The 143,610-nt window shown below is 37.2% G+C and overlaps 10 protein-coding genes, 1 non-coding gene and 1 pseudogene across 15 annotated transcripts in view; 5 read left to right on the forward strand and 7 right to left on the reverse strand.

Annotated features, from left to right (window-relative positions):
• The first annotated feature begins 28,369 nt into the window (after window positions 1-28,369).
• Window positions 28,370-36,620, forward strand: LOC128611959 (cytochrome P450 4A6-like; annotated as a pseudogene).
• A 5,217-nt stretch (window positions 36,621-41,837) lies between these two features.
• On the forward strand, window positions 41,838-51,454 carry LOC128612013 (cytochrome P450 4A6). 2 transcript variants are annotated; one of them, XM_053631920.1, is made up of 12 exons: window positions 41,838-42,130; window positions 42,825-42,969; window positions 43,469-43,513; window positions 44,768-44,895; window positions 45,012-45,136; window positions 45,224-45,375; window positions 45,457-45,560; window positions 46,488-46,678; window positions 46,888-47,021; window positions 47,568-47,632; window positions 47,849-47,931; window positions 50,649-51,454. In XM_053631920.1, exons 1-12 carry the CDS (start codon window positions 41,930-41,932, stop codon window positions 50,824-50,826), a joined length of 1,551 nt encoding a protein of 516 aa, XP_053487895.1. In that variant the 5' UTR covers window positions 41,838-41,929; the 3' UTR covers window positions 50,827-51,454. The 2 variants fall into 2 exon arrangements, with proteins under 2 accessions (XP_053487895.1, XP_053487891.1); XM_053631916.1 differs by having other exon boundaries at window positions 41,839-42,130; window positions 45,221-45,375.
• On the reverse strand, window positions 51,434-59,129 carry ppp1r8b (protein phosphatase 1, regulatory subunit 8b). Of its 2 annotated transcripts, none has more exons than XM_053631975.1 (7): window positions 58,968-59,129; window positions 58,227-58,287; window positions 53,965-54,118; window positions 53,637-53,851; window positions 53,376-53,520; window positions 53,181-53,245; window positions 51,434-52,191 (listed from the first exon to the last, which is right to left on the reverse strand). In XM_053631975.1, the coding sequence occupies exons 1-7, from the start codon at window positions 59,018-59,020 to the stop codon at window positions 51,856-51,858; spliced, it is 1,029 nt and encodes a 342-aa protein (XP_053487950.1). In that variant the 5' UTR covers window positions 59,021-59,129; the 3' UTR covers window positions 51,434-51,855. The 2 variants fall into 2 exon arrangements, with proteins under 2 accessions (XP_053487950.1, XP_053487958.1); XM_053631983.1 differs by having other exon boundaries at window positions 56,780-58,287; window positions 58,968-58,996.
• LOC128616223 (small Cajal body-specific RNA 1) lies at window positions 56,843-57,002 on the reverse strand. Its single transcript, XR_008387388.1, has one exon. It is a non-coding gene; the product is annotated as a small Cajal body-specific RNA 1 (non-coding RNA).
• A 7,976-nt stretch (window positions 59,130-67,105) lies between the features above and the next one.
• Window positions 67,106-72,082, forward strand: themis2 (thymocyte selection associated family member 2). Its single transcript, XM_053631906.1, has 6 exons — window positions 67,106-68,358; window positions 68,756-68,896; window positions 69,089-69,514; window positions 69,628-70,823; window positions 71,602-71,716; window positions 71,890-72,082. Exons 1-6 carry the CDS (start codon window positions 68,253-68,255, stop codon window positions 71,970-71,972), a joined length of 2,067 nt encoding a protein of 688 aa, XP_053487881.1. The 5' UTR covers window positions 67,106-68,252; the 3' UTR covers window positions 71,973-72,082.
• A 336-nt stretch (window positions 72,083-72,418) lies between these two features.
• Window positions 72,419-84,702, reverse strand: rpa2 (replication protein A2). The gene is made up of 9 exons (XM_053632037.1): window positions 84,299-84,702; window positions 83,070-83,164; window positions 82,819-82,920; window positions 82,552-82,665; window positions 81,438-81,512; window positions 76,148-76,264; window positions 75,659-75,799; window positions 75,309-75,403; window positions 72,419-72,569 (listed from the first exon to the last, which is right to left on the reverse strand). The coding sequence occupies exons 1-9, from the start codon at window positions 84,309-84,311 to the stop codon at window positions 72,482-72,484; spliced, it is 840 nt and encodes a 279-aa protein (XP_053488012.1). The 5' UTR covers window positions 84,312-84,702; the 3' UTR covers window positions 72,419-72,481.
• Window positions 83,679-88,819, forward strand: smpdl3b (sphingomyelin phosphodiesterase acid like 3B). Its single transcript, XM_053631932.1, has 9 exons — window positions 83,679-84,252; window positions 85,974-86,059; window positions 86,441-86,657; window positions 86,840-86,937; window positions 87,064-87,207; window positions 87,375-87,544; window positions 87,659-87,839; window positions 88,034-88,167; window positions 88,364-88,819. The coding sequence occupies exons 1-9, from the start codon at window positions 84,218-84,220 to the stop codon at window positions 88,721-88,723; spliced, it is 1,425 nt and encodes a 474-aa protein (XP_053487907.1). The 5' UTR covers window positions 83,679-84,217; the 3' UTR covers window positions 88,724-88,819.
• mecr (mitochondrial trans-2-enoyl-CoA reductase) lies at window positions 88,693-93,189 on the reverse strand. Of its 3 annotated transcripts, none has more exons than XM_053631965.1 (11): window positions 93,171-93,189; window positions 92,156-92,222; window positions 91,978-92,075; window positions 91,003-91,134; window positions 90,768-90,911; window positions 90,532-90,634; window positions 90,305-90,407; window positions 90,048-90,121; window positions 89,840-89,900; window positions 89,676-89,748; window positions 88,693-89,518 (listed from the first exon to the last, which is right to left on the reverse strand). In XM_053631965.1, exons 3-11 carry the CDS (start codon window positions 92,021-92,023, stop codon window positions 89,355-89,357), a joined length of 900 nt encoding a protein of 299 aa, XP_053487940.1. In that variant the 5' UTR covers window positions 92,024-92,075; window positions 92,156-92,222; window positions 93,171-93,189; the 3' UTR covers window positions 88,693-89,354. The 3 variants fall into 3 exon arrangements, with proteins under 3 accessions (XP_053487940.1, XP_053487934.1, XP_053487926.1); XM_053631959.1 differs by lacking the exon at window positions 93,171-93,189 and adding an exon at window positions 92,322-92,525; XM_053631951.1 differs by lacking the exon at window positions 93,171-93,189 and having other exon boundaries at window positions 92,156-92,525.
• A 2,466-nt stretch (window positions 93,190-95,655) lies between these two features.
• On the reverse strand, window positions 95,656-106,432 carry lin28aa (lin-28 homolog Aa). The gene is made up of 3 exons (XM_053632041.1): window positions 106,052-106,432; window positions 101,302-101,486; window positions 95,656-98,404 (listed from the first exon to the last, which is right to left on the reverse strand). Exons 1-3 carry the CDS (start codon window positions 106,271-106,273, stop codon window positions 98,185-98,187), a joined length of 627 nt encoding a protein of 208 aa, XP_053488016.1. The 5' UTR covers window positions 106,274-106,432; the 3' UTR covers window positions 95,656-98,184.
• Window positions 106,433-113,992: 7,560 nt separating this feature from the next.
• On the forward strand, window positions 113,993-124,810 carry LOC128612034 (glycoprotein endo-alpha-1,2-mannosidase-like protein). The gene is made up of 4 exons (XM_053631941.1): window positions 113,993-114,530; window positions 115,468-115,577; window positions 123,282-123,358; window positions 123,556-124,810. The coding sequence occupies exons 1-4, from the start codon at window positions 114,032-114,034 to the stop codon at window positions 124,190-124,192; spliced, it is 1,323 nt and encodes a 440-aa protein (XP_053487916.1). The 5' UTR covers window positions 113,993-114,031; the 3' UTR covers window positions 124,193-124,810.
• Window positions 124,811-126,714: 1,904 nt separating this feature from the next.
• Window positions 126,715-131,709, reverse strand: yrdc (yrdC N(6)-threonylcarbamoyltransferase domain containing). The gene is made up of 6 exons (XM_053632038.1): window positions 131,486-131,709; window positions 128,809-129,004; window positions 128,618-128,732; window positions 128,393-128,512; window positions 128,178-128,308; window positions 126,715-127,403 (listed from the first exon to the last, which is right to left on the reverse strand). Exons 1-6 carry the CDS (start codon window positions 131,646-131,648, stop codon window positions 127,337-127,339), a joined length of 792 nt encoding a protein of 263 aa, XP_053488013.1. The 5' UTR covers window positions 131,649-131,709; the 3' UTR covers window positions 126,715-127,336.
• A 3,560-nt stretch (window positions 131,710-135,269) lies between these two features.
• The window catches only part of mtf1 (metal-regulatory transcription factor 1), a 20,466-nt gene continuing 12,125 nt past the window's right edge, over window positions 135,270-143,610 (reverse strand). Inside the window, exons 7-11 of the mRNA XM_053631897.1 lie at window positions 143,415-143,492; window positions 142,225-142,327; window positions 141,565-142,133; window positions 139,489-139,546; window positions 135,270-139,315 (exon numbers count right to left, since the gene is read on the reverse strand). Of these exons, the coding sequence (XP_053487872.1) occupies window positions 138,906-139,315; window positions 139,489-139,546; window positions 141,565-142,133; window positions 142,225-142,327; window positions 143,415-143,492 (1,218 nt within the window). The 3' untranslated portion in view covers window positions 135,270-138,905. The remainder of the gene's footprint in view (window positions 139,316-139,488; window positions 139,547-141,564; window positions 142,134-142,224; window positions 142,328-143,414; window positions 143,493-143,610) is intronic.

A 143,610-nucleotide genomic window follows, 5' to 3' on the forward strand; every position in this document is an offset into this window, starting at 1 on the left:
TGCTCCCCGGCATAGGCTCCAGGTTCCCCCATGACCCTGAAGAAGGATAAGTGGTATAGAAGATGGATGGATATTCTTTATTGGCATAGATGTAAAAGTAAAGTAAAAACCTTGCTGCCATCAATGGCCAGAGCCATATCTCCCTGCAGTTCTTGCCTGGTTTCTCACTGAAGCTAAGCAGCATTAAACCTGGCCAGTACCTGGATGATCCTAGGGATCCTGAGGATCCTGGGGATAACTAAGGTTGCCGTTGAAAGTGGTATTAGTGAGGCCAGCAGGGGGTGCTCACCCTGTGGTCTGTTTGGGGAAGCTGTACTGTAAAAACAGCACACTATACTGTAAGTTAAAACAAGGTTTTATCCTGACTCTCTGTGGTTATTAAAAATCCCAGGACACTTATCATAAAAGAATAGGGGTATACGCCAGTGTCACCAGTGTCCTAGTGAAATTCCCCCATTAGCCCTTCTCTATCATGGCCCTGAGATTTTCTGCGATCTCTGTATATATGGCTACATTTGCACAAAAGGCTCCAGGGTGGACATTTTTACCTTAGAAAAGACAATGAAGCCTACTTTTACTTCTGGATTACTTGTTAGATTGGAAGTATTGTGCATTTTAAGGCATTTATCATGTTTGGTTTTGTGAGATTTTGATATCTACATTATGCATGATTAAACGAATAGAGAAAATTAATAAACAAATAATTTTCTTTGTGTGAATGTGTGCTCAGAATCATATCCATGAAATATAAAGCCGTTTCCCATTACTCTACTTTCAATATCAAAACAAAAAGTGAAGAATCCGTCGTCGTTTGTATTTTGTTATTCGATTTTGAAACCAAAAATGAAGGAACGCGACATACATGGACCGTTTTACAGAATCTTTAATGTTTTTCAAAATTTTACTGAATCTGTAAAATCATAAAATGTTATAGAATTGTATTGAATCTTTAAATTTTGGTGGAGAATTTTTCCACTGAATGAAGCAAAGAGAAATATGTTAAGTCCAGAAGTTTATTACATCAGTGTTTATTACACATAGAATAGAGAAAGTATATTCTCAGTGAATCTGATACAAGATCAATTCATGTAATAGACTGAATTAAAATCACAGATACATCACTTGATATACTGCATAATTCTAACAAATGATTGGTTATAGAGGCTAGGAGGATCTACACTTATTTGTAAATGATCACATCAATCTGAGGAAGGAGGAGTAAAGACAGGATTACATAAGGTTAATGGACTGCAGGTGCACTCTACAACTGGCTCAAACTGGTTTATTCTTTCCAGCTGGAAGTGAGAAATTAAAACCTTTGAGATGAGTAAAAGGAAAACATTGCATCGCATACTAGGTTACTGCAACCTCATAAATATGATAGAAAAGAACATACTAGATCATAAAATAAATATGTGTGCAGAGGATGAACAAGTACAAACAGGAGTCAAAATAGAAATAAAAGTGTAAATAATAATAGAATAATACAATTATTAAGAAAGTAGATAAACAAAATTTTCCACTGCATCAAAGTTGTAAACTGGTAAAATGTACAGCAATTTTTTATGTATTTATATAATTTATTTTTCTGCACATTAAATAAAAGTATCATGTCAGTTTTGCAGTTATTTTTAAATGTAACTACTGTTTTGCAGATTGTTAGCAAGCTTATATACTGTGATGCATATTGTTTATCATATACATGTCTACGTCTTCAACTATTGGGATATGTTATTTTTGTCATGTCGCCCACCCTTTTATACAGCCTGTTTCCAGGTGCACTGAAAGTCATTAAAATATATATATAAGCATTTTCTGTCACTCCCTTAGCGACAGAGGAAGACCAGAAGCTACTAGGACCATCAGTGCTTGCTCCAAAGAAAATGTACTGAATTTGAAGGCAAAAGGGTTGCTGAGATATTGCCTCACTTCCTTTTTTTGGTAGCCCTCCCAAATTGAAAATGATGTCAAAATTTGTTTCTTAAGTCCAGGTCATGTTGCTAAATATATAGTATGTGACAAGTTTAATGTCAATATATAAAAGCCTTACTGAGATATTTTCCTGTCCTGTTTAGCGATTTAGCTTTTAAATTTGTTTGCAGAGTTTCGGACTGATCTCACAATCCACATGATTTCATGATGATTGGACAAAGTTTGTAGGAGAAGAAGAGGAAAAATGTATTTGAAAAAATTTTAAATAACAGAAAATCCAGTATGGTAGAAATTAACCTAATGTTGTCTGTTGGTTTGACCCAAAGAATCAGAGGAAAGTAGAATCGCATTTGTATGGCATTCTGTTGTAGAGTTATGATTGTAAATGTATGTGCAAATTTGCACTGTTGGTGGCGCTAGAGGGTTTGAGTGGCATACACCAAAATTGCTGTGAAAGCAGCTCAGACTGTCCTCTATCACTATGCCAAATTTCATCAAAAATTCCCTCAAGATATATAATAATAAGAATAAGAACAAGAAAAAGAAAACATATAATCACTAAAAGGTGCCTACACACCTTTGGTGCTTGGCCCCCTAAAAAAATTATGTTCCTTTTTAGGCAAAAATATCTGATATGTAACATGCTGCCTGTGTTTTCTTAAGGAAGTGGATTCAAACACAACAGTATTACAAAGTAAATTACAATTTATATTATAAACATGGCGTTTTCTAACTAAGTAAAATGAACATAAAATAAACAACACTGTTAGTTTCACTGTTAGTACTGTTGGTTTAGAGCATTTTCTACTGATCAGTGTTGTAGTACATAGCTGAAGTTTCCTTGCATGTGAATAATGCATCTAGAGAGAGGGTCAAAAAGCAGTGTGGTTTTTGAGTGGAAAGTGCTAAGGTACTTGACACACTTAAAACACAGTGCAGCTCACAAACATGGGGGAGGTGTGAGGCATGAGATGGGGGGATTGCCCATAATCACGTGCTATATGTCCTTTACTGTTTTTTTTTCTACTCAAGCCCCCTTGATTGCAAGGTGTGAAGTACATGAATAATATCAGCACTAGATTTAAAGTGCAGTAACACCTTCACCCCACATTGTGCAGTGTCATGACTGCACTTGATGCACTGTTTTGACACCATACCATTTACCATTTGCACATCACTTTGCACTTTTCTACCATCCTTAACCATTGTTTGTTTGTTTTTTTGCACTCCACACTTAATGCTACTTACTGTTTTGCACTTCTGGTTAGATACTAACTGCATTCCATTGGCTTTATACTTGCTCAATGACAATAAAGTTGAATCTAATCTAATCGAATCTAATCTAATTTAATAACAAGATTGTAGCGGTAAAAAAGTATGGGGAGTGAAAACCTCAGTATATTACCAGTAGGCCTATAACTAAATCACTTAGATGTACTTAGAATAGGTAGGAAACATAGAAGAGGTATAAGTGAATTGAGATATGTTTATTATTAAATGTTTAGTGATGTGATATAAAAGACTATATTTTATTGAACTAAGTCAAATCTAATCAGAAAAGGCCAAAGTCTTTATAATCCTCAGCAACCCTGGTCAGTGTCACAGTGGATCCAGAGACAATCCTAGGAACACCGGGAACGAAGTGGGGACATGCTCTGGATCAGACACACATTCACAGCTGGGGCAATTTAGTGTAGCCACCTACTAGTATATTTTTGGCAAGGAAAATGGAGAACCCACAGGAAACCTATGCGGGCATAATTTCACACGCACACACAAATACACAAATTTATGTACACATCTGTTTTCTTGTTATAAAGTAAGTAATTAAAACTGGGCACAGTACAAAAACACAGCACAGTAAAAAGTTTTATACAGTGCAGGGTTTAATGTGCACAGATTGTTTTGTCTCAGAGATGTTTGCAACACTTCAACTATCTTCAGCCATTTATAAAAATGAATGTGATCCAAAAATAATTTAAAAGTAATTTTTCTTTTTTCTAAAGCAAGCAAAGACACACCGTGTTACAGATACCGCTTCAGCAGATAGTAAACATAATTTGATAAACAACAAACATTAAAACAGTACAAAAGATGTGTTGCAATAAAAATATTCACATTAATCTGTTTTTAATATGTTATATGTAATACTATATGTTTATTTAAGCAAATCTTAGAATTTGTGACAACTTTTCTATAAACATTATAGGGATTGCCCATAATCTCACACTATATATTCTTTACTGATTTTTTTTATTGTTCAAGCCCTCTTGAGTGCAAGGTGTGAAGAATGTGAACAATATCAACACTAGATTGAAAGTGCTGTAACACACCTAACCCACACTGTAATGTCATGACTGCACATGATGTGATTAATAACAGGATTGTAGTATTACTCCCACCAACCATGTAGCAGCTAAAACTATGGGGAGAGAAAACCACATTGTATTACAATATTACTAAACCCTTTGCTTGAATAGCTGATTTTGTTCAAATTGTGCTGTTTCTTGGAAACTTAGGTATACTTAAAATAGGTAGGAAACATAGAACAATATAAGCGATTTGAGATACCAATCCATCCATTTTCCATACTGCTTATCCTACACAGAGTCACAGGGAGCCTGGAGCCTATCCAAGGAAACTTGGAGCACAAGACAGGGGACACCCTGGACAGGGTGCCAACTCATCACACACTACAGAAAATTTGGAAATGCCAATCAGCCTACAATGCATGTCTTTGGACTGGAGGAGGAAACCGTCGTATCTGGAGGAAACCCCCATAAGCATGGAGAGAACATGCAAGCTCTGTGCATGCAGGTCGGGAATCGACCCCCCAGCCCTGGAGGTGTGAGGCAAACATGCTAACCACTCAGCCACCATGCCCCCTGAATTGAGATATATTTATTATCTAATAAGATAAGGCCAAAATCTTTATCATCCGCAGTAACTACTTTATCCTGGTCAGAGTCACAGCGGACACAGAGTCCATCCTGGGAGCTTTGGGAGCGAAGCGGGGACATGTAGTGGATCAGACACCAGTCCATCAGAGGGTACCATGCACACACACATTGACAGCTAGGGGCAATTTAATCTCGCCAATCCACCTACTTGATATTATTCACGTAATAGTGGTTACTGGAATGTTTTTGGGGAGGAAACTGGGGAACCCAGAGGAAACCCAAGGGGAAACTGGGAGAACAATCACAGAAACTCCACAAAGTCAATAACCCAAGCTTGAATCAGGGGACCCTGGAGCTGTAAGGCAAAAGCTCTATCAGCTGTGCCACCGTGCTGCCTGACCAAAATCTTTATCACTCTAATGATACTTGTAGCACACCACAGTCTTTTATCTGTAGGCTTCACAGGTTTACCCTCCCAAGTCTGTCCACCTTTAATAAATGAAACCCAATTTACAGTTAATAAAAACCCATTTATAGTCCCATTAGTTTCTGAGAGCAAGCAGTAAATAAGTTCCACAAAGATTTAAATTCCTTATTTTATTGCCACTCAGTATCATTTTACACACTCACAAACAAACACACACACACACATCAGCATTGGGGAGTAGCTAACTAAAAGTAGCGACGCTACTAACTTTACTACATTTTTCAGTAGCATGACAGTAGCGCTGCTACTTTAAAAATAGTGTATCTTTTCCAGTAACTAGTTACTTTTTCAAGCGATGTAGTGTGACCAATCGCTACGTATTTTGTCCAGTTATAACGGTCTGAATTGCATATCTATGGTGCCCACTTGTTTCACATGAATTAAGAGCCTCAGTGTAGCTCACATGGATAGGAAGAGACCATCTGATGGACATGCAAAGCGATGAACCACAGTTTGTTTCATGATGTAGGCTATGTGGCAGGTAAATGATAATATCGTAATAAATTAACTGGTGCTTTGGTGTTAATAGACAACACAACAAATTGTTTACATTTACTTATAAGTAAAATAAAATAATTCAATAATTAGTGCATGCTGAGTGATTTATTTTATGTTCTGATTGTATTTCTTAAAATCTTGTTTAAGGGAGCAGAGAAAAGAAAAAGTTCCTATCTTAACTTAGTTATTATTTATTATTATTTCCATGATTCATTAATTAATTAGTAGTAAAAATAAATAAATAAAGAAGAAGAAACAACAACAACAACAACAATAATAATTTATCATTGCATTTATTGTTATTGGCCTATCGGAAGTATCAATTATTCAAGTTGGACACACTTATCCTTATTATCCATGATGGAGCGGGTGATGGCGTCTGAATCCGATAATGAGAAAACCAACTACCCAAATTTCATGTGCAATAAGGAATCAAATAATAAATCTTATACCTTTATAAGTAATCTTTGCAAACCAAAGGTTAAAATACTTCATCCAATACTTCGATTATAACACGATGTCCAAGATTTCAAGCACAAATTTAATGACGCATATAGAGGTGAACGCGACTGTCATGTTGAATTGATAAGTAGCCTAATGTGCACGTTATGAACTCATAATTGTTCTGAATTATTTAAAAATTGTGTTTAATTTCTTTATGCAGAATAATACATAGTTATTCATAAGCTGATTCACAATCATGACATAATAAAAATGTTGCCCATTTAAGTAGCTTCAGTGTAGTTAGCTACTGTTTTTTTGTAACTTGTAGTGTAGCTAAGTACTTTTTTTAAAGGGTAGCTTGACTGTAGCCTAACTACTTCAAACTATGAGTAGCTTGTAGCTTGAAAAGCTAGTTTCAAAGTAGCTTCCCCAACACTGACACACACACACACACACACACACACACACACACACACACACACACACAGACACACCAGTACAGATGATAAATTGGCACCCACACTCACATATTTGTGTACACACTTGTTCTGATGTAATTAAAAAGTGAGTAATTAAAACAGTACAAAAAGATGGTACAGTACAAAGTTTTATACAGTGTAGCGTTTAATGTAAAGTTTAGGGTTTCTATATAAATAATCAGAATAAACATCTTCCAGTGAACATGACAATAGTGCAGGCCAGTGTCACAGTTGAATGACTGTGATCCACCATCAATGGGATTGTTCATCTAATACTGAAATTAATGTAATATGCTGCTTTCCAGCACTGGCATGTACATATGCTTGTAGTTGATTCAACACTTCATTCATACAGGCTTTTATTAAAATAAATATACTATGTGATCCAAGAGTAATTTAAAAGTCTTTTTTTCTGTGTTCTAAAGCAAGCAAGGACACACAATGTTACCGCTTCAGCAGATAGTGAACATGATAATTTGATAAACAGCGGACATCAAAACAGTACCACAGATAAATTTGTGTTGCAATAATTATTATTAATTCAGGCTCAACGAATAACAAATGCTATTAGTATCAATAATTTGTTTAAAAGTGCATTATGTAAAATTATATTTTTTTCTACACTTTAATCTGACTGTACACACACTCAGTATCAGATGTGAAGACATTCTGTTGCTGATATCTACCAACTTGAAGGGTAGAATAAATCACCTGAGACTCATTTCCGTCCTTTTGAGATGGAAATTTTTTAAAAAAAATGTTAGTTTTAAATGTAAAAGAATAATGTGATAGTGTGATGATAGTCATTCATTTGGCTACATAAGGTGCAGTAAAATAAAATGATGCAGGGTTTGTCATGACAGTTACCTCTGAATGTCCATTTGCACTTCTAGAGTTTCTGTCTGCAGGATGAAAAATGTGAAAGATTTATTATATACGAACCTCCCAGAGAAATTTCTTAGTGATCTTTTTTATGTAAAATATTTTGCTTCTCACCAGCCGTCTGTCGTAAAACACGTAAAAGTATAAAAGGAGCTATTATGATGATGAAAAGAAGAGCTGTAGACATGCATATTAATGCAGCTACTGGGGGACGGCTGCTGTACAAGTGATCTGCAGTAATGGATGAAATGACATCTGAAAATGAAGTCAGTTTGAATAAGCAAAAAGTTTAGAATTTATGACCACCTTCATTTAAACCATTAATAACAATAATATAAAATTATTTGTTAAAAAATGTTTTAAAATGTATTTTTATACCCTTTTGTATTTTAAAATCTCAAAGTGCTTTACATACAAATAAAGTCAAAACAATGTATTTTACCAAAGAATAAAGACAATTACTACAATTCAAACTATATTTAACATGATTTAGCAAATCACGCATAAACTAGGAATAGTCTTTTCAGATTACTCCCATTAGGCATTAGATATTTTAATTATAAAGTATAATATTTTAAATCCCAAGACTACTTACGCAATTGAGCAGTAGTAGCGGCATCCTCAAGGCTGAATGTGTGTGTCTCCACATCACTACTCAGCAGCCTGCAGTTCAAAGAACTCTTTGGCTTATTCACTCTCCCAGTAATTGAGATATTCCATTTATCTGTTTCTACAACAGCCGAGCCTCCTCCATCTGCATCCATATTTACATCACAGTACAGGGTACAGTTCTGTGGAGAATCAGTCAGCTTTACACCTCTGACTGTGAAAAGTGTGAACGTAAAGAAATGATCATGCATCAGAACCATTCTATTAGTTTATTAAATCACACTGCAGTCAATGTGTCTTGTCTTGGGGGAGGGTGCTAAAATACTGTATATTGTATTCACTAGTAATGTTTTTATTGCTGTATATAAAATGTTTCTGGAGTTCATTATATGTTTTTTAAAAAGGTAAATTAATTCAAAATTTAATAATTTTAAATTAAAATATAATTCAAAATCATTAATACTGAAAAAGTCTCATAATATCGACTAATTAAGCTCGATAAATGAACACTTTGTTGATGCTTTTAATTTTTGGATAACTTTGAATATCCTAGTAAATGCCATTTATGTCATAATTATGTTACAATAGTTCAATTTTCATCGAAATAATATATACAAAAAAAAATTGTTATTGTAAAAGAGACCTTTTCCTATAAGGCTTTTTATCCTTATTGATTTAATTTCTTCAATATTGCATGGATGACATGTACCTGGGAATATTTGAAATATTTTATAAAATTAGCTTGATTGCTTAAATTAAACTTACCTGTAAGTACACACAAAGTCACAGAACACAGTCTCTGCTGTTGTCCAGTTGATGTCTCACCCCAGTAGCTGTACTTGCCTGCATTAGTTGGCTGAACATCCGGAATGAACAACACATTTTTATTATTCAATTCGTGGTTTAAAGAAATGGCAGTGTTTTCTCCAAGTGCTTCAAATCTCCAGTCCGCTTTCAGGGTTAAATTGTAGAGACAGCTATAACTGAATTGATCACCTTCCATAATAAACAGTGTCCTTAATGCTGTAGAAAATGTGTCTGCAAACAGAAAGAGTATGGCCAGTGCTTCTTATTTTTGAATATTTTTTTTAATATTTGAAATTGACTAAATTGTGTTAACTATAGAATATAAGGGATTGACTTCCACTTACCAAACAAGGGTAATAGGGTTATTGGTTTGCCATTAGTACATCTCATTATAGATGTACACAATTGACAAACATATGTCCCCTTGTCCAGCTCAGTGAAATGAGTGATTTCTAAAGAAAAGTTCCTGAAAATCTTTTTCCTGGTTGACAGAGGTTTGTTTTGGAAAGTGAATCCCGAATTTTCATGAAAAATTGTCTCAAACTTATTGTCACCTTTTTTGTGCAGCCACTTGCCAGTTCTGTGATCCCCATAACCATCACATGGTATCCGAACTTTGTTGCCCAGCGGCACATACTGGACAGGGACTACCAAACCATGAAATAAAACAGGAGCAGTTAGTGAAAAGTGCACTGGGATTAAGAAAATAGGGGGGAAAAATGTCTATGATTGAGAAAGAACAAGGTAAAAATCACACATCCATGAATTTGGCATAAGTATTTTTTACATTATGAGGCACTATTAGAATTTACTTTAAAACTTCATAAGATTATAAGATTACTCAAGTAGCACAATATAAAATGTATTTTAATGTAATGTAATTGTAATTTCAATGTAATTGAGAACATGACAACAAATAATATAATTAAAATGTGATTACAAAACTTGTTATTTTAACCAGTTAACAAGATTTGTAAATAGTTCATACTGGTATTAAAATTCTGCTAAATGCTTATATTGACTAAAAGACAAAGTTAAACAAAAACAAGAACAAGTCAAGAAACTCAGACAAAATGCTGAGTGATTTTACCAACAAAAAAATGGTAACATCTTTCCTGCCAGTGGTCCATGTATTTAAATATTTCATACATGAAATTTTTATTTAATTCTGTTTACATATGTATACATATGTTTATAGAGCTACTTATTACATAAAATCTATTATATATTTATATTATAGAAAATAAAAATATATAAAATTGTACAGTTGTACTGACTATCTAGCAATAATTTTTATAGCCATCTAAAAAGACTGATTTATTCATTATAAAATTATTACTTTTGCTATTTTGTATGCCCAATGATCCTCCATACTACAATCATCTTCTACACAATAAATACATTTACTAATTCAGTGTGTTAAATGAAATATAGCTTAATTATACACACTTACTTATTGGCTTTAATTAACTGTTAAACTAGATATAGGCATAAAAGATTTATAATTACAAGAAGTGATTTATTACCAAAAAAAATAGAAGTCATGCACATAGACATACATACATATATATATATATATATATATATATATATATATATATATATATATATATATATATATACAAAATCATACAAAAATTATGTCTTATGCAAAACCCTTTAGCCCTGTTCCATGTTCATTGCAATGCATTGTCAGTTTGTAATATCTTGAAAAAATAAAATGGTCATCGTTACAATGATGAAAGGTTACTTACCATGAGATGAAATAGCCAAACTCATAGTACATAAGCCCAAGATAACACAAAAAATTCTTCTCATGTTGAAAGAAGTGTGTTTAGCATGCAGACACAAAGCACAACTGAAAGAGAAAATAAATGGTGAGCAGGTCAAGGTCAATGTACAACCAATCCATTATTAGAATATATAAAATTATTTTAAATGAGGTATTTAGCAACAGACAATTTTAGTAGACATAATTAAGTACATCATACTATTTAAATTAGGAATGTTTGTTGGTCTCACTGTTTTCATGAGCTGTGACTATAGTTATGAGTGGGCTTTTCAAAAGTTAATGCTGTAAGACCACGCCTGAGCTGAGTTTCATACTGCAAAACCTCTTGCATGACTGATGTTTGTTTATACAGAGGTAAACCAGTCACCACAAAGTTAACTGAATGCAGTTTGTCAGGAAAAAAAACATTGATGCAAAGAGGAAAATACAATGTGATAAAGGAGCTACACATTTAATCCCAGAAATGGGAATTTGAACAAATAATAATGTTCATATGTGTATTTAATTATTGTTGTAAATATGAGTGTATAATGCACTTAACTGTAGGTAAAATATAGAACCTATTCCAGGAACACTGAGCACAAAACAGAATTCACCCCACAGATCATCATGTACACACACATACACACACTAATAATTCACACCTAGGGACAATTTAAAGTAGCCAATTCTAGCTGACCTGTATATTTTCCGACAGTGGGAGGAAAAGAGAGAACAGAACAAAGGGAGAACATGCAAAACTCCACACAGACAGCCAACTGTACTCAGGATAGAACCCAGACCTGAGAGCTCTGAATTCAGCAACTGCCACTCACATAATTTCATGTTTCCTGAAAATGGAAAGTGGAATAACACAAATAAATCATAGGAAAAAACGTTAAATCTAGAGGGTTCTATGTAAATAATTTTATTCTTGTTAGGGGTGTACTAAATGCACATAAACCTATGAAAGAAAGATATATTGAATATTCTATCATTTGTTAGACATCACCATTTGAATTGACATACAATCACAGTTTAATCATGTTATGGTAAACAGAAATTGTGATAGTTATTTGCTTCAGAGAATGAGGGAATAAATATTTTATTATTCCTTTTAATTTTATTGTTTACAAATTTTAACATTCATATTTGTACATGGTCATAAAAATGTATTAAAACGTGTGACTTTGATCTACTCATCGAAAATTTTAAATCTGTTTAAAAAATCAAGAATGTTTATCATTATTAGGCAGCTTTTGCTATTTATTTTTGTTTTAATAGGGACTTATACTATCATCAAAGAACCAAGCAGTTGCTATTTAGCTTTAAAATCAAAAGAACACACTATAAATATATTTCTCTGCAACAAATTCATAAACATGTTTCTTCAGGAACTAGACAATAACCTGAACAAATTTCTGGTGTAGTTTTGACAATCATTTAACAGTGAACAATTGCAAACATACATTTACTTCTAAAGAAGTATGAAATGTGTATGCTAGTTAAATTAACTTACTGAAATACACAATATGGTCAACAAACACATTTTCCACGTCTTCCAGACAGCATGAATTACACATTGTGAAACTGAATAGCTGAATGGCTTAGTTGAGTTGTGTCTTTCATCATCCTTACCATCATTATATTCATTCTAAGATCTATTACTTTCAACTTAGATCCATATACTATTTTATTTATTTATTTTGTCAAAGTAAAAGGCTTACAGTGGTATTCTCTTGTATCCTTAACATCCATGGTCTCTGAAATTTCATTTTTGGTCAAGAGCTCATGAGCAAATCCAACCATCATAATCATATTTGTATGTTATAAGAAATCATAGATCATCAGTTTCCTCTGGGGGTGAAATGGAAGGATGCATAAATAGGTTCCTCAACCCACAGCTTGAAATATTTTCCTCAACCCACTCTGCACAATCAGCTTTGCTCTATCAGGTTTTATATGTGAGTCACATCTTGTCTGACAGTGGCAAAGCCTGTTAGTAATTCTCTCACTATAGCTTTGTACATTAGTAATCCATGCACTTGAAATTATCACTCTGGCTGAAGAACAACTAAAAACTAAAATAGATGTTTTCCTAAAATAATTAATTTTTGAGTGTTTAAATTTTGCTAATTTCTTCTTTATAGTCACTGAATAGGTCAAAGGAACGAAAGAAACTTATCACCAAACGTAGGCGTTCACTAGCTAACTAAAGTCAGTAGTGTAGATCTTATCTGTTGGTTGTTACTCAGTTAGAAAGTAGATTATTTTAAATCAATGTGGTGTTGGCATTTGGGATGATTGATGATGTCAGCGTCAACACTCCTTGATTATTTCCATGAAATTAATTGAATAACATTGAATAACATTTAATCATAATAAATACTAGTGTTGGGTCTGAGTCCACCTTTTACTAGTAGTCCACCAGTTTGTATGGTATAACAATTTACGACTTCCACATTAGTGTCCAACACTTGAGAAGGGGACACCCCTCTCGCTTAATGAGGAGATAAAGTTATTTTTACATTTATGATGGCGAAGATGCCAACGTGCATGTAACACCAGTCCCATTCACAAAGCACCAGATTTTCTCAGGATAAAATTACGTTGTGAGAAAACAGCTTTTGGTCAAGATCACTAGAAAATTAAGTCGAGATCATGAGAAAACAACTTTTTTTAATGTCGAGATCACGAGAAAATTAAGTTGTGATCACGAGAAAACAACAGAAAAAAAAAATTAATAATGCATGGCCTCTTAGGGCTTCCATACAAATGACACCTGTTAAACTCACCTCAACATGTCTTTTACAATCATTTAACCCACCATGGGGAATCAAAAAGTTGAAAATTTGCAAAACAGTTGTTATTTTTGACCCCTATGAAGCAGAGGTACACTTTAGTGTAGTCTGGGGTGAAATGCGTTTTGTATTTTCTTTTTTTTTTGGACACTCTGCCATGACGCTGCATGACACTACAGCGTTACTGAACTACAGTGGTACACTGAACTGATGGATGAACTGAAGAGAGAGAGAGAGGTCAACTTTAAAGCTCGCCCAAAGAGAAAACTGATATGTCTAGCTAGCAGAAAGAGAGACCAATCAGGATACACTTTCTGTCACTCTCTTGCCCTTGTCACTCAGGCTGCATCCAAAACCAATGGTTTTCTTCAAAAAAAAAAAAATAGGTGTCCTTTTAAATAAATAAATGGATGATACACAAATGTTTTAATTTATCACCATGTTTATTTGTTACTTTTTGTTTCTTTATTTTTCACTTTGATAGTAAATATACAATACAAAAGATACAATTAAATTTTATTCAAATGCAGCTGAACTTTCTGAACTAACTCTGAACAAATTTAGTACTACTGTAACGCATGTTGTAGTCAGAACTTTCATTTCTTACATGTCTCACAGATAATGTAAGAATGATCTTTGCAAACAGCAACAGAACATCTCACACAAAAGGCTTGCACCTTTCTGTCCATAACTATTGGGCAGAGTTTGCACCTGTTCCTTTTCACTGGGCCTTCAGCTGTCATTTCCTGTGGTCTTTCTCTATTCAGCCCACACTTTTCATTGCCTCGACATGGCTATGAAGGTGGGAATTTTGTTGAAGCCGATACTGGATTTCTGGAGTGACAATCTTTTGCCATGTCTTTCCAGGGTCTGAGGGTGCTGGGCTTTAAAGAGTGTGTAAGCATTAAGGGCTGCCACATAAAGGAGATTGTAAAATTAAGCCATTGGCCATCTCTTTGTCTTCCTCTTTGAAGTGTAGTCAGTCATCTGCTCCATCAGCTATTTATATATATAGATTTTTTTTCCAGTCATTCTGACATTCTCATATGCTATCATTCAGTTATGCTAAAACATGTTCCGATAATTCGGTACAAGCAATACTTACTAAAATAACTTGATAAAATTGTCAAGATGCCATCTTTCATAGTTTACTAACTAGTTTATCCATAATATATGAATATCTGAATTTCAAAACTACCTGTCTGTGTTAATATACAGAATTTGTAGTCAAAATTTACCTTACAGGAGCAGTGCAGTGTAGGCCTTTGCTTGTTGTGATTTAAAAATTCTGTTATGACTTTTGCTATGATAACTGATGTCATGTGACAACTGATGTCTGAGGCAAATTCACAACAGATTTTTGAGTAATCCATGAACTTTTAAGGAAGAAAATGCAGTATAAATAATATTATTGAAAAAAAAGTAAATAAATAAATGTTAAGTCAAAATTCCATAGGAAATGTGTATGGGTCATTTTGATCCAGTTTATGAAGAATTGAGGTAACTTAAATTTTTCCTGACCTATGACCAAGAAATATATACTTACATAAGGCTTACATGGAATATTAAAAAAATATAAAGTTTTTATTGATCAAATTTTTTAAAAACCACACCCTTTGGTGAATTTGACCTGCTTTATGCATTTTAGGGTTAAACTCACTTTGTGCACAGGGGCATTGTCATGCTGGATCATGTTTGGGCCTCTCAGTTCCAGTGAAGGGAAATCTTAATGCTACAGCATGCAAAGACATTCTAACAACTGTGTTCTTCTACCCTTGCGGCAACAGTTTGAGGAAGGCCCATATATGGGTGTGAAGGTCAGGTGTCCACATAATTTTGGCCATATAGTGTATCTGAAATTATGAAAGCATGACTGTAATTAGTGACTAAAACAGGTGATGGTACTTTTAAAACAACAATGTCTGAAGCATTCAGCTTGTTTCATCTTGGCACGGGGAAAAATGAAAAACACAACATCATCCGCTGCCAAAGCAGTTAATAATAGTTAATAACAGAAATGTGGAACAGGCCAAGATTCCATGAACTCTGATTAAACCAGTATGTGGCCAAATGGAAACACCACTGAATGTGCATGCTATCTATCTATTGCTATCTATCTAATCATGTTCTGTCTTCCTCCACACTAAAATGTCCAGCATTAAACTAACATTGAGAAGAGATGCACAAACAATGATGGAATCATTTCAGTCTAGGCACTGATTTAACACTGTGGTTGTTTCTGCATCTATAAAGGTGGCATACTCATTCAAAAACACTAAGCTTGGATAAGGTTATATACACTCTCCATGACAATGCTACTTGATCCACTATACTGAACTGACTATGGCACCATGCCAGACTTCTAATATTTCAATATAATAATTTGCTATTTTCACTATATGTTCTTTATTACTCTTTTGTTTTTATTTTATTAATCTTGCTGCAAAATAATGTTACTATGCTCTTGGTTCATTAAGGCTTGTATCATGAATTGTTCTTTATACCTAAAGGTGTTCTTTTTGGAACCCCCTCTGACAGGAAAAGTCCCTATTGTATAGTTATTATTGTTCTACACAGACACTTTTAGAGTTCCCCTATAATGACAAGCCACATAGCCCTTGAAGGTTCTAGTTTTAATTTTTTTTTCCCTCATAGTACAGTCATACAGTTTCATTTCTTCAGTTTAGTTCAGGTCTCTCTCTCTCTCTCTCTCTCTCTCTCTCTCTTTCTCTCTCTCAATTTCAATTTCAATGTACTTCATTGGCATGATTGTTTACATACAATATTGCCAAAGCATCAATATAGAATTAATAGTAGTTGTAGTAATAATAATAATATAATTAAAAATATATAATTTTATAATATAAAAATATAAAGGTTACAATAATTATGTACATTAACGCCATAAAATAAAATATATAATAATAAAATCTCTCTCTCTCTCTCTCTCTCTGTCTGTGTGTGTGTGTGTGTGTGTGTGTGTGTGTGTGTGTGTGTGTGTGTGTGTGTGTTTTCTGCGCTCACTCACTCATGTTAACAGTGGGGTGTTCGTAGACTACGGCGGTAACTAAATATGGAGCTCTGTAGCTATTTCGCGAAACTAACACCGTTTAACTTGAAAACATTTCACTTCTATCATGTGTTCGCAGTCTTGTGTATAATCTACATTTCAGCGGTGCTGATTAAATGGTCGATAAAGAGAAATAGGTGGATGCGTGCCTTAGAGCAGTTTCCTGGACCTCCTGGCCACTGGCTTCTCGGACATGTTACAGAGGAAGGAGTGAATACAAAACGCTTCAAATCAGACTAAAATGTCTCGCTTCGGCGACTGAAAAAGATTTAATGACAATTTGGCATACAGAGTGCAAGTTAAACCAGTGATTTTCCAAGTGGGGGCCGCCAGGGGGCGCCCAGGTGGCCTCAACAATTTCGTGTGAAAAATAAATAAATACATTACTTTCTCTTTCTCACTTTCAGACAACCACACACACACAATCAATTCCTAATCTAATGTAAAGATGCAAGATGTAATTATTAATAAATAAATAAAAAGCGGGATATATTCAGAAGTCTGTATTTTTAATGTGTTTTAAAGACATCTTGCAAAAGGGGGGCCATGTTAATACCATTTGGGGGGGGCCTTGCCCTGGAAAAGTTTGGGAACCACTGAGTTAAACCACTATTAATAATGTGTCAGAATTCAAACATGCACATGAAAATATAGCCGTGGACTACAGTAGCCTTATATCAATCTTAATTATATGTAGACTTATATCAAATATATAACAGTATATTACAGATTCTTTCATGTCATCTGAATGGTTGGCAAACGGAAAAGCCACACAGTGGGCTATAAAATAGTATTACAGAACATAATCCCTTACTTCTCTTGCCCAGAGTCTCAGGACAACAAATACAAACTTTTGTCAGTTAAGTTTATTAAGTTACTTCTAAAATGATAAGGTTGTTACAAAACAAGCAAAAAATCATTGGTGATGAATTGAATGTTATTCTTAAACATGCCTTACTACATCCATATTATTAAACTAGAAAATTGTGAATTGGACTGCATGTGTTCTTAGAAAAAAAATCTGGTACAGATTGTTCTCTCTTTGTCTAGGGAAAACTTTAAAGGTTCTGTGTACTCTACAACACTTTCAGTTTCAGAGAAGTTTCCATGTAGAACTTTTTAATTCACAAAGCTAGAACCATGACTCATCCAACGTCGCTCTGGATAAGGGCATGTGCCAAATGCAATAAATGTAAATGTAAATTACATAATTTCTCCATCTGGGGATTAATAAAGTATTACCTTATCTTATCTTAAATATAAGTCAACTACTAATTATCATACCAATCTCCTTTCAGCAGATCCAACCCAGGGTAGTATATACTAGTATATGTTATATTGTAAATATTCCTTTTATGATTTGTTTCAATTTTCATATTTGTGGTTTTGAATTTGTGGTTAATGATTGTAGGTTGTTTTATTCATGTACCTTATTATAAATAGTTTAATATATTTTATATGTAAAACACTTTTAGATTCCTAAATCAAAATACAAAATATAACAATAATAATAATAATAATAGCTAGTAGTAGTAGTAGTAGTAGTAGTAGAAGTATTGTTATTATTATTATTATTATTATTGTTATTATTATTATTATTTGGGAGAGAGAGTGTTTTACTTGGGGGGGAGCGGGGGTTCACATGTGTAGGGCGAGCAGCAGCAGGGTTTGTCAGATGAAGCTATCCGAGCTGGACCTCAGTAAAATACCATACACCACAATGTGCATTAAGGAATCCCTGTGTATGTACCCTTCTGTTCCAGAAATTGGACGAATGTTGAGCAAGCCTATTACTTTTTTCGATGGAAGAACAGTTTCTACATGTAAGTTTTCTCTCTTCATGACAATATAGCCTCCTAGAGCTAAAGTAATTCTAAACTGTAGCCTTGTAGACATTTGAGTTTGCAAGTGGCTATGATCTAGCATCATATACTAATATTACTTTAGGATTGTCATTGCTCCACATTCAGAACTTGAGAAAGCAAGCATATTGATAATGCATGCTGTGGATTTCCTATAAAAGATGAAAATGTATTTAAAGTGAACATATAATCACAGCCTGTAGAATCTGCCTCTCCACAAGCAGAGTGTCAGAATATGCTCTAGACTTTATGTTCAGTTTTTACAGGTAACCTTTTTTCCGTCCATAAACCTAGATAAAATATTTCAGTCTTCACAATCAAGGGTGTGAAATTTCTGTGGTTTACAAGTGTTTGATCCACTGAGATTTCTGCCAGAGAACACTGCTAAGAGATCACCCCATGCTTTTGTGCCTTTCTTAGCTGGACCAAGGTTTGTATCTATAGGAGTTTACATTGTTGTCTTGTTGCATTAGACATTGACATTTCATTTTTAAATCTAAAATGTATTTTTTACCAAATTATCATAATTTAGTATGTGTAAAGTTTCTGAGAAGAACTTCTAATGATAAAGTCTACTTAAATTCAAAATATCTTTTGCAAAGTTTAAGGTTTATCCTAGGCATACATCTTTAACATGAATTATGACACATGACGTTAAACTACACCCAATTTATATTGTAGTATGAGCCAACAGAAGTGCACAAGAAGTAGGCAAAGTACAATTATACCCAAGATAAATTAGCTTATGTGTTCCATGTTTACAAAACAACAATAATTATAATCATCACCTTCATCAAGGTGTGAATAGTCATGTTTCAAACCACAAATATTTAGGTGCATCTCAAAAATTTAGAATATCCTGGAAAAAGTACAGTTTTTTCCATAATTTAATTCAAAAAGTGGAACTTTCATATATTCTAGATACATTACACATAAAGTGAAATATTACAAGCCTTTTTGTTTTAATTTTGATGATTTCGCTTGCAGCTCATGGAAATCAAAAATCCAGTATCTCAGAATATTAGAATAAAGAATTTATAATACAGAAATGTCGACCTGAAAAGAGCTCTAATCAGCTAATTTACTCAAAACACCTGCAAAGGTTTACTGAGCCTTTAATCTCTCAGTCTGGTTCAGTACACAAGCTGAAACATTAGCCGTGAGTCCAGACGTCAAGGGTGGCAAATAAATGTTTTCTGGCTCAGCAACAATGTGGCTGAAACTGTTAGGCAATGGAGGAACACTCCAGCCTATTAATGTCATTAGCTCTGATTGTATGAGGGATATTAAAGGATACACACACTCATATCTCATGAGACGAAGCAGCTAAATGGATGTCCAGTAGGTGGTACAACAGTATTGGAGGGATAGACATGTGGAGTGTAAATTAGCAAGCTAAGCTAGAAATTAGCAATTCATTATACCAAGTCACAGCCAACATTCTGACAGTAAATGCCATTGGTCCACTCACAGCAGTGAAAAAAGGAGTCAGAACAAAATAGAAGAGAAAAATTGGAGTGTTTCAGTCAGCTTCTGCGGACTGAAAAAATATAGCTGTGGCTGTGGTCACAGCTGCACAGGAAAGCTTAGAATCTACACACTTTATTCGGAACACCTGTACATCTACTCATTCATGCAATTATCTAAACAGTGATCAATCTACAATTACATTTACATTTATTCATTTAGCAGATGCTTTTATCCAAAGCGACTTACAAATGAGGAAATATAAGCAAATCTAGTGTTCAGTGAGGGTATATCTGGTCTGGCATATACAAAGACAAGTAGAGAAAAAGGGATGAAGTAACTTGAAGTATCTATAGAAATAGTTCATCAGTCAACTTTGTTGATGGTCTCAGTATGGTGCACACAAGAGCACATCCATAGAAATATTTCCCAACAAGGAAGTGTGTTGGTACATGTCATGTCTGTCTCAGTACTGACACCTTTGCAACCCTTTACAGTTTGAGATGCCTCTGAAGTTCTCCTAAACACTTGCCCATTTAAGAGTACTTTTAAGTGCCTTATACACACCTGTCCAGATCAGTAAACTGTTTATTTCCTTTGATAATATTCTGTTTATAATATTATCTTTATTCAATGTAGAAACTGTATTGGCCAGAACTTTGCTTTGAATGAGATGAAAGTAGTCGTGGCTCTGACACTGAGGAAGTATGTCCTCATCAAAGATCCAGTTCATACTCCAAAGATGATCCCTCAAGATCAGATTAGTGGAAAATGAACCTTGAGAAGATATAAATAGTATATAATAACAATACTGGTATTTTAAGTAATATTTGTTAAATTGATTCATTAATGTAATTCCATAATTAAAGTGCATATAAAACTCATAATACAAATAGTAAGCAGTATTAACAAGCTTTTAATAATACCTTTTTAGTAAAATAGACTATTTAATGAGAAAGATGTATATAAAATAATAGTTCATAATTTCTGACACTTCATTTTGAAAGCACTTGTCTGAATTATCTGAAGCACTGACTTGTAAGTGTGGGGTATTGCAATTTTCAATACATGGATGTAAAATATGCAACATATTTTGATTTATACTGCACATAAGACACAACAGATAAAAACAAGATACAATATACTAGAAAATATTACATATTTAAAACAAAGGACAGCTGCAAGGTTCTTGTAGAAATGTTTCGACATGTTCTACAGGAGGGAAGGTTTTTATAAACCTCTTAACAACCATAATGCATTGTCTTGTATGGTCTTACTGCCATCTAGCGACTGCATTGAATAAACAATTCTATCTCACACGATCCAGTGGTTCTTTTTCTTTCCAGAGCCTTGCCTCAACTCCATATTTTAATGCCATTCATAGGAAAATATAAATAGAAAGCTGGGCTAACCAGAAGCTACAGAAGTAAAGATGGAGTGGGCTTTTTGCCCTGATGTATTTCTTTGTGCAGGGTTCTCTGAGCACTTCTGGAGCTCAGGGCCTGAGACAGAAGTGACTATATAAAGGGAAGTTGCTCCAAAGAGATACAGACTGTGGGAACAAAGTAGGAGATAACTACAGAAATAAGTACGTAAAAAAAAAAAAGTGCACATACATTCAACTAATTATATATGTACCAAAAAAAATAAAGAGGACAATAGTGTGTGTGTGTGTGTGTGTGTGTGTGTGTGTGTGTGTGTGTCCGTATTGGGCAGTTTTTCTGGGTCTGAGAGGCAACTAAAATTGGGGATGATTTCGTTCATTTTAATGAATAATTTTGTAATGAATCAACTTCTCCAAAAAACAGATTCACTCTTCCACCACCATCATCTGCAAATTTCACACAGAAAAAAGGCAACACAAGTTAAATATATATTAGATTAAACAAACAATCAGAATTAGTTGAACAGTTAAATAAATAAATAAACATAAAACACAAAGAAAGCACAACCTCACAATCTTCATAAAAGTATAAATTAACATGAAAATCAAACATACATTGGATATTAAGATTTGTGTATTTTGTCAATTCTTCTCAATGAAAAATAAAGTACACCTAATCCTCTGCAGTTTCTTTATCAAATTAATTTATTCCTTTTTAAAGATGTTTATATATTTATACTGAAAAACAAGACAAATACACTGATTATAGCTCAAGTGCAACATTGCAATATGACATGATTTTGATATTGACTTGAGCTGATATTTTAGTTTAAATATACTCAACAAAAAAAAAAGAAACGTCCTCTCACATTCAACTGCTTTTATTTCCAGCAAATTTCTTAACATGTGTAAATATTTGTATTAACATAAAAAGATTGAACAACTGAGACTTAAACTGAACAAGTTTCACAGACATTTGACGAACAGAAATGGAATAATGAGTCCCTGAACAAAGGGGGGTCAATATTAAAAGTAACAGTCAGTATTTGGTGTCTCCACCAGCTGCTTTAAGTACTACAGTGCACCTCATCCTCATGGACATTTGTCAGTTCTTGCTGTGAGATGTTACTCCACTCTTCCACCAAGGCATTTACAAATTCTCGATCACGCCTTGGGGGACACATGGTTACATGTAATTTTCCACTGCACGGATGATCAGCTGTCCTTCCTGTCTCCCTGTAGCACTATCTTAGGCATCTTACATTATAGACATTGCAGTTTATTGCTCTGGCCACATCTGCAGTCCTCATGCCTCCCTGCAGCAGGCCTATGGCATGTTCATGCAGGTGAGTGGGCACCCTAGGCATCTTTCTTCTGGTGTATTTCAGAGTCAGTCCACAGGTGCATGTGCAATAATTGTTTACAGTTCATTGAATAAGCATGAAAAACATTGTTTAAACCCTTTCCAATAAAGATCTGTAAAAAAAAAAAAAAAAGAAAAAAGAAAGAAAGAAAGAAAGAAAGAAAGAAAGAAAAGCATATTCAGATTTTACTAAATTATTTTTAAAACACAGTCTCCTGAAAAAGGGACGTTTATTTTATTGCTGAGTATATATATTCTAAAAGTAATACTTAGCCTTAGAAAATGCATGACTATAAGTTGACCTGTCATTAATGCTGAGTTGGAGTGGTCACTGTGTCTTCGGTAGGTTTGGGGGACCGCCTGCTAAGACAAATCCTACATTCTGCATTAAATCTACTAGCAGTCATAATGTGAAATAAAAAGAAAACTTCTCTATTTGCAGAATCTGTTGCTTTTACTGACAATGTTGCTGTAATTTTTCTTAGAAATCCCTCAAAGTGACTAAAGAAATAAATTACTTAATGGGCTTAAATACATTACTAAATAAAATCTATCTATCTATCTATCTATCTATCTATCTATCTACAGTAAATAGTACAGAATATACGGTATGTAAAGTTACACACACACAGCACACTAACAAGTTCACTTGCAGAAGTCATACTTTGTATAGAATAAATAGTCCTTTGAAAGCCAATTTGGTTGAGCCAATTAACACCAGGTGCAGAGCACACCCAATCACACCATAACCACGCCTCTGCTGCCTCAAGAGCTGCTATAAATAGGCTAATTTTGGTTTGAAAGGTATTTTTGGAGGGCTTTTAAACTTGTGAAAAATGTTATTGAAAGCGGTGTTACGCTTATTAGTGCTGCCACCGTACATGGTGAGTTCTTATCCTTCTATGACCGATGAAGCTGCATCAGATGACCTATGGCCTCATCTGGAGGTATCCTTGCCAAAATACAAGGCTCAGACTCCAGTAAACCCAACTCTTAATACTGTGTCCACCTTTTGAAATTACCAGTTTCAGCACATCCGTTCTTCAGATGTCCATAAGCTTATTTTTAAACCTCCAATAAACCTGAGACCAACTGGTACCTGCTTTGATGAAATCTATATTGCTGCCATCACCTCCTCCTGCAACAGCAGCTCCCTTGCCTTCTAAACCAAGAAGTATGGAGCTTTTGTTCCATGTTGACTGGATTTATGAGGGTTCTGAAGAGTCTCTTTACCAGTCAAGATGCTGGGAAATATCTCCGTGGAAACATGTCCTGTGAATAGACACCTGAGTATTACTACTTCCTGTATCCCATCAACAGCTGCAATGTACAACGTCATGTATGTATTCCTAATTGGCTAAGCTTTTTTGTGGGGGGGGGGATTGTATGTTGTGTGCAAAGTAAACATCTTAAGAGTTGTATCTGCCATAACTTCTCAACTTTTGTCTGTACAGGAAAATGAGAACTGTCCTTTATTCAAACATGCTGTTCTATGAGCCTCTGATGGATGAAACGGTTATTTGTGAGCTACCATTTTCTGTGCCACTGGAATGATGTTACAAGTTAGAACTTTTTTTTTTTTTTTTTTTTTTTTTAAACTTGTTCAGTTGTATGTGCTGCTTCTAGTAAGGCTGCACATTAATGCTTGCTTTATAGGCACTTCCATTCCTACCACATTGGATATCATCAAGTGGAAGCAGGGACCATTTTCTTGAGCTTACAAGGTGGAGTCTCCCTCACACCTGTAGATGGTAAGTCCACAGAACCTTCCCTGTATGTAAGGCCAGATTTCATAAGCCTAGTAATAAATACTTCAGTGTTGGGCAGTGCTTGTTTATCCTTCTGGGTTCATGCAAAATTGTATATGCATCTTTTAACAGTCCAACTTCCACTTCCCATGTCATTTGGTTGAATTGGGAAGCTGTTTTAGTGCGATGATGAGCTGAGCCTAAACTTGTAGGATTGGTTTAACAATGTTAATATGGCTAAAAACACTAGCCTTGTTGGCATTGCCTGACTGTTCTTTCCCACACACTTCCATTTTGGGAAGCTACCAGTCATCTGTGACTGTGAACATTATTCAATCCCAGTAAGATGAAGGTCCCTTCTTGAAGAAAAGGCAAGTGACCATGTTGGATGGTGAACTGGGTGTCTACTTAACTTTCTATTATGGTTTTAGAAAAGATCTATGAAGTGTGATCAATGTGTAACTAATTTTTGGATATGTTAATGAAGTGTACTATCTAAGCTACATTTAGAATTACTACTTAAAGCATAATTGAATAATCTGTATGGGTTAAAAAGCATAATCTATATGTATAATCAATAGTTAGAAGCATAATCTAAACCCATAGAACAATGTTTGATCAAGTTATATTGAGTGTGGATTGAGTTAGAAGAATTGTCTAATCTAAAACTATAAAACGCTTCCAACAGGTGGTATTCTAAGTGTGTAAATTACGTGCTTTGTTTGTCTAAAGCAAACTCACTCTGTGGCAATAAATTATACATTCCAGAACTGGGTTTCTGAACTAAGCCCCCTAAGCTTGCAAATCAGTGACAAAAGGAGAGAAGCGTTCAAGGGAAAAGTACCAAGATGAGGCTATAGGGTGAAATGTGTGACCTAATTAAAAAAAACAAAACAAAACAAAAAAAAACCCAGGTCTGGTAAAACTTTTAAAGGACCTACAACTATGCATGTGCCACAAAGATAAGATATGGATGTGAATAATTAGGCAATGGTGATGGGTCTGTTCTAGAAAGAAAAGTTGAATGCCACACTTGGGGATAATTTTACTGGGTCAGGGAGCTATATAAAGACATGCTTGTGTATGTACAATTCAGACTCTCTGCAGACAGTCACACTTTGTTGGTTTTCAATGAAGTTTACTTTGACATCATCTAAACTGTCTCTGAAGTTTTTGGCTTGGGCTAAAAATGTTGATCTTATTCACATGGTCATCAGAAAACCAAATTGGAGTAGATCAAATCAGCTGTTTCATGGAAGGACTTATGCTTTAGGGCAGGTGTGCTTCACTGTAAAGATGAATTCTCTCTTCCAGAGAATTGGGAACCTCTTGCTAGTTGGCAAGCTTATGATTGGCCAGCCCATGTATTTCGAGGCCATAACTCCCCATCCTCATGCTGGAAAGAGGCTCTACTTAAGCAAGTGCTACCTCACTGCTTCTCAGAACCCTGACACTACACCTAAATACACTGTGATGGACAACTATGGGTAATGAATCAGCTAATGCTAGCCTTTGCTTTAATATGTAGTTCCATTAGTTGTATTTGGCTGCTTTAAATAATCCTTCTGTGCAGATGCATGGTGGACAGCAAGAACACTCCTCAAAGCATATTTTACCCTACTGAGGATAAGGCCACATCAAGGTTCTCTGTGGGAGCCCTCATGTTTAAGGACATGGTCTCCCATCCTACAAACAAGAAGGTAAATGCATGTAATAAGCTGACCCTGTTTGTCCAAAATCCTTGTAATGGAATTTAAATAACCTGCCAGGCAAGCAAACAGCATAGATGTTTTTCAGAACATGCTACTTGCAGAACAGTAATGCTAAAATAAATTGATGTACTGCAAAGACCTTTTACAATGTACAATTGACCTGTGATTTTTTTTTTTTTTTCTTCTCATCCATCCCCCTCCCCAGGAAATGTTCATTCATTGTGAAATGTTTCTGGGACCAGGAATACCAACTTCAAGCATTAAATCATGTTCCTACATGGCAGATAAACAAGGGTAAGGCTCATGGTGTTGCATTGCTTCCATATGCTTTTTTTGATTTACATAAATGTAATTAGTTGCTGTGCTTTTAGGTGGTCAGAGTTGTATGGAAATAACTGTGCTTGCTGTGACACTTCCTGTCCTGCCCCAGATCCCTCAGGTTGGTCATTACCCCCATTTTGTCCTTTCTCCACTTAAATAGGGATGAAGTGTGATTTTTGTGTGGACAGTTGAGCCCTGGCTTTTCATTGTTCCTGTTTTTGCATGAGAGCCAAACTTGGATGTTCTAATTTATGTAATGAGTATGGAGACCATCTCCAGCACTGCCTGGGAGGTTAAGGGTGACCAGCACACAAATCAAGGGAGGAGAACCTGAATTATGCAGAGTTGGAGCTGCTCTTGGACAAAGCTGATGAAATGAAGGCTTGATCTGTGCCTCTGTTGCTACAGTGTATAATAAAATCTGACTGTTAAAAAAAAAAAATTAGTCTCTTGTAATACTAAAAGTACTGGGATTGGGGTTGGAATGGTGGAAATACCAGCCTTTCATTTAAAGAAATGTACAGCAAGCATACAACCTTTTCGATATGTGCTATGGAGCCTTTGTGCTTAAAAGGGGTTATGTGAATATATTCCCTTAAAGCTGATCTTGAAAAATTATTGCATGTATTCCTGCATTAGGTGCAGCATACTTGGTTTGAAATTACAAAAATTGCAAGGTAATGGAGGAATTCTTATTGAAACACCCCTAGACAAATATAGGGTATGTTTCACCAGTTCCTGCAAGTGTTTACTTCATCTGTAAAGTAACTCCATCTGAATATAGTGGCATATTAATTGGCTTTTCAGTTATCTGCTCACTTAATTCTGTATGCTCAGGTGTCGCAACATCCGCACACTTATCCAGGTTTGCTGTAAGGCTGGCTTGCCTTAGTACTGCCCTCAAATATTAGCATATTGTCACCAAAATCTGCAGAGGCATGTGTGGCAGTAGTGGTTAAAGATTGGATATAAATGCCTGGCCATTAGAAAATAAACTCATATGAGCAGTTTTATAAACACCCAAGTGGACAGTCATTAAGTTATCAGCAGTGTGGAAAAGCATAATGTGCCTTTAGGACTGACAATTGTTTCAATTCTTGCAGTTTGTGTATCAAAACTCACTCTGCAACTTTGATTGCAGCAACCTGGGCTGGAGTGTTTCACCTACCTTTCAGAGGGAGGGCCATGAAGAAGGAAGCATATTTGGAGAAGGCAGGAACTTGATTCACATTTAGGTGATTGAGTCCACAGAACTGTCAAGGCCTAGAGGACCTGACTAACCTTCAATCAGCTTGGAAGTGTGCCAGCTCTCTAGAAGTCAGACATGCTGTCAAGACAGAATAAAGAGAAGGTGATGAGCTTGCTCCAATATCTGGGACTAGGGAGCACAATGTTCAGTGTTCATGAGCCCACAAATGCAGACATGTGGTCCTGCAAACACAAGTGTAAGGTTAGAGAAACTGGACTCATACCAGTGTACCAACCAGACCTTGGGTGCTGAAAATTCTCCTGCATCACCTGTTCAATCACCAACTCTGACTGTGCCAGGTTTGACTGGGTGAATGTAAGTGGATGGTCCCCTTTCTCCAATAACATCCATTGGAACTGATAGCAGTGTTCCTTTGGAGCCAGACTGATGCTTGCAAGCACACCTTAGCTGCCAGCTAATCGAGCTGCAGCAGAATACTGGCTGATAGCTGGGCCTCTTCAATAAAAAAAAAAAGGCTGGATTCAGAACCCCCCACACTCTTGGCCAAGCTGGGCTAAGCTCCTGATCTCATATATTGAGGCTCTAGGAATGAATCCTCAAGGCCTTTTGACACATACACAAACTGATTATGAAGCTTGACTCATGGACTATGCAAGCCTTTATGACCGAAAACACAGCTTATTTGATCATACATAGAGTTTGAAAATTAAGTGGCCACACTCCTCTTTCTTTGTCCTCCTTCTTTGCTGATAGCAACAGCAGGAAGCAGAGAGGTCAAACTGGGAATAATGCACCTGAAGCTATTTTAGTTTTGTAAGAATGCTTGAATATCAGCTACATTGCAAAAGTATGTGGCATTATTGGTATGCTCTGTGATTTCTGTGGTTGTCAGATGGAGACATCAATAAAGAAATTGAAGAATACAGAGTGACTTTACATTTTATTGGAGCTGTATCATTTCCAAGTTGTACCAACTTTGCATAGAGGAAGACAGCAAAGATAATTGTGACAAGTATGATGAGAAGGTTATCCACACTATCGAGCAAAAGTTATATGTTGATTACTATCTATAGTCAGTAGCCACAGAACAGAGATCTCTCTCTCTCTCTGTGTGTGTGTGTGTGTGTGTGTGTGTGTGTGTGTGTTCTGCGATCACTCACTTATATCAACAGTGGGGTGTTGGTAGGCTACGGCGGTAACTCAATATGAAGCTCTATAGCTATTTCGCGAAACTAACACCGTTTAACTTGGAAACATTTCACTTCTATCATGTGTTCGCAGTCTTGTGTATAATCTACATTTCAGCGGTGCTGATTAAATGGTCTATAAAGAGAAATAGATGGATGCGTGCCTTAGAGCAGTTTCCTGGACCTCCTGGTCATTGGCTTCTCGGACATGTTACAGAGGTAGGAGTGAATACAAAACGCTTCAATTCAGACTAAAATGTTTCGCTTCGGCGGCTGTAAAGAGTGCAACATAAATAAATATAAATAATGTGTCAAAATTTAAACGTGCTCTTGAAAATATAGCCGTGTACTACAGTATTTGTCGAAAGATATCATATAGTATATTACAGATTCTTTCACTTACCTGAATGGTTTGCAAACGGAAAATCCACACAGTGGACTGGAAACTATTATTACAGAACTTAATCCCTTACTTACTTCTCTTGTGCAGAGACTCAAATCCAACCCTTTGTCTATTCAGTTTATTGAGTTACTGCTTGCATTTAGCCTAAATGATTGTGCTGTCGCAGAAAACACATTGGGTAATAAACTGAATGCTAGGCTGTGGCATTGTTAAACATATTGAAGCTATTTGAATATACTAGTAAATTGTGAATAACTTGCAGTGCATGCATTCTTAGAAAAGAAATCTGGTGCACTACAATATTCCTGTCTGTCCCTCTTTAAGAAAAATTCTTAAAGATTATATGTAGAATTCTGTGTATAACAATGTTGCTTCTTCATAGAAGGTTCTAAGTAGATCCCAAAAATCCACGAAACCTCTTTTTATTTAGAGTTTATCAGAGGATATGTAAATGCTGTGCTTCAAATTTCATGCTATCGATATTTGTTTAAGATTGACCATGTTTTGCAGTTTAAGCAAGATGGAACAGATTTGGAGAAGATACCCAAATGGGGAGAACATTATCCCTTTGCATTCCCAATGCAGTTTAGCCCAGATAGTATACATCTTTTTGTCCATCACCCAGCTTATGTCAAGCCCATTCTGGCAACAACAGGTGAAAATGTTGTTTGTCTATAATTAAATCAAACAATAGCCTATATGATTTATTAAATTAGTCAGTTGATTGTCGTCATGTTCACAGAGACCTTCTGTTTTGCTTTCTTGTTTCACAGGACCAAAGGATGACTTTGGATATAGATTTCTCATCCCTTGGATAGGTAATGTTGTACAAGAGATTTACATGTGCAAGTAAACTAATTATACAGAGTAGAAATTTCAGATGAAATTCAGTACAAAAAAGCAAGGCTTCTACAGGTTTCAACCAGTTAAATTTAAGACCTATTTCACATCCTTACTGGCAAACAAAGTATGAAGGAACATTGGAAACCCTGGTTAGCCCACACATCACATCGCGACACACTGGGCATGCTATGATAAATTCTGACCAGGCTGCACAGTTTGAATGAGTGATTCCATTTTTGTAACCATGTGATCAATACAAATGTTTCCCAAAAACACATTTAAAAGTGAGACTGATGTTTAGAACTTTATAAAAGTAACATTAACTTCATAATCCAAACAATTTTTAAGACCTGTCAAAATCATATTTAAGAAATTTTAAGGCATTTTAAGGCCTAAATTTTAGATTGTCTTTTTAAGGACCCACAGAAACCCCCAAAAGGGCAAACATTTTTTAACTTAAGTAATTACAGTTGTGCTACATCAAGGTTAATAAAAATCACAAGGAAGCAATAGTTAATATTGTCATTAACTTCAGTGTTTGACAATGTTTCCATTTTATTAACCACTGTAATTTTCAAGTATACATGCTGGAGTATTTTTATGTAAGCCCTTAAGCATAACTGTTTTCACAGAGCTCTGGCATAATTAGATCTGCCTCAAAAATGTTATGCAGATCTAATTATGCCAGAGCTCTGTGAAAACAGTTTTTAAATTTTATTTTTTTATTTTTGTGCCAGTTCAACTTTGTAATATGAACAAAGCAATAATATAACTGAGCAGTTATGAAAAGTGGTGTCTGTAAGTCAGACAGCTATTCTGTCTCTCCAGGTGAAGGTTTACTTGTTAGTGTTGGACAGAAATGGTTTCGCCACAGACGACTACTCGCACCAGGATTCCATTATGATATTTTAAAACCTTATATGAAACTAATGGCAGATTCTGCCAACGTTATGCTGGTGAGTTAATTTTAGATTTAAGTTAGCTATGAGTTAAAAATGTATTTGCTTGATTTGTGCAAACACTGTTTTTTAATAATCGCTCTCTCTCTCAAAGGACAAGTGGGAAGTATATGCAAGAACAGGGCAGACCTTTGAACTTTTTCAGCATGTTAGTCTGATGACACTGGACAGCATAATGAAGTGCGCGTTTAGCTGCCAAAGCAACTGTCAGACAGAGAGGTGGGTTAAATGCAGAAAACTTCGCTGAACATAATTAATATGAATGTAAGCCAAGTTCTATTTATCACACCAATCTCCTTTCAGCAGATCCAACCCATACATAAAGGCAGTGTATGAACTGTGCAACCTGGTAAGCCTAAGGTTTCGCGTCTTTCCGTATCACAATGACCTCGTCTTTCACATGAGTCCACATGGCTACAGATACAGAAACGCATGCAAAATTGCACACAGCCATACAGGTATATGTGACTGAAATTGGTCAGACAGTTGGAGGCTGCTATTAATTTAACCTATTAAAATCTGGCCTTTTGTCCTTGCAGATGAAGTCATAAGACAGAGAAAAGAAATTTTAAATAAGAAGAAGAACCAGGATAATGTTCCAGAGAAGAGATGTTTAGACTTTCTGGATATCCTTCTATGTGCTCGTGTATGTCATCACCACTACATTCTTGTTTCTCTTTTATCATCGTAGATGAGTAAACCATAGTATGTGCAACATTGATGTGCTACACGTAGCCAAATGACTACAAAGTCATTACAAGTGGATTAAGTAAAAGATTGCATTATATACAAAATCATACTTCTATAATCTGGGCTATTCATATTTTTTTGAATAGGGGGTTGGGGGAGGGGTAGTATAAACATATATATATATAGTAAATATATTTTATATGTAAAGCACTTTGAGATTTTTAAACCATAATAATAATAATTAATTATAATAATAATAATAATAATAATTATTATTATTATTATTATTATTATTATTATTATTATTATTATTATTATTATCTGGGAGAGAGAGTGTTTACCAGGGTTTTTTTTCACATGTGTAGGACGAGCAGCAACAGGGTTTGACAGATGAAGCCATCCGAGCAGAGGTGGACACTTTTTTATGTTTGAGGGACACGACACTACTGCCAGTGGCATCTCCTGGATCTTCTACAGCATGGCCTGCAACCCTGATCATCAGCAGAAGTGCAGAGAGGAGATCCAGCAAGTGCTGATGGGAAAGGATACTATCGAGTGGTACAGTTATTAGCATTATGATAGTGATAATAAGCTATGTTAGACAGGCAGTTATTATTAGCAAAATGCTTATATTTATAGATTATCTTTTCGTAGTAGTTTGGATCATTTATTATATCATCAATCCCAGACAGTCCACATTTAGCACGCTGATTATTGTCTGTTTTTTTTCTATCTGTGTGTTTATTTGAGTTTCTAACCAACTGTATGGATTTTAGGGAGGACCTCAGTAAAATACCATACACCACAATGTGCATTAAGGAATCCCTGCGTTTGTACCCTCCTGTTCCAGAAATTGGATGAATGTTGAGCAAGCCTATCACTTTTTTTGATGGAAGAACAGTTCCTGCTGGTACGTTTTCTCTCTTCATGATAATATGGCCTCATAGAGCTAAAATAATTTAAAAACTAGGGAACTGTATCCTTGTAGACATTTTAACAGATTAGAATGAGTTTGAAAGTGGCTATGATCTTGCATCATATACTAATATTACTTCAGGATTGTCATTGCTCCACACTCAGAACTTAAGAAAGCAAGCATATTGATCATGCATACTGTGGATTTCCTACAAAATATGAAATTGTATTTAAATATTTTTAATAAAAATAGCTTTTGTAGTTTTCATTTATATAGATTTTTTATTATTTTAATATAGCTATTCTGCTGCAATTTCGCCATAATAATTTCCACTTGTTATTGTTGCCTGATTGATCTTGCTCCAGCTCAACAAAAACCACATCAGAAATTTGTATGACTTTATATGACCCTTATCTAAGAAGTAATCTGGTGAAACATTAACCAAGCTGTTTGTTTTTTCTGTGACCATCTGCATGCACCGTGAGAGTGGTTCAATTGTAAAGGTATAATCCTTGAGAAAGTACTGGCTGACCCATAACATTTAGTTGTTTTATGTTTTCCATAGGTTGTGTTATTGGAATCAGTATTTATGGAATTCATCACAACCCTACAGTCTGGGAGAATCCAAAGGTATAATGTCACAGCCTGTAGAATCTGCCTCTGCACAAGCAGGGTGTTAGAATCTGCTCTAGACTTTATGTTCAGCTTTTACTGTTAACATTTTTTCCATCCGTAAACTTAGATAAACTATTTCAGTCTTCACTACTTTACCACACAGAATCAAGGGTGTAAAATTTTCTGTGGTTTACAGGTATTTGATCCACTGAGATTTCTGCCAGAGAACACTGCTAAGAGATCACCCCATGCCTTTGTGCCTTTCTCAGCTGGACCAAGGTTTGTATCTATAGGAGTTTTCATCGTTTACTTGTTGCAGTAGACACTGACATTTCATATTTAACAGTTTGTGTTTTTTTCTGAGAAGAACTCCCAATAATAGAATTCTACTTAAAAACATCTTTAACTAAGAGTAATGGTTTATCCTAGGCATAAACCTTTTAACATGAATTATGACAACACAGATGAAGTTGCATCATACACAATTTCTGTAGTACAACCCAATAGAAGTGCACAAGAAGTTGGCAAAATATAATCATACCAGAGATAAACCCAGCTTATGTTTACAAAACAACAACAATAACATCACCAACATGAATAGTCATGTTTCATAAGGCAAATATTGTTGTTCTATGTTTATCTGCTCCCATCGCTTTGGGTTGCCACAGTGGATCATTGGTCCACATATTTGATTAGGCACAGGTTTATTCCGGATGCCCTTTCTGACGCAACCCTCCCATTTTATCCGGTCTTGGGACTGGCACTGAGAGTGCACTGGCTTGTGCAACCCCCAATGGCTGGGTTGGTGCCCTGCCTGGGAATCGGACCCGGGCTGCGGTGGTGAGAGCATAGGATCCTTAGCCGCTAGACTTCCAGGGAACTTTATAAGGCAAATATATTCGTGTGAAATAAAATTACTAACCCACAGATAATAAGTTAGTCATAATAATACTGGATTTAATGCCTCTTCAACCAAGGACATCCATTTGCAGCTTCTCTGTATTTAAGTGTCATCTTCAAAGATTCAGCCTGTTTAATTGTTCAAATGCAAGTTCCACTGGACCCAAATATAAACCCTTTAGCTGATTATCTGAGTTGCTGGAAGACAGTATAAATAGTAGATTCCCTTTAAATTGATTAGCAGTTTGCTTGGAGATGGAAGAAACATTTAATTCCTAGTATCATTTTTTGCTGAATGCTTTGTAACTGAAATGTACATTTATATCACCTATATATACAATGCTACGTACAAGCATACAAGGCTATTAAATTGTGCCGCTTTACTCTTGAGATCAAATAAGCAAAGCAGCCAGATGACTACATGCAGCGCATGCCTAAATAAGATGGTATGGTGTTGTTCAGAACTCTTTGTTCTGAACAGCAGGGGCCATCACGACCCACTGACCTAATGTAGTCACTGTCTAATAGGCAAGGTTTTCAGCCAGCTCCTGCTCTTCACTGGTGGGCTCCATGCAGTTTTTTCAATGTGGGGTATAGGAGTGTGTTCCACTGAACCCACAAGATGTCTCAGGGACACTGGTTTTTGTTAAGGCCCCAGATGCATGGTTCCTGTAGGCCTTTTGAGGGTATTGGAGCATTGGCTTGGCCCTAGACAGTCTAGTGGGGCTACTTGGCTGGTCTGTGCTGTTATACTGGTTTTGTGATTTGAAAGCCTGTGCCTCTCTAGGACCTCTTTGGCCACAGGCCTAAGGAATAGCCCAGGTTTGCAGGACAGACCTTGCAGGGTCATTTTGCATACTTCTAACAGTGTGGACTGTGCCAGCCACACCTGCTGTTATAATTTGGCCAAACTGGCAGAGAGTTTTACCATCTCTTAAGCCATGTGCCCTGCTGTTAGGAGCAAGGTCTCTATAAGCTCCATAGTATAGGAACTGACCTCTACCTTTTGCAGGAGCTGCTTTAGCTAGAAAACAACCATATAATTGCCCATGCATGTTTGATACACTGTAGTGTCATGAGCTGTCATCATCTGGCTGTTGGTATGTCCACTAAATACTGGGGCTTCATCTGGTGAAACTACCACTGGTGTGATGCAGAGAGAATGTGGTTTAAGCTGAAACCACAGTTTCACTGAGTGAAACCACTCAGTGCTGGATATATTAGCTGCAAGTCCACAGGTAAGCGTGGCAGATAAATGTAGCCGGTACTGTTAGGCAATGGAGGGACAGGGAACCTCCAGCCTATTAATGTCATTACCTCTGCTTGTAGGAGGGATGAAGGGATACATACACTCCTATCCCATGAGCCGTGGCAGTCGAATGAATGTCCAGTAGGTGGTACAACAGCAATGGAGGAATAGATAATAATTTAGCAATTCAATATTCCAATATCAATTTATAAAGTCACAGCTAACACTCAGACAGAGAATGCCATGGGTCCACTCACAGCAATGAAAAAAGAAGGAAGGAAAGAAGAACTGGAGTCCACCACAGCTTGGAAGGACAGAAAAAATATAGCTGTAGCTTTGGTCACAAGCTACACAGGATAGCTCAGAATCTACATCCTGGCATATGCAAAGGGACGTAGAGAAAAGGAGATGAAGTTACTTAAAGAAGTAACATGAAGATATCTATAGCAAACACTACATCACTGTTTTTGATGTAACTTTGATGGTCTCGGCATGGTGCACACCACCAAGTGCATATCCATGTGTTAAACACTGCTTCTGGCAGTTAGAAAAGACAAAATAGAACCTTTCATTGATCTGCTTTGTCTATATAAACTTTATATCACAATCAATTGTAGCAGTAAACATTTTCCAAGAAGGAAGTGTGTTGGTACATGTCATGTCTGTCTCAGTACTGCCAACTTTTGCTACTCTTTACAGTTTGAGATGCCTCTGAAGTTCTCCTAAACACTTGCCCATTTAAGAGTACACTTAAGTGCCTTTATATACACTTGTCCAGATCAGTAAACTGTTTATTTCCATTGATTATGTTCTGTTTATAATATTATCTTTATTCAATGTAGAAACTGCATTGGCCAGAACTTTGCTTTGAACGAAATGAAAGTGGTCGTGGCTCTGACACTGAGGAAGTATGTCCTCATCAAAGATCCAGTTTGTACTCCAAAGATGATCCCTCGACTAGTGCTCAGATCTCTCAATGATATACACCTCAAGATCAGATTAGTGGAAAATGAACCTTGAGAAGATATAAATAGTATAGAATAAAATACTAGTATTTTAAATGACATTTGCTACATTGATTCATGAATTTAATTCCATAACTAAAGTGCGTATAAACCTCATCATACAAATAGTAAGCAATATTAATGAGATTCTAATAAGTATTTTTTTTTATTAAAATAGCCTTTTTAATGAGATATATATAAGTTTAATCATTTCTAACACTTCATTTTGAAAGCAGTTGTCTGAATTGTTTTAATACATGGATGTAAAATATGCAACATATTTTGTTTTATGCTGCACATAAGACACAAAATCAGGAACACAAGATAAAATGTACTGTGTTTTGTGATAAAAAAAAAAAAAAAGAAGAAGCAAAATATACTAGAACGTATTACATATGTATTGCTGAAAGGTTCTTGTAAAAATGTTTTGAGGTGTTCAGCAGGAGGGAACGTTATTGTAAAGCTCTTAAGAACCGTAATGCAGCGTCTTGTATAGTCTTACTGCTAGCAACTAAAGTCAAGCATTGCAGGCATATCATCTAATGTGTTGAACAGTCATTTCTATCTCGTGTGATCCAATTGTTATTTTTCTTTCCAGAGCCTTGACAAAGCTAAATGTCTTTTATGCCATACATATGAAAATATAACTAGAAATCACAAACAGTGCTAACAGGAAGCTAGAGAAATAAAGATGGAGTGGGCTATTTGCCTTGATGTATTCTTTCTTACGGGGTTTGCTGTGCTCCTCTGGAGCGTAGGAGTCTGAGACAGAAGTGGGATTGCAACTAACCCTAACAGGTGGTATAGGAGACTATGGGGCTAAATCCACCTCTGCGTCTGAAATCACGTACAGTGACAGTACCTACTGCATGGCCGTTGACAGTATGTACTAATCAGTATGTGTGTGTGTAGTCCTGTTTAACCAAGGTTTAATACTTAAAAAGAGCCGATGTGCTGTCTTCCACAGTTTTTTTTTTTTTTTTTTCTGAGCTCGACCACACCAGTCCTGTTGCATTATGGGATTTTGACTCGCGTAGTGTCCATCAATTGCAAACTGCAAAATCTCACTGGAAGCAGTTTGTGTATTTCTCACCTGCTATTTCTCACCTACTGAGAATTCAGACTATATATTACTCCTCTCGCGTACTGCTTTTCTCATACAGGGTAGTTTGTTATTTCAGACACAGCCCACCTCTAGAGCAGGGTTAGTTGGAGGGAGTCCAGCCAGCACACAGCATGACCCTTATGGACAGCGGATGGTAGCTCTCCATAGAAAAAACTGTGTCCATAATGTGTTACAGTGTGCTCAATATACCTAAAACATTACCAGGATAAATTTTTTCCTTCTGGTAATGGAGCAAGGGGAAAAATTAAATTAGATGGGTGTGTTGGTTTATTTTATAATTCGCATCACTGAATAAGCTAAAACACCAAACTTTACCTTTTAGCGTTGTCTGCATGAGGCCATTTTAATGCCTTTGAACCTATAAAAACAATGTGTAATTATGAAACATAACCTGTGTACTCTAAACCCCACAAGAAAGAATACATCAAGGCAAAAAGCCCACCCCATCTTTATTTCTCTAGCTTCCTGTTCACCCAGACTGATTTCTACTTATATTTTAGAGTAAAATAAGGTGGATTTGTACAATAGGTTATTTGGGAGTAGCATACAAGCCAGAAGTTACAGACACACATTTACGTACATATGCTTAGTTTCTACAAGTGCACATCATTATACAAATCACTCTTCCGTTCCATCTGATTTGTACTCAAATATCCATTTGTATGTGTAAAAGTGGTCAGCACTTGGTCGAGACTAGACCAATCAACTCCGATCCACAGTCATCACAGGTGGTTTGAGATGATGTAGAGGCTGTAGTGGCCATCTATCCAGTACAGCCACGAGTCTCTTTGGTAGTGTTTTTGCCAACTTAGAGACTTTGTCCTTAGATCTGGTGACTTTTTAGACCACTTTAGCAACTTTAATTTAAAATAAAATAATATGCAAATTAGTCTATGATGACTGAGAGCAGCATTTTAAAAAAAAAAAGTATGCAAATTAGTTTGTGACATCATCTTACGACTTCTAGTGCCTTTTTGAGCGTGCTTGAGCTACTTTCTTCTGAAAAGAGTTGGAAGCACTGGCCTTTGTCTGAGCTGTATTTTTTTTTTTTTTTTTTATCTGCTTGAAGACATGGTGGCAGACCCCAATGGGCTGCTTGAGTTTTCACTGTAGCAGTTATCTGAAACCGTGTTCCGGTGCTGTTTCAAAATGACTGTCATTTAACCAGGCTTCCTTACTGACTGAAACTGCAGAATTCAAGATCAACACTATTTCATCTCGTCTTTATTTATGACAAACATGTAACAGTGCATTTCTTCACATTCTACTGTTAATCTATCAGTAAATATGTATAATAAAACATGTTCTATTTATTTGTCCAGAATAAATAAATAGGTTCATTGAAACCCATGTGTTTCTGTATTTATTTATGTTAATTTTGGTATTCTATTTATTTAGAATCACACAAACACAACTCAAAACTAATCACTTTCTGTATTATATTATCTGCAGAAAGTACTTAACAAGCCAACTTTATAAAGCAAATATAATATAGACTAATACAAGCACATATTGCCTTATTTATCAAATACATATATTTTTGCTGATCCAAAAAACTTCAGTCAGACCTAATAAACTCGTATTTTTTAAATCTAAACTGGACTACTGTCCTCTAAACTGGACTACTGCAACTCACTGCTTTCAGGCCTCCTAGCCAGCTCCATCAAACCCCTTCAGATGATTCAGAATGCTGTGGCGCGCCTCATCTTCAACCAGTCCAAGAGAACCCATGTCACACCCCTCTTCATCTCCCTCCACTGGCTTCCTGTAGTTGCCCGCATCAAGTTCAAGGCCTTGATGCTCACCTACAAGACCTTGTCAGGAACAGCACCCTCCTACCTTAACTCTCTTCTGAAGGCCTACGTTCCCTCTCGCAATCTGCGATCGATTAGCGACCGATGTTTAGCAGTTCCAACTCAGCGTGGCGCTAGGTCCCTTTCCAAAACCTTCACACTAACTGTTCATCAGTGGTGGAATGCACTTCCAATATCAACCCGGACCGCAGAATCTCTCACCATCTTCAAAAAACAACTAAAGACCCACCTCTTCAATGAGCACCTAACAAACTCATAAAAAAAAAAAAAAAAAAAAATTGCACTTACACCTCTACTCTGCACTTTGCTTCTTCTGGAATTCAATTAATGGATCTCGTATGGTAGCACTTATTGTATTGTTCTCTGCTTGATATCGCTTTGCTTGTATCTTTCTCATTTGTAAGTCGCTTTGGATAAAAGCGTCTGCTAAGTGCATAAATGTAAATGTAAATCTATTTTTTCCTCTTTTTTGTAGGAATGCGTGTCATATTCAGCTGACACGAGAGGGCTGTAAGAATATTTATTGTCTAGCAGATGTCAGTATAGAGCTGGCTGTCAGATGCGTCGATGTGCCGAATCATTTTCCCTTCAAATATGTTACTGTGGACAACAAAAGGCTGGAAAAGTAAGCGTTACTAAAGAGAAACAGCTGGAGGGACATTTTGTAACTAATAAGGTTAATTGGAGCAGTTTGTTACTATGTAACTGAACATCAGTAAAAGAAGACAGCGGTGTTGTAATTTTGTATCTTCAGTGAACAGAGTGTTGTATTTTATCTTCACTGAACGGAGTGTTGTATTTTATCCTCAGTGAACGGAGGCAAGACCAATCAGTCAAGGTTTCCAGGAAAATGGGTGGAAATACTTGTGTCTTATTGGCTGACAGCTCTCAATTCTGCCAAATGCTAGCTCACATAATCAGTTAGTGTGAGGGGGAAAAATTGATAATGTGCATCTCAAAAAATTAGAATATCTTGGAAAAGTTAATTTTTGGAAATGAAGGTCCCAGAGTCTGGAGGAAGAGTGGAGAGGAACAGAATCCAAGTTGCTTGAAATCCAGTGTGAAGTTTCCACAGTCAGTGATGATTTGGGGTGCCATGTCATCTGCTAGTGTTGGTCCACTGTGTTTTCTCAAGTTGAGAGTCAATGCATCATCTACCAGGAGATTTTAGAGTATTTCATGCTTCCATCTGCTGACAAGCTTTATGGAGATGCTGATTTCCTTTTCCAGCAGGACTTGGCACCTGCCCACAGTGCCAAAACTACTAGTAACTGGTTTGCTGACCATGGTATTACTGTGCTTGACTGGCCAGCCAACTTGCCTGACCTGAACCCCATAGAGAATCTATGAGAGACAGCAGACCCAACAATACAGACAAGCTGAAGGCCGCTATCAAAGCAACCTGGGCTTCCATAACAACTCAGCAGTGCCACAGGCTCATTGCTGTCATGCCACGCCGCATTGATGCAGTAATTTGTGCAAAAGGAGCCCCGACCAAGTATTGAGTGCATAAATGAACATACTTTTCAGAAGGTTGACATTTCTGTATTATAAATTCTTTATTCTAATATTTTGAGATACGGGATTTTTGATGTTACATGAGCTGTTGTCGTGGCAAATAATCTTTCCAACCTAAGTCAAAAAACTTCAGAGACAGAGGGTTAGTAGATGGCAAAAAGTAATTAAACGTTATTGAAACAATAAAGTGAGACAGTCTGCAGAAAGTCCAAATTATGCAAACACACACAGCCCTTTTTATACCTTTCTCCACAGCGTACTCATTTTAGGCGGGATTTTGTCTTTCCTCATGACAAAACAGACCAATCTTCTTCCCCACAATTAATTATTCATGTCTATATGTTATCTTAAATTTGTGGAGCATGCGTAGTTAGTTGTTTTTCTTGAAAAGGTTTACTCAGTCACTTTGAGTAGTTAGCTGCTTTCAACTCTCATTCTTAAAACTGCCACTGTTATGGGTTTTGAGGATGTTCCATTATGTAATAATGTAATAATGGAAATAGGTATCTGATATGATGCCGGTTTGAAACATGCCAGTGGCTGGATTATTCATGTGCAGATATATATGTTAAATCAAATTTAAACCATTCCTTCTCTGGTTTTCATATATTTAAGCAATTAGCCCCCACATGCAAGAAAAAAAAGGAATGGAAACAGTTTATTTAGACATCCATTTTTAAATTTTTGATGGAGAAGAATCGGGGCTCAGTCCCGGATGATGTTAATAGTCCAATCAGAATCTCGCCTAGGACACCAAAATGACCAGAGACAAGTGCCCTGGAATGCACGTATGGAGGAAGGGTCTAATTCTGTAACTGCGTAGTCAACTACACTAGTACCGAGTCTCTCTCTCTCTCTCTCTCTCTCTCTCTCTCTCTGTGTGTGTGTGTGTGTGTGTTCTGCGATCACTCACTTATATCAACAGTGGGGTGTTGGTAGACTACGGCGGTAACTCAATATGAAGCTCTATAGCTATTTCGCTAAACTAACACCGTTTAACTTGGAAACATTTCACTTCTATCATGTGTTCGCAGTCTTGTGTATAATCTACATTTCAGCGGTGCTGATTAAATGGTCTATAAAGAGAAATAGATGGATGCGTGCCTTAGAGCAGTTTCCTGGACCTCCTGGTCATTGGCTTCTCGGACATGTTACAGAGGTAGGAGTGAATACAAAACGCTTCAATTCAGACTAAAATGTTTCGCTTCGGCGGCTGTAAAGAGTGCAACATAAATAAATATAAATAATGTGTCAAAATTTAAACGTGCTCTTGAAAATATAGCCGTGTACTACAGTATTTGTCGAAAGATATCATATAGTATATTACAGATTCTTTCACTTACCTGAATGGTTTGCAAACGGAAAATCCACACAGTGGACTGGAAACTATTATTACAGAACTTAATCCCTTACTTACTTCTCTTGTGCAGAGACTCAAATCCAACCCTTTGTCTATTCAGTTTATTGAGTTACTGCTTGCATTTAGCCTAAATGATTGTGCTGTCGCAGAAAACACATTGGGTAATAAACTGAATGCTAGGCTGTGGCATTGTTAAACATATTGAAGCTATTTGAATATACTAGTAAATTGTGAATAACTTGCAGTGCATGCATTCTTAGAAAAGAAATCTGGTGCACTACAATATTCCTGTCTGTCCCTCTTTAAGAAAAATTCTTAAAGATTATATGTAGAATTCTGTGTATAACAATGTTGCTTCTTCATAGAAGGTTCTAAGTAGATCCCAAAAATCCACGAAACCTCTTTTTATTTAGAGTTTATCAGAGGATATGTAAATGCTGTGCTTCAAATTTCATGCTATCGATATTTGTTTAAGATTGACCATGTTTTGCAGTTTAAGCAAGATGGAACAGATTTGGAGAAGATACCCAAATGGGGAGAACATTATCCCTTTGCATTCCCAATGCAGTTTAGCCCAGATAGTATACATCTTTTTGTCCATCACCCAGCTTATGTCAAGCCCATTCTGGCAACAACAGGTAAAATCTTGTTTGCCTATAATTATAACAAACTATTTATGGTTTATTATACAACAAAACATAGTTCCGTTCAATTAATTTGATTGGACAAGTAGTGTTCCATGATTGCTGATTTTTAGTATAACAGCAATGGGGCATTTCACTGTTTGTATCACTCTTGTCTGTGTTTGCGATCTAAAATTCCAATTCTAGCAGTAGTTTGTTACATTAAAACCATTTCTACACTTACTACAGGCTGTAAGTCAGTCTGTGTGTTGGCATGGCAACACATGCAACTCTCTGTCCAGCTAATCTATTCTTGTAATTAGAGAACTGCAAGAAAAGCAATCATGCTCACAATCATGCTGTTATAACGAATATCAACATTGTCTTAATTACCTGCAGCTGAATCACAGCTCTCTTGCTTGTGCAATATTGCTTAATTAAATTATTATCTATGGTCATTTGATTGACTCCATGTATACACACAGACCTTCTGTTTTGCTTTCTTGTTTCACAGGACCAAAGGACGACTTTGCATATAGATTCCTCATCCCTTGGATAGGTAATGTTGTACAAAGCTTTTCATGTATATCTACAAACTAAATTAATAATACTGGTGATTCAGAGCTTATGGGAGTTACTCAGTAATTGGATTACACGGTAATCAACTACATCCCAAATTCCGAAAAAGTTGGGACATTATGGAAATTGTGAATAAAAAAGAGGAGTGATTTGTAAATATACTTTGACTTGTATTTAAACAAAAAACGTTTAAAGACAAGGTATTTGATATTTTACCTAATCAACTGCATAGCTTTTTTTTTAAGATAAACATTTATTTTAAAATTGATGCATGAAAAATGTCATGCAAGGTGTCCCAAAAAAGTTGGGACGGGGCAATTTAGGATTAATAGTGATGTGTGACAAGTTGAAATAAGAAGGCGATGTACAGGGTGAATTGAATTTTCAAATGACTCTTTTTGTTTACTTTTTTGCATTTTCCATACTGTCCCAACTTTTTCAGAATTGGGGTTGTACTAGCTGTGAACAGTGGTGGGTAGCGCACTCATTAGCACTGCTGAAGTAACGGTACTGTTACTGTAATAAAATTTTAACCCAAGCCTGATTGCATCGATTGGGATTCCTCCACCGCAAACAAGTCTAGTCCTTCTTATTACTAATTTGTATGCCTGAAATACCCTTAAAATATACTTCAAAACAGGAAGGAAGCTATTGAAGAAAAACTATTTCATACATTTGACCTTTCTGTGACCTTGACCCAGTTTTCGATCAATTCCAAAACTTAAGTTAATTTGCTGGTTACACTGAGAATTCCATATAAATCCTGTTTAACCACTCACCCACTTCGAGATACTGCATTAACGAGAATCTCGGACAGATGCACAAACAGACAGATGGACAGATAGACACACGGACGGACCAAAGGCAAAAACTGTAGATACATGTATACAGAAAATGGGCCTCGAAATCCTGAAGACGAACATGTAAGTAACATATCTGTGTGACAAACAGGAAGGAAACTATTGAAGAAAAACTATTTCAGCCATTTGATATTGCTGTGACCTTGACCTTGTATGGGTCGATTTGAATCAGTTCATCTGCTGGTTACATATAATTCCATATAAATCCTACAAACATTCAACCACTTGTTCTTGAGATATGGCACTAACAAGAATCTCAGACAGATGCACAGATGGACAACATAAAAACATAATGCCTCCACAGCATGAACAAATAATATTTAAATATTTGAAAAGTGGTGTCTGTACTTCAGACAGCTATTCTGTCTCTTCAGGTGAAGGTTTACTTGTTACTGCTGGACAGAAATGGTTTCGCCACAGACGACTCCTCACACCAGGATTCCATTATGAAATCCTAAAGCCTTATGTGAACGTAATGGCAGATTCAGCTAAAGCTATGCTGGTGAGTGAATCTTAAATTTGATAGCTATTTGTTACCTTGTAACATGCAAGCTAAACTTTTTTATTTGCTTGATTTGTGCAAACAGTGTGTTTTTGAATAATCGCTCTCTCTCAAAGGACAAGTGGGAAGTATACGCAAGAACAGGGCAGACCTTTGAACTTTTTCAGCATGTTAGTCTGATGACACTGGACAGCATAATGAAGTGCGCGTTTAGCTGCCAAAGCAACTGTCAGACAGAGAGGTGGGTTAAATGCAGAAAACTTCGCTGAACATAATTAATATGAATGTAAGTCAAGTTCTATTTATCACACCAATCTCCTTTCAGAAGATCCAACCCATACATAAAGGCAGTGTATGAACTGTGCTACCTGGTGAACCTACGGTTTCGCGTCTTTCCATATCACAATGACCTCGTCTTTCACATGAGTCCACATGGCTACAGATACAGAAACGCATGCAAAATTGCACACAGCCATACAGGTATATGTGACTGAAATTGGTCAGACAGTTGGAGGCTGCTATTAATTTAACCTATTAAAATCTGACCTTTTGTCCTTGCAGATGAAGTCATAAGACAGAGAAAAGAAATTTTAAATAAGAAGAACCAGGATAATGTTCCAGAGAAGAGATGTTTAGACTTTCTGGATATCCTTCTATGTGCTCGTGTATGTCATCACCACTACATTCTTGTTTCTCTTTTATCATCATAGATGATGAAACCATAGTATGTGCTACAAACGTTAATTTGCTACATTCAATACAGGGGTGCTTAATCAAAACACTGGGCCACTGATGGGATGCTGTTCTGTTTTGTTGAGCCAGTGACTGGCTCTGAAAACACAATAATCCTGTAAACGTCACTGAAAGGGTTAATGTTCTGGGCCATGTAATGTGACACTGAAGCCTCATACTCATTCATACACACTGCTATAAATATTCTCCAATGGTTAGGGGTGGGCCACTGCTTACAGCAAAAGTGATTTCTTGCCTCTACTCCTTTTAAAGTATTTGGAACGATTAACACATTTGTAGCTTAAGCTTAAGAGTTTTCAGGCAGGGTACTGGTTTATGTTATGTTAAATACTCATTAAATGGAATAGTAAAGACTTTACTCCCAGTGTCATTTGTTTATAGTTCAACAGATTAAATAAGCTAATTAATTATGCTATGAACTACTTTCACAGTGAAAAATGTACTGTAGAAAAAGTTATTACTTTCTGTGCATGGTTGACCACGTAAAGGTAGTTTTCAAAAAACACTGGTGATGCAGTATGCATGTATTTTGCTGAAAATCATGAGTAAATTGGAAAAAAAAAAACCCAACATACTAGTTTTGCGGCATTTTATCTTAAATATACTTATATACTTTTCATGATTTGTAGCAATTCATACTTTTTTTATATTCTAACTTTTTTTGGTGTATTTATTAGTGATTTGTAGATTGTTTGCATTAATGTGTCTTGTCATAAATACTTCTCAAGTTTTACATGTAAAGCACTTTGAGATTTTGTACGCAAAATATAATTTATGACAATAATAATAACAACAACAACAACAACCAGGAGACAAAATATTTTTTTCTTGCTTTATAGGACGAGCAGCAGCAGGGTTTGTCAGATGAAGCCATCCGAGCAGAGGTGGACACTTTTATGTTTGAGGGACACGACACTACTGCCAGTGGCATCTCCTGGATCTTCTACAGCATGGCCTGCAACCCTGATCATCAGCAGAAGTGCAGAGAGGAGATCCAGCAAGTGCTGATGGGAAAGGATACTATCGAGTGGTACAGTTATTAGCATTATGATTATAATGATGTTAGTAAGACATCAGACATCTAATTATTATAAGCAAAATGCTTATGTTTATAGATCATCTGTCCCTATTAGCAACTTCATCAATCCCAGACAGACCACACTGTGTTCCATTTCTATTGTTCTAGCACCCATTTCTGGTTTTTTTTCCTGTGTGTTTATTTTACTGTGTGGATTTTAGGGAAGACCTCAGTAAAATACCATACACCACAATGTGCATTAAGGAATCCCTGCGCATGTACCCTCCTGTTCCAGGAATGGGAAGGAAGTTGTCCCAACCTATTACTTTTCCTGATGGAAGAACTGTTCCTGCAGGTACGTTTTCTCTCTTTGTGATAATATGGGTTCTAAAACTATGGAACTGTAGCCTTGTAGACATTTTAACAGATTAGAATGAGTTTGCAAGTGGCTATGATCTAGCATCATATACTAATATTACTTTGTGGATATCATTGCTCCACACTGAAAACATAAGTAACATACAGTAAGCAAATTGATCATTCATACTGTATATTTTATTTCTACAAAGAATCACATTTTATTTAAAGTAGAGAACATTTAATCTTCCACATCATATTTTCACTTTTTACTGCTGCCTGATTCATCTTGGTCCGGCTCGACAAATTTTATGAAACATTATTATGCAATCCCGTATGGACACTTTAATTACACAATAAAGGTTCTCAGTATCACTTTGTATGACCTTTACCTTAGAGGTAATCTGGTGAAACATTAACCAAGTTGTCTGTTTTTCTGTGACCTGCTGCATGCACCATGAATATAGAATAAAATCTGTTATCTAAGATATAATCCCAGAGTATGTACTAGTTGAACCATAAAATGTTTGTTTTTTCTCTATAGGTCTACTTATTGGAATCAGTATTTACGGAATTCATCACAACCCTAAAGTTTGGGAGAATCCAAAGGTATAAACACGCAGTCTTACCTCTTGTAGAATCTGCATCTGCACAAGCAGTGTTTAGGTTCAACTTTTATTGCTACAATTTTTTTTCCATCTGTAAGCCTCGATAAACTATTTACGCCTTTATTCCTTTACCACATAGAATCAAAAGTGTGATATTTTCTGTGTATAAAGGGAGAGAGTAATTATTGGGTTATTATTTTTTTTTTTTTTTTTACAGGTGTTTGATCCATTGAGATTTCTGCCAGAGAACATTGCTAAGAGATCACCCCATGCCTTTGTGCCTTTCTCAGCTGGACCAAGGTTTGTATCCTTGTGATATCTTTGTAAAAGATACATAAAAAGGAACAATTGGTTTAGCCCTTATCCACAGAAAGCTATTGATTTCCTCAAATAGAGAGTTGGTGGTACCACAATCTCATCTGTAATTAACAGCCCCTTGGTACTAACACAAGCCTTTGAAAATGTCTGGATGCCCAAGAGTTTAAAGTGTTCTGTTCAGCTAATGGCTGAAGGATTATCCCTAGGACACAACTAAGAAGAAATTTGAAATTTATAGCAGCAGGACATTCACTGTGTATTGTTTCACATTATCACAATGACAAAAATTGTGAGGTAGCGTATGTTGGTATTAATGGTGGAAAATAACACACGCATTTTACTTTTTGAATGTGATGAACATTTTAAGCATGCCCACTATTTGCTTTTATAATGGACTCCAACCACTTTCACATGCCCTGAGTAGCTTTTGGATCAATATCCAGTATTCACCCTCCTCCCCATGTTCTTTACATAACTATTATAACTCTGACTGGAGATCAGGAGGTTGGCAAAAGTGAGTTTTGATTGTCTTATTGCAGGAGATATACACAGTTTTGTTTAGTTTAGTTTTAATCTAAAACAATCCACACTGATTGTTGTTCTGTATGTACAAAGTTTTTTTTTTTTTAAAGTAGTCCTAATAGTCTACTTAAAATTGAAAAAAATAAAATAAAAAAATCATTAAGGTATAAACACAGTCTTACCTCTTGTAGAATCTGCTACTGCACAAGCAGTGTTTAGTGTTTATCCATCTGTAAGCCTAGATAAACTATTTACATCTTTATTCCTTTACCAGATAGAATCAGAGTGTAATATTTTCTGTGTATAAAGGGAAAGAGTAATTGCATGTGAAATTCTGAAAAATCTTTGAAAGCTGGGAGTAAAAATGTGTTATAAACGTTCTCCGAACAGATTTTAATGATGAGTAGGAGTTAATCATTGGCGTAAATCTCAAACATTAAGTATAATCTTGAAATATGAAGGCAAAGCACAATGATACTAGTATTGAATTAGCAATAATAATCAGTTATCAGTAGACGTACAGTGGGTGAAATAAGTATTGAACACATCATTTTTTTCGGTAAATATATTTCCAATGAGGCTATTCACAAAAAATTTTCATCAGACATCAGTATTAACTCCAAATATAATCTCCAAATATAAAGAATTCCAAACATTAAAGTCCATGAATAAAGTTATGTGTAATAAAGTGGAATGACACAGGAAAAAAGTATTGAAGACACTAAGAAAAAGCAGTTCTCCAAGGCAAGGCAGCTGAAATGCATAAGTAGTTAGAAAGTAATTATACCTCCTATCTGTGCAAATTAATATCAGCTGGGTTAGTACATTAATGGTCTATAAAAAGGCTTTTTGTTACCAAGGGGTCACACAAGAAACATCTCATGATGGGTAAAAGCAAAGAATGATCCCAAGACCTTCGCAGCCTTATTGTTGCAAAATATATTGATGGAATCAGATACAGACATACTTCAAAACTTCTGAATCTTCCAGTAAGCAAAATTGGGGCCATTATCTGCAAGAGGAAGCAACATCACTCCTTCATCAACCGGCCACGCACAGGAGCTCCTCGCAAGGACCAGGGAGTCAGAAGAATAGTAGAGTAGCCCAAGAGCCAAGGACCACTTGGAAAGAGCTCCAGAAACACAGCAGGTGCCATTGTCACAGAGAAAACAATAGGCAATACACTCCACTGCTCACGCTCACCCTGAAAGACTCCATTACTAAAGAAAAGGCATTTCGAAGCTCATTTAAAGTTTGCTACAACGCATTTGGACAAGCCTATGAAATACTGGTAGAGTATTGAACTTTTTGGCAAAATTTAAATTTTTGGCTTTCATACTACACAGCATGTTTGGAGAAGAAATGGCACTGCACATCACCCTAAAAACACTATACCAACTTTGAAGTTTGGAGGTGGAAGCATCATGGTGTGGGGCTGTTTTTCCATCACATCGTACTGGAAGACTTCATATAATTGAAGGAACAATGAATGGAGCCCTTTCCCAGAAGATTCTTGAGAAGAATCTGCTACCATCCACCAGGATGATGAAGATGAGAGGTGGGTGGGCCTTCCAGCAAGACAACAATCCAAAGCATACAGCAAAGGAAACTCTCAATTGGTTTCACAGAAAAAAAATCAAGGCATTAGAATGGCCCAGCTGACTTGAATCCAATTGAGAAGAAAAAATTGTTTTTTTGAATCCAATTGTTTAGAAGAATGGGCCAAAATCACACCTGAATACTGCAGCCCATTAATTTCTTCATTCAGGAAGTGTCTTGAAGCTGTCATTACAAACAAAGGCTTCTCCACTAAGTATTAAATAAATTTCACTTAGTGTGTTCAATACTGTTTTCCTGTGCCATTCCGTTTAATTACACTAACTTCATTTATGGACTTTAATGTTTGGATTTCTTGAGTTAATACTGATGTCTGGTGAAAATTTCATGTGAATAGCCTTATTGGAAATTAATTTATTGAACAAAAATGTTGACACGTTCAATACTTATTTCCCCCACTGTATTTACTAAAGTGAATATGTGAATATATATATAACGTATAATCCAAAAATAATAATAACCCACATTTAATTAGCTACTTTCTTAATAATAATAAATTGATTTTTGCCACTTCCATGGGTATTTGTTAAGTACATTCTTTTTTATGATATTATCTGCAGGAACTGCATTGGCCAGAACTTTGCTTTGAACGAGATGAAAGTGGTCGTGGCTCTGACACTGAGGAAGTATGTCCTCATCAAAGATCCAGTTCATACTCCAAAGATGATCCCTCGACTAGTGCTCAGATCTCTCAATGGTATACACCTTAAGATCAGATTAGTGGAAAATGAACCTTGAGAAGATTTAAATAGTATAGAATAACATACAAGTATTTTAAATGATATTTGCTTACTTGATTCATGAATTCAATTCCATAACTAAAGTGCATATATCTGAATATTGTTAAGACTATATTTAAGGAAAACCTCATCGTACAAATAAGTAATATACAGGAGCTACTTTTTAATTAAATTAACTAATGTATACAAAATGATTATTTAAAAATTCTAACACTATTTCAAAAGCACTTATATTTACGTTTGGTGTACTGTCGCAGTACACCACATTTTTTAATTTCTTTTTCATTCTTGTCATTACTTTGTCTCATCTGTATTAACTTGCATTTATTTTTTTCTGAACACACCTTATACTTTTTGTCTTACTATGTTATCCACTTTGTTCAGGTGTTACTATGGAACTAGCTTAATTAAACATAACACCCTTGTTAAATGTATAGTCATTAATTAGGTCTGTCCTGTTATGAGATGCTTGTCAGAATTACCTGTTTAGCAAAACGTGGTTTCAGTTATTAGACAGGAGTGTATCGTTGTTATTTCTAATAAATGGAGGTAAAATGTGCAACGTTTTGGTTTATGCTGCACATCGGGAAAATCAGAACACAAAATAAAAATAATTTTAAGGTTTACTGACTGTTTTTGAGATACAAAAGACAAAAATATACCAGAAAACATTACATGTGAAACAAAGGATATCTCTGCAAGGTTCTTGTAAAAATGTTTTTGAGGTGTTCAGCAGGAGGGGACATTATTGTAAAGCTCTTTAAAAAACATAATTCATTGTCTCATACGGTCGTGCTGCCATCTAGCGACTAAAGTTGAGCATTACAGAGTTTGAAGAATCACTTCCAATGTCATGCGTTGAATACTAATTTCATAGAATTGTTTTTACTTTCTAGAGCCTTGCATCAATGGAATGTCTTTTAAGCCACTGGTATAAAGAGGAAAATAAGTAAAAATCACAATCTATCTATAAAATCATGAGTAGCTCCACTGTCAAGAGACTGTCCTTGTCCAGGTTTACCAGCAGCTAGAGCAGTAAAGATGGAGTGGGCTTTTTGCCAGGCCATGCCTCCTTAGCGTATTTCTTCTTGCGTGGTTCACTGAGCCCCTCTGGAGCATAGGGGCCTGAGACAGGAGTGGGATTGAGTGTAATAGGTGGCAGTGGAGCCTCTGGGGCTAAGTCCACCTCTGGAGCAGGATTTGGTAGAGGGAGTCCACCCAGCATGGTGCCCCCTGCAGCATGAGCCTCATGGCCAGCAGGTGGGAGATCTCCATAGAGCCCACCTTTCAAGGGGAAACTGTGTGCATGATGTGTGACTGTGTCCTCAATCCCTAAAACATTGCCACTCTCCATTTTTTTCTTCTGGAGCAAGAGGGAAAAATTTTATTAGATGGATGCAATAGGTTTTGTTTATAATTAACTTGTACTACAACACTGCTGTGCTTTCCAACTTCTCAATAACTTGATAATATGTAATGTTTTCGCCTCGGCCAATTCCCACCCCTCCCGTTAATCCCCTATCTTCCACATGCTTGAATGCACCAGCTACCATGATTGGCATAACTGTCACGAGTGTCACTGTGATTCACAGGTGAGAGCACAGCCAATTTTGTACTCTTGGACTTCAGGGCACAGATGGCTGTGGTATCGTCAGTATTCAAACTCTTGATGATAGGGCGAATACTCTTCTGTTGCACCACTCATAGCAGCCACATTTTTGTCTCATAAACTTGTTAATGGAGACAGCTTTTTATAGTTGCCATAACAAATGATAACAGGATCTGAGTTGTTTTGCTGAAGTTCCAAAACATTAAATCATAACTATAAATGTTTAAAAAGTGTGCCGTAGGATAAATTTTTTAAATTGTAATCGTTGCAAATTGCTGTTATGTTAAACGACTACAGGACATGCTGTGATTGGAAATTAATCAACTTCAGGTTGGTAGCAATAATGCTCCTTCAAGTCAGGCATCACACCATCCTTGCATTAATTATTTTCCTACAACAGCATGCTCTGACAATGTTTTATTGGTAAATGGTCTGCACTTATATAGTGCTTTTTTAACCTTAGCAGTTCTACAAAGCGCTTTACACTGTGTCTCATTCACCCATTCTCACACACACACACACACACACACACGGTAGCAGAGCTGCCATGCAAGGCGCTAGCTTGCTATGGGGAGCATCTTGGGGTTCAGTGTCTTGCCCAAGGACACTTCAGCATGTGGAGTCATGTGGGCCGGGAATCGAACCGCCAACCCTGCGATTAATGGACAACCTGCTCAACTACGATTTATTCCTGACATATCATTGCACAAGCCACAACAGGCTAAATACAGAGCCATCTTTACCTTTAAAGGAACAACAGCAGTCTGCACCATGTTTCGGAAGCGTCCAACAGAGGGGTCAACATCCTCTGTGTAAAGAAAAAAAAAGTGTAATTAAGTCTATATATGTGTGATGATTTTTAAACACTGAAAAAGGAAACATTTCAAGTAAACAAAGAAAAGGAATAATAGGGATAGTGAAGGGAAAATTATGCTTGCCTGGATTGATAATCTCCTCATCCTCGGTGAAGCTCACTCTGGAACTTTTCCTTCTCCTCTTGGGCCTCTGGATATCCAGATTGCCCTCCTCTATAGTCAGAGTGGAGATGCGCTTGTTGTGTGCAGTGTTGAACTCCGTCAAGTTCTTCCATGATCAATGGTAGTACAAAGGACACATGAACATGAAAGAGAATGCTATTGAAATAAATACATTGAAATAAAACATTTGAAAATGATGGGGGACCACTTCAGTATACACACCTCCAGCTCCGTCTCCTCCTCTGGAAGACCCAGCAATCCTTTCAGTTCCTCATCATCTCCTGTTTTGTCTCCTGCACTCACATTAGCCTGGCTTTGAGGTTTCTCCCGGATGGTGTAGACACGTGTGGAGGCACCAAAAGACATAGTAGAGTCAATAGGAACCTGCTGAGGCTTATGTGGCTCAAGACGAATGTGTCCAAGAAATGTGCCATGTGCTGTTGGGTGTGTAAACAAAAGAAGCATCATAAGTATAGTATTACAATTTCATGCCTTTTCAACTCGTCATGGTTTGACTGGATACTAGTTGCTTCTGTAGCCTGTAACTTACTGCTGTTGAGGTCAATGAGAAAAAGCCTCTTTAGGTGTTTGTGGTAGACAAGCGCAGCATGGACACGAGAACATGACTGATGATCAATTGTGAAGTCACAAAGGTCTGGGTTTCTCCCAAACAAGTAGAACTTTTTTTCATCGATGATCAGTTTCTGCAAAGACACCAAATATGTAGGTAGCATGTTTTCAAGCATTCACTTTGTGACAAATTAAGTTCTAAACTAAACTAGACATCCTGTGTAATAGAGCTGACTCTCTGCAACCTTCTGTAAACATTACAAATATGATGGTGAAATAAACTTTCATTTGTCTTCTATTCACGTGCATGATCAGTGTCACCATCATGTCAAAGTGCATCAGTGGAATGGATCAGAAAATTAGTTCAATCACTTCAGACATTAATTTTTTTTTACATTGGTTCATCCATAAACATGACAATATCCTTGAAAACGTCACTCTTTAGCATATTTTGGAATATTACTGATGCAGTTTAAAGAAGTGGCTCTCCAACTTTTTCAGTCAAGGACACCTTTAACTATAAAGTAAACTTCACAGACTCCTCTGAATATAATCCAACTATTTAAATATTAGGTTAATTATTTAAATCTGTACAATACCATCTTCTGTACCGCATACCCTACACAGGGTCAAAGGGAGCCTGGAACCTATCCCAGGGAACTCAGGGCACAAAGCGTGGGACACCCTGGACAGGGTGCCAACCCATCGCAAGGGACAATCACACACACAAAACTGACAATCTAGAAATGATACTGAGCCTACAGTACATGTCACTGGACTACGGGAGGAAACCGGAGTACCCAAGGCACAGGGAGAACATGCAAACTCCACACACACAGGGCGGAGGTGGGATTCGATCTCACAACCCCAGAGGTGCGAGGCAAATGTGCCCCATGTTTTTTCAGTTATTGAGGTTTGGATTAAACCCATTAAATTCAAGTCAAATTGACTAATAACTATAAGAACTCAATAATATTTTATTTTACTTTATTTTGGTGTTTTGTATTTTATTGTCCTCTATGTATATATGTAGAGTCATGTGAAAAAATAAGTACACCCCATGGAAATTGTTGGCTTTTGACATAATTTGACAAGCAAACATCTGATGATCTTTGAAACAGTGCCTATTAAGTTGATATACTTAAACAAAACCACAAGGATAATTATCTTTTTTTATCATTCTTCTGTGGAAAAAGTAAGTACACCCTTGGCCTCAGAAGCTAGCATTGCCCCCTTTAGCAGAAATAACTTCTTGTAGGCGTTTTGTATAATTGTCCACCAGGGTTGCTGGAATTTTTGTCTTCCATGCAATATTCTTTCAGTTGCAAGATGTTTGAGGGTCCCCCCCCATGTACTGCCCGTTTCAAATCCCCCCACAACATTTCAATGGGAGTCAAATCTAGGCTTTGACTAGGCCATTCCATAACCCTCCGTTTCTTCTTTTTGAGACATTCCTTGGTGGATTTGCTAGCTTAGGATTGTTATCCTGTTGAAAGTTCCCCTTTCGGTTCAACTTTTGGACAGATCACATTATCTTCAAGCACTCTTTGATTGATATGATGCAGAATTCATAGTTGAATCACTGAATGCAAGCTGTCCAATCCCTGAGGCAGCAAAGCAACCACAAACCATAACATTTCCACCACTGTGCTTCACAGTTGGTATGAGGTGCTTCTCCTGAAAAGCTGTCTTTGGTCTGCACCAAACGTTTCTGCTGTTACTGTGGACAAACAACTCTATCTTTGATTCGTCTGTCCAGAGCACATTATTCCTACATGTTCATTGGCAAACTGTAGTCTTGCAAACACTTTTTCTTGGCATGCCTCCCATGCAGGTCAAATTTGTGCACTCTCTTTCTGATTGTAGAAGCATGCACTTTGACACCAACAGTTGCGAGACTTTCTTGTAGATCCTGTGATTAAATTTTAGGATCTTTTTGCATCAGACAGTCTGCTCATGGGCTGAATTTGCTGCTACAAATTGGTAGTCATTTGAAATCTGTGAAATTTGTAGATTATTTTCTTTACAGTGGAATGATGCATTTCAAATAATCTGGAAATCTTTTTAAATCCCTTGCCAGACTCACAGGCATCTACAACCTTTTTTTCTGAAGGCTTTACATAACTCTTTAGACCTTGGCATGATAAGATAAGGTGAGACTTTATTAATCCCCAGATGGAGAAATTAGGGTACCACACCACACACCTCAATAGCAAAGGGAACACCAGACACTAGATATGAGAGGGGTTTAAATAAGACAGGTTACACCTGCACTCCCTAAGCAGGTTCTAATCACTGGCACCCAGTCTTCAACACCTGATTCTAATTTTATGGATTTGAAGGTGTGGGTAAATGTAGGTGTGTACTTACTTTTTTCCATGTGACTGACCTGTTTTTTTTAAATTATTTAAAATGTGACAATTACTACAAAATGTCAATTGTATGTGTCATTTGATAGAGTGTATCATCTTTATCAATAGGCACCATTTCAAAGAGTACCAAATGTTTGCTTGTCCAAATAAATAAATAAATAAATTTCATGGGTTGTACTTATTTTTCCACATGACTATGTATGTATGTATGTCTGTCTTGCTGATTATCTGCCTTTTCGCTAAGATCATGTGTATGTCTTGCCATAAAACCAATTGTCCCTCAGGGACAAATAAAAATTAATAAATAAATAAAGTTGAAAGTAATAAGTAAGTATAAATATAAGTTAGATGTTGGTGGGCTGTGGTTTCCAGCACTTTTAAAAAGTAACTTTTTAAAAATAAACAAACAAACAAACCACAGACCCCTTGGTGTCTCAAGACCCCCTTTGTGAAGACCACCGGTTTAAATCAAATCCAAATTCGCATGTGTGTGTCCCTGAGTAATAACATCTGAGGTGACTTCCCTCTCAGTGCTTAAATCTCAGGGCTCATGTTTTTATAGCACCATCCTGGACCCGACAGCCACTGAAGTGCACCAGTACAAAAACTACTGGGCAGCAGACAGTCAGGTTAGTATCTAGTGCATACATATCAGTTTTATCATCTGAAGAAATGCACAAATGCCATATGATACTGTGGAACACTTTCTGAAAAATGGATGTAGGTAAATATTAGGGCCGCAACAACTAATCGGCAAAACTGATAATAATCTATAATTAAAATAACCAACAACAAATTTCATTATGGATTAGTTGGGTCTGTGACATCACTGATGGGGGTTATCCACAGTGACATCACTTCACAATGGTGAAAACACATTTCTATGAATAAAACACATCTGAGATACAGCGGAGGTCACAGAGTGAGCTGCTCCGGGAAAAGTGCACGATCCAGGTTGTCCAAAACATGAGAATGTTTTATATTAAGTGCTTCAAACAAACTGTATTAATACAGTAAGTGTATTAATGTGGCTTGCCGTGTCAGATGCTGCGACAGACGTGTGTGCTGTTTAATGTGTTCCAGACATGTTATCTTCAGCGCAGAAATTACATTTTTACCTTTATATACTTATCTGTAAATGTTAGAAATTCATGCCAGTATTTCCATTTTACATAAATTCTCGTCCTGACAGCGAGTGAGTCTCCTTTAAACTTCACTGAATGAGCGCGAGTCCATGCAGGTGAGTCAATCAAACAGCGCAATAGAAAGGAAGCGCAATAACTCTAAAATATTCATTTTGATCAAATATGTTGTTTGAGGCTATATTTAGAAACAAAAATAATTGTGTTTTTTTATGAGAGCAGTAACTGTAATGGTTATAACATGTAACTGTATATAAATGTAAGAAGTGTCATACATTTACAGAATAAAGTAACGTTGCTGTGTTCAGATGAGTGAATGTGTTTGTTACTGCAGAACATTCAACTTCTTACCAGTTAACACTTGGCTTGTGCTTTTGTTTTTCTTTTAGCATTTTAATACAGTGATTTAACGTCTGCTTTAAAATTTTCAATCAGTTGTTTTTTTTTGTTTTCAAAATATAAAGTTAATATTTTTAAAAAATCCTTGCATAATGTATAGCATAGCCCACAGATACATTTAATACCATTTCCTAGCCTTCAATTTGCACAATGTTTGAAGAGCAACATTGTGAGGAATGTGAAAAATACAGAAAATAAAAATTAGCCTTTTAATTCAACTAATCGATTAATCGTAGAAATAATCGACGGATTAATCGTTTATTAAAATAATCGTTAGTTGCAGGCCTAGGAAAGATTAAAGCACCATTAGGATAAATAGGATTGCCCACCTCAATCAGTTTGTCTCCTTTTACCACGTCCAAATGCAGCCCTGGTGGAGGTTTACCTGCCCTACACACACACACACACACACACACAAATTTGATCCTTCTCCAAAGTTTAGCTGCAGTCCTGAACATTGCAAAGGAAACCGGATAAATCTAGATACTAAAAGTGCCAATGTGTTTAACGAGAAATTTGTCCTGGACAGTTAAAGTAAAGCCGTTGTTGTTTTCCTTTGTGTTATTGTAGTAGCATATAACCAAAGTTGCAGACACTGATGATATATAGATATATCAATAAAAATTAAACTGCTTTTTTATTGAACCAGTTTTGTACTGGTTTTTGTTAAGGTGCTTAACAATCACCGTGACAATTAGGTGTCGGACAGAAAGAGCAAAATGATCACAGTTATAATAACTAGCGCTCCAGCTAACCGCGCTGCTAATTAAACAGACGCGGTCAGAAAACTAATCATGTTTGCAGTCTCGAGCATTATTATTAACCACGCATAACAGTTTGTCCAGAGGCTTCTTTTACTGAATGCTTTTAAAATTATTTACAAACTTACACATCTCCCTTGCTAGCTGGCTAACCTTTACCAGCAGTATGCTAGCTAGATATGCAAAATACTTCGAAAGCTAACATGCTAAATTAATCTTTTGACAAAAATAGTAAACAATTAACGACACTGTCAAAAATGTTAAAAATAAAAAATAAATAAAAATAAAAAGAAAAATAACACTCCTTACCACGAAGGACAATCAAAATTTGGAATATTTGCTAGTGTATTTTTTGCCATCATTCATTCCTAAAGCTGCATGGCACTATGGGTAGAATCTCCTGCCAGCACTTCTTCTTCTTCGGTTGAATTCCAGGCGGATTGTTAGACTGAGCGTCTATAGCGCCCCCTGACGTGCCGGGCATTTAGCCTGTCAGAAAAATGCCCTAAAATGTCCAGTGGAAAGCCTTTCCACTTACTTTTGTCCATATAGTGTGTGTGTGTGTGTGTGTGTGTGTGTGTGTGTGTGTGTGTGCGCGCGCGTGTGATACATAAGATGTACTACTGTAACAAAATAAATATAAAGTTAGTTCACATTATACACAGAGGTTCACAATGAATCATTTTCAAGATGTCACAGAAATTGGGACATATAATACAATAGGGGTGACACACTAGCTAGCAAGTGGTTAGCACGTTTGCCTCACACCTCTGCAGTTGGGGGCTCGATTCCTGCCACCGTCCTGTGTGTGCAGAGCTTGCATTCTCTATGCTTTGAGAGTTTCCTCCAGGTACTCCGGTTTCCTCCCCAGTCCAAAGACATGCATTGTAGGCTGATTGGCATTTCCAAAATGTCTGTAGTGCGCTGGGTGGAATCCTATCTCTCAGACAGATCCTTCAAGGTATCATGGAGGGGAGGTATTTCTGAAACTCAGCAACTCACAACTGGCGTTCCACAGGGGTCAGTTCTGGGTCCACTGCTCTTTTCTATCTACACTACATCTCTGGGGCAGGTGATTGAGTCTCATGGCTTCTCATACCATTGCTATGCTGAAGACACCCAGCTCTATTTGTCCTTCCAGCCTTACGATCCATCCGTCTCTGCACGTATCTCTGCTTGCCTGTCGGACATCTCGGTCTGGATGAGGGAACACCACCTTAAGCTCAACCTGGCAAAATCTGAGCTTCTCGTCATCCCAGCCTGTCCCTCAATCAACCACAACCTCACTGTACAGCTCGGATCAACCACACTTAAGCCAACCAGGACGGACAGGAACCTTGGGGTGATTCTCGATGACAGCTTGACCTTTACAGACCACATCTCAACTGCATGGTCCTGTAGGTTCATCCTGTACAACATCAAGAAAATCAGACCCTACCTCACCAAACAGGCTACACAGATACTAGTCCAGGCTCTTGTTATCTAAAAACTGGACTACTGCAACTCACTACTCTCGGGCCTCCCGGGTGATTATTTCCAAGATGGCGCCAGTGTACCTGTCGGCATGCCGTCTCTGTTATCTTTCCCGTCTATTACAGTTTGTTCTATCTGTTTTGTCTGTTCGTCTGGCATCTCTGCTGTTTTTACTGTGTATCATGTCACACTGGTATCATGTAGATTCAGTATTGACCTACAATCGTCAAGCTTTGCTTAACATCAGAAGCCATATGGGAGCTCATCTGCGATGTTGTCCTACTCTGTATTCTCGTTTTCAATCCTCGTCCAGCTGACCCGCGGTGGAGTGCGCTTGCCGGCTACCTTGCTGCTTTCCTCCTCTAAGGAAGCGCCACAGGAAGAGAGGGATTCGTGCTGGTGTTCGGGTGAGAATCAGACGGACAATCGCTTCCTCCATACAATCGATTGAGTTTCCCTTAAGCTTGGAAGGGCTCCACTTGACACGACAGTCATGGGATTACAGATATGTTTTTCATCTGCCTATTTTCCCAGACTTCCTACATTCGTCTAATTGTTCTGCTCCTCCACGATTTCGGATTCGTCAGAGAAGAGTGAACTGTTTAAATCTCCGACAACTGGAATTCGTTTCACCGGATCGGACCTCGCTACCTCAGTCTCCTCTGAAGATGGCCCTGGTTAACGCTCGGTCCGTGTGCAACAAAACTTTCATTTTAAATGACTTTTCTACCAGACATAACCTGGATATTTTATTCCTGACGGAGACCTGGCTTAGTCCTGGTGAGTCAACCGTCTTCGAGGAACTCTGTCCACTCTGTCCACTAATAAAACTGTTGTTTTATTAGTACTCCAAGGCCTTCTGGTAAGGGTGGTGGGGTTGCTATGGTTTTTAAACAGTCACTGAACATTTGGAGAGTTTCTGTTGGCAGTTACTCGTCGTTTGAGGTACAGTGTGTTGTGTTAGAGTCGACCTCTTCCACGCTATTCTGTGCTTTGATCTATAGGCCACCTAACCCGGACAATGCCTTTTTAAGTGATTTTTGTGATTTTTTAACTTCTGTTGTTCCGTTGTATGATCGTTTGTTATTATTGGGTGATTTTAATGTGCATGTCTGCTGCCCTGGTCGACCCTTGGTTACTGAATTTTGTAATATCTTGGATTCCTTTGGTTTTATTCAACACATAAATCAGGCAACTCATGTCCTTGGTCATACACTAGACCTTATATTGTCATATGGAACCGCTGTTGAACCCTCGGCTGAACTTTGTGAGAAGTTTTTAAAATTTTTTGTTGATAATTACTATTCGTTCTTCCTTCACTTTGCATTTATCAGACCTGTCCCCAAATTCACTGGCTTTACCGGTTTCATTTGATCAATTTGAACACATTTCTCTAAAGGAACTGTGTGATCTGGTTAACCAGATGAAAATATCATCCACGCCACTTGATGTTGTTCCCGCTGTGCTTATGAAAGCAACCTTTTCTGAAATTGGCCCCAGTATCCAAGTGTTGATAAATTCTTCTTTGGATGCAGGGGTGGTACCAAATTGTTTTAAGCATGCTATTGTTCAACCTTTGCTTAAGAAACAGGGTTTGGATGAAGGTTGCCTTAATAATCATCCGCCTGTCTCTAAGCTACCGTTTCTGTCAAAGCTGCTAGAAAAAGTAGTACAATCTCAATTGCTCCTGTTTTTAAACTCAGCTATGTTATTTGAACCTTTACAATCTGGTTTCACTGCTTTTCATAGCACGGAGTCTGCTTTGTTAAAAGTGTCCAATGACATTTTACTAACAGTGGATGCTGGTAAAAAATACTGTGTTGATGCTACTAGATCTTACAGCTGCCTTTGATACTGTAGACCATTACATACTTCTCTGGCGCTTAGAGCATCTGTTTGGTATCAAGGGCACTGCCCTACAATGGCTCAGCTCATATCTTAAGGACAGGTCTTTCTCGGTAGCGTTGGGTAATTTCTGCTCTTCTTATAGTCCTATTATTACTGATGTTTGTTTTTAAAACTCTTAATAATCAAGCTCCTTCGTATCTTGTGGATCTTCTTAATCCACATTCATCAAACAGATGTCTAAGATCTTCTGATAGGTTGCTTTTGCATGTCCCTCGTTCCCGGTTAAAAACAAAGGGGGATAGAGCTTTTGCTGTTGCTGCCCCCCGTCTATGGAATCAACTGCCACTAGACATCCGCCTTGCACCTTCTATTACTACTTTTAAAAATAGGTTTAAAACATATCTCTTCTACCAGGCTTTTTGATGAAATTTTTAATTGTTTAAACAAATTTTTTATTGATTTTTTCTATTGTCTATTGTCTGCTTTTATTTGGTCTAATTCTGTTTCTATTTTACTTTCTGTACTCTGTTCAGCACTTTGGTCACCGTTGCTGTGTGAAAGGTGCTATACAAATAAATTTTACTTACTTTTACTTACTTACTCCCAACCAGCTCCATCAAACCACTTCAAATGATTCAGAATGCAGCAGCATGCCTCATCTTCAACCAGCCCAAAAGAACCCAAGTCACACCCCTCTTTATCTCCTTCCACTGGCTTCCTGTAGCCGCCCGCATCAAAGTGAAGGCCTTGATGCTCACCTACAAGACCTTGTCTGGAACAGCACCCTCCTACCTCAACTCTCTCCTGAAGGCTTACGTTCCCTCATGCAATCTGCAATCAATCAACGACTGACACTTAGTAGTTCCTACTCAGTGTGGCACAAGGTCCCTGTCAAGAACATTCAAACTAACTGTCCCTCAGTGGTGGAATGAACTTCCAACCTCAATCCGGACCGCAGAATCTCTCACCAACTTCAAAAAACAGCTAAAGACCCACCTCTTCTGTGAACACCTAACCAACCCATAAATAAATAAATAAATAAATAAATAAATAAATTTTACTCTGGCACTTACACCTCTACTCTGTGCACTTTGCTTCTTCTGGAACTCAGTTAATGGATCTTGTATGGTAGCACTACTTGTATTGTTCTCTGTTTGATATATCGCTTTGCATGTATTTTCTCATTTGTAAGTCGCTTTGGATAAAAGCGTCTGCTAAATGAATAAATGTAATGTAAATGTAGTGTGTGTGTGTGTGTGTGTGTGTGTGTGTGTGTGTGTGTATGAGATTGTGCCCTGCGATGGGTTGGTCCCCTGCCTTGTGTCCCAAGTCCCCTGGGATAGGCTCCAGGTTCACCACGGCCCTGTGTATTATAGGGAATAAGGAAAGACTCGGAAATCTAGAAGCCTTACTACTTATTATGCAGAGACTTGTACTTAACGTACTGTGTGTATATATATTGTAATGTATACTGGGTAATATACTGTATATACATATAATTTTAGAGATATTGATATTGGTTTTGTTTTTTAATCCTGTGTTATGCTCCTACCACAATAAATAAATTATAAAAATGTTCCTCATGTACTTTTACTATACTTTTAATTATACTGAACTTTTGAAAAGACTGGTTATGAATCAAAATATTAAAGATTTTCTCAGCCCTGTTGTTGTTGTTATCACTGTAATTGTAGAATGTTACTTCACAACATCTTAATATGCAGTAAATGGTATATAGTCAACTGTGTTCATATAATATTAGAATATGGTGATTATGAATTTGGAGATTTTCTTTTAGTCTTGTTCCTGAAATGTGATTTTCCTTCATATGAGGAAATATTTTTTCTACAATGGCTTTTGGTTACTCATTAGCAGAGCTTCAATATTTGAACTCGGTATCACCTTTACCAGCAGGAATTGATCAAACCTGTGTCGCGCTGAGAATTGCTAGTCACTTACACTATGTTCACCGAGGCACACGTCGTACTGTCATTTCTCTTCACACCTCTGCAGATTATTTTATACCATCTTTTTGGTTTCCTTTTCGCTACTTTCACACTAGATAAAGTGTTGGAAATGGAGCTAAATTCTGTAACCTCAGATCACTATCTACCAATACATTCACCATCTAATCCCATGTCAGATACATCCTGGATTTTGGACTGTCCTGTCACATTTGCACTAATAAATCCTAGATCTCTGTCTTTTTTACTACTTATGCACTGGATTTTTTTATTTGTGACTGAGACCTGGCTCAGCCCTGGTGATTTTGCAACTCTCAAGCAACTTACTCTTAAGCAACTTTTTAAATCTCCAAGAACTGTAGGTCGTGGAGGTGGAAGTAACAATTTTCAAGAACTGTTTTAAGTGTAAACTCGGGCCTGTTGAAAACTTTCTAAGCTTTGAGGTGTAGCTCTTCAAGGTTGCTCTCACTACCTTGCACTGCATCCTGGTTTACAGATCACCTAAATTCAGTAAGGATTTCATCCGAGAATTTTCTGACTTTTTGGCCTAACTGAGGTCACACTATGATAGACTTCTGATTCTGGGTGACTTTAATATCCATGTGTGCTGTCAGTCTAAACCCTTGGTCAAAGAGTTTCTTTGTCTCATGGACTCACTTAACTTTGTACAATTTGTTTCTGGACCCACTCACCAGAAGGGTCACATCTTGTTTTCACTGGATTTTTCAGTGACTAAATCTTGACATTTGTGACGCTGCTATTTCTGATCATTGTCCAGTGGTTTTGGACTCTGTGTTGGCTTGTACTCTCCCCAAATCTTATCAGTCACGTGTCTTATAAATGTTTTAATTCCTGTACTACCAGATGATTGATCAATGATTTGCATTTATCTACACAAACCCCAAATGTTGTGAATGCCCTCTCCTCTTGTGTCTATCCCGATGAATTGGTTGATCTTTTTGACAGTACCTGCACTGCTACCCTGGACTCAACTGCCCCCTTGGAGTTACAAGATCCAAGGTGATGAAGAAAGTTCAGCTCCAGTTAAATAGGTCCACTTGAGCTCTCAGGCAGGAGTGTAGACACACTGAGCACAGATGGAAGAAAGACAGATATCTGAAACTATAAATATCATATGAAATCTTCAGCAAGTGTCTTAAGCGGTATCAGAGTGCTGTTAACGAGGCACCGTTGAAATACATGTCTTATTTAATTGCACAAAATGCACAAAGACCGAAGGTCCTTTTTAGTACAATTAATGCCTTTCTAAAACCCTCTCCTAGTGTTCCATTCGAGATTTCTACTGACCTGTGTGATCAGTTTTTAACTCATTTTACTCATAAAATTGAGGGTATTCAGTCTAACATACCATCTCGTAGTTCTTCTCCTCTAGAAATAACTCCATGTCAGAGCTCTCTTTCACTTTTTCAATCAGTGTCTCCTTCACAGATCTCTGATATTGTTTCTGGTATGAAATCCTCTTTCTGCCCTTCTGATGTTCTGCCTTTGTATATATTTTTAACTAGGCTTTTCCTGCTTTGAGTCTAATCGTGACCACTATTGTTAACAGCTAGTCTAGTCAATGGGGTGGTGCCTGACACGTTTAAACATGCCACAGTACAACCGCTGTTTAAAAAAAAAAGCATCATCTTGATCAGCATGTCATAAATAACTATAGACCCATTTCTAAACTATCTTTCATTTAAATAATCTTGGAAAATGTTGTCTATTCTCATATTTCTTCCTACCTGAGTGCTTTTAGTATTTTTGATTGATTTCAGTCCGGTTTCAGGGAACTTCACAGTACTGAATCTGCTTTGTTGAAGGTCACCAATGATATCTTACTCACTCTTGACTCAGGCTCTTGCTGTATTTTAATCTTGCTTGATTTGAGTGCAGCATTTGACACAATAGATCATGATATCCTTTTGCAAAGACTTGATCATGCTGCTGGGTTTCAAGGGCCTGTGCTGGAGTGGTTTGCCTCTTATCTCAAGGACAGAACCTTTTCTGTTAATGTAGGGAAGTGTTTCTCATCCTGTACTCAAATGCCCTTTGGTGTTCCCCAGGGTTCCATTTTGGTTCCTCTTCTCTTATCTTTATATATGCTTCCTCTAGATCAGGGGTGTCCAATCTTGTCCACAAAGGGCCGGTGTAGGTGCAGGTTTTCATTCCAACCAAGCAGAAGCCACACCTCTTTGCCCAAAATTTATGAATTTCCAGACAAAGCCAAATTAAATGCACATAGGTACCTACTGTACATGCTGCTTACACTTAATACATACACCAGAACAGTTGTTATCATATATACTACTACAATATGGCATATCTTGTAATTTATGTACAGTACAATAAAAAAAAGTATTTCTTCTAGTTTTGTGTATGTTTCACACTAAATTGTTTCAGCAATTAAAACAAAATCCAAGATAAAACAAAGGCAACTTGAATAAATGAATCTATGTTAATCTCTTTGCATATTTATTTACACTTAAAGTGCTATAAAAACGTATTTGCCCCATCCTGATTTCTTCTGTTTTGGTGTACATCTCATACTACATTGTTTCAGAAATTAAAACAATTAAAAGATAAAGCAAAGAAATAATAATAAATTAAAAGATAAAACAAAGGCAACCTGAGTAAACACAAAATACAGTTTTTTAAATGATAATGTTATTTATTGAAGCAAAAAAAAGCTATCCAATACCAACTGGGCCTGTCTGAAAATGTATTTGCCCCCATATATACTAATTCCCCAAATCTATGAAACCGCATTCATAATGTTGTTCAGCTAGACTAGACACAACCAAGACTGATTACTGCAAACCCTGTTAAATCAAATCAACACTTTAATATAACTTTTTCAACAGCATGAAGTTGGTTGAAGGTCTTACCCCAGGGGTGTCCAATCTTATCCGGAAAGGGCCGGTGTGGGTGCAGGTTTTCATTCCAACCAAGCAGGAGCCACACCTGATTCCACCTGTTTAATCAGTTGATCTTGGCTTTCAATAGATTCGTGTGTCGCTCCTGCTTGGTTGGAATGAAAACCTGCACCCACACCGGCCCTTTCTGGATAAGATTGGACACCCCTGTCTTACCTAGTAACACACTATGCCAAAATTGAAAGAAATTCCAGAAATGATGAGGAAGAAGGTGATTGAAATACATAAGACTGGGGAGGGTTACTAAGCTATTCAAAGGCTATTCCCAGAAGTGTCCAACCTTCCAAAATTCCTCCAAGAACACAGCAACTGCTCATCCAGGAAGTCACAAAGAGCCAAGGACAACATCACAGGAACTACAGGCTTCATCCATCCATCCATCCATCTTCTATACCGCTTATCCTTCCTTCAGGGTCACGGGGAAACCTGGAGCCCATCCCAGGGAGCATCGGGCACAGGGCGGGGTATACCCTGGACAGGGTGCCAATCCATCGCAGCTACAGGCTTCTCTTGCATCAATAAAGGTCCTCAGTCCATAAATTTAAACTCAAGCACAACTGGATAATGCAGCAAGACAATGCCTAAGGACTAAGTCCTAGTCCTAGAAGTAAGTGAAAAACGGATCTGTTGCAGTTATTATTGCTAAAGGTGACACAACCAGCTTTTAACTTTAAGGGGGCAATTAGTTTTTCACATGGGTGTTAGGCGTTGGTTCACTTTTTTTTTTTGCTTCAATAAAAATATAAATAAATAAAAACTATATTGTGTTTACTCAGATTGCCTTTGTTTAAAATTTCGTTTGAAGATCTAAAACTATTTAGTATGAGATATATACAAAAACGGAAGAAATCATATGGGCAAATCCGTCAAATGTGTGTAAATAGTCTACATTGGCGGAAACCCAACAGTAAATGTGAGCATACGTGTGAACATTTTAATGAGTTTGAAACGTAATTTTATTTGTTTTTTTTTTTGTTTGTTTGTTTGTTTGTTTGTTTTACTTTCTGCATGTTCATCTCGACCCTGTGAGACACTAGGGTACGTCGTTTTACTTGTTAATGGTTTCTGAGAATGTGTGGTCAGAGCGATGCATTACTGTTTATTCGAGCCTCTTGTAAACGCGTGATAAACCTTCTGGCGTGTTTTCACAGTTCACACATAACATATACGCAGAAGTTGACAGGTCGACATATTTCCTTGACGACCATTGAAACGAAACTCGATTGTTATGAGGAAGTGGCCAGATTTCACATTAGGCTACATGCTATCCTGAAACGGAACCAGTCGACGCCTCGGGTGCTTTGTCAAAAACAACAGCTTTGTAAACTGCATTTGTAGGCTCTGGCGTCGAGCGTTTAAGGATTTTAGTGATGGAGGACAGTGATGGAGTTCTAGCTCTGCAGGAGTACATCAACAATGTGGATCATTCCTCCTTACCGCGCATTCTCCAGGTCTGCTCCGGAGTATATTTCCAAGGTAACTCATCGCTACACTTTTTAGATCTTTATCCTACAGCCGCATGGCGTAATCTGCATCCTGTGAACTTTATAACAGTTCAACATCTGGTTAAATATTTAAGCGAAGTTTGCTACTTGTTTCACGTCAGAAAGCGCGAAACATTAAGTTTCACAAAAGCTAATTCTAACCGACTATACAATGAAGAAATCATGATATCTGAAATGAACCCGGGCCTTTTAGTTTCTTTGACTAATAAAGCAATGCTGATTATCAACCTGTATTTTATTAGATCATTCATACAGGAGCAAGTTAGAGGTCATTTATTTTCTGCCCATCAGCCAGCACTGTAAAGATTCAGTTATTTATTTGTGTGTCTATTTTGTTTAATGAGAAGTACTGGGGCATTGTTTTACAGGCTCTGTGTATGAGATCTCAGGTAGTGAGGTCTGTCTGTCTACTGGCGACTTGGTGAAGATTACAAGTTTCGAGCTCTTGTCAGTCTCCTGTGAGGACATGAGTAATAAGACCACATTTGAGCTGCCACTCGAACATTCTGGTAGGTATTGAAATAGTAAATATGTAATGCATGAAATAATGGCATAAAATGAGTAAATAAGGCATTGGAAGACACAACTACAACAATATTTTATATTCAAGTTGATTATTATTTATAAAATAAAATAAAAATATATTTATTTAAAAAATGCTGTAGCTATTCAGTTTCCTTATTGTTCATGCTATTCTTTAGGTCTGTTCAAATTGATTCCTGAGGATCTACCTTACAGTACAATAGAGGAGATAGCAGGCCTTCTACCTGTTGGTGTGGATGCCTTTGGCTCATTCACCTTCTTCAGCAAAAATGAGCTCATCATTGAGAACCTTACAGTGCCAGCTGGAACAGAGATGACAGTTCTATCTGTGGAGCTCAATAACTATGGGGAGAGTTTTGCTCGCTGCCGGCTGATGGGCCAACAGGAAGCCTCTGCAGAAGTGTACATTCCCTTCTCCTGTCATGGAGAGTTCTATGAATGTCAGAATGATCGTGACTATTCCCTTCATGAGATCATGTACTCAGCCAGACTGTGTAAGAGAAGATTCTGTAAGACAAAACCAACAAAATGTGGCGGCCCCCTGTTTTTTAGCCCAATCTATCAAATCCAAGGCATCATGCACAGTATGTATTACCAATCCATCTGATCTAATATTTCTTTCTTTTCATCATTAGCTTGTGTATGTAACTAAGCCTCATTAGTATTTGACGTATGGTTATTATTGTTGTTTTCACAGTGAGAAAGAACATAGTGAAGTTTCCCTCGAGCCTGGAAGTGGATGTAATTGACGTGACTGAACAATGTAAACATTTAACTTTTGTAACACCACTATCTCTAGCTGAGGTAGCTTCTCAGCCAAATGAGGCCTTTCCAACTATGGCAGAGATCTTAGAAGGACCTGAGGCTAATACCTTATTTCACTGCAGCTGGTTCAAAGAGCTACAAAAAGGCAAGCACCTATTGCTGCACGGGTGCAATACAACACATATGGTGTTAGCATGTACACCAAAGGGGAGAAAAGCCCAGCAGTACTTCCTGCTTTCTCAGGCCTATGGTGGCCAAATACGGAGAAGAGCAAGGGAGTTTAGCTCAGTGTATGAAGTGTATGTGGCATTCTCTCACTCTCCAGGACTAAGAATATCTGTGACAAGGCACTGTGAGGAAGTTGAGGAGGAAGGTGTGCCTGCTCTAAGCGTTGGGGAACAGCTGGAGGTTCTGAGATTGCAGACAGCAAACAGGTCAGGAAACGAGTTAGGTGCTCCACCGAGTGTGGACAGCCTGATCTGCAAAATAATTGAGGATGAGGACGACGAGGACGATGAGGACAACGAGGACGACGATAATCAGAGTGATAGAGAGAGTGAGGTATGCCTCCCTCTATTCACTCCAGCCAACTTTGTTGAAAAACTTTCGGACAAGAAAAAGTATGGTTTAGCCGAACTATGCAAGAACTTCTCCTTTCCTCTGGATGTCAAGGTGGTGAATCATGATAAAACACTGGAAAAAGATCCACTGGCAGGATTAGCAGCGCTGAGACTTGAAGAAGCTCTAGAAGAGACAACTGTGCTTGCCAGCTTGCCTAATACTCCAGAGAAATGCTTTGAATTGCCTGTTCGCTGGCTGAAAATGTCGTTCTCCTTCATCTCAGACCCCATACCCTGGCCTGATTGCGAGAACCCAGAGGTTCACCTACAGACTGTCACTGAAGTAACGGAGCACTTCTACCATGAATATCATAAGCTTACCGAAAAACCTATGGCTCCTCCTCCACGTCCTCCTAAGCACAAAAAATTGTCCTTACAACCACAGAAAAGGTGTGCTACACCAAGGGATGCCACTCAGTATGTCAAAAGTAGCCTCCCCATTGCAAAACTGGACAGTACGTCTCTGGACCAAACAAAACGCAGACCACCTCCACCACCACCAAATGAAGTAAGCGGTCACATGAACATCATCTTTCACTGTTTTACTCTTTCACTTATATTAATTTCAAATCAGACATGTATATTATTGTCTGGTAGATTCTGATGCACATTTTGTTTTTTTTACTTGAAGTGTTGTTCTTTCACATATTAAAGAACAGTGCCAAGTCTCAAATACTAAAGACAAATATCCATGTATCATTTGTTTTTTCATATTAAAATTAAGAACCAAATATCAGAAAATAATAATAAAATATAAATAAATCAAATAACAATGTATGATTAGATTTCAATAATAAAAGTTTATTAAAATATGGTTTTAGTAGCTGCTTTTTAAATGTATTTTATGATATTGTCTCTTTAAACTTGATAAATTTTGCCCATTTCTTTAAAAAAAAAAAAAAGCTTAAATACAAAAACTTTTATAGGATTATCTAAAAAAGCAAAACAACTTTTATATAACTGTAATTTCAGGGAAAGCAAATGGTTTAACTGCAGTCAATGTTTCTGCAGTCCTCTTTGAGGGTTACACGTTTGGCTCCCTTAAATAGTACGCAAGTCGATGCTCTGGGGGGGAAAGATCCTTATCCAGCACAACACAAACAGGTAGCTTCCAGATTATAGCTAACAAAGCCATTTTTTAATTTTCTGATATCTGGTTCTTAAGTGAATATAAAAAGAACAAATGATACACAGATTAACATAAACTTCCCCTTTTCTCCGCCTGAATTACTCTGACGTTAATAACTTTCCTCTTCTGCTGTCTCTGCTTCCTTTATGCAAATTAGACAGAAGAGTTGCCCCCTCCTTTGCTTCCTAGAAAGTCTGTGTCAGACAGTTTGGTCATACCTAATACGTATGTGAAGCCCCCAAGGAAACAGCTTGAAAATCCACAAAATTCAGGTCAGTGCTCACTTGACAAAATGTAAAGCTTTACTCTAATCATAGATGACTTAATTAAAAAATAAATAAATAAATTCAACGCTATCCATTTCAAGACCAACAGAGAAATATTGCTAGAGTATTTTTGACCCCCTTACTTCTTCTTCTTTTTTTTTTTTTTAAATCCTAAACAGCAAGAAACTCCTCAGACAGCGATCATGACTACGAACCTGTGGAAGACATTATAAATTCTTTTGATCATATCATGTTTTACTAGAGCTTTATAATCTTGAAAATGACACTCACAAAAAACCACATAGGAGATAAAACAGTGTTGTGGTGTGATATGTCTAATGTACATAATGAAACTGTTTTAATCTCTTTTTTATTAGGCAATAAGAAAAATAAACAAATTGTAACATCTAAAAAAGAAAATTTGTAAAGACTGTTACAAATTAACAATTTATTTAAGGATAGAAATATCTTTAAAGTACACTGTGTACATTAATATTAAAATGTTTACCAAAAGAGTTTATTATTTCCCTCACAAACTACATGAACTGTTGAGAGGCCTGCATGAATAACCTCGCATCTTAAATGTTGCTTTGTTCAACACCTGTCAGGCCGACCATTTTCTGGCCACAACATATTCCTAGCACTGATGATGTAACATGAACTTGTTGAGGCAGTGCATATCATGTGCTAGCATAGATTAATCTAGTTTTATCATTAGCAGGCAGTTAGAGATGGTTTACTGTTGCAGTGCTTAAAGATGATAGATGGTCCTTAGGCCTCTTGATCTGTTGATCTGAAGTGGTCCTCATCGATAGTAGAAAAGATGTGTCCTTCATTGCTGAGAAAGTCCACAACCTGCCTGTGAATACAATGGAGAGTATTTACTCTAGTAAATAAAATACGTAAAGTGCAGGTTCTCAAAGTGTGAGCAGGGACCCCCAGAAGTCTGTGAAATAAAGTCAGAGTCCATGGTTTTTATTTTATTTACAGTGGTGCAAAATACAACCCACCATAATCAAAGTTATTGCAATTATTATGGAGTCCTTGTAGTTTTTAGCCTGTTTGACTGATCCGTTAAATTGGATTAATCCAAACCTCAATAACTCAAACAAGTAGAACTACAAGTAAAGTCAAATCGGACCTAAAGTGTTTAGTTGGTAGAAAATTCAGGAAAAGAAACGAACATGGCTCTGATATATAGACAAAAATATTGTACACTTTAAAATAATGTTCAAGAAATCAATCTGTACTTAAGGAGAGTGTGGAATTTATTTAGCAGTTCCCAAAGGGGTCCCTGGATAGAAAACATTTCCGTGATCAAGTGAAAGTGGTACAATTAATTACATCAATAAAAATATTACATTATCAGCATCCTGCTTTTCGTAACCATTTGGTTATGAACCATACATATTATGGTTTTTATAACCACTGTTCGGGTACTCATTTGGAAACTCCAATGAGTGTTCAAAGTCTTTAAAATGTTGGATGGTCCAACCTTAGTAATGTTTATGCTGAACAATCATTTTCCAATCCATAACTCTGGCTAAATGACAGAAAAAGGTCTAGTTGTGAATATGTACAGTGCTGTGAAAAAGTATTTCTTCTGTTTTTATATCTCTCATACTAAATAGTTTTAAATCTTCAAACGAAATACAACATAGAACAAAGGCAACCTGAGTAAACACACAATACAGTTTTTACTTATTTTATTTTTTATTGAAGCAAAAAAGGTTATCCAACACCTATCAACCATGTGAAAAAACTAATTGCTCCCTTAAACTTAAAATCTGGTTGTGCCACCTTTAGCAGCAATAACTGCAACCAAACGCTTCCAATAACTGGAGATCAGTCTTTCACTTGGACTAGGACTTACTCCTATGCTTTGGATCAGTGACTACATTTACATGGACAGCAGTAATCTAATTATTGACCTTATTCTGAGTAAGACAATATTGTGATTAAGGTGTTTACATGAGTCGCTTTTAGAATATTCCTTTCATGTTCCCGTTTTTCATGTTATAGAACATAGAGCGATTAACGGCACACGTCGTTACATCACCATGCTACACCGTCCGACATTCCCTCCAGAATGTCACGTATCAACATACAGTCCATCTTCGTTATGGTACCATATAAAGTTTTGGGCGTTTTTATTTTTAATTTTTACGAACGCTTCAAGTGCAGTTAATTATTTATCATGGTATATGGGCAAATAGCCGACTGCTTGAAGCCATGGGCTGTGTCCCAAACCGTGTACTTACCTACTATATAGTAGCTGAGATACATGTATTTCGCCTACTATTAGGCAGGTAAGTACGCGGTTTCAGACGCAGCCGTGCTCTCTTGTTTGCTGTAAAATGGTTGAACACTGCCGTGTGTGTACGTGTCCTGTTGCAAAATGCGGTGAAAACTCCCACACGACGTTAATAGTGTGATTAAGGTGTTTACATGTCTGTAATACACGTCGATAATGCGACTAAAACAGGAATACTCCACATGTCTTAATTCAATTTCTGTTTACTTGGAGTATGACTAGTCGGATTAAGGTAATAAAAAATTGCTGTTTACATAGTAGTTTCTTAATCAGAGTATTGTCTTAATCGGGTTAATATTGGATTATTGTTGTCCATGTAAACTTACTGATTGTCTTGCTGCATAATCCAGTTGCACTTGAGTTTCAACTTACGGACTGATGCCTGGACATTCTCATTTAGGATTTTCTGGTAGAGAGCAGAATTCATGTTTCCCTCAATTATTGCAAGTTGCCCAGGCCCTGAAGCAGCAAATCATTCCCACACCATCAAACTGCCAACACCATGCTTGACTGTAGGTATGAGGTTTTTTTTGTGGAATTCTGTGTTTGGTTTACACCAGATGTAATGGGACCCATGTCTTCCAAACAGTTCCACTATCAACTCATTAGTCCACATTCTCCCAAAAGGTTTGAGGATCATCAAGGTGTGTTTTGGCAAAATTCAGATAAGCCTTAATGTTCTTCTGTGGTTAGCAGTTTGAAAGCAGTGTGATTTTAAATATTAAGGATTTTTAAAGTAATTAACATATTTCGTGTGTTTCTAACAACACATTTTAGTAGGAGAGGGCAATTACTGCGTATTAAGGCCTACAAGTTTTCATAGTCGGGGTTCCTTTTAAGACCTTTTAACCAATTTCATGCTGATGAAAAAGTTCTATTTAATTGTTGATTTGATTGAAGAGGGTTTACAGTAATCAGGCCTGGCTGAGTCTAGTCCAGCTGAACCACATTATGAATGTTTCGGTTTCATAGATTTGGAAAATTAGTAACTACGGGGGCAAATACATTTTCACACAGGCCCAGTTGGTATTGGATAACTTTTTTGCTTCAATAAATAACTATCATTAAAAACTGTATTTTGTGTTTACTCAGGTTGCCTTTGTTTTATCTTTTAATTTATTATTATTTCTTTGCTTTATCTTTTAATTGTTTTAATTTCTGAAACAATGTAGTATGAGATGTACACCAAAACAGAAGAAATCAGGATGGGGCAAATACGTTTTTATAGCACTATAAGTGTAAATAAATATGCAAAGAGATTAACATAGAGAAAGGGACAGATACCTGATTATAGTCATGCTCATGCCACTTAGTCTTTGTTTTAGCTCCTGTATGCTGATCCCTTGAGGTTCTGGACAGCTCTTTATCAGACATAAAACCTACACAAGAGAGACCAGAAAAAAATGTGTTGTGCCTTTCTCAATTCTTTCATTTGTCATTTTATATACATAGTATTGCCAATTTGTTTTGGCAATAACCTCTTCAAAGACTCAAATATTAAATATGGAATGAGACTAGTAAGGTCACTTTCTCAGTATACCACAACACATTTGAGCAACTTGTAACAAGAAAATAATGCCTCATTTTTTAAAAATAATAATACACTCTAGTGACATTGCATTTATCATTTTTACCTGATTTTGATTAGGGTTTAATCCATTATTGGCCATGGCATTGGCACCAGAGTAACCCCCACTCCTGCCCATGCCACCCTGGCCAGGGTGGGACATAGGCACCATGCTGCTGTTCATGCTACCTCCTCCTCCACCCCCTGTCTGAAAAATACCAAGAAACAAAGGGGGTTTGTTTGCGTGCAGAGCTTTCACTTTGTTCTGCCACTTGACCACTGCATTGACCCTGTTGGGTAATCATTTACACACATTACATTTAACACACTGTTAAAAGACAAAGCTTTGACAAGCTTTTTTAGTTTGCATACTGTGCCATCATTCAAACTGTATGTGATATATTCTGTTCATATAGATATTCTGTTCATATAGATCATGCATGTTCAAAGTAGTACTAACACATATGGGTGTTGTATGCAAAAACTCATTGGTCTACAGTTCTGCTATTGCACAGGAAGCACACTGGGTTATGTGGATGAGCAGAAGACTTCTCACCATGGTCTGTGGTTTGCTCAGCAGCAAATGAGCCTGCACGACCTCCAGCATGTGAGAAGTGATCTCATTCATGTCCTCTAATGGCCGTACACTGAATGCCACCAAAGACCTGTTATTCTGTTGCATTAAAAAGAACTGTTTTAGCTGCCATACTTTGACAGAATCTATTAGCCACATTCAAACATTAATACATTAAATGCAGAGAAAACACACATTACAATAAAGACAATAGAAAAAAAGAAAAAAGCCCAGTACATTTTAAATATAGCCCCTTCAAAATCACGTGTGCAAGTTAGTAACGGTAGTGCACATGTATACAAGGCTTTACAGTAACCTTAGGGCACTGGGGTGGGGAGGGAAAAGAGCTGATACTTGCATGGTTGTACTCTAAAATCATGTATACCATATGTTTGAAAACCACTGTGCTGACTGGCACATGAAATTTTAATCACTTTCAAAATACCATTACCGCTAAATGATAGAATTCTTTGTAGGCCTTTTTTTTTTTTAAACAATTATTAATTTTTTTCCCTTTAATGAACAGAAAATATTCTCTGTTTAACTTGAGAGGAAGCAAGACAAGACTAATGTGAGATGGGAGGTGTCGGTTAATATCAGAGAGTTCAAAACACCTGTGCAAATGTCAATCATTCTACACCCTCTTTGACAAAAATCACGTGGCTCACCAGGTTTCACCCTTCACCACCATATCATCATTGAAAAAAGCTTCACTAGACACATCACTAGAGATCAGTTTCCTACAGAAAATGTAAAGTAAATTACAATTCATTTGTTGTACAGCCTACTGAAGTTGATGAAAATAATACATTTCAAGTTGTTCCAGCCAGTGCACGTATGGAGTGCTGGGCACACATGTCATGACACCAATCAACTGCAAACCACTCACGTTTCTATGGTAACCTCTCGCGGTCAGATTCAAGCAGCTACCTAGCTAGTTTGTTCAGACAGCAAAAAGAAAAAAATTCAGAGGTGCATTGAAAATTAACTGGACTGAAACCTGTGCTTTTATCGAAAGCTCTGGTGCTCTGCTGTGCCTGATTTGCACAGAACGTGTTGCCTCATTTAAAAAAAAAAAAAAAAAGGCACAATTGTTAAGAGGCATTTCAAAACCTACCATGCAGCTTTTGCACCAAAGTACTCTGTGGGCAAAAGCCAAAGGAAGGCATGCACAGAGCTCCCACATAATCTGTTGCTGCTGTCCGGCTTGAAGCGTGGACAGAGGCAACTGGAAGCCTGAATGCTGCCAGGTGCATTGCTGGCTCATTGGAGATTGTAAAACAAGGAAAACCTTTTACTGATGAAGGATATGTAAAGTCATGCATGTTGAGTATGGCAACTGAACTGATTGTGGATTTCCCGAACAAGGGGAAAATCATTCAGAAAATAAAAGAGGTGCCCCTGTCAGCCACAACAGTGCATGACTGCACTGCCACGATGGCATGTGAGATAGAGAGTGAAATGAGCATGCATATAACCTCGGCAGATTTTTTTTCTCTTGCGCTGGATGAGTCTACTGTACATATATAGACACACGGTTTTATGCTGCTCAGGTCAAAACTCAACCTCAAAGTGAAAGCCCTCCAAAATGAATTCCATATTGCAAAATGTTACCTATTGTTTGTTGCATATTTTTCTGTTTGTTTGAGTTGTCTATGGACCTTAATAAAGTTATTGTTACTGAAATGTTATTGAAAAAAAGTGTTTTTTATAATAGTAAAATATTAATTTTTGCAATGGCTCTTTCTAAAAAATTTTTTTTTTAAAAATGCATTAACCAAAAATGAAAAATGGCTCTTTGGTGAAAAAAGGTTCTCGACCCCTGTTCTACAGGTCACATCAATTGCCTCATCTGCCATTTTTACTAGGGGGGGAGAAGCTGTTTTTGTGTATTTTTGAGTGATAATTTTAGCAGCGTATTCCAATGTTAAAATGCGGAGTTCCTATGCAAAATACATAAAGGTTAGCAGGCCTAAGGTGATGATGCTTGTTTTTAAAAAAGGGGCAGGGAGGGGTACTAATCAACCCTCCAAAACATTGCCCCAACTAAAGACATGTATTATAACCTTCACAAAGTCATCCATCATTTAGAGCATTGGGGCTGAGTGCAAAAAATAAATTGTTAGAAATGCTGCAATGACATCAGTCAGTACTTCATCAGCAAAGGCATTAAAAGTACAGTGACATAGTCCAGGGCTGTACAGTGCGACCATTGCAGTCGCATTTGTGACTAAAAATTACTGTGTGCGACTGTAAAGATATTTAGGCACACCGGTGTGAGTGATCCAATTGAAGCCCATGAATATAGCTGCATATGAATAGATGTATAAATACAGTCAGAATAAAAATGAAAGCTGCAAGCAGCATTTAAAGGGGCCAAGCACCAAAGGTGCGGAGCCTGAAGAACATGAAGAGGAGAAATAGAATGTACATGAATTAGGACTGCACAATTAACTGAATATTGATCTCGATTACGATTTTAACTGCCCACGATTACATGAACATGATCGACTGCAATATTGATGTTTAAAGTTCGTCCACCGCTCATAGAAAACTCCGCTGCATAACAAATCAAGCACTTCCTAAACTTACAGCTAGTCACCATATAGTGGCGCAGGGATGATGTCATTTTGTAATGCCAAAACCCGGAAACGAGTTAGCATTTTAGCCCTTCCGGTTCTATAACCCCGAAGTCAATAGTCTTTATTTAATGGGATTTTGGTTAAAACCCTGAAATAAGGTCTGTGGTGAATGCAAGCTCAAAAATATTTTCACATTTTATTCTACAACATAAAATCACCATTAATACCCCACTCATGAGTTTTTTAAAGCTTTTACGTGTATTGAAAAGGGTGGTCGCTAACAAGTTGCTAAATGAGACTACAGACATTGTCGGGGACATTAAACGTCATCACGCTGAACAGGTTAAAACTTTGCAGATAAACTGGTTCAGGTATGCTGTGCACAATACCCCCCAAAAAAAACGTGGATGAAGATTCATCCATAGGGTAAATCCATATTATCGAAAAAGTTTTAAATCAAGTTTGGAAAAGTTGTTGGAAGCTCGGTGATGGTGACAAAGTTGAGCGACCGTGGTGTAGTTCGTTTATAGCATACAGTTAGCTTTTTATTTCTGCCGATTGTATTTAGGCTTCAAACTTCATAAAAGTTGTGTTCATTTGTGAAAATTATCTTGATGGACAAAACGTGTTAGTATTGTAAACTTTTGTTGATCACAGAGCTTATTTTTTGCAATAATCCAAAAGCCTATGGGAAAATCCTGTTGGGTTTTTGTCGAGGGAACCGGTGTGATGCTAACTTCCGGGTTCCTGCGTCTCTCCTCCTGTAAACACTGTTATTGCCTATTCTGCATAGGTCTGAATTGTTTATTTGGTTGCCTGTTGCTATATTTGATTGCAAATTTTCATTTGGTTGATGGTATATTTATTTTTACTTATCCGATATTTTGGGTACAATTTTATTTATATTTTGCTTCTATGAGATGATGCACTTTAAGGATCAGTCTAATTTGATGCAAATATTTGTACATTAGCAGGAATATAGCACAACATGGAGGTGAAAGCAGTGGTCTGTTTAATTACACATGAAAGTGCAATAAAAATATGCTGTCCCTAAAATCAATTAATAATCGTGATCTCAATATTGATCAAAATAATCATGATTATCATTTTGGCCATAATCGTGCAGCCCTAACATGAATGAATAAATGACAGGTTCAGAAGCACAGCTGAGAATAAGATTGAACAGGAAATTAACAGAACAGGCTGAAAGGTTACTGCAATGCTGAGCCACAAAATAAAGGAACTGAAAGACAAAACATTACACAAACTTTTATGAACTTGCAGCAAAAAGAAATCGAACCCAGGACCTTTAGAATTTATGCTTGTTTTTTTATCACAGCGCGCCACACATGTAATGGCACTTAATAAGCTAATTTTGGACAATGTTTTCAAAAGTTATGCTTTTTAAAAAAAACCCCTTATAATCTCTAGACCACTAGGTGGCGATGTGCTCAAATTTCTTAGGTCCTTAGAGGACATGCTATGGATGATCCCTATGAAAATTTGTGCCAATATGTCAAATATTTTAAAAGATATTACAATATATGGCACATTTCAAAATGGCAGACAGGCGGTTTGTCCGATCCTGACAAAATTGGTATCCACAGATTCGCCATGACCCAATGAATCTTTAGACACCAAGATCATAATTTTCTGTCAAAGTATTCAAATGTTATAAGCAGAAAGAATAATTCTTCAAATCTCATGACCTGTACGCGGTGCTGTTCTCAAATTCGGCATGGACCCTCAGATCATACTGCTGATGAAGCGTACCAAGTTTAGATACAACTGATCAAAGTCTGGCCGAGACACAGTCTCTGATCCAATTTTGGGTCAACATCATTAAATTTGCGACATCATAACTTTTGAGCAGAAATGAATATCAAAACTGTTCAGTAATTTTTGTGCGGCTCTGTCTCCTGATCATCTGAGCCAATTTTGGCGAGAATTGGACAACATTTGAACTAGAAGTGGAAAAAAAAAATACTGTACATTTCAAAATAGTGACTACTGTAATATAATGTCTTAATGTAAGATATGGACTGTGATCACCATGAGGAGAATAATCTGATTAACTAAATTTCTTTTTTCTAGGATAAAGTGTTAATAACCATTTGAAAAGTGAATTTTTGAACTAGTGGTGGCACTATAGAGTTGGTCCTAGAGAGCCTATAATTGGTCCAGATTCTATTCATGATCATGTCTATAAGTGTGCCAAATTTAATAATTTTCCTATTTACGGTTCACGTCAGTCAACTGTGCACTCATAAAAAGTGGGACGAAGGCAGCGTTTTAGTCAGCTTGTATGAAATGAAAAGAATAAGAAAAAGTTTCTGTTGTTCCTTGTAAGAAACAGAAACTTTCCATCACAGGTAAATAGTACAGGTTCAGAAAAGAATGGCTGGAAGTAGGGATGCAGAGGCTAAGTACCACTTGCTTAGTTTTTTTTGTTTGTTTTTTTCTGTGAACTCATGGAAGCTGTGGTGGGTAAACTGTGCTCCTGACTTTTTGACTGTGCTCCTAATTTTTTTAAAGATACGATGTACCTTTATTGATTGAAATTCAGTAGCCCTGTAATGCTAAGATACATTCAATACTATTGTTTGATTTCAATACAATTCATAATTGCAATTAAAAATAAGCAGTAGAAAAAAAAAAGCCCAATCATGTAAGTAAACATTGCTCTTTACCTGAAAAGAACGCAGGTTGCCAGAGACCTTGACATATGTGTCTGGAGGAATGACTGAGCTGTCCACACTGGGATCCTAAGAGTCACAAGAAGCACTTTTAAGAATGAGCAGTTTTTTGTACCTACACTTAGTTATGCAATAAAATTAAACTCAATCTTTTGCATATTTGACGCCTTTCCAGCAGAGGCTATATGATGTCATTATTCATCTTTTCACACTGAGGACAACTGAGGGACTCAGACACAACTATTATAAAAGGTGCATACATTCACTGATGCTCAAGAAGGCTACACACTGCTTTAAGAGACAGGGGGTGTAAAGTTTTAAACAGGATGACATACTGCAAATGTGTAAGTTGCTATAAACAGAGTGGCAGTGCTGGGGCTTGAACTCCGACTTTCCCATCAGTAACCCAGAGCCTTAACCGCCAGGCCACCACTGCCCCAAAGATTAGCACCAAGTGAAGTCTTTAAAAAGTACAACTTAAAGTAAAAATCTAGGTCTTCCACAGAAATCATGAAGGGTTTACTGTTTTATAAAACAATTGAAACAGGAATTAGAGCTAAACTAAGAATGAAAGAACCCTTCCCAATTCAGTTCTTATCTTAGCCTTACTGACGAGAAAAAAGAGGAAGTTAATTCCTCTTATGAAATTACACGATGTGCTTAAATGAGTCATGCTCATGCTGAAATGGTGAAGTAATGGAATTAATTCTAGTAAGCACATTCTAAATGCACTTAATAAGCAAACTGCTTTGCAATGTGAAATCAGTCTCTATCCACCAGGTCATTAAAACATTAACACTGTTAATCTAAACAATTCATTTAGCTATGCACTATCTTACTGCTATCATATCACTCTTAATGTTTACCATAAACATCATCACAGCAAACAGAAACACAGACTGGGTTTCACATGTGAAATCAGTGCTATATTGAATTGCAGCCTGTTGTTTATGGTGGGTGTACTTGCGAATGGTGGACAATGGCTGTTTCTTTTTTAACACCAGCAATGTTATTCATTTCCAGTAATAATATAACACTGTTAACTTTTCTATAAATCCGTACTGACATCTTCCACACCGAGTGGGGAAGCACATTGCTTTGGCCCTACCTCTGTATCTACCCACTGCTTCACATCCATGGGGGCTGCCGTCATGTCATCCACTTTGTACTGAATGTTAGTCATGGATTTATCTGTGCTTCTGATGATTCCAACGATAGTAACCTATGAAACACAACAAACACTGAATCAATTAAAAGGAGAAATGTTTTGGAAATGTTTAGTGCAACATGTCACATGAGAAACATGTCGTACATCATATTACTAGGAGTTATGGCTATGAGTTACAGGAGTGTACAGATGAGAAATGAAACTCACTTGAACAACCTCCACCTCGCCTACTCTGAAGACATCCTCCGCCTGGGCTGCAGACATGAGCTGTGACACTGTGCAGGGGACTATCTGCTGTGCCCGTGTCCTCTACAAAATGCACACAAATGTTATAGACGCTACAGCCCGTTAAAGGAACACATGATGCATGTACATTTGAAATGGCAACAGTCTGTCTATGCTTTCAGTAAAAACAAAATACAAAGAAAGAAAGAACAAAATCAAAAATAAAGACTGACCCCTTTTTTCTCTCCTCCTTGCGAAGCAGCAGGTGAGCCAAAGCCCCCTGGAGACTGAGTGTATCCACCAGCCATACTTGCCTCTCCGTACGACCCTGATACAAATGGAGAAAAAAAAATATATTTCCTATAAAATGTGTTGAAATTAGTAGGTGCACAGGGATTACTTTATCGGACCACTCAGAGGTGGGTTCTCAGGCCAGTGATTATACATTTGATTTTGTCTTTGCCAACTTAGTTGAATTTTTAGACCTCTTTATTCATAAAACGAGTCTAGCAACAAATCTACTTTTTTGAGCAGAAATTGGCTTTCTATACACCACTTGATAAGGCTCTCCAGCTCACATCAAAACTGCTGGTTATACGAGTTGTGAGAGCAGCTTCAGCACCAGGCCTATCTTCAATCATCATCATCTCTTGTACCTTCCCATCCTATTAAACTCTCTTCTTGACTGTACTTATAAATATAAATGTTTTATATAAATATAAAATGAGTTACTTCATCCATAACATTTCCTTCATGTTTATATCCCAAATACTTACTAACTCTACATTTTTTTAAATACGTAAGTATTTAGTGTTGACAATGTTTCTTATAATCGAATATAATCTGTTATAATTTATTATATTGATATAACTATTTTATGTCTTCTTTCTTTAATGTCTTAAATGTTTTGACCATGACGATTTAATTAATGCGCCGGTCGATTACGTCATCATTTGTCGACTTCCAGCGGCTTTTTGAGCATGCATCAGTTTTTAGTTAATATTTCATTTGAAATACTTCCAACATGGGTTATATGCCCTGAACACTCAAGAGCTACACCGGTTATAGTCTCTTATTAGCGAAATCGTCCTTCTGTAGCTGGGTTAGTTTAATGTATTTCTGAGCAGTAGAACCATCTGCTAATGCTCAACAGAGCTGATGATTAGAGCTATCCAACTGTTTCTAAGATTATATTCGGCATATGATGGCAAGTCCACCTCAATAATCTGTACAACTGTAGCTAGTTACGCAAAGTAAGTTAAACTCTACATAGCAGTGACACTATTCGCAGTGCATTAAAATGCCTTTATAGAGTAAGTTTGGTAAACAAGTCCGTGTGGTTGAATGTGTAGCGCTAAGCACGGTATTTTCTCTTCAGAGGATGCTTGCTAGCCTGCTGCGCCTGTGGCCCACAAGGTGACTGAGGAAAGTTACGTGCATCAAAGTTATTAAAGCTGCATACCTTGGTTCCACATTTTATCACTATGAGCAAGAATTTCTTCACAATATTAGAGAGAAATGTACAGCCTCCACAGACAGCCCTTGTGTTTTATGTGCCGCGCTCAATGTCTATTCCTCGCGCGCAGAACATTCACCGAGGCTGTATTACATTTGGATTCCTGTAGCTCATATAAGCGCACTAGATAGGGCGCGGAAGCCATTATTTTAAACAGAACACAGTACACTTATATAGGGAGTAGAGAAGAATTTGGAAAGCAACCACTGAGTTCGCGCATGCGTCACAAATCTGCCGGGAAATCTACGTTTCGAAAAAGAAAAACTTTATTGACACAAATGTGGAACAACTTCTGATAAAAGTAGAGTACGTGCTTCTGATGGATAAAAAATTTGCATTATGCATTTTGCATGTTACTCCTCATTTGTCTTGAATACAAATAAAATATCCTACTTATATATGCTGTTTATAGACCAACCTATGTAAATAGTTTACAGTAACCTACACGCTACAATGTGCAATAATTAAAGCATTCAAGTATGTTAACTGTTTGGGAATAAAGAAGGTGGAGTGACTGGTTAGGGTTAGGAAAAGGGTTAGGGTTAGGTGGTTTAGGGTAAGAAACCACCAGTTGGGGTTAAAACTGAACAGGTCTTTGCAAGACAACCAGCAAATGTCCTGATACAAAACCGAGCACTGAATCATGTTTATCTATTATAATTAGTTGACGTTTTGATTAACAGGGTGATAACGTTCAGGAAAACATTTCCCCTTTTTAAACATTACCTAATTTATCATCCACAATAGTTGTGTAAGAGCAAGGGGATCTGCTGAGAGGCCAAGGACTGTCGTTGTGTTATATGGCCAATAGATAAGATATCGCTTATATGTTATATGATAAAACGGCATATAGGTGTATTATGGCAAGTAATTAAACATTACATCTTGTTTTGCCAATCAGTTTGCTGGAAATCTACACTGTGACTTTTCAAAGATGATAAACTGTAGATAAACTAAACGTAAGCCATATTTTTAAAGCAGGCACCAAGAATCTTTGCTACAAAGGATTTTATTACTCTTTTTCCTAACAAGCTGTAAAAATTTTTAATTAACATTTTAAACGTCACACTGAGGGTTTTGCCTAAGGCAGAGCATCTAAACAAACACATATTCTGATTATAAATCTAGAAAAATAGGTGACAGCATAATCAGTGCTTAGTGTATGTTAAAGTTGGTAGGCAAGTGTATTATGTAGATATGGATGTAGAAGCATTGTTGTAAACACACTGATTAAAGAAAACTATCAAACCACCAGCTAGTAGATAATGGGACACAGAAAAGTAAAGAAAGATATTGCACATAAAATTGTTAATTATTTATTCATTTAAGCTATTTTACTCAAGGTATGTATCCAATCTGTGTGTTTCAACAACATGTGTGTAGCTTTAGACCAGCTAATTACTCTAAACATGGACAAACATTCTACTTTTAGGCTATTGGGTGAATAGGGATACTCCAGTATGACATTTGTGTTAGAAGGGGTGAGACATTAATCTGAGTCATTCCATTTGCTACAGCTGCTCTATCTTATCATTCATTTTACTGTCAGCTGGCAATTGCATGCCTTTGCTGTTGGATAACATTTAATTCATGGGCCAACAACTTTCCTCTTTGGCTACAGTTGGACAAGTCTCACTATGGATTGCATCTTGAAAGTTCTTGTTCTTGCTGTTTTAAGTGTCTCTGGGCAAGGCCAGCTGTTGACAGGTGAGTTTGTAAAAAGCTAATCTGTACATCTGTAAAGATGAAAAAAGGTTCAGAATGAGGATTATCATCATTAAATGTTTCCTGCAGCTGGATAGTCTACTACATAGTTAGAATTAATGACAGCATTATAGAATATTAAACTACAGTTGAAAAGAAAATTTTTAAATAGCCCTCGGCTCTTGAGCCAAGTTAATAGTTAACTATAAACTTGTGCAGCAGTGGTAAATTAAGATACAGTCATGAGCTACCATGCATGTTAAGATTGTGTGGCATGGCTTAGAAGTAATGGCATGAATATGACTTAGGTGTCTCAATGTAGACTGAAATGATACATACTTGCAGTGTGTGTTTCATCTGTGGTTTTACATTTGTACATTTCAGGTAGATTTTGGCATATCACAGACCTCCACTTGGATCATACGTACAGATTATCAGATGGAAACTCCGGATCAGTGTGTAATTCAAGTGGGAGTCATCCAAGCCCACAAGCGGGCAAATTTGGAGACTATCTTTGTGATTCACCATGGGACCTCATCAGTTCCTCTGTGCATGCCATGAAGGATATCCTGCCTGATCCAGACTTCATTATTTGGACCGGGTATCCATTGTCATTTTTTGGGTTAATTTTAAATATCCAGATGTGTAATTCTCTTTTTAGCACAGAAATCTAGTGATTTTGATGTACATTGATAATGAATGGCATCCACATGTTTTTCAACCAGCATTGATAGTTTTGATTGATCAGACATTTAATGCAAAATATTTGAACCTCCTCCACAGAGATGATACACCTCATGTTCCTAATGAAGATCTAGGAGAAGAGAAAGTCGTGGGAATCATTGCCAATCTCACCCACATCATAAAAACACTGTTTCCCAGTATGTACGGTCAATAACAAAGGATTCAATTACAATTTTATATAAATTTATGGACCTTAGGTGAGTCTCGTCCAACTAAAATGATGGATCATAGTAGTTTTTGGCTACTTTTTTTTGTTTTCTCAGAAACAAAGGTCTACTCAGCTCTGGGCAATCATGATTACCATCCAAAGAGTCAGTTACCACCCACACAAAACAACATTTATGAGCAAATACAAAAGTTATGGGAAGACTGGCTGGATCCAGCATCGAGAGATACTTTTAAAAGAGGTAAAACAGAACAGCAGTCTTGCCGACTGGGCAGAAGAGAATAAAGAAGCCTCCCCAAACACACATTTAACCATGGATCTGATTTAAATATTTACTTCAAGAAATAAAGTATAAACTTTAAGAAAGTTCTATATTTAAGATGAATTAATTTTGTGTTTTGTTTTCAGGTGGATATTATACAGAAAAGCTGCTAAATCAAACCGGTTTCAGAGTTCTGGTTCTAAATACTAATCTGTATTATGACCAGAACAAAATCACAAAAAACATGAGCGATCCAGCAGACCAGTTTATATGGGCAGACCAAGTGCTCACTGAAGCTGCCAAAAACAAGGAAAAGGTCACATTTTTGTTTCATCTTAAACACTTCATAATTTGTGAACAAAATGTAAATAATGTGAGCTTGGATTGAAAAATGTTCATATGAATACAACTAGCTCTCTTCCTTAATCAGGTGTACATTGTCGGTCACATTCCTCCTGGGTTTTTTGAGAAGAAACGACATAAGCTATGGTTCACGTCCGAGTTCAATAAACAATATATAGAGCTTATTCAGAAATATCATGACATTATAATCGGACAGTTCTTTGGACATCACCATACTGACAGTTTCCGGATGTTCTACAGTGCATCAGGTATCGTCAGTCATATTGATTGGGAACATATGTAGTGTTATAAATCATAATATGTTATAAATTAGAATAAGTAGAATATTAGTAAACTGAAATGAGAATTCATTGTCATTTGATGTGTATAATTTTGCCTGAAATGTATTCAGTCATTGAGTTCAATATTCTCTATTACAAAATAACTAAATGCATTTGTACAGGATCTCCAATCAGTGCAATGTTCCTGAGTCCAGCAGTTACACCTTGGAAAACAACACTACCCGGAGTAGTAAATGGGGCAAATAATCCTGCCATTCGGGTGTTTGAGTATGACAAAAAAACACTTTTGGTTGAGGTATGGCAACAGTATCCATCCTGAAAAACAATGGATCATTCATTTCTTGACTGCTGTTAAAATAATAAAAAAAAATAATAAAAAAATTCATTAAAAACAAAACAAACTTTAAGCCAATTATGTTAAACATTTCCTTTCTGTCCCTCATTTTTAAAGAAAATCTGTGTGACCCAGTCTTTTCCATATCACCTTTCAGGACGTAGTGACCTACTATCTGAACTTGACCTATGCAAACATTGCACGTGCACGCTGGGAGAAGGAGTATCGTCTGACTGAAGCGTTCAGAGTGCCGGATGCTTCCCCTGTCTCCATGCACCGTGTGTTGGAACAGATAGCACATGAGAACTGCTTCTTGCAGAAGTATTATGGGTTCAACTCAGTAAATTACGACCTGTCAGAATGCAACGCAGATTGCCGTCTTGACCATGTGTGTGCCCTGAGAGAGGTGGGCTTTGAGGCTTATGAGGAATGTGTGAAGGAGGGGGCTTCTTCTTCTATGCCAGCACTTCTGACCATAGGTTTTGCACTTTCTATAAGCATGTGGGCCAGCTACTAATCCTTTAAGAACCCTTCCCGTTACCAGCACTTTTGTGCCTTTGTAAGTGTCCTCTCATTTTATCACACCAAGCCATTAAACTGAGAGGCAAAGAGGAACTAGGGTAATGTTTTTCTTTTGGTGTACTTCCTTCTCTTATTTAGCCCAGCACAACATGTACAGTATTACAAATCCATCACATGGAAATCTCAAGACTAAAAATATATACTTTTAATAATTGTATATAAATCTGTATGCTCAGCATTGTGTAATACTGCTATTACAACTGCTTATACTAATGTTTTAGGTTGCATGATGTTGCAATGATCAGAAATCAGAAACTGAAGACTTATTTGAAAACCTTTTTAATGAGCTATGAACCAATTTCACATCTCCATTTATTAATGCATACATTAGGAAAAAAAGGATTCATCCTCCCAAACCTATTTCTAAACCTGGCGATATGCAAAAAATGAAATTATGAAATAATACAAAGTATTGAGGCTTCAACTAATGTGAAATCTTTCTTGTGTATTACATAAATGGATAGCGCTTATAGGATTTTAATGTTAAAAAGTAAAATTTGTGCACATGGGCCTAGTGTAATAACTACTTGTTAATTACTATTGTGGAAACCTGAATTTGTGCGGGCTCACATGACCAGAATTTGTTTAGATGAGATGTATGGCTTCATGGCATTGTCCAGAGCTTTGTGGAAGTCCTTCATGCCCACTTCAGTGCAGGATGGAGCTGACAGCTTTCCAGCACGGATCAGGGTACACAGCTCTTCCAACATGACACGCAATGCCTCATCATCTGTGCAAAGCACAGATACAGTTTAAGAACGTTAAGACTCCCTGCCATGTCACATCATGCATCAAGTATATTTGTTTTCCATACACACATAAAGAGAATGAGGGTGTTCATTCACAAAGCCTATAGTAACTAACTAAGTTGGCGTTTTTGTGCTTACCGTGCTTATGGTCTCTTTTCCACTGAGTGACCCAAAATCCTCGTACTTTTACGTCCTTGAAGATGAGAGAACCCTAAACAGAGGAATAACAGAGATAAGCCAGAAAACAGAATCATAGTTTATACAGATATGCCATATATGCAGTTTAACAAATTTAATATTACCACAGGCACAGTAACTGGCTGCTTGGCCATTCCGCCATATGTCAGCATGGTGCCCCCAGTCCTGCACAGAACAGAGCACAAATTGCATAAGCAAAACTCTTACTTTATCAGGTTTTGTTCCATTTTGTTTTACTTAGTAAATACTAATCAACTATTTTATAAATTTGTAACACTAAAACCACTTTTTGTTCTCAGAAATGCAACTTACTGTAAATGCCGAAGAAGCTCCGTGGCACTTTTCCCTCCCACACCATTAAGGGCCAGTTTAGGTCGAGGACAAACCTGTGTCAGATAAACATTAAGTTTTAAGATATTAAGTCTTAAGATAAACACAGCTTTCACAAATTTTCTTGTTTATTATGAACTAACCAATGTGGTGCTGCGCTAATAAAATAAAATATTACAAAAAAGTATCTAAAACTAAAATGTTCAGTTGATTTGATTTTATTTTTGTATTAAACTAGCCTTAAAGATGTCCTTCATTTCTGGCTTTCTTAATGTCTCCTCTTTAATCACATATGTGGCTCCCATTGCTTTTAGTCTGTCAGTCAGCTGTTGCAGGTCTGGCCTAGATAAGCAAATCAAACACATTTATTTACACTTAACTCAGGAATATAATTTATCTGTAAACTATATTCTGAGCTGAAAAAATGGCTGTACAACAAACTATAACCTTTAAAATATCATTTTACCTGTCTCTGACTACACTGATTGTATGGATACCCTTTGCTGCAGCTATCTGGATCACAGCCTGTCCAACTCCACTGTTAGCTGCATTCTGGATGACTGTGTCTCCTAAAATCATAGGTTATGATAAATGCACATGTGACATGATCCATCCCAATCATTTAAGTGAAAACTATTCAGATTTAACATGAGGCCAACATTATACTGAACCTTTTATCACCAAGACAAAAGCACAAATTACCAGGCATGAGACTTTCAAAATCAGAGAGCATTCGGAATGCGGTGCAAGGGTTGACTCCTAGGCTGGCTGCTGAAAGGACAGAGATATCACTGGGCACCGTCACCAAATCAGCCTCACTGAAAACAGCAGCAGTCCGCCATGTGCCTATAAAAAAAATAAAAATAAAATAAAAACAAACAAAAAAACCCCAAAGCATATTAGGATACAGCACGTGCATTAATGTGCAAGGACTCACCAAGACCAGCATCTCTAGGAATGACCCAGTCACCCACTTTGACCGTTTGGACCTGGCTGCCCACTTCTAAGACTTGACCCACTCCCTCATTGCCACCTACAGCTGGAAGATCAGGCAGTACAGCATAGGTTCCTATTAAGACAGACAGAGTGTGTAAATAGCAATGGATTAAACGATGTATGTCTACTTTAGATAAATCAAGAGGCTATCTACTATTTGCTTGTGCATATTCACTGTAGACTGATATATTCTAGTACACTAATAAAAGTGTGTTCATTGTTTTGAGGTTACTGTTGAGCAGGTCTTACAAATATGAGGAAAAATCCAGCTACGTCTGACCAGTTACCAGCTAGAAAAACACGGGCCAAACTGGTCAACTTTGCCAGATTTTCACCTTACATTACCATTCTGTTTTTTTTCTTCTTCTTTTTTTATTTTTAAATTAACTTGTCTATGATGTAGCAGCAGTGGGGGTTTCTTTTCTACCAAACTTAACAGCTGGCAAAGATGGTCCACCTGCTTTGACCTGTGTTTAGGTAGCTGGTAGCTGGTCAAAACAAACTGGAGCACAGGCTGTTTCCTTTGTTTCCATTCATCACTTCCATACATCCATTTTCTGTACCTCTTAACCTATCCCAGAGAATTCGAGGCACAAGGGTGGACGGGTCATCCTATGGTAGGGCACAATCGCACACATATTCACACACAATTTCTTGTATTGTTCTCTGCTTGATATATCGCTTTGCTTATATCTTTCTCATTTGTAAGTCGCTTTGGATAAAAGCGTCTGCTAAGTGAATAAACGTAAATGTAATGTAAATTTGGAAATGCCAGTTAGCCTACAAAGCATGTGTTTGGACTGGGGGAGGAAACAGGAACATTCCATGCACACAGGAAGGAGGTGGGATTCAAACCCCCAGTGAGACAAAATGCCCCCATGCCCTCAATAAAGGCTTATCCTCGCATTTTTCTTGCCTTGGATCATGTTTATATCCGCGGGGTTGATGGGAGCTGCAAGCATTTTCACAAGGGCACTTTTAGCTTCCAGGGCAGGAAGCTTAAGAGTCTCCAACCTGCCAATGACAAAAAGCAACAGAGTTTATGGAAGTGTCACTAAGTAGGAACGTGTTTACATTATGCACACCGTGCTTACTGAACGACTTGTGATGGATCTCCGTGACTCCTGTACACTAGCGCAGTGCTCTCTGTGACTGGTGGCCCTGTTGAAAAGTAAGAGCGAGAAATGTTGCCCTGTATCACAGTCACACCACAAGAACGAATCTGGGATTTAGTGACTAAATCTCCTCCACACGACGAACCATGAAGCGACAATTTCCGGGACAAAACCCGCAGAAGACGCCACACCTCCATCTTACTGCGGAGCTCCGTAACTAGGTCAACTGCGATGTTTGCATCCTTGCATGTTATCCGCAGTCTGAACTGTCAACACAAACCTCAGCAACAAAACGTTATACACACTAGGCGCCCATGTTGTTGCGCAATTCTATAGCGAGTCTTCGTCTTCTTCTGTCGTTTTAAACGGCGGTTGGCAAATAATGTTATGTGCATTACCGCCACCCACTGATCTGGAGTACTGTGAACTAGTTCAGTTTACAATCTAATATGATATCAGAAATCGCATTGTTTTAATAAGACCGGTTACTTTTTAATAAAAAATACCCAAAAGACATTCTTTACTGTTATCTTTTGAAGACTACCTCAGAATTGTACTGAAATCAAGCACTTCTTAGCATCACCCTTAGTATTTCCCTTTCTTTATTTTATTTCTACATACATTAATAAAATAGGTTACAATTCCCTTCTCTCTGTATCATTCACCATTACCAGTATCATTAAAAAAGATAATGTATTACTTAAACCTGTATGAACCAGTCTTATTCTAGTCAACGCAAATAATTTCTTCCTTCCTTTTTCTTACATCATGCTTCACACTTCCCACCATTGCATTTAATTTATAATAATTGCACCCTCTGTTTTCCCTACTCCATTCCTCTTGCAATTTCCTTTATATAAAATCCTGTTGGCTCTGATTTGATGAATCCCACACCAATCTGCACATTATTAAAGTTCAGAAGATCCTTTGCGTATTTATCTGCATTTTCATTACCCACCACCCCAATATGTCTCAGAATCAACACATACTGTACCTGCATTCTTGAGCAGGGCCCTTAACCCTCAACCGCTCACTTGTATAAATGAGATAAATGTATGTTGCTCTGGACAAGGGTGTCTGCCAAATGTTGTAAATGTTCCCAGTTCTTTAATCCCATATAACACCATTAATGCTTTAAATAAAAGATCTGGTCTACTTTGAGATCTGCCTGATTGTAGACTCATCGGCACTGAGCAGGAATCTGAGCATATATGTTTTCTTCTAATTTGACCTCCTCCACACATTCCAAGGAGGAATAACTGGTAGAGCAATAACAGTCACACAGTATTTTCTGTTTATAATATCCATTTCCATGGCAGACTCCCCCATAGTCCAACCAAAACAATTGCATTACTTTTTTGCATGTTCTCAGCACGGTTCTGTGACATCTCCACTTGGGTGATCCTTTTCATGATCCTGCAACCCAGACCAATAGGTAGTCTCTAATTGCTATGTTTTGTGATTGTATACCTGCTGGAATTGTTGTTGTTGGTTTTTTTTTTTTGGTTTTTTTTGTTTTTTTTTTAAAAAAAAACACCACTCAGAGTTGAAGTCCATGTTCTTGGATATCATTCAACTTTTTAATAAATGTTTTGGCAGTTGAGACATATGCTGTGCAACCATGGTCAAATACTGACCTAATTAATTCATTGCTTTTAATGCTTATCTATCTACAATTTTAATACCAACTCTTGCCCTATTTTCTTCCTTGAGAAGAATAAAACATTTGTTTAGAATACAAAACCTTTGCTTTGTCCACATCAGTAACAGCTACAACAGAGTACTTATTCGTATTATGTTTAAAGATATTAAAATATCTTTCCTCAAATAATTCCTTTTTGCTTCTTTTGTCATTTTTAAGCTTACTGAAATGATTAGACTTTATATAAAAAAAGCTTTGCTAATGCTTTTTCATTTTTTCCATTGTTAACAAAGGAACAAAGAGGAAAAAGCGTTAACAAACTTGTAAGAAACATTGTTATTAGGAAAGTAATCGACACTGGTAGTGTGATACCCTGGTTATTCCCTGATGGATAGTCTGGTTCATACTTGGCGCTAGACTTTGCCTGCATATGTCCAGAATTGCAGCAGCAACGCAAGTGGCATTGTTTACACACTCACGTGCCTATATTATGTATATCTGGAAGATTAAACAAACAAACAAACAAAAAAACTACGTTAACTAGATGGCACGTCAATGACAAAATATCCCTTGAGATTATTGTCATGAGCTGTGTCTCAAATTGAAAACTCGGTAAATTTAGGCTACTTAAGAGGTTAAAAAAATTCAAACACTAAGAAAACCAATGAATGTTAGTATGTAATAACTTTCTAGAACAGTAGCCTACATAATCACGTTTGTTTAGCGTAGGTAGATAGACGGTTGTTTATATTTTTATTGCTGAAGTAGCTAGTGCAGCATTTCAGGATAGTGAAAATACTAAAATAACATGCACCCTATTAATTTAAATGGAGCTTGTATTTAGCCTATTAACACAGAAAATTCGATGTTTTTAATATTTGTAAAATAAATGAATGAAAGAAAAGAGGTGTTTCTCGTGCGACCCCTGTTGTAGGTCTGTTTGTCACAATTTCTTACTTAATATAACGATCTACTATTTAGAATAAGGGTAGGGCCTATGCGTTTTGGATCATATTATATTGCATTGTATTGTATTATATTATAGGTCATTGTATTTACACACAACATAGCTCAACTATTTCATATAATAATAATATAGCTACTACTATCTACTACTATAGTACATTTTCTTTGGCGATGGGGAGTGTTAAATTTATGATGCAATACCGCCACCAACTGGGATGTGGCAAAGAGAAAAGATCCATGAATTTTTTTTTTTTTTTTTTTTTTTTTGTAATTAGCCCAGAGCTATCTACGGTGTCCAAAATAGGCTAGAAATCGCAGTACAGCAGTCATAAGTTTGCGCCATTTCCATGTTATTTTTCTGTGCACGAGAAATTTATCTCTTAAATCTAATCCAATTTATCTCTCAATGTTTATAGCCTATATGGGCTCAGCGTTCCTACACACATCTGCCAAACTGTACAGCTTTTCTGTTTAAAGTATGTAGTATTTGAAACGGAACACCTGAAAGGTTTACAGCCTTTCAATTTTATTAATGTAAAAACAAACAAACATACAAACCTGAAATTCGATAAGAAATATCATGTAGCCTACCGGTTCATTGTGTGAATGATGATCAAATAACAGTCCAAGAGATACTGTAAACTATTGTGAACAAATGAAACAGAAAGGAGGTTAGCCTATAGTTTCCGGAATAAAAGAAATTATGTTATGTAGGCTAAAAGGAAAATGAATATAGCTGCCTCTCCGGACGCTTAATTGTTTTCAAACAAATAAGTTTCATTTGTTGGACAACCACAAAAAGATATAATCGCAGTTTATTTTTGTAATATTCGATAAGTTAGTCTCATGGTTTACAAGAGTACGATGTTAATTGACTTTAAAGGACTTACACTCAAAATGTTGACATTTAAAGCGTCGGCTTAGTAGCATTATTTTAAAGCATTTGAGTATATTTACAATAGAAAAGCTATTCTGTTCATGCTACATTTGTTCATAATGCCAAAAATGTCTCGCAGAAATACCATTTTCTTCTTAGTGTTTCGTATACTTTGTCATCTATGAAGTAAATTACATTAAGTAGCTACATTGGTCATTAAATATTTGAATCTCGTTTCGAAAACAAGCTGGACCTTAGCATGCTACTTCGTGTCTTTGTTTAGGCGTTCATTCAGCGTTTAGCTGAAAAATAGACAGCATGTTTAAAGTTTATTATGGTGAAGAATTTATTAAGGAAGTATAAACAGAGGTTTCCTGAAATAGCTTTAGACCCAGCTATCCTGCAATGCTTACTTCATAATCAATATAGTCTATATTAGAACAGGAACTCATTCATTGGCAATTAAGCATTTTAAGACGAATATTCACAAAGCTTAAATGTTTTAAAAGAATATAAATTTAATCGTCAGAAAGGTATTAACCAAATTAGCTCAAACAGGACAACTGACAGACTGTAATAGAAATAAAATCATTAGTAGCTATATATAAGCTAGCAAAACACACGAGGTCTGTTTCATATGAAGTGATATCATATGAAGTTCTAGGCTACATATGATAGAACTTAATGGCGCTAATCAGGCAAAGACAGTTTGAATCTGAATCGTCTGAACTGTGAGAAAAGGCTGAAGATTACATCTACTGGAACAGAACAAAATAATTGCCAGAATTACAGTGAAATTGCCAAAACAGTATAAAATTTGATCCAAAATCAAACAAACAAACAAACAAAAAAACATACAACAAAGGCATACATGTGCTAAAATTGTGTTCCATCTTTGTGCAAACACACAAGTTCCCTCATGCCTTTAAATGGCCTAAAAATGACAAACAAACAAACTAAAACAAAAAAACAAAACAAAACAAAACAAAAAAACAACCTAAAATGACTTTGGTAAGATAAAATTTGCCCTATATATTTAAAAACAACATATTTGGTTACTCAAGTGTTATAATAATAGCATGATTGTTGGTAGTCATATATCCAAAATAAACTTCTTAAAAAAATCAACATGAGGTTAAACAATATGATTGTGAACAGTTTAATAATGCTAGTGTGATACTGGAATTGCCATTTGTCCTCTAACATGCATCACTAAATTACTCTCCTAATGAATGTAGCCAACATGTTTTCTCTGAGATTTTAAGGTTCATGGTATCATAGGTTTTTGCTAGCTTAATCAGTAATTATAAAAAACAAAACAAAAACAAACAAACAAACAAACAAAAAAACCCCCCCACAAAACACACATATGCACACACAGACACACACACACACACTGCTCTGATAAATATCAAAAACAACAGCAACCATAACAAGGCAAATATAAGCTCCATGATTAGTGCAGACTTGCACTGATATCAGCATATATAAAATTCCCAACACATCTACCAAGTCTAACAAAATTGTGCATAGAATCATCATAGTCTGTAAATTAAACAACAAAACATTAACATTTCATAAATAATGGGAGAAGAGGGTGGATGTAAAATCGATGCAAAGGGAAAGGTATTTGAGGAGAAGCCATAGTAATAAATATTAAGATGATTTCAACTGGGCTTCTTATAGGTTAACATATATGGTATATATTAAATGTATAAGAAAGTATGCTAGCTTCTTATTTAAAAAGACTATTAAGGCTAGACCTGCATGCAGCTCTTCTTCCTAAAGAAGTCTGGCAACTGAGGAAAGGAGGCAACGTCTTAGTTAATGGACACAGACGTCATCAGAATAATAAACTCTTAGAAAATAAACTGTCAAGAGAAAAAGGCAAACATTGGTAGCACAGACAGTTGCAGATAATTAGCATGTGATGTCAACACATATTTTGAATCCAGACTGTAATTTTAAATTAATTAATGAAATTAATCTCTAAGATTGTGTCATTCTTTCAAAATAATCACAATCAATTACTTAACAGGGATAAAACAAAGAATAATCACTGGCAAGCCATGCCAACATAACATTCATTTGGCCCCAGGTGGTGAGGGCAGTCGATTGTAAACACACCCCAACTCTGTTCCAAATCCTAAACCTCACCATAAATATCCCTGAAATATACATTCTTTACAGAGTAGTGCCTCCACAGCCTCTGCTCTTTGTCGGACAGTCAAAAAGTGTCACATTCTTTATAACATTATCAAAGCATGTAGAAAACTATAATCACAAGTCAGATACAGTGAAAACACTTCTGTTACTGAGATACAATAATGCACTGTGAAAATTCCTGAGTATAAAGCAATTATATACCTGAGCATTACACCAAAGACAAAACGGTACGTTCTTCTTTTATATACCTGAGGTAGTTCCAAAAGCAGCATTAGTAGGAACCTATATTCATCTTGTCAATTTAGTGGTATGATTTACTTGTAAGCTCCAGCCAAACCTCCTCTGTGCACGCTTGCCTCAGTTGGTGATCTCTGTGGGTGGAGGGGAATAATTCTTTACTTCTTCCTCTCCCTTCAAAGAGAAAGGTGTTTCCTGAGAGCCTGATGAGGACTGCTGGGCTTTGACTGGGCAGTTGGCAACCATGTGTGAGACACTCTGGCAGAAATGGCACTTTTTTGGCTGAGGAGGCAGCTTGCACTCTTTTGCATGGTGGTCTAAACCTCCGCAGTTGTAGCACCTGAGAAACAGAGATTAAATAATTCCTAAAAGACAACACGTCACTGAAAGGCTGAGACACTAATTCTCTAGTTATATTTCTATTCAAATAAATAAATAAAAGTAGTGCTTAAATGTAAATTCACAAAAGGGAAACACCTACAAGCCACTAGCTGAGACACATAGCTATCCAAGATCAGTGTGGCTTAATAAAGCTCATAAATCCTTGAGCTGTTTTTCATTTGTACATTCATCTTCTGTAACTGGTGAATTCTGGTTCTCTGAATCCAGAGCCTGTCCAGGAACACACGGCACAAGGTGGATATATATTCTGGATGGGACACCAGTCAGGGCAGCAGTAGGGCATCACGCACACATTCACACACTCATTAACTATGTTTACATGGACAGCAGTAGTCTAATTATTGACCTTATTCTGAATAAGACAATATTGTGATTAAGGTGTTTACATGAGTTGCTTTTAGAATATTCCTTTCATGTTCCCGTTTTATATGTTATACATGGTTTTTTTTATATGTTACATGCTTTTTTTATATGTTGCATGCAGCCATGGGCTGCGTCCCAAACTGCATACTTACCCACTATATTGTAGCCGAAATACACGCATCTCGCTTACTAGATAGCAGGTAAGTACACAGTTTCAGACACAGCCATGCTCTCTTGTTTGTCAACAAACGGTTGAACACCGCCGTGTGTGTACGTGTCCTGTTGCAAAATGCGGTGAAAACTCCCACACGACGTTAATAGTGTGATTAAGGTGTTTACATGTCTGTAATGCACTCCGATAATGTGACTAAAATAGGAATACTCTATGTCTTAATTCGATTTGTGTTTACTTCAAGTATGACTTTAGTCGGATTAAGGTAATCAAAAATTGCTGTTTACATGCTAATTTTTTATTCTGAGTATTGTCTTAATCAGGATAATATTGGATTATTGTTGTCCATGTAAATGTACTGAGTGACACATGTTTTTGGGAGATTTGAGGAAACCAGAGAACCCACAGGAAAGCATTGTTCATTGTTTAAGATATTAATTTGATTAATTTAGATTGAGCGGTACTGAGTTAAACTTGGACTGACTGCCAACTGTCAATCAAGACTACTGTTTTGTCAAGGCTAATTGAAAATGATTGTGAAGTTCAGCTTAAGGCACTTACATGTAATCCATGATTTTTGACTGCTTTATACTGATTTCCATGAAACATGTTTGGTCCAGAACCTGCCTGGTGACTTATTAAATCTGTCACCATTGATCTGGCCAATACCTTTCACTGGCAATCAAACTAAATGTAAAATCAGAATTTTTATGCAACTTGCTAAAACCCTAATTTTTTTTAGCCATTTGCAGCCACTGAAAAGTGTCAGAGGGGGTTGACTTTGAAAAGTGGTTTAGATCATGGCCATGCGTGGCAACATGAATGACAGATGGGTGGTGGGTGCACACTGTCACTACTGCATTATTGCGTATGCAGATGAGGTCATGTGGGGACACTGGTGAGTGCAGTGATGCTGCTGGTGGTTTATAGGCACTGAACTGAGAGTCCACATGGGTCCACCATTGCAGCAGCTTGGGGGTGAGGATCAATCACAGTAAGCGTGTGCAGAAAGTCTATAGAGCCCTTTGTCAGAAAAAAAACTGCAATGTTAACCTATGAACTATGACTTCTTGCTCCTCCAACTTCACCCCCAAGCACTAAACTTATGCAGTTTCCATGGCTACACTGAACCCTAACCACTTTCAGGCACCTACATCTGTTATCAATTAAATGAGCTGCTGTGTTTCTTCTTCACTGCATCATGGGGCCTGAACAGTAGCATATGAAACAAAGATGTGTGTATGTGTGTGTGATGAAACCAAGATTTCTCACACGGGGTGAGAAAGTTAAGCAGAACAGTGATCTATTATATTTTGACATTCTTACAAAATTAACATTTACAAAATGTTTAATTTCTTATATTTACAATATTTATTGTGCTGCATAGCAGTGAATTTTTATTGTGAGCATAAAGAGATACCAACTCATAAAAAAATCTTTTCCACCCTTCTCTGTATAGCTTTTATCTTGCTACATGTCCATGTTACAAGGATGAAGCATATGGACAATGCTGCTCTAACAAAAGCAACTTGTTAAAAGGTACCGTTTGTCATTGACAAGGATGAATAATCACGTTAGACAGCTGTGGCACCTCTTAAAGGACCAATGTGGTCCAAGGCAGTTGTATCAAAGACAGGCCACTTGGGACTATTTGAGGCTATAACAATCCTTACTCAAATTCAACTACATTTTGTTCTTTACCATAACCAGAGCTGACTGACCAAGAGGCCACAGGATATGCCACTAACATCTGTTCATATTGATAATCCAGAGAGAGGTCCACATCATCATGTATGCGGTGGAGTATATACAGTGTGAAATTCCTAAATCTTGGTTAGGAGTGTACAATCATGGGAAGATGGCAAGTTCTAAAAATTTAAACCAGAATCTGCATAAAGATACAAGGCAGTGGTCTAATATGTTAAGGACAGCCACAGTAATTGGGGGTGGATGTTAGGGTAAAGCTATTGAGTAGAAATGCACTACTGGCAAGAAATTTTAAACAGTTATTGATCCAGGTCACATGTCAAGCCAGTCTGTTTGACCCCAACCATGAGATGAGTTGAGGATACAGTGAGTGGGGGCACATGAGATGACCACATAACATTACAAATAAAACTAAAGTGAGAGGTTAAGATTTCCACTTACAATGCAATAAAACAATGACATGCACTCTTTCAGATTTACGGTTGTGATGTTAATCCCTCATGTACAGTTGCTTAGACAAAGCCCACTACACAACAACAGCATCCTACTTTGGTAAAATAGTACTGTTTGTGATTAATGCTCAGTCTATTCACCTGTCTCCTTTCGAGCGGCGTTTCTGGGCACTCTTGCCTTTGGGTCTCTTTTCACTGCCTATACAGTGCACTCCTCCAGGCCCTGTCACCCGCACAGACTCCAGGCCCTTGGAAGACTTTTTAAAGGTGAACTCAACATTCTCACCTTCCTTCAGACTCCTAAATCCCTCCATGTGTAGCTTACTCTGAAAAGAAATTCATATTATTCATCAGTATTTACTATAGAGAATCCTGACAGGAAGTAAAACATCCAAGTCTACTAACACATGATCTAAGACATAATGAAATGTATTGACAGCAATACCTTAAAAAATCAACTCTAAGGAAAACTATTTTATTTCCAATTCAGCATTGATAGTTCCACGTCAGTCCAGTAACTCCCATAAAAATTATATACAAATATGCACAAAAATGTTATTCAAGCTGAAAAACCTCGTTCCTGAAAGTTTCTGCTAATCCTCTATATTCAAATCTATATTCTATACATATATTACTGGCTTTGTAGTCATCTGCATACAGGTAATACCAAATGTGCATCAATTCAGAATTCCACAGCTACACCTGATTCTCTGCTGTAGTGAGAGGGGTTACAAACTTAGAGGATAAGGTAGAATGTGTGTTAACCAAATGTCTGTGTTTCCTGGAGATTCTGCATTCCACACACCTCATAGTAGAGTCTCTCTCACACATACCCTCCCCCAATACCACACACCAATGGCTTAATTCCTCTCTCAGTGACACTGACCACTAAGTTGGATGGGGTGGGGGCCCAGGAAAATTCCTTAAATGGTTTCTCAGTACAGAAGCATGTAGAGGTAGCCTAGAGCAGAGATTCACACCTTTAGGCCTGGAGATCCCACTGTCCTGCACAGGTTCAAATTTTCCCTGCTCCCTACATTACCAGTTCATTAGCTAATAATCAAGCTGGATCACGCATCTTGAGTAGAGTACAGAAAACGAAACTGTGCATTTGCATGGTTTCACATACAAATGGCCAAACTTCTAAAAGCCAAATTTCATGTGTTTCATCGACATCAGCTTAATGGTAAAGTCATGTTTCACTTCCTGATAAACATTTCAGCTTGAGAAATACTTAAGTGTAATTGTTAAAATTTTATTCTGGAGAAAATGGACACATGCACAGCCTAGATATTTTAACAATCATAAAATAAATAATTACAGCCCCGGGTCAGTGAAAAGTGTTAAGAGCAATGTTAACTTAATATAAACTGGGGACAATGAGATATTTAATAGCCGTGTGTGGCATAGGTTAGGTCAATACCTCAACTGAACAAATAACTTACTCCATAGTTATATAAAACACTATTTATACAAAGTAAAGAATCATTTAGGTGTCGAGTCTGCCCTAAGCCTTTCAATGGTAAGTACTCATTATTTATCTATTGTGGCCAGCAGACTGCAATAAAATATTCAGTGGAGAACCTCAACTGCACAATTTAAACAAAAACATATAAGCCACTTTATGTCCCCTGAATGAGTTTGAAATAAACACAATCTGTAACGGATTCATACTGCCCAATAATTTACATATTTGAGAATAAACAATCAAAAATGGTAGTACTTGTAGGCTAGCAACAGTTAGGGGTCAAATGCAATATCCCCGTTTTAAAAGCATCACTTGCTGGATATGCAAGTCTCAGTCATAATAATAATAATAATAATAATAATAATAATAAGACAACCCATAATACAACAAAGAATTAAAGATTATATGCCTGTCTAAAATGGTTAGTTTAAAAAGTATTCCTAATGCTAGACATGGGGTAGCGATAGAGAAACCTTCATCAAGAAAACTCATAGAATGGTGCCTTGGAAAGACGAGACAATGTCAGCTTTATTCTTGATCTGAACTGTGAAGGGCCATTATAAGTGATGAATAACTCTGTGATTACCTGTGAAGGTAGCCATCTAAGAAAATGAGGTGTGGCCAGATATGTGCTACATTTCATAAATGTAAAAATGCTTGCTGTCTGATTGTACTGTTGTGAACTTTGAATGATAAAGTTGAAGACATTGTGTCTGTGATGATTGTGACGTTGACAACTGTGATTAGGATTGTGTGATTATTAACATATAAGTAAACATTGTGCAGTGAGAGTTATAGGACCTAAAGAAATGATTTCTATTATATCAGAGTTTAATTTCAAAAAGAAAAAAAAACAACTTCTGTGCGTCCTGGATGTAAAGTTCTGCAGGCAGTTATTGAATGTTGAGATGTTGTGTGTAAATATACATTTGATCATCAGTATATGATAGATGAGGCCGTTTTGATAAATTATGTGTCCAAGAGGCAACATGTAAATGTTAAAGAGCAGTAGTCCATGTACTGAATCTTGTAGAATACCACAAATTACATTAGCAGGTGGCAAGCCCCTTTACAAGGACAACATTTTGACTATTACTTGTAAAATACTGGAACCAGGTCAGTACAAAGCCAGTTTAACCAAGAGTGTTTTGATATGGTTCATGTGATGAACCATATCAAGTGCAGCACCAAGATCCGGTAACTGGCTAGTGTCTGCACTAATGAATATTAATGCTTCTCTCAATCCCTAAAACATCAGTATGGAACCATTGATTAATCAACTACCTACCTAATATACCTACTTTCAAAAGGGCTCCTAAAGCCCAATCCTGACCTTATTATAAAACCTCTTCTTCCTGCTAGTTTTACAAAAGGATTATTGTGTGTGTCTCCGAAGAATTATATTGTTATAAGCTACAGTTCTTTGCAGAGCAACAAACATTTGTTTGTTTTCAAATCATCCAGGTAGTATAAAATAGTACTGGCAGCTTTGGAAAATTAAACACTAAAATGTTAATCAGCAATTAACTCTTGACCACCACCACAAAAAAATCCTTCTACATAGGAATTCCAAGGGAAAGCCACAATGGATTTTCAGAAACATTTTGTTTTAAAATCATTCTAAATAAATGGTTTTACTGATTCTTTAGCTCGCTCTCTGTATAGACGTACTGCATTGAATTGTGGGTAACGTGCCATCTTATGAGGATCCCCCTTCCCTTCGGCATTGAGTTTGAGGCAAGTGTTTTGGTTTTCTGTTGTTACTCGGAAAACAAAATAGCCATGGTAGGTCAATCCTACCTACACACATTATGTATATTCTATTCTATTCTATTCTATACATATACACACATACATAGATACATACACATACATACATAAGAATTTTTTGTTTAATTTTCTTATTATTTAAGGAGTAGAATTTATTATTTAAGGAGTCACACATGGCTACTTTGAGTAGTAGGGGAGAAGTAGAGGAAGACATCAGCGGACAATGGGAGGGATGGCTCTGTAGATAAAGTGGGGGTCGGTCATGGGTGTGAAGAGCACTTTTTATTGGGATACAGCTTCCTTTGTCTGTGTCCACAAAGGCTAGCAGATCCCAGCAGTTAATGTTCTCTGACATGCTGCTCCTAATTCTGGCCCACAACAACTGTAGTTCCTACACCCCAGCATGTGGACCACCCTTCACCCTTCAACACCGACTACCATGTATTGATAATTATGCCTGACTATTTATTATACTGAAGTTCCTATATTTGTAACTTAAAATGTTTTACATGTCTTTACTTTTTTCAGATTGTATGCTGTGACAGGGAGAATATGCTGTATATTAAAAAAGCAATGTATTTGCCTCTATTTCACACATACCCTTCAATATTTTATAAAATCTCTAAATACGATGACTTGTTACAATTTTTTTTAAAAAAAACATGTACACATTATGAAGCTACAGAACATATCAATGGCCTTAGATTCCAATTGGCTGCTTCAGGAAGAATGGCATATCTGCAGTGGGTCTTGGTGACTTTACTTTTCCAGCTTGTTTTTCCACTGCAGTTAGTGCTAGCTCAAAGTGGGTGCCATCTTCCACTCGCCTTCACGCAGGAATAATGTTGCATTATCGAAGCAATATTCAGATAAAATACAGAACCATTCATTAAGAAGTCCCTATTCCCTCTGTGTGTAGCTCACATTTAGTAATGGCTCGGCTGGCTTGTAACCTCGACCGATATGGTACTAAAAAGTACCAGATACCAGGTACTATCTGCAGTGGAAAGCCTCCAAAAAGCGAGCAGAGTCGAGTCGAGTTGAGCCATACCTTGCGGTGGAAAAGTGCCGAGCACAATCTCCTATGTCTATCAGCTATTAGCATACTGTAGCTTGAGGGGTGGGGGGAAGGGTCTCACAAACACCACAGATAGCCCTTAATGACTTTTCAGCAGAAACCTGGAGAGAGGAAACCAGGATGAAAAGGTGCAACAAGAAACCACACCATTACATTTTCTTAGGGGTGGAGGCAGCAGTTTTGCATGGGAAACTAATTAGCAAAGATAAATTCCCCAACATAGGTGGGTCATTTCAGGACATTCTGGTTTCCCTATGTTGTTGCCACGATTCTATAGTGAAAATGTGCTGTCTGTGTGCTTTTCTTACCTCCACAACAGACTTTTTATTCTGATGGTATTATTAGTCAGTGACCTAGTGATCCAGTATCAGTTGTATTTATTGATAGAGACTTCAAAGCACTTCTGTAAGTAGCTCTGGATAAGGGCGTCTGCCAAATGCCACACATGTACATGATTCCAGTCATCAGTCCTATCACAAGCTTTATCATTTGTAGTGCTTTCCAAGCACCAAGAAAAAAAGACGTTTTGGGAGGTGTGGAGGTTAAAATAATGAAAGAACAAAAAGAAGTGCTACCTGGTGGACAAACACGTCGACTGGAGCTTCAAGTGGTTCTCCCTCTCGGCTGTTCATAGACAAGAAGCCGAAACCCATCCGCACATTGAACCATTTGCAGACACCGATACCGTGGAAAAACTGCGCGTCTTCCTCCATGCACTGTCCTTCCTCTTTCTCGGTTATAGCGCATCCTCCTGCAATGAGATATAATGCCATTAACAGAGGGGAAAAGGAAATCATAAAATACAAACACAGACCAATTTCTAGTTCATCAAAAACCAACTAAGGACGAAATAACGCAGTTCTCCAAAGTATTGCTGCATTAAATTAACTAACAATCTGCTTACATTTTTCACTGCCATTCTTCATAACCAAAACCCAAAGAACAAAATATTTGTGAATAGCCTGTTAGGACTTTTTTTTTTCTAGGAATTAAAGAGCAAATATCATTTTTTTAAGTCTACTATTTTAATAGATGTAATGTTTCAGTTAAATTCCAGCCAGGTAAAAATCTGGAATTAAATATCAGCAACATTTTCCTATTTGTAGGCTATAAAATGGTTATGCGTTTGGTCGACCTATATATGAACGCCTGAGCAAATTCGTGTTGTAGGGGGTGTGTGGGATAATTTTCATCTACACGGATACAGAATCTAAATATGTGGTTCAAAACGTTACACACGTTCGCATCCAGAAAACGTAAATAATTTCGTTATACACGTTTTTGTTAAACACAATTCTTTACACCATACACCGTTGCAAACGCACTGTCCGGGATACACACAATCTACAGTGTCGGGCTTTGGGCCCCTGCAGGTTTCTGTCGACTGTTAATCTTTTTTTTCCCTAAAGTAACAATATAGGATACAATTAATTATAAGGTCGAAAAATGGCCATTTCACCTTGAAAATCGTAGTGTGAAATCGAACCCATCTTCAGTGAAATAAAACCTTGCGTTGATTGTGTCCTTTTTCCCCCCAGACCAACGTGGCCCTTCACGACAAACCTTATCTTAAGCCAAAGGGTGAAGAAAACAAAGGGAGGCTTGACTCGTCCTTCAGGAGTGAAAAAGTGGGAGGGTCAGTGCGAAAGATTTTGGGAAGAATCCCTAAAACCTGACACAATGTAAAGAAACCCAACCCCCAGCCACCCTAATCGTGAGAACCGCTACCTTGATAAACCTCAATCACATTCACCCATCACCATGTCCACGTACCCTCAGCCATGGCTTTCCCAGCTCCAGTCGCAGGGTTGTTTCTTTTCCTTTGAATCACAGTATTCGATTTCTGCGTTTAAAAAATAAGGGGGTTTTTAGATCGTCTCTTCTGGTGACTGCACCTTGGTCTTGTTGTCACTCTCTTTACGGTCCCTCTGCATCTAACGACCCGAGTCTCTGTTTCGGTCAAATCCACATGATTCTCTGTTCCTCTTCCCTTCGCGGTAAACAACGCATACCATAGTGAATGAGTGACTGGCCCCTCTACTCGAAGGAGGGACCAATCACAAATGGGGGCCAGTGCACAGCAGGGTCCGTGCGTGAAAATGATCAACACCCCCTTCACCACACCACAAAGCAGAATACGCAGTGAACACCTATAATGTTGATATATGTCCTGCTGGACTTTATGAATTCAGCTATGCAGAGTTTTCTGCCCTAGCTCCCCCCATCTCCGTTTGCTCTAACACACCCGCTTAACCTGGTACTCAACCGGTGAGTTGAATCAGGTGTCAGGCCAGGGAAATCACAAAACTGGCGTCGCAGGATTAAAAATAGCTACACTAACAAGGAAATGCCTGCAAAAACATAATGCTTATATAATCATTATTACAATAAGATTAAACACGGCTCTAACATTTCAACATGTGCCCTGAAAATGCACTTGTGAATAGTGAACTCGTAGCATTATGTGAATAATGTTATGACAAATGAGAACAGATTCTAAACATCACATTTGATTATTCACATGCTAAATCTGTTTCTCCCCCCCCCCCCCCCCCTATTATAAAGGTATAATTTAAAGGAGATTTTTCAGACACAAAAGCGCATGTTCACATCTTCCATCTGCAGTCAGTGCCACATATACCCTATAATAGCTATAGCACAGGTTCCCAACCCTGGTCATGGAGTAAATTTCCCCACTTCAACTAAGCAGGGGCTGTTAATTAAGCTGATTAACTGAATCATGTGTGTTAGAGAACGGAATACACGAATATATGTAGGACAGGAGGTTTTCCAAGACCAATTTTGGGAACCTGCAATGATAAGGGATCCCGCCCTCTTGTGATGGAGTTTGGTAACTTCATAACTATCCAGGCTTATAGTGGAAAGACAAAGATAACCACAACGCTTTGGCATGTTTCTTTTAAAAGAATTTTAAAAGAAACATTTTATACATTAAAAAAAAAAAAAATACATTTTGTATTGTTTACTCATGCATAGTCTTAAATGCACTTAGCGGATAGGGTTTGGACACTCTTACAGATTGGTTGCTGAGCAGAGCTTTGAGTATTTAATCTATTGCATATAGGCTAAACATCGTTTACAACGGGATCAGCCGCAATAAATAAATTGATCCTGTTTAATAAATAGAAATTATTTCCTTAATTTTTTTTATGATCAAATAGCCACGTAATCAACATCGGATGTGCTGAACAGCACTAGAGAAGCATGTGGATTGAGGTCAATAAACAAATTATTAACATGTACAATATACACTATAGTGAGCTCTACAATATACACTATAGTGAACACACATTGTGTTGTTGGCCTAGGCTATATATCAAGATTATAAACCTTTAATGCTGGGATTACGTAAACAACCAATATATGTAAATATTTCTAAACAATGTTTAATGTTCAACAGTAGACCAAATAAATATTTTATCAAAGTAAAAGAAGCACTGCTAATTCTGGAAATCGAAATTCTTCACATGAAACATATAGGATCGATTAAATTAGAACTATTAAAATGGAATTTAAACTAATGTTCCTATAACACTAAGATTTAACATTTTAACAGGCCTATCAATAATATGTGAATAATGAATATCAACTGTAACTCACTAAAAAGTCGCAATTTTTTGTTGATCAGATTTACTTGGTTTCAAGGATTTCGAGTTAAGGCCCACATGATTCAACCTCAGAAATGTAAATAATAGCCTACTAACAGAAAAGCAATCAGCGTTGCTGAACATTATTATGTTATTTTTATCTTCTACTGTTTGCCGTTTACCTGTGATTAACATGCGGTTGCCCTGACCACAATAAATTCGATTTAATTCAGTTTGAATCTGTTTATAAAGCTAGGGCAATTAAAAGTATTTTTCGTTTAAGAACCGAAAACCTTATCTAGCAACTACTTTTAGAAAAAGCTCCGGCTATTCCTCCAGGCAAAGGTTAAGATCCGCTACACATCATGGATCAAATAAGGACCTTAACGGCAAATCACTTAATTGTTTTTATTTTTCATTTGATAAATTCATACTCCAATAACTGATTAGATATTCCTACATGTAGGTTACCGAAGCCAAGCCAGCACACTGTTAAATGGAAATGTTGGAAAGATTTTTTGTATTTTGAAATCCAGAGGTGCTTCATTGGCATGACGTTTAACACAGGGTAAACTCTTTGCAAATCTATCATCAGTTAAAATGCAATTTAGAGTGAAATAATGGAGCGTTCGCATTTCCTACAACAACCACCACCAACAACAACCAATAACCCCAGCTAATCACATAATAGGATAATATAATAGGGATACAATAAATAGGGACAATTATATGAATTTATTGGTCTTGTGTGGAAATTCGTTTACTTGGTTTTTAGCTCTATATTGTATAATTGAAAAACGGTTATCATATACAATTTCCCATCTCCTGAATTATTGTTGGTAAAGAAGAACAAAAATAGCAGTCACAAAGCTTCAGACCGACCTCATATTCAAGCAATGAGAGTCATATCCACAATTTCACAATTATGTGTCACATTTATTTAGAAGACCAGGAATTCCTGAAAACAATAGATGAATATATATATACCTTTTTAGATTTCGTTTTGTTAATCTTAAGTGCACAGGACCAGGACCTCTTGATTTCCTATAAAGCATAAGCTGTACCTAGATGAAAGCAGCAGACATCCACCACCCTTCCCCCTTTCTAAACTCAACTAGATCATCAATATTAAACCTGATTTCATCTGCATGCCAATTTATCAAGCCTTTGTTTCCAAGGTGATGCAACGAATAGCACCCAATCAATAAGCCCTGTAGCTCGCTCGCTCTCTCTCTCTCTCTCTCTCTCTCTCTCTCACACACACACACACACACACACACACACACACACACACACACACGTACGCTTTGGTTTTACTGTCTTTGTGATTTCAGCTTCCGAACTGCAACCCATTTAGAAGGTTAAAAACTCCTTAAATATACAAAGAAGCCCTTGAAAAACCGTTGAAGAACCCATGAGTGTAAAACTAATCTCAAAGTTCATATATCCACATATAGAAATGTACTCAGTGTTTGTGTGTTATATATGTGTCTTAAACCATTTTTGGACTTATTAAATTAGTATACTAGTTGTGACTCAAAGTGACTCAAATACACTTGATTAAAGTGATCACCTTTGTAAAAGTAGGTATTTTGATTTTATTTTGATTTTCATGAATGTAGCCTATTATTTACTAATGTATAGAACATTCAAGACTAGTAATCTGAATACTGTGAAAAGTCAGGCCCTTGAGGATGGCTCTTGACCCTCAAATACTAAGCTGTGTAGTCTAGTTCGATTGTATCATTAAAACTAAATTTAAATTGAATGAAAAAAAAAAAAAATCTAAATGTTGCCAGTATAAACATGAGTGGGTGTCTCAGCAAATTCTCACCAATCCCAGCTCATATGCTCAGAGAAACTGCAAAAACCCACAGGCTACATCTAGGTAGAGTAATCAGTTATCAGTTCATGGCAGCACATCACTAGACTGATCAAATACGCATGAAATGGAAGTGTAACAAGAAATGTTTCCCTTCTTTCCAAAACAAACATGCTTACGTTTGCACCTAAAATTTCCACCTAAACAAGGCACACTATTTCTGGAACAGGGTTCTTTGCACAAACAAGACCAAAATGAAATAATAGGTACATCCTGCAAATAGCAAACCAGCACATCAACAACACTTAATACTGCAACTGTGATGTGTTCCAACATCATGGACAAGATCATTTTCACAGTTCAGAACAATTTATAACAACATAAAACATGATACTTTTAATGAAAAAACATGGATGTAAAAAAAGTAAGGGTAAACAGTGAAAATGTGGATTGCACTCTAGTGGTCATTGTGAATTGTTTACATATACTTTAAAACTTCTTTTCACCTCAAGAACTTAACATAGTCCTGTATTTATAGTGTATAATATTAATACTATAATATAATATGATATAATATATAAATGTTTATTACACCTAAATATTATCTGAAAAATCTTTCCCCTATTATTCAATGTTAAAGCTGTAGGATTTGAATACTGAATAATTTTTGGCACTTGTCAAAAGGCAAGATGTTCACATTTCTCCTAACAAGCTTGTAAATCAAAGCCAACTAATCAACATAAGCCACTGTATGATGACCTTCTTCTGTTTCATCATTTAAAAAAAAAAAATACAACAAGAGGTGCTAAAATCTTTCTTTTTAATGAATACTGTGAAGATTTAGTGTTTGAGAACCAACATCACTGATTTTTGCATAATAAGGTATTTTATAAAACACTGCAGAAGGCATTACATTTTCACCTATAAAGAAGACTTCACTTGTTACAGCAAGCGTTGCTAATGATTTTTAAATTTGAAAAAAGTGGCCCCATGTGGGGTTTTTCCCATATTGTGTAAAACAGCATTCCTCAGAGTGCTAATTAACCGATTTCTATAATGTTATATTAAATCTCGTCTACACAGAAAGGACTGCATCAATCAGGCGCTGAGCAAAGTGACTTAGCTAGATGAATGGCTTAGCTGACATATTATTGGCCCATAGTTATACCACTTGTGTGTTAAGACATTCAGACCTTGATTGAGTTATAACATTATCATTCCCTTTCTTCATTTCCTGTGAGGTTAATGGCAAAATTCATGCACCTCATGCAGTCCCGTTCTGATAAGTGGACATTTTAAGCACTCTGAGTTTATGGGTTACATCTTTTATGTGCTTGATCATGTTTATTTTTCATGACGTGATGATGCTTACAATTCTGCTACTGCTATTCAGTGCATCTGCAGTCCCTAATGAAGATGTTTAAGAAGGATGGCAGACCCTGGAGGCTTTTCCTACATCTGCTCAAACAAATATGAGAGGATAATATATAATCTCACAGGAACATACCACTGAAACATTATAAAACAGTATAAAATATGTAGAGAATGAGAGCATAGGAACAGAGACTTTACTATGGCATGATCTTTCAATTAGCCAAGAATATTAAATCATTCGCAATGTAGAAATATCATTAGTGAAAAACAGCTTGAAATTGTGAATTTGATACAGAATATTCAAGAAAAGACAACTTTACCTGCTCTGCCACTGTGCTGCCCGGTATCGAAAAGTTTTTCCAAAGTATGGTCTCTGCATATTTGAATGTTTCCCTGCTTCCAATACACCAATCTTTAATTTGAAAAGCAATGAGGAAATACTTGAAGACCAGTGGTATGTTTGTACCCTATTCAACATGCATCCTGTATAGTGCAGAATTTTTACAAATTTTTGTATGTCATAATTAGAGGTGGCTTAGTAGTTAGCACATTTGCCTAACACCTCCACGGTTTGGGGTTCGATTCCCACCTCATCCCTGTGTGTACAGAGTTGTTCTCTCTGTGCTTCAGGGATTTCGTCCCTCAGTCTGAAGACATGCATTGTAGGCTGATTGGCATTTCTAAATTGTCTGTAGTGTTCGAGTATGTGCAATTGTGCCTTGATATGGATTGGAGCCCCGTCCAGGGTGTCTCTTGGTATAGGCTCCAGGCTACCCGCGACCCTGTGCATGATATGGAAAATGGATGGAAGTCAGAAATGTGTATGTCCAAATGCAGCATACACTGCTTAGGATTCATTCAGTCATCTTCAGTAACTGCTTTATCCTGATCAGGGTCATGGTGCATGGGATACTAACTGAACCGCTTTCCAATGTTTCCTAATTCTGGTCTTGGAGTAGGCTATCCTGCCATTATGCATTGCAGCGTTATACCTACTCTGACACACATCAGCTCAACCTCTAAACAACATCTTACAACATTTCCATGAATAGAATAGAGTGAGGGATAAAATGTTCCATGCACATATACATTGCACTGACCTAAAGGCTAACTGAACCAGAGGAAACACCGCCCCCTAGGCGCGCGCACCCTTCTAAGGAAACTTGAACTGCACGAGGTGAGCGCGCACGGAATATGCAGCGACAGTGAAATGATGTCCAACTGCTAGCGCTGGTGTACTGCTCAGATAATATGCGGGATGGGAAAGCTCTGTATACACAGCCGTTACGCCTCTGTGGTACTGCTTTGTTCTTTATGGTGACTGTTTCTGTGCAGCTAGGAGGTTTTTACCGGATTTAGGACTAAAGTGAAGAGACACAACCTTGGAAATTGCGCTTTGGCTTTAATACTGGTCAGAGACCGTCTCAGTTTACAGTGTTTACTTTCCGTCCTCACATTTAGCTGTTTTGCCTATGGAAGTAGCCAATACAGATGTGGAGTTTATTAGCTTCAAGTATGGATCAGCAGTAACGCAGTCTCTGAAGTATCCTCCGCAATCATGTAAAGGTTTTCATTATGCAGTGCTGTTGTGTCCACATTTAGCCTGAGGCTGATGTTCAAGTGCTGTCCGATTGAACAAGTTTCATTACGTTAAGAAGGTCGGTGTGGACATTTACGCGTAGTTCTCACCCTCGGAGAAAACTGTCGTCTGCTCGTTTTCTGATTTTATTTTCACGTGCATTTTTGAAAACATGGCTCGACTACGGAGAAGATCTTGCGTGCTTCTTTTCCTCTTCGCGCTCTTCGTGCTCGGGACTCTGATGGGATTAAGGACTCTGAAGCCGAGTGATGGATTCTCGGATCTGGACCTTTTGCCCATCAAGGGGGAGAAAGTTGACAGGCGCTCCGTTTTTAGCGACGTCCCGTCATCGGCCGCCCAGGAACGCGTTGTAGCAAGTAATGCAAAAGCAGCCGGCTCAAACCCGAGTCTGGACAGAGGCGTATCCCACGACATCCATATATTTTACTACACCTGGTACGGGAACCCGCAGACGGATGAGAGATACTTGCATTGGGACCACATCCTGGTGCCACACTGGGACCCAAAAATCGCAGCCAGTTATCCCAAAGGAAGGCATGTGCCCCCTGAGGACATCGGCTCGAGTTTTTATCCTGAACTGGGGCCGTACAGCTCCAGGGATCCGGAAGTGCTGGAGTCTCACATGGAGCAAATTAGCACGGCAGGGGCAGGTACCTACCAGTCATAAGGCTACTTATCTCTTTATCCACACTGATCTTTGTGTGAGCCTTTTATACTTCAAGTACGAGTTATGGTATAGGCTATGCACGTTTGCAGTATACAGTTGACTGCATACCGGAAGTTCAGTGTTTTTCTTAATGAGAAAGCGACAGAGGGACTAGACAGAACTTTCATAAGTAAACATTTCTCTAAAGGCTTGCTGAGAGAATCTTGCAAGTGCTTATCTGCACAATAGCCTACAATCTGTTAGGCTACATTAAGTTTTCTGAAGCATGCAACTCACGATATAACAGGTTCAGAGGACGGCCTAACTGACAGTTAAATTAAAATAGCAAAGATAACTGTTCCCTTATTTATTCACAGTTCAGAGCGCCTAAAAACAGTAAAGCTCAATTTCACCTCATTACAAAAGTAACGTTTCACTATCGGTGCAAAATTCAGCACCAAGTAGTGAACAGCTCCATATATCTGGATTTCTGGCTCTACAGTAGAATTTAGAGAAAAACTCTAACCTGTCACATAACACATGATTAAATATTTATCAACACTATTTAAAGCACGCTGTTGTTAAAAATACAATTAAACTGTAATGTCTTTTTATTATTATTATTATTATTATTTAAATAAATAATACCATTAATACCACACTATTAAGATGATCATATGGTTAAGGGAAAATCATTATTAGTGTGATGACATGGTTATAATAATTTAATTTATGCGCCTTTTGTTTAAATTATGGGGTTCATGGGTAATCCCCTGCACATGTGTGTGATGGTAGTCGTAGGTCATGTGACACATCAAAATTGCCAAAAATTCACAATAAAAAAGTAAATTTTAATTAAAGGAATTACATTTAAGTAAAGGAATTACACTGAAATTAGTGTTGATACGCATTGTGAACAGTGAACCTGTATTATCTCTAAGGTGTGGTGGTGCTGTCCTGGTATCCTCTGGGTTTGGCTGATGATCATGGAGAGCCTTCTGAAGATTTGGTTCCATCAATCCTGGATGCTGCACTCAGGCACAATTTAAAGGTTAGCATGCCATTTTGAATTAGCAAGTATAGCTGATTTGTTAACTTCTTAATAGTTTACACATTAGAAAATACTGTGTATTGCAAGAAGGTACTAAAAATGCTGTATACAGTGCTGCGAAAAAATATTAAACAGAATAAAAAGATTTATACTGTTTTTGTGTATCTCATACTAAATAGTTTTAGATCTTCAAACAAAATACAATATACTGTAAAGCAAAGGCAACCTGAGTAAACACATAATACAGTTTTTTATTGAATCAAAAAAAAGATATCCAACACCTATCACCAATGTGAAAAACGAATTGCCCCCTTAAATTTAAAATCTGGTTGTGCCACCTTTAGCAGCAATAACTGCAACCAAACGCTTCCGATATCTGGAGAGCAGTCTTTCCCTTACTTCTAGGACAAGGACTTATTCCTATGCTTTGGATCATTGTTTTGCTGCATAATCCAGTTGTGCTTGAATTTCAACTTATGGACTGAATATTGGACATTCTCCTTTTGGATTTTCTGGTAGAGAGCAGAATTCATGTTTCCCTCAATTATTGTAAGTTTCCCAGGCCCAGGAATTTTGGAAGGACAGTTACTTCTGGGAAGGTTCACTACTGTGCCGAGTTTTTCCATTTGGAGATAATGGCTCTCACTGTGGTTCTTTGGAGTCCCACAGCCTTTGAAATAGCTTTGTAACCCTTTCCAGACTGATGTATTTCAATCACTTTCTTCCTAATCATTTCTGGAATTTCTTTCAATTTTGGCATAGTGTGTTAATGGGTAAAACCTTTTAACCAATTTCATGCTGTTGAAAAAGTTCTATTTATGTGTTGATTTGATTGAACAGGGTTTGAAGTTTTCAGGCCTGGTTGTGTTTCGTCCACCTGAACCCCATTATGAATGCAGTTTCAAAGATTTGGGGAATTAGTAACTACCGGGCAAATAACTTTTCACACAGGCCCACTTGGTACTGGATAACTTTTTTGCTTCAATAAATAACATTATCATTTAAAAACTGTATTTTGTGTTTATTGAAGTTGCCTTTGTTTTATCTTAAACTTTGTTTTAATTTCTGAAACAGTTAATATGAGATATACACAAAATCAAAAGAAATCTGGATAGGTGCAAATACTTTTCACATAGCACTGTATTGTGTATATTTGCATTAGTAGTATGATGAGGAGTGTAAGGGCTGAGGAACTGCTGCAGTTGACTGGTATAGTGACAGTGAGCAGATGTTCGTCTATAATAGCAGACGTTCCTCCTGCTATTATATAAAGCCCCTCATCAAACTTTAACCCTGTGTGGTCTGTGGGTTGGATTACACTCCATAGTAATCCAACCCATGTAACTTCAGAATTCTCCTGCTAATTAAGAGTGGCTGAAGTAGAAGCTCTAAGAAACAGTAGTTGGTGAATTTCCTTGGTATGGTAAAATGTTCAGTCAATCATAAAAAAAAAACAGGTATCTGATGACATTTCTCCCATATCTAATTTGTCTAAGCCTAGATGAATGGCTGATTCAAGTGCATTTTAGCCAGCAGCTGTATCTGACTGGATTGACCTCTTAAATAGAAAAGGTGTATGTATATAAATATCTGGACAGCAGTGCTAGTGCCATGTAATTATGTGCTCATAATGAGCAGTTGGATAGCCTGAGTAATGCCTAAGAGTAAGTGATGAGAGACAGTTGTGTAAAGGCAGTGCTCTCCAACTGAGCCCCATCAATAATGTACAATATGTGTTTGCTCAGTGCCCACTCATTTCAGCACTCCCCGTCAACTTATTGAGATGTGCTGTGGCCTTTCACGGTGAAGTCAATTGATCTATTTCCTGGAAAAGATATTTTTATAAGAAATGACCAGTCCAGTGTTTAAAATTTTATTAGAAACATACTACAGGTCAAAAGAAAGCAGGAATTGTAAAAAGTATTCAACAATGAAGTTGAATTTCCAACCAATAATACACAAAAACATGTTTATTGACACCTAGTGTAATTAGATTAATGTTTAATTTAATATTGTTTTGTAGTGAACTCTTACTCTAACATACTGTGTAATGTGGGAATAGTTTTCATGCTCTTTGTTGCAATTTCATTGTGCAATTTTAAAAGAATTGCTCACTTTTATCACATCTGCTCTAGTTAATCAAGCCTTTTCTTTCAAATGTGAGAATAAAGGCCTTGTCTCACAAAGCATGATTCATTGGTTAGCTAGGTACCTTAGGAAGCTTAGTGTTATAGAAACAGCTTAGCCTGTACAAACCATCAGTTGCTTTTCTGTATCTCTGCATAAATTTGACCTAAAACATAATCAGATTTTAACACAAGTTCTAAAAGTAGATAAATATAACCCAATTAAACAAATGAGACAAAAATATTATACTTGGCCATTTATTTATTGAGGAAAATTATCCAACATTACATATCTGTGAGCAGCACAACTATGTGAACGGCTAGGTTTAGCAGTTAATTTGAAGGTGAAATTAGAGTCAGGTGATTTCAATCAGTGGGATGACAATCAGGTGTGAGTGAGCACACTGTTTTATTTAAAGAACAAGAATGGAGCTCTATCAGAGTCTGATATCCACAAAACATGTTTGTGGAAATCAGAGTCTGATAGCCACAAAACATGTTTGTGGAAGTGCATCATGGCATGAACAAATGAGATTTCTGAGGCTCTCTGAAAAAGAGTGGTTGCTGCTCATCAGACTGGAAAAGGTTACAAAACCATCTCTTAAGAGTTCAAAGTCAGACAGATTATGTACAAATGGAGGAAATTCAAGACCATTGTTACCCTCCCCGGGAGTGGTCGCCCAGCAAAGATCACTCCAAGAGCAAGATGTATAATAGCCCATTAGGTCACAAAGGAATCCAGGGTAACCTCTAAGCAACTGGAGGACTCTTTCAAATTGGTTAATTTTAATGATCATGAGTCCACTATCAGGAGAACACTGAACAATTGTGTGCATGACAGGATTGCAATTAGAAAGCCAATGCTCTCCAAAAAGTAAGAAGGAAATTAGAAAAATGTTTTGTAGACAGATGAGACCAAAATAGAACTTTTAGTTTAAATGCGAAGTGTTATGTTTAGAGAAAGGAAATCAGTATTCCAGCATAAGAACCTTATACCATCTGTGAAATATGGTGGTGGTGTTATCATGGTTTGGGCCTGGACACCTTGCCATAATTGATGGAACAAAGAAATCTGACTTGTACCATCAAATTCTAAAGGAAAATGTCAGGACATCTGTTTGTGAAACGAATCTCAAGAGAAACTGCAGCATGCAGCAAGACAACGACCCTAAACACACAAGTCATTCTACCAAAGAATGGTTAAAGAAGAATAAAGTTAATGTTTTGGAATGGCCAAGTCAAAGTCCTGACATTAATCCAATAGAAATTATGTGGAAGGACCTGAAGCAAGCAGTTCATGTGAGGAAACCCACCAACATCCCAGAATTGAAGCTGTTCTGTACTGAGGAATGGGCTAAAATTCCTCAAGCCAATGTGCAGGACTGATCAACAGTTACAAACATTTAGTTGGAGTTATTGCTGCACAATGGGGTCACACCAGGTACTGAAAGCAAAGGTACAGATAGTTTTACAACTGAAAGCAAGGTAATATTGGATCATTTTCCTCAATAAATAAATGACTAAAATAAATAATTTATTTTTCTCATTTGTTTAATTGGGTTCTCTTTATCTACTTTTCAGACTTGTGTGAAAATTTGCTGATGTTTTAGGTTATATTTATGTAGAAATACAGAAACGTCTAAAGGGTTCATAAACCTTGGCACATGCACTGCAAAAACAAAAGAATTTGCCTTGCCATTCCAATACTTTCGGAAGGGACGATGAGTACAAACTTAGCATAGCATTCAGCAGTTTCAGAATGTAGTTGATTTTTGCTGGCATCATTGTTTTATCTGCCTCACATTTGCACTGTAGGATTTCTTCTTCTGCTGCAGAAAATGTCATGTTATCAGTGACTGACTGTCCACTATCATAATATTTATGGTGATGGGTGTACCTAATTGTCCCCAGCTTTCTGTGATAACCTCTGTTTTTAAATATCTCAAATACAGTTATGATATTTAACATAAAAATATTTTGTGATCACCGTTAGGTTTTTACTAGAACATAAAATGGCTCATTTACTAGGTTCATTCATCTGAGCAAAAATCAGCCTGGCTCTTTTGCCACTCTCAGCAAAAAGAATGCATTTATTTCAGAAATGAGAAAAATAGTACAATTATCTGAAGAAAATTCCATTTTGATTAAACAGATGTGCAAACAATACTTTCATTGCCTTGTCTTTTGACCCACACATACAATCTACTGTCAAGAATTCCTTTTTTCATCTCAGAAATATCGCTAGACTATGCTATCTCCTGTGACTGAAAGGCTTATGAACATTTTTGTATTTTCTCATATTGATTACTGCAACTTCTTGCTGGGTTTCCTAAAGCCACACTAAATAAATTGCAATATGTGCAAAATTCTACTGCTAGGATCCTGACTGGTGTCAGGAGACATGAACACATCACTCCAATACTGAAGTCCTTGCACTGGCTCCCGGTCAGGTTTTGCATTGATTTTAAATTCCTTATGCTCACGTATAAGGCACTGCATAGCCTGACCCCTCAGTATCTGTCTGCACTTTTAACTTTATACTCACAAGCATCATTTGCGCTCCTCTCAAGCTGGACTACTGGCTGTCCCACAGACATGTTTGTGATCTGTAGGGGACAGGGCTTTCTCGTCCTATACTCCTAGACTCTGGAATGTACTCCCTGCTCATATTAGAGATGCACAGAATTTGAGCATTTTTAAATCTAACCTAACTAATTTTTTTAGGTTAGCTTTTTTTAATGGCTTTGAACATTTTGTATTCAAGTCTGTTTTTGTATGTTTTGTGTTTTTATCTGATTTAAAAAAAATAATAATTTTCTTGGTATTTTCTTATTGTGTAAAGTGCTTTGAGAAGCTGCTTTAAAAGGGGTATATAAAAATAAAGTTGTTTATTATGATTATTATTATTCTACAGTTAATTTTATATACCTGAAAAATCTCTGTATATAAAATATTTTTATTACTTTCCACAGTGCTTCTTTCTTTCTGCCTATACATTGCAATACGAGCAATCATTAAATTCAACTGAGAATATTGCAACTGCACAAAGACATAAGATGTTAATACAGAGTATATGTATATGTCTGGATATGCATGAGGCAGAATTTTCTTATCATTATCATTTGTCGTTATATACTGATTCATCCCCAGGTAAGTAAGTGTAGTTCCACCCCCTCCAAAATGCCATACTCATTTATTTAACGTGTCAGACTGAAAATGGTTGTGGCCTGCATCACCTCAATCCATTAGTACCTTTCTGCTGCAGTTTTATGATGACATAAGAGACTTTATGTCTAATCTGGAAAGCTACATGGATTGTAAATCACACTCCCGTTCCTTATGTCTGGATGGATTCCCCCAACATCTATTACCTGCATTTAAACTGACCTTCCAGTTGCACACACACATTGGCTGCATATATAATAAAGCATATAAAGACAACACTTTATCTTAATCTGACATAAAATAACACCTACTACTATTATGATCATTTTAGACAGAAACATTTTTGACAGAAGAGGTTGTGAGAAGGAAAAATTGTTTAAACAAACTGTTGTTTCACTGATGTTGTGAAATAATTCATCATGCTAATGTTCATAACTTCACAGAGCTTCTCCCATGCTGTTTGTCTAATGCTGTCTTATTATTATATAATAGTATTATATATAATCTGAACCAAGGGTCATCAGTCTTATCTGCAAAGGGCCACTGTGGCTGCAGGCTTTTATTCCAACCAAGCAAGAGACAACCCTGATAATGATTGAAGGCAAAGATGAATAGGTTAAACAAATGGAATCAGGTGGGGCTCCTCTAGCCACACTGGCCTTTTGTGGATAAGATTGAAGACCCCGATCTAAACCTATGCTATTTGCTCATCTAACTCACTGACCTGACCTGATGAATCTCGATTTCTGCTGAGGCACACAGATGAGAGGATCAGAATGTAACCCAAACTGGCTTGTGTCAATAGTCCAGGCTGATGGAGGTGGTGTAATGGTGTGGAGAATGTCTTCTTGGCACACGTTGGGCCCATTAATACCAATCAATCATTGCTTGAATGGCACAGTCTATTTGAGTATTGTTGCTGACCATGTGCATCCCTTCATGGCCACAATTTACCATCTTCTAATGGCTACTAATAGCATGATAATGCACCATGTCACAAAGCAAAAGTCATCTCAAACTGGTTTCATGAATATGACAATGAGTTCATTGTTCTTCAGTGGCCTTCACGGTCACCGGATCTGAGTCCAATAGAACACCTTTGGGATGTGTTAGAACGGGAGATTCGCAGCATATAAGGGCACTTAAAAATCTGCAGGAATTGCATGATGTAATCCATCAACATGGACTAGAATCTCAAAGGAATGTTTCTAACATCTTGTGAAATCCATGCCAAAAAATATTGAAGCTGTTTTAAGAGCAAAGGTAGGCCCTACCCAGTATTAGTATAGTATTCCTAATAAAGTGCTCTTTGACTGTATGTAATAGAGGGTCTGGTGTTACACAATGCCACTATCTGCATTTGTTTAGTGCTCCAAATATCTGTATATGCATTTAAACCTAAACTGGGTGTGGCCTAAACCAGAAGGTGCTTAATTTTTTATTTTATTTGATTAGATATTTTTTGTAATTAAATATAAACCCACCACCACCATACCCCTGGAAATACTGGAAAACACTGGAAAAAACCACAGAGGTAGAAATGCCAGCTCTCAGCATGGTCTGTGACTGTTCCTCAGCCTCAGTTACATTACTCGAGAGATGTGTGTGAGACTGTTTGAAAACCTGCTTTCATGTTAATATTTTTGTATGTACCTGGCCACCATGCAGTTGTCATGGCCATGATGGTCTTTAAGGTTTATAGCTGACTTTTTACATTAAAGTAAAAACCTCCTGCAACATTTTTGGTTTTTACTGTTCATGGGATCCCAATCCTGATGCACACCTCTAGGCCTTGTGAACCTTTCTAAAAACAAAAGCAGCAGCAATAGTGCACCTCATATTCATATCTGTATCTGTTTAGAACACATTATCTTTTTAGGCTGAATAATGTGTTCATATAGAGTTACAGCACTAATATGTACTTTATTATTCTTGAACATAAATGATGTTATAGCTCTTGTTAAAGCTCTTTGCATGCATAGAGGACACACAAACACAACCAAATGCTTAACGGTATTTCTGCATGAATACATTTCTGCCTGGTGTAAAGAAAAGCCTTCGGTTGCAATTAAAAATTTAAAGAGGTTAAGGCCACCTTGGGCACTGACAGAAGGAAAGATGAATCTTTCTTTGTTAATTCTGAACATTTTATACAGCTACAGTTCTGAACCTTTCAGATGTGAGGTCTTTTAACCTTAAATGGTTTGGCTACCTTGGTGAATTCTGAATGCCTTTTTGAATGTTACTGCAGTCACCAAGGACACCAAGCCTGCTGCACATCTAAGCATATTACATTTGCTCTGTGTTTGCTTTTGTATTGAAAGGAAGAAGAATTAACCAGATGATTAAGGAGGTCTTGCAATACATTACATAAAGGAACTTACTTGCCAGGATTCACTGTGTACTTTTGCAGGTGGCATTTCATATCCAGGCGTATAAAGGAAGGACTGATCATAGCTTACATAACAACATCAAATATATCATCGACAGGTTGGTTTGAAATTTTGACATTTGAAATCCTTACATAAACATTTACCTAGTTTGCATTATACTCTATAAATCTGTGCAAGAACCATGAACATGTAAGAAGTCCTGCAGCTTAGTGAAAGTATTGTCCAAATATAATGCATGGAATGTCTCACTTTGCTCAAGTTGATCACTGGGGTAAATTAAATATGTGCATTTAGGTATGGAGATCATGCGGCTTTTTACCGCTTCACCATCAGCAATGGAAAAGTGCTGCCTCTTTTCTATATCTACGACTCTTACCTGACTCCTACTGAGGCTTGGGCAGAGTTGCTAACCTCTACAGGCTCTCACAGTCTGCGTGGAAGCCCATATGATGGTGTTTTCATTGCACTCATTGTGGATGAGCAACACAAGCATGACATCCTTGCTGGAGGATTTGATGGGATGTATACATATTTTGCTTCCAACGGATTCTCCTATGGCTCCTCTCATCAAAACTGGAAGGGCCTCAAGGCCTTTTGTGATGGCAACAACCTGCTCTTTGTGCCGAGTGTGGGCCCTGGGTATATTGACACCAGTATACGGCCCTGGAACAACCACAACACTCGCAACAGAGTGAACGGCAGATACTACGAAACTGTTCTGCAAGCAGCACTGAACGTGCAGCCTGAGATCATCTCCATCACTTCCTTCAATGAGTGGCATGAGGGCACACAGATTGAGAGGGCAGTACCTAAAAAGAGCATCAGGCGGGTATATCTGGACTACCAGCCACACGAGCCCGATCACTATCTAGAACTAACCAGGACATGGGTTGAGCAGTTTTGTAAAGAGAAAAAGCGATGGCTTGTTTGACATGGAGTTATTTGGAATAGTTTGGAACAGACCTGTTTGCTTTCGTGTATTGCAGGTTGCTGTATATAGGCATGATAAATGGGAGACTTCAAAAATTTGTACCAGTCTCACAAGCTCAATTTGCATCTAGAACAGACAAAGAGAAGCCCTTCCTCTGCTAATCTTCATTAACTACATTGCAGAATGTCAAAGGAACATAGTGACCCTTACAATAAAGAGTGTGGCAAGAAGTGACATCTCCATGTTGCAACACAGATATTTAATAGAAATGGTCTTTTCAGAGGATGTTGCATATATCAACAATATATGTTCTGAACTTGACCAAGATAAGATTATCCCTGCACTAATGCCCCTTCATAATTTGAATGAATAAATGAATTAATTCATTAATAAATTGATCCGCATATTTTTTTGGGGGGACAGGGAAAAAATAGAACAAAAACCAGCCCTTCAAACATATTTTAAAGTGGCCACCGATATTTGTCAAGAAAAAAAGTCAAACACTATGTAATGCTGAAACAAATTTACACTCACTGTCCACTTTATTAGGACCACCCATATCTAATCAGCCAATCATGTGGCAGCAGTACAATCAAAAAATCATGCAAATACAGGTCAAGAGCATCAATTAATGTTCACATCAAACATCAGAATATGGAAAAAGTGTGATCTCTGAGTTTAACTGTGGCATGGATATTGGTACCAGATGGGCTTATTTGAGTATTTTATAAACTGCTGATCTCCTGGGAAACATTGAGTGAGCAACAGTTCTGTGGGTGGAAGCACCTTGTTCATAAAAGATGTGAGAGAAAAATGTCCAGATTAGTTCGAGCTGCCAGGAAGGATATAGTAACTCAATCACTCTTTACAACCATGGTGAGCAGAAAAGCATCTCGGCATGCACAACACATCGAACTGGGTGGATTACAACAGCAAAAGACCACATCAGGTCCCACTCCTGTCAGCCAAGAGCAGGAATCTGAGGCACAGACTCACCCAAACTGGACAGTTGAAGATTAGGAGAAATAAATAAATAAATAAATAAATACCTGGTCTTTTGCTAGTCTTCAACTGTCTAGTCTGTGAAATACTCAACCCAGCCCATCTGATACCAAAAACTATGGCACTCAAGTCACTTTTTTTCTTCATTATGATGTTTGATGTAAACATTGACTGAAGCTTTTGAGCTGTAACTACATGGCTTTTTGCATTGTGCTACAGCGACATGATAATGACATGAAATGTGCAGGTGTTCCTAATAAAGTGGACAGAGGTAATTTTTTTTGCATACTTCAGTAACATCTTTAATAAAGTATTGATGTGAGTGATTGGTAAGCAGTTTTTTTCTGCTGCCAATTATTTTAAAGCAAGGCTCAAAATTATACATCTTCAGGCAGCACTGGTGCCTGAAGATGGTGCTCTGGTGAACTAACAAAAATACTGAAGCACGCACCAACATGTTTAGTGTATCATTAGAAAGTACTGTTGTCAGACAATGGAACGCGAATGAAATAGTGATAGGCCCATTAAGAGACTGAATGTTAACCAGCAGTCATTTCTAAGCTGCTGCTCTGCACTGCTAAAATGATGATTTATAACCAAGACCTTGACTGACATCACCATACACACACGTTAAAGACAGCAGCTGTGCTGTGATTTCAGCTATATTTACATGTAAAATTGTCACTCAGAGAAAAAGTTAGAACTGAATTAGTGTGCTGCTCCTCTCTGCCCCTCACTGAACAGAGTAGCCGCAGAGAGAGACTCAGTTTTCACAGTCACTTTCATTTTAATTTAATTTTTTATTTACTTAAATTAATAACAACAACAACAAAAAAATTATTCTAGTTTTAATATTATTCCCATCATCATTTTTATTTTATTATTGTTATTTTTAATTCTCCTTTCTTTTCTATATTCATGCCTTGGCAATATTGTATAAACAATCATGCCAATAAAGTACATTGAATTGTGTGTGAGAGAGAGAGAGAGAGAGAGATGTACCTGTGGGAAAGCAGGACCTCACACTCGCAGGGCAATACTGGTCACTCTCTTCTACAGAAGGTAGCTACTAAGATTTGTCACTAGGTGTTTTTTTGAAAGAAAAAAAGTCGCTAAAAGTGTCTGAAAATTGTACCAGAGCTGTCTCTATCAAAATGAGAGTGGGGAGGGGGTGCAGCAGGGTGTCATATTTTAAAGTGAAAGATTGTATTCGTGTTCAATTGAAAATAAACACTTTAAAGTTATTTAGCGATGCTGTATTTATTGACCTTTTATAATTCAAGACCATTTTAAGCACCACCAGATAAAATATGGCTATTTCAAAAAGCTACATTCAAGCACCTTGTACAAACCCTGTGTTAGGTACATAATTGTCTGTTTCCACAAAAACTACTCTGGACAAGTAGAAACATTGGAATGGAATGAACTCATGGAGCCAATTCTCTTCCACTATGAAATCAATCATAAAGGTAAACAGAAAAGAAAAAAAAATCTACACAGTAAATCTGAACAAAATATGATTTCATTTGTATTCATTTTTTATTTGTATTGTTCTGAGTGAAACAGAGGTAATTTTCAATATTATGCACAGTATTATTGAATCATCTTTGGTCCTCAATGCAACTTAGGCTACAATAAACTTGCAATGGTATCTCGAAGATATAAATCTGTGTAACTATTGAAAATAACAATAAATAAAAATTCAAATAAGTCAAAAATTAAAGAACATTATAAGTAAAACATTTCAAAGCACTTTGAAGTCTTCAACTGAGTGTTCAATGACCTATATTTGATGTCTGAGAGAATAATCTCAATATTCCAAGCTAACAAATGTTTTGAAAACCAGAACAATAACCATGGTATGTCACTAACGCTGATCACCGGAGTAAAGTCTGCGCTGTGACGCCAAGGTCGATTATTTAGTAAAAGTGGTATGAAAAACTGCCTTTTATGAAAACCCTAAAGTCAGACAATACAAAGATGAAGACAAATATTCACATGGATGAGTCTACTCTAATTTCCAGACACATTCGTAGTTACTTTGTATTGGCTTCTCAGTCCAATAATTTAGAATCCAGGTGGATGTCAAACAGTTTGTGGTTGTGCGCTTTAGTGGGATAACAGTTGAGAGCTAAACGTTCATTAACTGGAAGAATCCTCCAATAACGCATATTTCTTCTCAAGTATAGCAACTGTGGCTGAATAGGCACTGTAAGAAAAGAAGAGATTTTGGAAGAAAGTTCGTAAATAACCAAAAACAACTTTTGAATTTAAGTAATTTTTGTGCTAAGAGAGTACAAAATATAAGAGAAGTTTTAGTTTCATGGAAATCTAATTGACAAGGCTAAAAAGTCTCAGCTAACGAAACGTAATAAATTATTACTAATAATGTCTTCATGAGCTCATAATTGTGTGTTAATAAAGCCTAAAGAAAATGATGGAGTCCTCACCTAGTAAAGTCTAATACAGCACATCATGTTTGCATCGTTAACAAAAAGTCACCAAGTCGTGGTCCAACATTTCGGATTAATTGTGAGGTGACTGCGAGTAGACGGCAGAAGAGTTATAGCTTTGCGCTGCATTTCTTTGGCTCAGTTTTGTCAGTGTTTACACATACCCGTGTGTTCCTGATTCTGAAATGACTGTCATCTGTGTGTTATTTAATTAGCCAAGTAAAAATCATTCTACCATCAAGCAGATTGCACCTCAGCTGATGTGTGCAGAGTAACAAAGTACACTTCACTGCCATTAACTGCAGTAAGTTAAAACACATACCAAATTAAAAATGTTGTTTTGTAAACAGCAGGGTTTATATTTTCTCTCACGGTGTTGAATCTCCACCAGGTAATTATGAATAAAAAACTAACAGCCCCGATATGAAATCTGCTCGTCTCAGGCACTGGTGCTGGCGATTTGTCCACCACTGAACCTGTTTTTGGTAATAATAATAAAGTTACTTGATGTTTAATGGCAGGATGCTTACCAGCCAGGTCTTATAATGCGATATCTGCCAGGCACTGAGAGGTCCACAACTGTCGAGCCCAGTCGACTTTGATCTGCTATTGGGCCACCGTCCACTACAATGGTTAATCTTGGCCACAGCTCCTCAAACTCCTTTAAAGCAAAATCATTAAAAGAGATAACCATATGACACTCTCTTAGAGAGCAAAAACAAACAGCGGACACAGCTGTACTTACATGAACAGCAAGAGTGCTTGACTGTGTACTGATATTAGCACTTGTTAGAGCAAGCGGCTCTTCACACATCTGACACAAGCGTCTCATGAAGTGGTGGTCTGGGATGCGGACACCTACAAGCTACAGGTCACAAACACAAGGAAGTGACACATCAGGGGAGAAAAAAACATCACCACACCTACTTGCCAACCTTTATAATGGGTATAACTATATTGGTAGACTCACCCTAGTGAATGGATTGAGGTCTGCATTCAGTGTTTCAGACCTTTCAAGAACCAGAGTGACCGGTCCAGGAAGGAGATCTTTCAGAAGCTCTTCTTTAACAGTTACTTTACAATACCTTAGAACAAAACACACTTAGGATGTTGCAGTAATTTAAACATAAGGGATTTAACAATAAATAAAAGAAAACACACTTGTATATATCTTGTACTTCTCCAACACAAATGGCTAAAGGCTTGTTGCCATTTCTGCCCTTGATATCATACACCCTCTTGATAGCTTCTGAATTCTGAGCCAAGCAAGCCAGGCCATAGATCGTGTCAGTGGGAACAGCAATGACCTGGCCTTCTTTCAGAGCCTTTAGTGTGGCGTGGAGGATTTGTGCTCCATCTGTGTTTTAAGAAATTAAAAATATAATAAGGAATTTCAGAACAAGGGAAGTTTGCACAATTTGCATACACTCACAGCGCAGTATGTCTAAGAGGCAGCATGTGCTGACATATATACATACATACATACATACATACACATTATATATATATATATATATATATATATATATATATATATATATATATATATATATATATATATATATATATATATATTACACATACACACACACAAATATGAATAGCTCATTATTAACATAATGGCAGATAATTAATGAGTATCAGAAGGGTCTTGCTTTCTCTCACATACATCTGACATTACTAATGAGGTGTGTAGCAATCACCTGATAACCTGGGTACCTATGGTGAAGTGCAAAACAAATCTTCTCGACATCATTTTGTTCAGTATACTAATGTAATTCAAATTTTCCATAAAAATATGAGACTTGTCTATTAAGGAAAACATCCACCTGAACATCCAGCATACAAATATTTATAATCAATATGAGATCTACAAAAGGTGCAATAGAGATATTTTAATGTTAAATTCTGAGTTTACTTTCACTTTGGCTAATGGTTTCCTACACTACACTACTCACAATACTGTTTGACTGCCTGATGGTGGACTAGTCTTGCTTCATATTTGCCTAAAGAGAGTGATGCAGCAGTGCTTGAGCTTAATCAGTGAAAAAATTCTCTCAAATATACTGGTCCTCTCTTACCTCTTCATCTATAAACTCTACTGAAGCAGTTATGGTTCCAAAGCTTTATTAAATGTTTTCATTCCAAAACTGCAGTCAACATACTGCTCAGTATCTAATAGATCACTAACTAAACTACATGGCCAAAAGTACAGTCATGTGAAAAAATAAGTGCAGCCCATGGAAATTGTTGGCTTTTTGACATACTTGGACAAGCAAACATTTGATCATCTTTGAATTACCATCCATTTTCTGTACCACTTATTATACCAATAGTCGTGAACCCAGGCGCCTCCCCAAGGGGACTTGTGGCACAAGGTGGGGGCCCCTTGGATTGGGGCCAGTCCACTGCAGGGCAGAATTGCAATTTGGTAATGCCGATCAGCCTACAACGCAAGTCTTTGGACTGGGGGAAGAAAGCGGAGTACCTGGAGGAAACCCCTGAAGCACAGGGAGAACATGCAAACTATAGTATATCTGTATATAATATAATATAATATAATATAATATAATATACACACATACATATACACACTAGGGATGTCACGAGAACCGATACTTCGGTACCAACATTCTTAAAAGGTGACAATACTTGTTTTTCTGCATTTCCGTTGGTACCTATTGTAACGACAGTACAGAGGTTGCGATTCTTCCGGACCTGAAGGGGGCAGCAAATATGCGCAAATGTTTTAGTCGGTCCACAAGTCGTGAAGAAGAAGAACGCCTACAAGCACACGGGTAAAACTACAGAAAATTAACTTAGCTTAACAAGTTTAGCTCCGCCCCGACTCGTTGAGAGGAAAGCTAGTATCGGTTTCCGGTGTGCAACCGATGCTATCGTTCAATTCAAACAAAGCGAGGAAACACCTGGAATTTGGCTAAGCACCTGAAAGACGGTCCTATATTATATTTGTCTGAGGCAGTTGGCATTGTGGCCGTGAATCCAGCTAACGTTATGCTCCATGTAATGTTTGCAACAGCCTGTTATTTGTTAATGACGCTAACACATTGCAATGTTATAAACTACCTCCGAATGGGCCACCATGCATCACCATTCAGCCCGTGTCCTGTCAGCTAAATGTAGCCTAATGTCACTAACAATTATTCACATGTTCATGCTTTTAATAAATCATTTTGGTCTGCCACCATATCAGTGAATTTAAACTAATGCTTGCATTCAGAGTATAATGTGTGGGTGTGTACGCGCGCGTGTTTAGGAGTGCACGTCCACTCATTATCAGACAGTGTTTAATAACTAAAATAGCAGCACTGCATTCTGGAACTTGGAGTCCAACATTAGCAGTTTCCTCTACTTAAGGCAATTGGGATGACAGTGCCATTCCGCTGAAAATAGTGAGTGAGGAAGAAGCTCTTGCTTTTTGTTTTAGGCACGAACAACGAAATATGTCCGTCATCTCATTATCGTGTCATTTCTTTCTCCTATTAAACGCCATTGTGATTGAGCTAGCAGTATCTCCCTGTGACTTAAGCGCGGCACAACAACCGCTAATTTCTCAAAACAACAACAACACAGAATAACTAAACACAGCACAAGTGTTCAAGCATATTTAGCTACTGTTTCGAAGTCCTGTATCCGACTGCACATTGTACCTTCTATTTAACTGACAAACTGACGACATTCGCACTTTAAACAGGTTTTAGAGTATAAACATCTATGAAACAGAATTATTTACTCATGGAGTTGCTTCGTTAGTCAGGTGCTTTCACGCTAATGTTAACGAAGTTGCATCATGCTGCCGGATAACATCTGAACTCACCTGCTGTGTGTCTGCTCTGCGCCAGCGGCCCGTTCGTGTCGGGCGGCAATAACCGCAGCACTGAGGTCTTCAGCTCTTTACACATGGCTCTGATTCTCACTGGGAAAGGACGAGAGAGCTGTGAGGACAAGCTCAAGGTACGAGCAAGTGAGCACACATTCATAGACACACTACTCAACAGATTACAGCATGATCCCCCTGCGCAGCTCAACTAGGAAGCGTCAACTAGCACTGTCTGGACATTTCAAAACAAAAGACCTTGCTGTATTATACCACGGCGTTTTAGTGCCACCTAAAAAAAGGGGAAAAAATAGATTACAAGAGTAAAGTCGTAATATTTTGAGAATAAAGTCAAAATTACGAGAGTAAAGTCGTAATATTTTGAGAATAAAGTCAAAATTACGAGAGTAAAGTCGTAATATTTTGAGAATAAAGTCAAAATTACACCGCAGTAAAGTTAGTTTTATATTGGATATTTGCAGAATCGAGATTCGCTCTTCTGTTTCTCAATAAATAAACACACAAAAATGACCAAATGTAGTGTCTGCACTCCTACAGACTGTTGCATGTGAAAATCCCAAGAGATCAGAAATTTCTGAAATACTCAAACCAACCCATCTGGTACCAACATCCATGCCACAATCAAAGTCAGAGATGACACTTTTTCTTCAGTCAGATGTTTGATGTGAACATTAACTGAAGCTCTTGGCCTGTATCTGCATGAGATTTTTGCATTGGCTGATTGGATAATTGCATGAATGTGCAGGTGTACGGGTGTTCCTAATAAAGTGGATGGCGAGTGTATAACTTACATTTCAAATTTTCAAATAATTTTTAAGATACAAAATGTAACCAGCTATAACTGAGTGGGGAATCTCATTAAACGAACGTCATCAATCAGAAATATTAAACAAAATGAATTATAGTCGAGTTAAAATAGTTTTAAAAAGTTTTTGTATTTGTGCTATTTTTTTCCTTAAAATCTCCGGCAGTCGATAAAATCATATAAAACTAACTACAAGAAAAACAAGTTATTGTAAAACAAGTTACTGACACCGTCTTTGAAATGGTACATAAATATATAATCTCACTGCCATCTGGTGGCTGGATCTGGTATTACTACTCAGCCTCATTGACATCACACGCACTGCACTGCTCCAGCGATCAGTTATTATTTGTAGTTGAGAACTATGAACAATGTCGTTGCAATCGTTTCCATTTGCTTTCCAAATCACCATAATACCAATTAACTCTATTATTTCTATACTACAAAGCTAAAAATGCATTTACAAAATCTCTGCCATGAACTCATGACAAATCAGGTCCAGTTACATCTGCACTTCAATATAAACAAAAAGCAAACAGTGGTTTGGCAAGAAAAGTCAGGATACTGAAACTATGGTCTTCTTGAAATTTTTCGAGTGATTTCAGAGAACCGTGAAGTAAACGTATATCGACCTACCTTGTGATATACAATACTTATAAACTAATGCTAGCTCACAAAAAAAGCTAAATATAAAGGACGCATCTAAGTAACTTTTTATTTGATTTTTTTTAAGGCCTACATGTTTTTAAAAGGTTTTGTCATACGTATGCATACTATATCTATAAGGATTGGGTAATATTTTTTTTATGCTCAGTTTGCTATTTCAAGTTATCAATTTAACACAAAATGTGCCCCAAATAATGTTTTTGCTAAAGAAATCGCGCGCAGTTCAAGAAGGATTGCAGTTTTGAATAGACCCATAAAACGTAACGTCCTCCTAGAGGTGTGCTGTCGGTGGCAATGGTAATCTCACATCGTTGCTCACCAACACTTCAATTCAACTTGTTCAGATGGACAGTGTTTTTTTTTATTATTATTTATTTATTATAGATGAGAGTCATGAATCTGAATGAGACTGCTCCTGAGCAGGTTCCGGTTTACACACTTGTTCTGGTTAAAAGTCCAACATCAGCTTCACTGAACGGACAAATCCATTATCATGTCATTACCAAACTGTTATTTAATTTAATTTATGGTCTTTAGGTATTTCAGACTACATTTACATTTATTCATTTAGCAGACGCTTTTATTCAAAGCGACTTACAAATGAGGAAATACAAGCAAAGCGATAAATCAAGCGGAGAACTCTTTTAATTGAATTCTAGAAACGCAAAGTGTGCATGCATAGTCGAGGTGTAAGTGCCAGAGTAGGGCTTTTTATTATTATTATTATTATTATTATTATTATTATTATTATTATTATATAAAAGGATAATGTGGGGTTGGCATTTTAGGGGTTAGTTAGGTGTTCACGGAAGAGGTGGGTCTGTTTTTTGAAAATAGTGACAGATTCTGCGGTCCGGATTGAGGTTGGAAGTTCATTCCACCACTAAGGACGGTTAGTGTGAAGGCTCTGGAAAGGGACCTTAATCGATCAAGACTAAAACACACTACGCGCAGTGGTCAGGACAAATTTTCAGAACAGGTGAATGACATTAACCTTTCAAAGAGCTCAGATATCCTACTCAAGCTCCTCTTAGTCATCTTCAAGTTTATACTTAATGAACTGTACTGGATCCACTATGTACTGGATGCTGTAACCCTAACCGTAGATGAATTACTTAGCGACATACTGTCTGTGTCCGAAATGGCGTACTACCCCCCTACACAATAGACGAAAAGCAGCGCGCCAGTATGTCTGAATTCTCACGATGCAAGAAACAGTAGGTGAAAAATACGCGGATGGTGTAGTGCTTCCGGTGAGATTTTGCAGTATGCAACCGATAGACACTACGCGAGTCAAAATCCCATAATGCAACGGGACTGGTGCGGACGAGCTCAGAAAAAAATGCGTCGGCTCTTTTTAAGTATTAAACCTTGGTTAAACAGGACTTGTTTAACAATACCCAAATAAATAGTTAACTTGTTTACGGTTTAAACAAGAAAACAGTTGTCACAGGGTTTGAAACCTTTTTTGTGATCTCCATCATGCCTGAGCCGGCCAAGCTAACGGTAACGGATTTACCTCAGCCTGTTAACCCCGCCCACATTACATTACTAATTCAGTTAACTTTCCTGATGTGCATTTTGCCGTTAGTGCGGTTGCTTTAATCTGGTGGTCCCTTAAAATTTGAGCGTTTATGATGACGTCGAAGGACACATGACATTGCCAACATGGCAGATGTAGTATGTCCGGGATTGTATTCATACTACACACACATACTGATTAGTGCGTACTGTTTCAACGGACGTGCATCACATGCAGTATGCACTGAGTACTCGATTTCGGACGCAGCCACTGTCGGCCGTCGGCGCATGCGTGTTAAAACATCCAGTACATCAACACGCTACAGGCCGCAGTGAGGCAACCCGTAAGAGGCACGTGACACGTGTAGCCAATGAACTCCACTACATAAAGTAGTCTAATTAAGCTAACAGATGCAATTTATTATTCGGAAGTACTGATGGCGTCGGGCGCAAGTAAGGAACATGACTTTTTACTAAAATAAATAAATAAATAAATAAAGAGAGGAGAGTTTACAAGATGTATTTGCATCGACTGTTAGAAGTTATACTGAACAAATGATTCTTAATCCAATAGATGAATCCAAAGAGGGAGAGCTGACAGATCCTCCTGAAGTGCAGGTGAGTTCCTCTGTCAAGAGCTCAGACTTATTTCTTGGACATAATTTGGAAGTCTAACTGCATGTTTCAGTCCCCAGCCAATGTTGAAGCTCTAGGTGAAAACATAGCGTCCATAGAAGAGAAGATTGCTTTATGTAATATGATCGTTCAAGATCTCTTAACTATCCGGAGAAAAGTAAAGGTAAACTGTACCCCAATCTATATGAATGTAGTTTGATTGCCGGACCAGCTGACTACTTTAATGTGTGTTTATTTGCAGGAAAAAGGCCTTTGTGACGCATCATTTCAGGAACAAACTAATCAAGCTGACTTTACACTATGATCAATAATTTAAGTCGAGACTTTTATGTAAATAACGAATAAAATGACGTGAAATGTACAAATAATGGAGACAAGCCTGTGAAGATTTCACTGATATATTGCTTAATTTAGTTCAAAAAGTTAGTACTTTGCCATAATACTTTATACAAAACAAGCATATGAGAGCATTTTCACATTGTACATTCGTTAAAAATACAGATCCTTTATATTTTGTCCTCACACTTTGGGTATCAAAAGCAGGCTGTTGGAAGCATTTTTGTCTCCCTATCTTGTCACCCTTTAAAGTTTGCTCTGATATTTTTATTTTTAAAAACTTTTTTACAACCAACTGCATGCTACAATGTTCTGCTTTTATCTGGAAAACAAGGTTAACTTCACAATCTAAGCAAATTGAGATTTGGGAGAAAATTAGTATCTAAAATACACAGCAGTCTGTATTAAACATCTAATATGAGAACTGAAAGATGAACTTGGCAGTTTATTGTAATTGACCCATTCCTATGTGAAATAACTGATCTCACAGTTAAATAATAATTTAGGATAAAATGGAGTATACTGAGTAAGCTTTGTTGACTCACTGGATTCCAGTGTTGAGGGAAAAACCTGTTGAAACCAAAATTAAAGAGGAGGGGGAAAAAACCCATGGACAATTACAATTCTTACAACAGAATTGTATTACTTAGGGGGGGGGAAGACATTTCCCCTTTGGATAACATGCAATAATGTTGGGGCACCTCAAACTTTCAGTGGAAGGATGACTGTTAAAAGATTACAATGCCCATACACAAGTCAGTCATGTTAAATAACAAGCTTCAAATATAGCTGTTGACTAAAGTAGGTCTCCTTTAATGACCAGATATTCCTGCTCCCAGTAGCAAGGCTTGTGTAGTATATTTACATATTAATTTCAACTTAACAGAGTTGATTTGCACTAGTGGTAACTTGCATAACGACAATTAAATACTGAAGCAAGGTGTTCTTTCACTCAGTATTTACAAAGGGAGCTGAGGTTTGGTTGAGGGATCTGGGTTCATAAAATACACCAACATTTAAAAAAAAAAAAAAAAAATTTTTTTTTTTTTTTTTTTTGCATAGATTAATTCTACAATGGTTTGGCCAAAATTAGTGCTCACTCTGCCTTGACTAATTTTACAAAACAGTACAACACAAAACCTTATGATTTCAAATCATTCCTGTTATTGGACCCCATTTGAGTAGTGACAAAAGCAGCCTTTTCATTATGCTGATCATGTAAAATCTTGCAATCGAATGTTTGAATTTTTCCAAATACAATGTGAACACTAAATAATATAAAATAATAAACCAGCACACGGACGTGCAAAGACTTTAATAGCTGTAGGTTCTTCATAAATTTTGAAAAGGTCAGAAACTGTCTGTGTTAAACTGTGACAGTGTGTATTATGACTAAAAAATAACTGGCTGAAAAAGTCCTTAATCAAATTTAGGTGACATTTAGCCAAATTTCTCATCCTTAATGTCATGTAATGAGAAATAGTTTGTCACAGTTTGTGAAGTTTTGTTGCAAGTCCTTTCATAAAAAAAAAAAGTAGCAGCCCAAAAGCTACACTGTATCAAAACTGTAAGGCAGTTTCCTGAATGTGGGTAATAAATACAGTAGCCATTCCATGCCACAGTGCACAATATGTTTGTGTATTTCCTGTATTAACCCAGGTGCCCCCCCTGCCCCAGGGAAAAAAAAATACATATACATTCCAAAATCTACTGCATGGTGAATTGGTGACGGGTGGGTTGCAAAGGAAACAGGCAGTGCAGTGTCATGTCCTCCACGTCAAACCCAAAGTGTGATTACCCCACATAGTTCTATACAAAAATACAAATACAATCGAAGGGCTTAAACATTTTGTAATTTCAAAACACACAACATTTACATTATAATAAACTTATTAAAACCTCTACAGCAGTGGTGTATAAACTGGCTTACTGGTGCAGGGAAGTTAACTAGACATTCTCTTGATTATCTAAACCTTGGCTTGGTAATGCACAACACGCATGTATTACACAACAGCTCAAGCTCTTACAGTTCTGCTGCCATTTGTATGTATTTTCAGGGACAGACTGTATACCTCTGCTTTGATTTTCTATATCCCTGAGCAGGCCACGACAGTGAGACTTACATGGGTCTAAATAAAGGAAGAAAGGTCAGAGGCCGAAATCATTTCAGTAACAACAAAGCAGCAACAAGGCTGGAAATTACCCAGCCTGACCTGCAACCTAAAGGCAAGAAGAAGAAGAAAAAGTGGCTGACACCACCAAACAAACAAAGACGAAGAAAATAACTTGGTCCACCAAGTTAAAAAGTAGGCTATTTTATCGAAAATATGTACTGCATTGATTTAATGATAGAAAGGATTTTAATAAATTAACATCTAAAAATTAAATTAATGTTACAGGCAGCCAACCACAAACACCTATCATTTACACTTAAAAGCAAGTCATTTCTGTTGACAGAAACTGCTTCAAGATACTTTAGAATCACATTTCATGGGCTACTGTAGACTTCCTAAATAAATTACACATAAAATACTTTTCATAGCACATGGCAAGTCCTGGATTTGAATGACTGCAGCCTGAAAGGGCTTTATTATCTATCCAGGGGGCCCGATATACCAATTACGCTTACATGCAGTACATTCTGGTGAATGACGTGAACAATATTTCATTTTTCTATTTTCAGTGTGACTGGTCAACATTTGGTTCTTGGTGGATAGTTCTCAGTGCATTGAGTTCTTGTCAATCTATGACTGGCCTGTACCTTATAAAATTTCCTATTCTATTCCAAACTAGGCTAAGTAACTTGATTCATAACAAAATGTTACCATCTGAATAATTAGGATTTATAATATTGCTCAAGTTTTTTTTAAAAAAAAAATCTGAGTTAGTAGATAGTAATTATTTGATTCTTTGCATTTTCAACCACAGCCACATGTCCAAATGTTTTTTTTAGTCCGTATACTCCCTTTCTCTGATATGCTACAGGGACTGTTAGAGTCGGCTGAATAGACCATAGCACATCATGAGAATGTCTGGTAGGACAATTATTATACAGTGCAAACAGTGAAGCAACTTCAAACAAATGGCTATTACAAACCTCTGTTTTCAGTAGGGACATTTCCATAATCTGAAAGTGCACAAATAGCACAGATCTGAATTAATCAGAGTGCACTGTGAGTAAAATACTAGCTAAAAATTCACATGTATTAAGCAGCCCATGTCCGGAAGATCATGTTTTATATAACAAGTAAGGCCAAAGCTGATCATAGATCATAGCCTTCTTACACTGGGATGTCTGACACACATGACCCCTGGTTTACACAAGATACCCTTATGAATCAGACTTTAACTGCATAACGTTAGAAATAATGGTGCCAATAAAAAAAAAAATTCAATGCAAAGAAATGACTGAGGGGGTTTAACCCTCAACTTCCTCTAGGTGGTGGTGTCGCTGTTGCCCTCACCCAAGGAGAACTCATCAGCGACCATCAGCAGTGCCTCAATGTTGGCGGTGGTTTCAGGGCTGAGTAGGTCCACTACATCCACATTGGCCAGGCTGTCTGAGGGAGAACTGGACACCATTGCCTCACCGTGGAAAGTCTGAGTGGAGCCAGAGGAAAGAGGAGTGCTCACCTTGGTGGAACAGCAATCTGAAACAGCAAGTGTCACCGAAGGAGTTGGAGGTGGTGGAGATATGTCTTTAGGCTTTTGCTGTGAGGGGGCAGCGCTCTGACTGGAGCGCCTTTCTTTAGCTGAATCTCTGCAGGCACACTGACATTGGCATGCCTCTTCCTGCTTAATGATGATGACTGGGAGACTAAGGCCAATCTGCTGCACAGGGGTCCCTGAGGCAGAACAAACTGGCTCATCACATACACACACACACACACACACACAGTACCTACTGCTCTTCTGCAAGCATGCATTTCCATCCTAATAAAAACTTATATAAATCAAGTGTGGCATAACACTGCAATGCACAACTGAAACATCAACATTGGATGCAATTTAATCGTACCTGAATGCCCTCCTACAGGTATGGCTGTTGTGAAGAAGACCTTTTCCACTTTTGGGCCCTAAGTAAGAGAATGCATAAGAATACTTGGAATAAAAAAAGTATAATTAGAAAAGCAATTAATGTTTTCAATTTTGTTAGGCCAAGATCAATCAGAGCCCATTATTGGATATCTCTCTCTGCTACTACACTGCAGGGCCTTGGGTGATTGAATATGGAAACCACAAAACTTGGAAAGTGTAAGAAATCTGGTTATGTTTTTACTGAATCACTCCAGTGTTGGAAACGGGATGAAACTAGAAAAGAAGAATTTTGATTAGACTTTGTCTTTAGACATGTCTTTCCAATCTCAAGATTTTTACATGAATTTTGAATGCGTGTCACAGTCCATCCATCCATCCATCTTCTATACCGCTTAATCCTTTTCAGGGTCACGGGGAAACCTGGAGCCTATCCCAGGGAGCATCGGGCACAAGGCGGGGTACACCCTGGACAGGGTGCCAATGTGTGTGTCACAGTCGTGTATTTTAAATACACTGTGGTTCCAAGTATGTTCCATGTAAACATGTTTTCCGTTCTTTCAGTACAAGAAAATGTCAAAATTGTCTGTACTAATTGCACATAAACTACATACAGTGGTGTTGAGAGTTTGTGAACCCTTAAGAATTTTCTATATAATCTGCATAAATATGACCTAAAACATAATCAGAGTTTCACACAGGTCCTAAAAGTAGACAACAAGAACCCAATTTAACAAATGAGACAAAAATATTATACTTGGCCATTTATTTATTGAGGAAAATGATCCAATATTACTTATCTGTGAGCAGCAAAAGTATGTGAACCTCTAGGTTTAGCAGTTAATTTGAAGGTGAAATTAGAGTCAGGTGTTTTCAATCAATGGGATGACAATCAGGTGTGAGTGAGCACCCTGTGTTATTTAAAGAACAGGGATCTATCAGATCCCCAGGAGTGGTCAACCAACAAAGACCACTACAAGAACAAGACGTGGACACAAAGGTCACACAAAGTAAACGAGGGTAACCTCTAAGCAACTAAAGGCCTCTCTCATATTGGTTAATGTTCATGATCATGAGCCCACCATTAGGAGAACACTGAACAACAATGGTGTGCATGGCAGGATTGCAACTAGAAAGCCACTAATCTCCAAAAAGATCATTGCTGTCTGTCTGCATTTTGCTAAAGATCACAAGTAAGAAAACTATTAGAAAAATGTTTTGTGAATGGATGAGACCAAAATAGAACTTTTGGTTTAAATGTGAAGTGTTTTGTTTAGAGAAAGGAAATCAGTATTCCAGCATAAGAACCTTATACCATCTGTGAAATATGGTGGTGGTGTTATCATGGTTTGGGCCTGGACACCTTGCCATAATTGATGGAACAAAGAAATCTGAATTATACCATCAAATTCTAAAGGAAAATGTCAGGACATCTGTTTGTGATAAGAATCTCAAGAGAAAGTGCACCATGCAGCAAGACAACGACCCTAAACACACAAGTCATTCTACCAAAGAATGGTTAAATAAGAATAAAGTTAATGTTTTGGAATGGCCAAGTCAAAGTCCTGACCTTAATCCAACAGAAATGTTGTGGAAGGACCTGAAGAAAGCAGTTCATGTGAGGAACCCCACCAACATCCCAGAATTGAAGCTGTTCTGTACTGAGGAATGGGCTAAAATACCTCCAAGTATCCAAGTAATACCTCCAATGTACAGGACTGATCAACAGTTAGCACAAACATTTAGTTGCAGTTATTGCTGCACAATGGGGTCACACCAGATACTGAAAGCAAAGGTTCACATACTTTTGCCACTCACAGATATGTAATATTGGATAATTTCCTCAATAAATAAATGACCAAGTATAATTTTTTGTCTCATTTGTTTAGCTGAGTTCTCTTTATCTACTTTTAGGACTTGTTTTAGGTTATATTTATGCAGAAATATAGAAAGTTTACAAACTTTCAAGCATCACTATAAAAGGCAGTAAAAAGGCAATTTATTAGTATGTCATGTCTAAAGGATTCCCAGTTAATTACAGACTTGACTTGGTTCTAACCTGCTGTTCAGGATTGTGCTGTGCATTGGCAGCACTGCTGAGGATCCACTGCAGATTCTGGTCAGACATGACAAGGCTGGGCTGCATGAGGCCCTGCGTAGGAGCAATGGTGATGGTGGGTGTGGGCGCCAGATTGGCACTGCCTGCTAAAGGCACTGTGCGCGTTACTACTGCAGCTGCTCCTGTGCTGATGGCTGATGCAGGACTTGAGACGCTGGCCACTGTCGGGACAGAGACTGGTAGGGAGCCGTCAGGTGCTGTGGGCACCACTGGGGTGTAGTGTTGGGTGGCAGCGGGTGCAACTAGAGTGGGCACTTCTGGTGTTTGTAGTGAGGTATGGAGGAAAGAGGAGAAAGTGGCAGACTGTGGAGAGGTGTGTGTGGAGTTGTTGGTGGATGTTGCCTGGCAGGAGGAGGAGCCAGGCTGTGTGGAGTTCTCTAGGACAGGAGTGGTGAGTGAACTAGAAGAAGAGGAGGATGAAGGCATCTGAGAAAAGGGCAGGAGAGTGGATGAATCTGTCACTGCTGCAGGCGGTGGCGTCTCCAAGCCAAAAGCCTCCACTAGGTTGTCTAGAAAGGCAGAAAAATGAAGTAAGACTGTGCTGCCATGCTTGATACCTCTGTAACACATACTGTCTGATTAATTTTGTGAGGTACTTGCCAGATGGATGTGGGTCATCTTGACTAACATTGTCTTCAGGGCTCTGTAACATCAACTCGAATATCTTCACAGGAGTGATATTATTCAGATCCAAGTTCTGAGACTGTAACATGTACATAGTGGAGTGAGTGACACTCACAAAACACAAGGTCAAAAGGTTCAAATATAACAGGAAATTATTTTTTTACAACTTTATATCATAAGTATACTTGCTTATACTTTTCATTTGTGATTATGACTTACTTTTAGATATTGATAGTTGTATATCAATAGTAATTTTAGTAGTAATTTTAATACTTTATTTAGTACAATTTATTTAATAACCTATTTAATAAACATTAACTTAATACTGACACAAAAGAGAGAGAGAGAGAGAGAGAGAAAAGACCAGACAACCTAGAGGAAACCTACACGGAAACAGAAACTCATTGTCATGCACAAACAGTGACTTGAGCTCAGGATTGAAACAGGGACCCTGGAGCTGTGAGGTGGCAACACTGCCCCCTGCTGTAGGGATGTCACAAGAACCGATACTTTAAATGTAGCCTAATGTCACTAACAATTATTCACATGTTCATGCTTTTAATAAATCTTTTTGGTCTGCCACCATATCAGTGAATTTAAACTAATGCTTGCATTCAGAGTATAAGCTGTGTGTGCGTGCGTGTGTTTAGGAGTGCATGTCCACTCATTGTCAGACAGTGTTAGATAACTATTATCCCCCCCCCCCCCCTTTGCTAGTATCAGCCAGAGGAGGATGTCCTCCAGGAGAGTTTTTTAATTTTATTTTTTAAAAATTTTATTTTTATACCACACTGTGGTATCGACTTTGGTATCGAGTATCGTGTACTTTTGGTGGTATCGGTACCGACTACTAGATTTTTGGTATTGTGACATCCCTACCCTGCTGTACATTTACACTGCAAAAATGACATTAGTAAGCGAAAATATTTTGAATATAGTCGAATATATCTAGTATTTTCACTTGCCAAGATGTCGTCCTTATTTCCTTAATTTGTTAACTTTGCTGATTGATCTGGTGTAAAATATTAAACAGGTGATTGATTTTTCTCAACATTTAATCTATCAGTCACAGCACTAGCCTTCAGTGAAACTTAAAAAAAACAAACAAAAAAAAACAAAACAAAACAAAACAAAAAAACACATTTATAGAGCTGACAAACACTCACATTGTTGATATTTTCTCGAAGCTCAGAGTCTGTGGAAATGAGGCTCAAATCACTGAGGCACAGTGAATGATTTGCATCCTGTAAAAGAGCATTCACTAATCTTAACCAGTGATAGACACCATCAACAGAATCCATATGATAAAACAGACGTGTTAACTGACTGTACTTTTTTTTATTTATGAATCTTTATCTATAA

This window comes from Ictalurus furcatus, chromosome 1, assembly GCF_023375685.1.
Source record: "Ictalurus furcatus strain D&B chromosome 1, Billie_1.0, whole genome shotgun sequence".
NCBI lineage: Eukaryota > Metazoa > Chordata > Actinopteri > Siluriformes > Ictaluridae > Ictalurus > Ictalurus furcatus.

What these genes read in the sequence shown, in the direction of transcription:
- LOC128612013 (XM_053631916.1), top strand. Translation starts at nt 41,930, where the DNA reads ATGAAGCTCTATAGCTATTTCGCTAAACTAACACCGTTTAACTTGGAA. An exon ending in ATTCCTCATCCCTTGGATAG is followed by an intron (nt 43,514 to 44,767) that starts GTAATGTTGTAC and finishes CTGTCTCTTCAG; the next exon opens with GTGAAGGTTTACTTGTTACT. An exon ending in ATTCAGCTAAAGCTATGCTG is followed by an intron (nt 44,896 to 45,011) that starts GTGAGTGAATCT and finishes TCTCTCTCAAAG; the next exon opens with GACAAGTGGGAAGTATACGC.
- ppp1r8b (XM_053631975.1), bottom strand. Translation starts at nt 59,020, where the DNA reads ATGATGGCAAAAAATACACTAGCAAATATTCCAAATTTTGATTGTCCT. An exon ending in AAGGAGACAAACTGATTGAG is followed by an intron (nt 54,119 to 58,226) that starts GTGGGCAATCCT and finishes GTGTCTTTGCAG; the next exon opens with AAACTGATCATCGATGAAAA. An exon ending in CTGCTGTTGTTCCTTTAAAG is followed by an intron (nt 52,192 to 53,180) that starts GTAAAGATGGCT and finishes CTCTTGCTCCAG; the next exon opens with AAGAAAAAAATGGAGAGTGG.
- themis2 (XM_053631906.1), top strand. Translation starts at nt 68,253, where the DNA reads ATGGAGGACAGTGATGGAGTTCTAGCTCTGCAGGAGTACATCAACAAT. An exon ending in GCTGCCACTCGAACATTCTG is followed by an intron (nt 68,897 to 69,088) that starts GTAGGTATTGAA and finishes GCTATTCTTTAG; the next exon opens with GTCTGTTCAAATTGATTCCT. An exon ending in CTCCACCACCACCAAATGAA is followed by an intron (nt 70,824 to 71,601) that starts GTAAGCGGTCAC and finishes TATGCAAATTAG; the next exon opens with ACAGAAGAGTTGCCCCCTCC.
- smpdl3b (XM_053631932.1), top strand. Translation starts at nt 84,218, where the DNA reads ATGCTTGCTAGCCTGCTGCGCCTGTGGCCCACAAG. An exon ending in GCAAGGCCAGCTGTTGACAG is followed by an intron (nt 86,060 to 86,440) that starts GTGAGTTTGTAA and finishes TGTACATTTCAG; the next exon opens with GTAGATTTTGGCATATCACA. An exon ending in AAAAAACACTTTTGGTTGAG is followed by an intron (nt 88,168 to 88,363) that starts GTATGGCAACAG and finishes ATCACCTTTCAG; the next exon opens with GACGTAGTGACCTACTATCT.
- rpa2 (XM_053632037.1), bottom strand. An exon ending in AGCAGTGGGTAGATACAGAG is followed by an intron (nt 81,513 to 82,551) that starts GTAGGGCCAAAG and finishes TGTGACTCTTAG; the next exon opens with GATCCCAGTGTGGACAGCTC. An exon ending in ATGAGCATGACTATAATCAG is followed by an intron (nt 72,570 to 75,308) that starts GTATCTGTCCCT and finishes TTGTATTCACAG; the next exon opens with GCAGGTTGTGGACTTTCTCA.
- mecr (XM_053631951.1), bottom strand. Translation starts at nt 92,373, where the DNA reads ATGGAGGTGTGGCGTCTTCTGCGGGTTTTGTCCCGGAAATTGTCGCTT. An exon ending in GGATATAAACATGATCCAAG is followed by an intron (nt 91,135 to 91,977) that starts GCAAGAAAAATG and finishes CTGTCTTAATAG; the next exon opens with GAACCTATGCTGTACTGCCT. An exon ending in TCCTAGAGATGCTGGTCTTG is followed by an intron (nt 90,912 to 91,002) that starts GTGAGTCCTTGC and finishes TTTTTTTTATAG; the next exon opens with GCACATGGCGGACTGCTGCT.
- lin28aa (XM_053632041.1), bottom strand. Translation starts at nt 106,273, where the DNA reads ATGATTTCCTTTTCCCCTCTGTTAATGGCATTATATCTCATTGCAGGA. An exon ending in TCGACGTGTTTGTCCACCAG is followed by an intron (nt 101,487 to 106,051) that starts GTAGCACTTCTT and finishes ATTTCTTTTCAG; the next exon opens with AGTAAGCTACACATGGAGGG. An exon ending in CGCCGCTCGAAAGGAGACAG is followed by an intron (nt 98,405 to 101,301) that starts GTGAATAGACTG and finishes TCTGTTTCTCAG; the next exon opens with GTGCTACAACTGCGGAGGTT.
- LOC128612034 (XM_053631941.1), top strand. Translation starts at nt 114,032, where the DNA reads ATGGCTCGACTACGGAGAAGATCTTGCGTGCTTCTTTTCCTCTTCGCG. An exon ending in AATTAGCACGGCAGGGGCAG is followed by an intron (nt 114,531 to 115,467) that starts GTACCTACCAGT and finishes ATTATCTCTAAG; the next exon opens with GTGTGGTGGTGCTGTCCTGG. An exon ending in CACTCAGGCACAATTTAAAG is followed by an intron (nt 115,578 to 123,281) that starts GTTAGCATGCCA and finishes GTACTTTTGCAG; the next exon opens with GTGGCATTTCATATCCAGGC.
- yrdc (XM_053632038.1), bottom strand. Translation starts at nt 131,648, where the DNA reads ATGAATGTGTGCTCACTTGCTCGTACCTTGAGCTTGTCCTCACAGCTC. An exon ending in GAAGTACAAGATATATACAA is followed by an intron (nt 128,733 to 128,808) that starts GTGTGTTTTCTT and finishes TTTTGTTCTAAG; the next exon opens with GTATTGTAAAGTAACTGTTA. An exon ending in CAAGCACTCTTGCTGTTCAT is followed by an intron (nt 128,309 to 128,392) that starts GTAAGTACAGCT and finishes TTTGCTTTAAAG; the next exon opens with GAGTTTGAGGAGCTGTGGCC.